The sequence below is a fragment of the Bufo bufo genome, chromosome 3, assembly GCF_905171765.1.
Source record: "Bufo bufo chromosome 3, aBufBuf1.1, whole genome shotgun sequence".
Classification (NCBI taxonomy): Eukaryota; Metazoa; Chordata; class Amphibia; order Anura; family Bufonidae; genus Bufo; species Bufo bufo.
In genome coordinates this window covers 444,958,842-445,103,020 of record NC_053391.1, presented here as the reverse complement: position 1 = coordinate 445,103,020, position 144,179 = coordinate 444,958,842, and the positions used below count along the sequence as shown (strand labels likewise).

Here is a 144,179-nt window from a genome sequence, read left to right as displayed (position 1 = left end):
TGAATAACTTTTAAACTTTAAAACCATTTTAAAGCATGGATCCGAAGATGCATTGTTACCAACAAAGCTGACTTCGGATTTATGTTTTAAAATGACTTTAAAGTTGAAAATCAAATCCCGAAGTTATTCACCGAAGTCCTGCGAGACTTTGGTGATAGCGAATTTGACTCACCAGAGCCCATACATTTCAAAGCATTCAAACGACGTTCTGAATGAATCAACTTCGGATCTAGGATCCGAAGCTCGATTTTCTCAGCCCTACTCATTCGTTTTCACTTCAGTGCAGTAAATATTAATGAAGCCGTGCTGGATGAGGGTTGGGGAAGGGCCTTCTCCCAGCAGATAGATTTTTTAATAAAGAAATTATTTTACAGGTCTTCGTTGGGATTTAAACCCCAGACCTTCAATACAACAGACAGAAGATTTTCTATGACATCTGCCCCTCGATGCTCAGTACACTCCCCCCTACCCATTGATTGACAGGACTAGACGAGATAGCCCTGTCTTCTCATGTCTGCTGCTGTGCCACCTATACAGAGCATGTTGTATGGGGACAGGAAAATACTTACCTTGTGATCCTCCCAGCAGCTGTGCTCCTCTGCTGCCTGTGGAGCCGGCACCTATTCTGGGTGGACTGACGACACCGGCAGTGGCTAGGAGCATCCCAAGGTAAATATGTTCTCCTCCCCACACAGCGCCCTCTCCCTTCTGCTGAGGCTCCGCTGCCACCAATGAGTGCAGGCAACCACATATAAGCCACAGAGCATCACAAACAAAAGAAAAGTTTCATTTTAATCAGCATGATCAACTGTACCTGGCAAAATGTCTGGTTTAGTAGAGTTGATCATGTTTACAGAGTCTCTTTATAAAGCAATTTTCTTCACAAGCATAGCATTAGGCTAGTTTCATACTAGCGGTAAATTCTTCCGGGGATGCTGTTCCAGCAAAGAAACATCCTGCTGGAAGACATTGTATTCGGCATAACCCCACTGGAGCCCATTGACTATAATGGGACCCGACGGAGATCCGGCCTGTTTCCGGCAGTAGTGCCGGGAATGGACCAGAAAAAAAAGCGCTGCTTGCAGTGGTATCTGTCCAGCCGATTCCCGACCCTAATGCAGGAAACAGGCCAGATCCCCGCCAAGTCCCATTATAGTCAATGTGGCCTATCAGCGATCCGGCCTTTTCCCGCTTCGCTGGATACGATTCCTTTCCTCTGACAGAACAGCCGGCCAGAAGAATTTGAAATGAAGGGAAAAAGAGCCATTTACCAGTCACCATGAATAATGTGTCCACCATATTGTACAGTCCATTATGTTTACAGGGATACTAAATATTGTTTTGTTATATTTAATAGTAAATGTGCTACAAAACAAATTTATTGTAATGATTTTAGTAGAAAAAAAGCTGGAAAGTAAGAATTATATTTTTCGGCCATAACTTTTACTAAAAAGAGTTATTTTATAGGTCAACCATGGGATTTGAACCCCAAACCTTCTGTATAGTAGGCAGCAGCATTACTCGCTCCTCTATAGAAAAGCTCTGTATTAGGGCTTGTTCACAAGACCGTGCCGTGTTTTGTGGTCCGCAAATTGCGGATCTGCAAAACACGGATACCGCCCGTGTGCCTTCCTCAATTTGCGGAACGAAACAGACGGCCCTTTATAGAAATGCCTATTCTTGTGCGCAAAACGGACAAGACTAGGACATGACTCATAACTTTTGCGGGGCCACGGAACGGAGCAACGGATGCGGAGAGCACACAGAGTGCTGTCTGCATCTTTTGCTGTCCCATTGAAGTGAATGCGTCTGCACCCGAGCCGCTAAAAATGCAGCTCAGATGCGGACCAAAACCACGGTTGCGTGAATTAAAGATAGGATTTTCTATGCCTAGTGCTAATACTTTTTCTTCACCAGCACAATATACACTGCGTGCAGAATTATTAGGCAAATGAGTATTTTGACCACATCATCCTCTTTATGCATGTTGTCTTACTCCAAGCTGTATAGGCTCGAAAGCCTACTACCAATTAAGCATATTAGGTGATGTGCATCTCTGTAATGAGAAGGGGTGTGGTCTAATGACATCAACACCCTATATCAGGTGTGCATAATTATTAGGCAACTTCCTTTCCTTTGGCAAAATGGGTCAAAAGAAAGACTTGACAGGCTCAGAAAAGTCAAAAATAGTGAGATATCTTGCAGAGGGATGCAGCACTCTTAAAATTGCAGAGCTTCTGAAGCGTGATCATCGAACAATCAAGCGTTTCATTTAAAATAGTCAACAGGGTCGCAAGAAGCGTGTGGAAAAACCAAGGCGCAAAATAACTGCCCATGAACTGAGAAAAGTCAAGCGTGCAGCTGCCAAGATGCCACTTGCCACCAGTTTGGCCATATTTCAGAGCTGCAACATAACTGGAGTGCCCAAAAGCACAAGGTGTGCAATACTCAGAGACATGGCCAAGGTAAGAAAGGCTGAAAGGCGACCACCACTGAACAAGACACACAAGCTGAAACGTCAAGACTGGGCCAAGAAATATCTCAAGACTGATTTTTCTAAGGTTTTATGGACTGATGAAATGAGAGTGAGTCTTGATGGGCCAGATGGATGGGCCCGTGGCTGGATTGGTAAAGGGCAGAGAGCTCCAGTCCGACTCAGACGCCAGCAAGGTGGAGGTGGAGTACTGGTTTGGGCTGGTATCATCAAAGATGAGCTTGTGGGGCCTTTTCGGGTTGAGGATGGAGTCAAGCTCAACTCCCAGTCCTACTGCCAGTTTCTGGAAGACACCTTCTTCAAGCAGTGGTACAGGAAGAAGTCTGCATCCTTCAAGAAAAACATGATTTTCATGCAGGACAATGCTCCATCACACGCGTCCAAGTACTCCACAGCGTGGCTGGCAAGAAAGGGTATAAAAGAAGAAAATCTAATGACATGGCCTCCTTGTTCACCTAATCTGAACCCCATTGAGAACCTGTGGTCCATCATCAAATGTGAGATTTACAAGGAGGAAAAACAGTACACCTCTCTGAACAGTGTCTGGGAGGCTGTGGTTGCTGCTGCACGCAATGTTGATGGTGAACAGATCAAAACACTGACAGAATCCATGGATGGCAGGCTTTTGAGTGTCCTTGCAAAGAAAGGTGGCTATATTGGTCACTGATTTGTTTTTGTTTTGTTTTTGAATGTCAGAAATGTATATTTGTGAATGTTGAGATGTTATATTGGTTTCACTGGTAAAAATAAATAATTGAAATGGGTATATATTTGTTTTTTGTTAAGTTGCCTAATTATGCACAGTAATAGTCACCTGCACACACAGATATCCCCCTAAAATAGCTAAAACTAAAAACAAACTAAAAACTACTTACAAAAATATTCAGCTTGGATATTAATGAGTTTTTTGGGTTCATTGAGAACATGGTTGTTGTTCAATAATAAAATTAATCCTCAAAAATACAACTTGCCTAATAATTCTGCACTCCCTGTAGAGTAAATAGATACACTGAGAAATTAGTTTTCTTACTAGTTATGAAAAAATGTTGTAAAATTTTTACTTTCCAGCTTTTTTCTTGCATGGTAAAAGTTATTTTTTTCTGCAAAAGTTAATGTTACTAAAAAATAAATAAAGGAGAAAAAGCCATTACAATAAGTATGTTTTTGTAACATACTATTAGATATCACAAAACAGTATTTTGCATTCCTGTACTCATAATTAGTGTTGAGCGAACTTCTGTTTTAAGTTCGGCGTCTAAAGTTCGGCTTCCGGTTAGCGAAGAATCCCAATATGGATTCCGAATTCCGTTGTGGTCCGTGGTAGCCATTAAAGAAGTTCGCTCAACACTACTCATAATAACCTGTACAATAGAGTGAACAGATTATTTATGGTGATCGGTAACCAGCATAATATCAAAATTGCACAATTTTTTACCTGTTCATTTAACCCATATTAAAAGTTGATAGAAATTAAAATCTTACCAATGTGAATGGCAAAATGGCTAGACACAAAAAAAAGTTATGGCTTTTATGGTTATGAATGTGAGAATGGCTAGAGGTGGGGAAGGTTGCTGTTAACACAGTTTTCCAGAAATTCATGATGGTAACCCCGGCAGCAGTTAAAAGCTTTTTACACGAATATACTGAATCAAATCATTGGAACCTGTGTAGCATTTTCCTTTCTATCCTGTGCTGCCCTGAAATAAGAAGTTTAAGAAACCTTTTTGAAAACTTCTTTGAAACAGAGACTGTATATCCCACGGAGCCAGCAAATGAAATATTGTTTTGCTGCTTTTCTCCTTTTATATCATTTTTCTATGTCATTTTAGTCTTGTGGATATGGAATGAAAGATGAAGATTATGGTTGTATTTCCTGTCCAACTGGCAAATATTCTAAAGGAGGCTACCAAATATGCAGGAGACACAAGGATTGCGATGGATTTTTCCGAGCAACAGTTTTGACTCCAGGAGATTCTAAGAATGATGCTGAATGTGGACCCTGCCTTCCAGGGTAAGGTTAAATGCAAAAAATACTGTCTATAGGAAACATTCTAGAAACGTCATAAAATTAGAGTCAATAGAATACACCAAAAATTTGGTATTAGCAACGGTTGTTTGACTAATGTTTGGTTGAAAAGGGGTTGTTTTTTCCAAATGGAAATGGTTATTGTAAATGGGGCTGAGCTGCAATAACAGACACAACTCGTCAACTACAGAGGCGCTGTTTGTGAAAACCAACAGACCTTTTCTAGAACAGTACCGTAGGCCATATTTACTAATGTGAGTCCACTTAGATTTTGGTGCAAAACGTGGTACAATTTGGAACACTTAGGTTTCAAGAAAACATCTGCATAGTGTGAAAAGGCATGTGGCTTAGCAGAAAGCATGAAAAGGGATGTTAGTAAATTCTTCCCTAATATGTATCTTCAGATCAGATAGTCTCTTTCTTTATCTATGGGCACATTTTAATTGTAAGCAGAGCAAGATTTTAGATTTGTTCACAAAAAGAATGATATAGTACATTAAGTAGGATATTTGTGTCCTACAATGGATTAAGGGAGTTCTACACCACTTCCAAATTAATGTCTTGTGCTAAGGATAGACCAATGTTTAATTGATGACCTCTAGGACTCCGGCTCCAATAAAGGTTCTACATTGCTCTTCATCTTCTGCTTAAACGCATTTAGTCTTATTCACCTCTTAGATGAATTGAAACATTAATAAAGGTGTTGTCCAACTTAAGAAATGTCTGTAAAAGGCAGGAAAGGCATTATAATAATAAAAAAATAAATGTCTGCCTACCATTCTGAACGCCCTCTGCTCCAGCGCCATTGCTCCAATCCTTCCTACTACTTCAGCAAAAAACATGACGTCTTGGCTACAGTTGCCATCACTGGTATACAGCATGAGACTGTTGATAAGGGAATGACCAGAGCAGTGGCTGTGAAACAGAGAACTTTGAAATAGTGAATATATATTTTGTTTTACTATTTTACTACCTTGCCATGTTTTTTACAATTTATGTTTTAACCTGGACAACACCTTTATACAAGCTTTTGAAGATTACCCTAATATTCCATGTACCGTATGTTATATGAATATAATCTTTATTGACATACATTATAAATGTTAACATTTTGATCCTCAAACCAGATTCTACATGTTAGAGAGCCGCCCTAAAAGCATTTATGGAATGGTTTGTCACTCTTGCTCCCTAGCACCTCCCAACGTCAAGGAGTGTAAGTAAACCCACATTCTCTTACATATTCTATAATGTAATGTTATTTCCCAAATTCATCACTAATCAAAGGACATAAAATAAAAGCATGCTGTGTAGTAAGGAGCCAATCAAACTAATTTGATTTTTTAAGGGTGTTTAAGGGTTTTGTATAAAGAAAATATATCTTGACTTCCGGGCTTATTATTTAAGTCCCATTGATGGTTTATCATAAGCACTGAAAATGTCCAATCATTTAGATCCAATTTAGAACATTCAACGCTGTGCTGTTTGATGATGGCACATGCAGTAGTAAGAGCATACTCGAGCATTATCGCACATGGGCTGCTATCTCCATACCTTTATAGTCATTAATGCCCAGAAGAGGACTTACTAAAATGCACACATATCCACAATGAATTTAAAGAGGACCTGTCACCTCTCCTGACATGTCTGTTTTAGTAAGTACTTACATTTCTCATGTAATAACAATTCTGGAGCATCTATTCTTATGACTTAGGTATAAGTTATGAATGAATTACTAGCAGTTTGCAATGAAGGTCCAGATAGGTGTTACCAATTGGGAGGTTGTCCCTGCACAGTCTGACACTGGCGACACTGATTGGCTAGTTTCAGACTGTGCAAGGACATACCTCCAACTGGTAACACAGGTCCTCTTTAAATATGTATTACAGATGTATAATATAAGCATTTATATCGGCTATAATGCACCCAGTCCATACATGAAACACAGGATTGATTTTATATGTGAAACAGGTACATATATACAGTTAACCGTGTAGTATATTTTAATAAAGAACATTGGCCACAAGGTAAGAAGTTCAGAATATTCTACGATCTGTATTATATATGTTCATTATCATTACGAAGACAATTCTTTTCATTTCATTGTATTCACATGTCTTTAGTGTTATCTACAAAACCATTCCATTACTCAATATATGTGCATTGCTTTTAGCACACAAAATTATTTTATGCGGTATCTTACACGCGTGGTTAATGTTGCACGTTGTGATATGTACTTATTTCTTCTGGAATGTGACGTTGCTCCAATACTGATGTGTGCAACAATGCCAGGGGGTAACTGAATGGTAGGGAATAGAATGGCTCTTTTATTGTTTTATGCGCTAGAAGAAGATGATTAGTTTGGTTCACTAGGAACTTATACCAAGGTTTTCAAGAAGTAAAAATTTTTCTACAAAATATAACATATATTATTTGCATGGATATTACCACACACCGGTGTGTGCCCAGTTTATAAAATGTTATTATAAAGCTCATTACCCCATGCTCGATACCACCTCTGAGAAGCGCATAAAAAGGCATGAATGGATTAGATTCTATACGTAATTACGGCAATCTCGACCACAATTACATTAAGAATGCACAGTGATCTGTGAATGTCTTAAGTGTCCATTCTGTAACATGTACACAAAGAAGTACAGGGTTTATGCTTTGCATGTGATGATTATACGTTCATTTAAAGCATTGTGTACTTGAGAAATTTAAAAGCACTTTAAAAAGAGACTTAGAAGTACGGTAAAGAAATTTAGCAGTTTTAAATAAAAACAAAGACACTTGAATAAAATGCTGGCGGAGTAGATACTGGTGTTAAGCATGTGTGTGACATTACTATAGGGGCTATAGACAAGAGTTTATTTTAAGTAGATCAGAGTAGGATCCCTATAAAGCATGGACATTCGACAGCACGTAAGCCATAAAGGACAATACAGCTGATAATCGGAGAGGAACTGTATGCCATTCATCACTGTATGAACCCCAAAACTTCTTCTGGTAAGCGTGCAGCTAACTTTATGGTCTTCATTGTTGATGAGATACAGACATCAAGAGTTCAATATAAGAAATGCTATTATATTGCCCCATTTTATAATTCTTGCACGTACTCCACCAGTGATTCATGCAATATGGGCTGTCATCAGATGGAAGGACAGGGCTCATTTTAATCTGGATGTCATTAGGTTGTTTAACACAACGTTTTGAGGCAGCAGTGCATAACTCTCAAGTGTTTCATTTGTTCGCCTGGCACAAGACAACTAGGTCAATCCTTGGTCAAATTAAATATTTTTCTTTGTAGCTTGGAGATTAAATTTAATGGTCTAGGGTCACACTGTTATTGCAGCACAATATATATCCATACAGCATGGGTGGGGTCGGTCACTATCTAGCACGTTGTCTGGACATCCTTCAGTTTTTAGCTTATTGCATGCACAAACCAATTAAAAATCTTAGCATAGCTAAGGTCATCTTATGTATTTTAAAGTTAATACAGTTTTTTAATTAGATGACCAAAATTTTACAACCTATTGTCATTTAGAAATGTTATACCTCTGAAACATGACTGTATATTCAAATGAAGGTCCAAAAGTTTCTTCCAAGATTAAGATTAATCTCGGACAGATAAACTTCTACTTCTTTCCATCCAAAACAGATAAAATATCCAAAAGACAATGAATATAATGTGCACAGGCTGAATGTGGGCAAAATGTAAGGTCTTATCCATGATATAAAAAATGAAAATCAGATATCATCTTGTACACGACAATCTCTTTCTGACAAAGCTAGGACCAGCCCTGAACCTCACATGGATCCAGAGCTCTCTCCAATCATTACTCCAATTACTTTGCTGAAATTATTTCAGGCTATCTGTTCTGGGGCATGTCTGTTCTTAGGGAACAGGTCCTTTCTCAGGGGTCATCTCCTTTCTCAGGGGTCATCTCCTTTCTCAGGGGTCATCTCCTTTCTCAGGGGACATCTCCTTTCTCAGGGGACATCTCCTTTCTCAGGGGACATACCCTTGGTGCTGCAGCTCTCGTCTTGTAAATATCACAACTTCTAACAGAAGATATGGCTGGTGGCAGTTAAAGGATGGAGCTGAGTTTGAATGTCCACCTAAGCGAGATGGACAGAAAATCAGGAACGGCAGGTGGCACTATATAGATAGATTTTATTAAGTAATCAGCAGCTATACAAGCAATTATAAAACGTATTCAGTTCCAGGTGCAGGTTCAAAAGTGTATGGGACAGCCCCTTTAATATATGAATCGAAATACCAACTGACCATGGTGCTCCAAGGAGGCTGGACATGACAGTTATAAATTTTTTTCTTTTTTGTAAGCTCTTTAAAATAATTCAGTAGAACAGAAAATATGCAAATTTGTAATTACATCAATTGGTAACCGTGTCAAGCAACATATGACCTTGCATGCCTGGAATGAGTGTTTTCTAATCATGACTCACTTTTTGCATCATACCTTTCACCAGTTCTTCCCTACTTTCTTAAACGTTCCACGCATCTTTACCTTGAAAATACAACAAAGCATGTGAAAGTCTTTCAGGTGCACATAGTCACCTCCGGAGATAACCCACTTCTTAACAGACCCCACACTTCCTCACTGCATGTGTTTTGTTTTCTTCTCAGGTTCCAAGAAGAAAAAAAAGAGCACACAAACGTCTAAAGTGTCTTGAAAGCGACTGAAAATCAGATCATCATTGTTGTTTGTCTTTGTCTCACATTCCATATTTTATAGACTGCCCGACACATCTTGCACTATGTTATAACATTAATAATACTAACCCATAGCAGCTAATCAACTCAGAATCTTTCATCCGCTATATATATTATAAATATTGTAAGCAATAAATAAATATGCATCTTTTCATGACGATTCACAGCACAGTGTCTTAAGAGACTAGAGAGGTAATTAGTATATCATTACAATGTTCTCCGTACAGGCTACAAGCATAAATATCCATTCTGTATAAAATCAATAAAGAACATTTATTCTTACAATATTACAATGCTAGACTTTCAAATCATTAAAATGCAAACATCAAAGAAATACATTTGCAAGTGAAACATTGCACATACAATGACCACATACCAACGTGACAAAATTTAAAGGGCCGTAACAAATTAGAAAAGGATGGCTGCTTTTTTTTTTCCAGAAACAGTGCCATTCTTTGGCTGTGTCTGGCATTAAAGCTCAACTACATCTCTTTACAAAAATGAAAAGCAAGCTGTACCTCTGGTGCCACCCCTTGAAAGGCAGCTATCCTATAAGACAGTGTTTCACTTTTTAAACCTGGCCTGGGTCTGAGGCTAGTTTGCGATGCTCTGCATTAATGAGGGGCAATCACCCTGAAGCAGCTATCTGCAGACAAAGTACTAATCCTAAATTATGTCTCAAGGCCCATTTAAAAGGGTCAAATATTGATGTATAAGACAGCTGCCTTCCTACAAGGAGCACCAGAGGAACAGCTTTCCTTTTTGTAAGGGATCCAGGGGGTACTGTTTCTCCTTGTGGAAAGCGCCTAGTACACATAAAGAGTCTTATGAGCTATGCAATTCTGGAGAAAAGGTCTGAAAATTGTCTCTCTTTCCAAAATGAAAAGAAAGCTATAATATACTCACACATGCTAGGCCATCCTCCCAAGGAGAAATAGTACCCCTCCTGGATCCACAACAAAGGCCTCTCGTCAAGTTCAATTATGTCTCAAGGCCTGTTTTAAAAAGTTTAAAATTGACTTATAGAATAGCTGCCTTCCAACGGGTGGCACCAGAGGTGTAGTGTTCTTTTCATTTTTGGAAAGGGCAGCTAATTTGGTCCATTTCATGGCCAATAAGATTCCTTAAGCTACTTGGTGTTCTCCATAAGGATACTATACATGATTAACATTGGAGTTAACAAGGGCAGAATTCAAAGTTAGTTAAATGTTTTTCTGGCCCCTTTTTTATAAATCCTAATATAGTATGTGCAATTTCCTTCAGTTCCTAGTCTGTAAAGTAATCTTTAGTTGGTTACAGCTTCATAATTAGAAATCGGTAACAATACAAGTTGCATTGGGTTAGAGCATTCCAATAAGACAAAGCCTACATTTCCGTTCATTTAGGCTTTTTTACTATCTGTCTCTGAACGATACCAGATATAAAGGATCCCACTCAGCTCTAGGTAATCCAGCTAAGAATGTGTGACGGACCTTTTTGTTGGGATGATTATTGGCCTAAAGAATGCTTGTTCCCGATCATTGGATAAGAAATCCTAGCACTCCTCCAGGATGATGCTAGTAATATGAAAATATTATTCTAAATCAATTTTCAAAACTTGGTCTCAAAAATCATTTTTTTTTGCCATTTAGTAGTGCCAAGTAAATAACAGTACAATATAGTGAGAGCCAGTGTTAAAATTAATTTACAATAAAAATGTCATATTATTGGCATCATTCTGGAGAATGCTTTGACTTCTTGTGTTTTTTTGAAGTGGGACGCTCCTATCATTCAGTACCTCCTATACCCAGAGTGTTTCTTTGTTCTCATTCATTGCCCCCTGTAAAATGCCATTTAATCAGCAGACAAAAAAGCATGCACTTGTTTGTCAGCAGATCAGATCTTTTATGCTGATTTTCCTTTGTAATCAGCACATCGCCCCATGTAAACTGGAGATATGCTGCTGAGCAGGTGCACAAGCAGTTCAATTATTCATGCCATTCATTCATTCGGACAATTATTGGCCCACATGAAGATCCTTAAGAATTGTTGATCAATGTACTATATCGTCAATTGCCACTTGTTACCAGGGAGAAACCTGCCTATGTAAAAGGAACTATAACAGTCAAGTTCTTCTATGAAAAATCAGCAGCTGAACATGTCATGACCATACAGCTGACCATACACATAACATAGCCTCAGGTCCACTATGTTACCCCATAGAGACACTGATCAGTCAAGTAAACATGTTTGTTTCAATCGGGAGAGGGTGACAATTCACATAATTTAGACATTGGCAACGCTTATCTCCTGGAGGATAATGTATATTAAAAACCAGCAGGTAGACAACATAAGAAGTAAATTTAAGGCCCCCATGACATACCATTTCAATATGGTTTTATGTTTAATCATAAAGACTGCTCAGTTAGATGTGATGCGTCTTGGACCATGAGTGTTTCCACACAAAAGCAGTGCAAATGTTGACTATACACATATTGAGTGCTGATATCTAGGAGGTCTATAGTGCCCCATATTGTGACCACTATCTCCTTCTGGCTGTAGGCTTAACATTACACAATATATTAATCTAAAACTGGACTGTTTCAAACATGAAGCCCTTTACCAGTGGTCTCCAACCTTTAGCTCTCCAGGGAGTGTGCGGCTACAACACCGATCATGCCCAGACATTGTGGCTTTCCGAGCATGTTGAGACTCAGGAGTTATAGTTTTGCAAAAGCTGGAGAGCTACAAGTGGGATGGCACTTTCCTACGCAATTTTATCACCTCATTGTACTTAAATAAACTGGCGGCACTGACTAAAATGATGATTATGGTCCAACAGGTCATAGGGGTAGAGAATCATTAAGTTATTTTCTCTTAAATATAATACATTACACCAAAGATAACTTGCATACTACAGTCCAGAAGCATATTATGCGCTAGCTAATAAATAGGGTGTCAGTGGTGTGTGCATATCATTCATTGCAACCTGCTATATATTTGCTTTGATTTGTGGGCAAAAGAAACATCAACATTTCCTATCTAGAATATCTTCATCTTTTGTTTGGAATCTGCCTGTACTTTACCACACAACAAATTATGCCCCACATAATATTCCTGGAACCTGTAATTAGTATGCCCATACGGTGTGGAATTTATTGAGGCGTGACCCCTCCTCCCATCTTCAAGGCACACATTGTTCTGCGAAGAATGCAGCCACACATCTTATTTTCTTCATCCCTTAAAACCTTGGGTTTTGTTGTTATTCACATGTGAGGAACACAGGGCCATTCACAAAGAATTTTAGGGGGTAGCAGCTGTGTGTTTACCTCCTTATGCAGGTGCTTTGCTTGGCAGCTAGTGCAAAACCGCACACACAGTCAGGACCTGTATAGAAATGCCTAAAACAAAAGCTCTGCGTGTAATTCATTAGAACAGGGACCTTGATTTAAAGCGGACCTGTCACCACACAATGCAATGTAATCTGAAAACACCATGTTGTTGAGCAGGAGAAACTGAGCAGATTAATATATATATGTTTGTGGGAAAAGATTCAATAAAACCTGTAATTTATACATTTATATCTTAGCTTTTTCCACCTCCTGTGAACAGCTATCGGTACAAGGAAGAGGTGTTATCAGTGACTGGCAGCTATCTCTTATGCTCACATATACACACAATGTTATCAATCACTGATAACCCCTCCCTCCCTCCTGATAGCTGTTCACAGGAGGTGGAAAATGCAAAAAATAATTAATAATGTCTAAATTACAGGTTTTACTGAATCTTTTCCCACAAAAAATATATATCAATCTGCGCAGCTCCTCCTGCTCTATAACATGTTGCTTTCAGATTGCACTAGATTTTGGGTGGTCATCTTTAAAAAATAAATGGGAGACATAGAAATTTAATTGGAAATCATGTATACAATATAGAAAAATTGGATTAACAAAAAATGTTCAGGTGTTAAGTGTCAATAAGTGTGGTAGATTTCAGCAACCCCATTTCCAGTGTTGATCTAGAAGAAGGCAAAAATGTATATGAGGCACTTGCTAACTACCCAATAGTAAGGTGGAAAATTACTTCCTGGCAACAAATTTAACAATTAGAGGGAATTTATGAAAAAAAAGATTACTACACTGCTATGTGTACTGGCCTTTGATATACCTAGCAGTAATTAGCAGACCTAGAAATACTTAAAGTGGTTATCCAGCATCAACCCCAATATTATGTAGGCCTGGACTGTGCTGTACCTAACATAAAAAGGCACTGCTCCCCGCCACTTTGTTTCAGTACAGAGGGTCCTGTCTGGCTCCTTCCAGTCTCTGGTGTATAAACTCACCTAAGCGGTTATCATGCCTTTCGGGAACAACATCATTACTGATGCCAGGGATTGGCTGCAGCAGTGCATATGTACCCTACTCAGGGGACAGAGCGGAACAGAGTCAGGGTGCCGGACTGGAGCAGAGGGGAGCAGGTGAGTGGGCTTCCTTCCATGGGAACCACACACTAGGGGGCCTAATTAAAAACAGGACCCAGTCCTGCAATAACCCTCTATCCTCTTACATGGGCTAATGGAACCAACAATGCTCATTCCTGATCATTTCCCCATGAAACACGCACTGACTACCCCACAAACAGCATACCACTTGTTTGTTGGATGATCACATCTTTTATGCGGCATGAGAAATCATTGGTTATCAGCAGCACATTGCCCCATATAAACAGTGATGTGTTGCTGACAATAATGAAATTGTATGTCCATAAACGACCGTTCAGTCACATACAGAGAAAGATGCTCCATGTAAATGAGCTAAACGAGCACAATTGACATGCTACATTATCAATCAGCGCTGGCCCTGGGCAAAATATCTGCCCATGTAAAAGGACCCTTTTAATTGTACACAGTATTTAAATCAAATCACCCCTAAGCTGTTTCTTTTCCAAACTGACTAAGGCTTTATTCACATCCCACCGTTCAGCCTTTCCGTCCTCCTGCTCCGTTTAGGAGCAGGAGGACGGAAAAGGCACATAGATTATAATGGGGTCCGTTATGTTTCCGCTCAGAAGATGATTTTTAAGCGGAGACAAAAATTCCTCCATGCACAACTTTTTGTCTCCTTCTGAGCGGAAACATTACGGACCCCATTATAATCTATGGGGTCCTAAGGGCTCCGTTTGGAACTCAGTTTGGCGTCAGTTATGTGCCTTTTCCGTCCTTTCCGTTCTCCTGCTCCTAGACGGAGCAGGAGAATGGAAAGGCAGAACGGTGATGTGAACGAAGCCTTACGTCAACTTTTATAATCTTTTTGGTTGCTCCAACTTCACCAGTCCATCTTGGTCTCCTTTCCGCTCTAGTTCAGCTCTGTTCTACATATAAATAGGTGCCCAAAACTGTACACGAATATGTCTATGCCTCTTTTGATGCATCCCATGATTTCATTTACCTTGGCAGCAGTTGTCTGGCACTGGTTGCTTAAAAAGGACCTTTCACCGATCCTGACATATAATATAGGCACCTGGCAGTGTAGGGTATGTTGAGGAGATGTCCTTGCGCTTATTTTTTTTTCCAATGATCTGCTCCGCTCCCCCGTTGTGCCCCTCGCTCTGGTTTCCTGCCCGGTTTGCTATTCCATACCATCGGTACAAGGAGGAGGAGATGGCCGCGTTTCTCAGTAGGCGTCTCCTTCTCCCTGGCTTATAGATTGTTTCTCACCCCAATGCATAACCTTACATTCATCTAGATTGAACATTACACTTTTTGATTACTACTAACGTCTCATGTACAGTATATGAATGGTGTGCCCAGGATCTGCATGGTGCACACTAATTCCCTATGGTTACATAGTACTAAGGTCAGGGACTCCAGAATTCCCTATTGCATTGGAAATCTCTTTTAAGATAGTTGTCCCTTTACAAAAAAGCCAACATACCGTATATAAGTGGAGCCTTTAGTGGCGCTGTCAATTTCCAAGTGGAGGTGAAAGATTGTGAAGCAGACAGCCAGTTGTGCCAGAAACTACAACATGACATTTAGATAGATCCTATACATACAAGATCTACAAATCCAAAAACATTTTTGGTTATTCTTTACATTTAACCAATATACAGAGTATACCCTTTATATTCAATAGCATGTATTGCTGCTGGAGCTCACACTGTACCTCAGCTGAAAAGAAGCCTTACTATTAGCTATATATTTTTCTGACCATATGAAGAATTTTCTTTGCTAATTCTTAAGAAGCGAGGGACCTATTCCCGGCCATTGGCTTTCTTTGTAGGCATATGTTTTCCGTTCTTTCTTGTCTTTCATTTTCTCTTTTCTGGCCAGTTGCTTTCATCTGGAACAGGAGGGGAGGAAAGGCTAGAATTGTGTATAGGTTTGTAGCTCTGTTCTATAAAGAAACCTACTGATTATTTAAATATTAAGTAATTTTCCTCAGTTCTTTATTCACTAATGATGAGATCAGATCTATAGAATCTGAAGTGTTTTTGCTGCTATAGCTCCAGGAACATACAAGTGTAACATTTCCTCCACTTGTTCCTTCTTCATGTTTTACATGTGTTTCACGTGGACTTTATTACAGTTTCATAAATTCTTCCTCCACTTGCTTTGATCGCAAGTTATTTTGTCCTTGCTTTGAAACTCATTGTTCATTTAATGCCATGATTTTATTATATTTGCTAGATTTGGCAACAAAATCTATTCTGGTGTGATAGTAAACCAAACAACGTAAGACAACATGTTGTTATAGAAATGCCCCAACCATACAACTCTGGTAAAAATTCTCAGGAAAGCATAATCCCTTATAGTATATGGAATATCCATAGATGCTAGTACCAAGACGTAACTATAATTCATAGGGCCCCATAGCAAAATAATATGGGGTCTTCACCACCTAGTGTAAGAAAATGTAAACAACAGCATAAATAGCAAAAATTATAGTTATTTATAATAGCACCATATATAAGAAAACCTACATTATGGCAAAAAATCTTCATATTGTTATAAGGTACAATGTTCTAACACTGATTGGTGCTCTCTACCTCTGGGCCCCATAGCCAGTACTGTTGCAGCTATGGCTATAGTTACGCCCATGACTAGTACCCAGCCTGCTTCCCAATGTAGATGGCTAGGACCAATCGTTCTTTCCATTTCTGATGATCCTTTTCCTTGTGTCTTTCCCTCATTACACTACTTTTTATGATGAAATTACTCCCGTTTTGCTAATGAATGAGTTTTGTGGTTTGGGCAAATGCTTGCTAATACCAGTTGGTGCCAACAATGAATACTGGGAGCCTTATGTAAGTTATTGACCAAGTCATGGATAGATGCCAGAGCATATTGTGATGGTATTTAAATGCCGCTCAGGGGCCAAATACCTCCTTAATTTCATCGTGCAATCCATTCTCTCTAATTTGTGTAACCAGAAGTATTTGTTTTTGGCCCTTGTTGCCTATTTTTGTTAGCACCTTCTCAGCAGTAATTGGATTGGTGTCTAAATAAGATTTGCAGTTATAGTACTGAATTTGGGTATCTGCTGTGAAAACTTTTCTAAAGACCATCTCGTTGAGAAGACCACCCCTTTACCTGGATCAGACTTTCTCTTATTTACTATAGATACTTGAGCTCCCTTTTAAGATGACACAATGCAGTTACAGATGATCAGAATAACTTTATTTTTACAACAGTGGCAGGACTTTCCGAGTTGAGGACCTCACTTTATACTTGACATGACACCAAATCAGGTTGACTACTGGTTATCAGCTCATCCTACTATGCAACCGTGGTCTCGGCTACAGCCTGCCCCGCATGTACCCCACTTGCAGAGTTGAACCAGTCCCTTAGTATGGGAATTGCTGCAACAACACTAACTTTTGTGGGTTTCCAGCTACCCACTGCAGCATATAAAACCCCTCGCAGCACAGGGTCACAGTGTGGCTAAACATTCCTAGTCCTTAGAAAGGGGCAACATCTTCAAGGGTCACTCAAACTTATAACAACAATACATCTTAAAATTTTAACACAGGATATCATTTGCTTGCATAACCACTGTGCCACACGTTAACCCTAGATGCGGAAGGAGGGATAACACACTTCTACATAATCTTATCTTCCAGTAACACACTTAGCTTGTTATGGTCCCTCTTTTGCCACTCATGAACTCCCTTTGCTAGGCATGGATGAACAGACCCTCAGTAGTCTCAAGGGCAGCCAGTCCCACTATCTGCTGGTCACCCTACTCTGGGATGGTGCACTCACAGCCCACATAGACTGAGCAATGGCCCCTAAAGTCTCACACCCTCTCCCCCAGATAGCTGTTTGTCTCAAGTCGTGTTGCTCAGCACCTCCCAGGCTCTCTAAAGTCCTCCTGATCTTGTCTTCTATAATAAATTGTCCAAAATATATTTATTGTATACAAAATACAATTTCTATGCCTGACATATTTTTTACAATATCATAGACAGTAACACAATCCACCCTGTTCAGCAAAGTGCGTATTTCAGGAAACAAATGTTCTTTCTCCATCTCTGCACAGTGTTCTCAGTACTGTAGCAGGAAGGCACAGTTTTAATACTTGTAAAATATTGACTGCCGTTTTTGTAACAGGAATCTGATAGATTTCCAGTACATGTGGTTTTCTTTATAGACACCATTGAACAGATTACTGTGTTTTCCATTTTGAATATTACATAAAAATGACTATTTTTACAGAAGGAAGCACATGAGAAGGTTGAATCAACTGTATATAGCGGCAGTGAGTCGTGTTACCTATCTCAAGAGATAGCAGGGTCTGTCTTGGCTGTCGAATAGACTTGGCTGGTTTAAAGGGGTTGTCTCACTTCAGGCAATGGCATTTATCATGTAGAGAAAGTTAATACAAGGCACTTACTAATGTACTGTGATTGTCCATATTGCTTCCTTTGCTGGCTGGACTCATTTTTCCATCACATTATATACTGCTCGTTTCCTTGGTTACGAAAAAAGCGCCAGCCTCTATGGTGGCTGGGACTGTGGGAGTGCGCATAGGCTGGTGCTTTTTCCTATAGTGTTGGATTGCAGGGTGGCCCTAACCATGGAAACCATCCGTGTATAATGTGATGGAAATATGAATCCAGCCAGCAGAGGAAGCAATATGGATAATAACAATACATTAGCAAGCAGCTTGTATTAACTTAATCTACATAATAAATGCTATTTGCTAAAGAAGGACAAATACATGGTTGCTGGTGGTAACATCCTATTTAAAAAAATAAATTTAAGCAGTCTGCAAATTTTCACTTTTTGGCACAAATTGCTTGCCTGTGTATATGCACAGAGACCTCCTGGATTTAGGTGATCCATCTTCTTCATCTTTCTTGTCTTCGCATCTGACAAATAACTGACACCATTTTGAGAAACTTGCCCAAATCAATTAAAAAAAATTATTTATTTGCAAAATTTGTGTCAAATTCAATTTAAACTAAATTCGCTCATCTCTGGTAGCCTCTTTTATATGAGCTTCAGTTCACGTATATGGTAGTATGTTTATGGATCCTAGTTGTATGGACACAGAACCCAAAAGACCATATTGTACTTTCCACAGGTCTTCGATTTCAGACACAGACAAGATTGCTGTATGAGCTTGTGAGAAGAAAAAGTGGCATGTTCAAACTACTGTACATAGCATAGTATGGAAGTGTCACATGGTGTGTCTACGGCTTTGTAACATGGATTCATAGGTTCTCCAAGTGCCATAGTGTAGAGGGTCTGTGCTTGAGACACTGCACCTAATAACAAAATAAAAGTATAGTAGTTATTTTATTCCACAAGTTTGATTATTTATTTTGATTTGGTCTATTCTCTGGTATTAACTTATCTGTATCCAGGCATAACTTGGGAGCTTCTGCAAAATTTGTAACTAGGTCTCCAACAGAACATTTTATAATCCTAGTGTCTTATGTGGCCTGGGTGCATCTGCTACCTCTATACCCCTTATGTGTAACGGCCTTTGGTTTGCGCTGTGACACTGTTGCCACACTTGCGGTTGCCCGCGGCAACGTGTTGCTGTGAGAGCATGCAGTGGCAGTGTCTTGGTCTTCTGGGTGATTTGCCGTGACATGGTTGCCACGCATGCTGTTGCCGTGGTAACATGTGGTTTTAGTAGGCTTGTGTGTGCACTTCCCCTTTAAGTTGTAGCCTTCCCTTGTCTGGTGTTGGAAAGGGTTAACTCCCTGCCTAGTGTCTTGTGTGTGTGGGTGTGCTGCTTGGGCTATTTAGTCTTTTGCTGGATGCTTGAAGCCCAGTGTTCCTCCAGCCTTGGTCTATTGCTGGTGGTTCTCTGTTCCATCTGTCCAATTGAGGGCCACCCTTGTGGTCATCAATGTTATCACGGTGTCTCCTTCCCTTCTGTCCCTTTGTGTATGGAGTGGGTTTTGATCAGGGTGTTGTATGTCTATTTTTGGTGTTGCATGTCTGGTAGTGTTTGGTGTCCAGTATGTTTTTTTAGACATTCCCTGTTTCACATTTATTGCAGCTATGATGTCCTGGGTCCCTGTGTGGTCGTGGTGTGTGTGCTGTGTCCTTTGATGTTGGGTGGACACTAAGCACTTGTGCACGGGTTCCATTCAGTGTGTCTGTGGCAGGTAAGTGTGTTGCTGGTTTCACTTACCTGCCATTTCCATATGCTGTATGTGTTCCCCTCTGCTTGCAGCCTGGCCTAGTTAGAGACTCCTGTTCCTCCGTGTTGAGGATGAACAGGTAGTCTCTCCCCTGCTCCTATGTGAGGGATTTCCAGGGCGACTCAGGATATTAGGTATCCCGTGTATGAGCCGTCCCACCATCGTGGTCCGCTCATACGGTGAGGAGTCAGGGAAGAGGATTAGGGACGCGGTAGAGGTGACCTGCTCTCTTATCACTCCTTTTGGCCAGGCTGATCCCCTTTTTCTTTTGACACCGCACGGTGGGGGGTTTTCCCCCCACTCCTCGCCGTGACATTATGGCTATGCTTCTGCCTGCAGTGTGATCTCATCTTGCGGCTTTTAAAATGAGCCTTGACTATTGTTGTACTTTGAATGAATAATATGTGCTGTTGGACTGTGGCTCATTTATATAATACAAGAAGCAAATTTTGATTAACTGGGGAACAAACAGAACACTTGGTGACCTCCTGTTCATCAACTTAGTTGTGGATCTGCTATTTCCTGGAATCCTCTTCTTCCTCCTCTTCTTCTTCCTTTTCTTCCATCCAAGATGACCTCACTACTTCACAGAACAGATGCTAGCTGTACATTGGTGGCCCAAGATAATTCCTACTCGTCCAGGACTGCACTTTGATTGGCCAGCACTGTGAGCAGTGATGGTCAGTCCAAAACCAGCGGAAAGTGCCTTGGGCTACCAAACGCACGTGTGTATCAGGCAGTCTGAGAAGTGGTGCAGCCATCTTGAATAGTAGAAAAGAAGGACAGGGATTGATGGAACTGCAGCTAAAAGATGTAAAGGTTCTGTTCATTCCCCAGTTAATGTGATTTTTTTTCCGTAAATCAGAGAGTCACTTTAAATACATAGCTCACAAATAAATATCCAAATACCGTTTGTCTCATTATCACATGAACAGCCATATGTCTAAGTAGATATATAAGACTCTTACCAGATCATGCTAGCATTTCAAGTCAGCATATTCTTTCTGCCTTTTTACTAGTTGACTACATTACTAATGTTTATCAAAGGTGAAGACTTATCATTTCCACTAATGTTACCCTACAGCCTAGCGTAATAAAAAACCCAAGGCTCTACTTTCTCCATGAAATGTATGTTCTGCTGCATATTGACCATGTTTAAACAAAAATCCAGCTGGGAATTTCTCAATAAAAACATTTTATATAATCTTATAAAAACAGTAATTCTAGTGGAAAATCTGTTTCCTTAGAATAAAACATTATCATCCAGCGTAATCTCACCATAAAAACAATGGAACCTGGAACCATTATGTGCCCACAATTTATTATTTATTTTCATTTACTACATATTATTTTTTTCCATGATGAATATATGTGTGTATATATATATATATATATATATATATATATTTATGCATCTCACTATTTGCCATCCAGTATTAAGGGTTGTCCTCTGCGAACAATCCTTTTTTGATTATAGGTTCCCCAGCGATAAGCTCCCCTGCTAGGACCTCCAGTGATTGCTGTAATCCAGGAGGCAACTCTGCTGTATGTGTTCATTGTCCTGCGGTTACACTACAGGGGAAAAATAGGCATTATACAGTTCTTTTCAAAATCAAGTCGCTCTTCTCTTTGACTAATAGATGAATGTCTTCAGTGGCAAACTTCTGTCAGCTGTGAATGTCCTAATAGGGTATCTGAAATTCGATTTACTAAACCGAACATGGGTTCCAATTATTACGTATACCTTGTTTTTATCCCTATATGGAGGTATTGTTTGTAAACTTTGTGGTACTTTTTGCTGTGCAAAATTTGGCAGTAGGTGCATAGTTTTTATGCCTCATTCTTACCATTCCCCATATTAGCCAAGTGCTAATACTGTGCGTGAAAGTACAAACCTGGGTCAGCAGTGGTCTGCCCTTCCCCTGATGACCAGAGTACCAGCTCTCTGACTGATCAGCTCATTGTTTTAACATTTTATAAGGAAGCCAGGTAAAGTAAAACTTTGGCTTTCAGCCGCCATTGCACTCTCCACAAAAATGTTACTAGGTGATACATGCCAAGTCTTAGAAATCTAAAATTGCCAACCAAGTCTTTCAGGCCACAGCAAGCCGTCGCTATCTCCTCATATTTCCTTTAATTATCAGACTCAAATGAATTGATGTTTTGTCTGATTCTCATGTTACCAGCGTGCTTTGACTTGCTATCACATTTAACAGGCTGCACAGTGCAGTTCACCAGTGTTCCGGCTGAGATCAAACGTACATTACATTACATTATTAGGTCTGATGACTCTTCCCGCTGATCTCATCAACAGCATGATCACATACTACATAGCACCTGCTGAACATAATACACTTTTCCTGTGAACCATTAGCCATGGTAGACCCACATGTTTGAAGAAAATTAATTATTTTCTTCCTTTGTACAGGGAATTCCTTTTCATTGCAGCATTATTTCTGTTTCTTGATGATTTTAGGCTCATTGTTTCAGAGACTTATGTTTTCTCAATATTCTAAATGATTTCTACTCTGAATATTTCAATAAGTATTTGGTTAATGACTATTTTCCCTGACTCCCCCATAAATACGATGGGAGACATCAGAGGACATTTAGCCACCATATGCATTAGCTTGTTGTTCTCTTGGCAAATATCTAAATACCCAGAATGGGCCTCAATTCTTATGGCCTCAACTCTGAAAAAAGTTTTCCTAGGTGTCCCCTTTTTTGCATTTTGTAGCTTTGAGTATTACAGTTGTTGATGGGACTGTTATCTATGAGCCATAGGACAAAATGGGCTCCATTAATGTATTGACTGGTTCACTCTCCTTTCAACTGCAAAATGTACAACTATTTATTCCTACAATTTCATGCTGATCTTTGAAATCCTACTTGAAACTGAAGGTCCTTTTACACAGACCAATAATGAATCAGGCCCACTACTGGGAATAAACATTTGTATGAATACTTATTCCTGATAATTGGCCCGTGTAAAAGATGCTGGCTATCACCCTATGAACGAGCAAACGCTCATCTCGTTCATTGGGTGAGTATGTCACCAAAAATCAGGATTTCTGTTCAGCAGATTGAGCAATCTAAAGAGGGGCTTTAGGGGGACAAGCATCTCTGTGTCCCCTCACAGCAGAGGTGATTGCTGCCTTCATCTCTACTGACAATCAGACAATTATCGGTAACATCTGGTTGGTTCCCGATAATTACCTAACAACTACATAACAAACCACTCCATGTAAAAAGACCTTAAAGGAAATGTGTCACCACACAAAAAAACTGATAGTAACACATCTTTTTTTTAATCTGTTTTTATTTTCTGATTGAAGATTTTTATTTTATTTTATTTCCTGAACATTATTATGGGGGCGGCCATCTTCCCTGAATTGTTCTTAACAGCATTTACATAGCATTAAAAAATTGCTTTACGGCAGCCTCATGAGCCATAGACACAATGGACAGGAGTAGACCTCATTGACTTCTATGGCAGAATTTTCTAGGAATGCTCTGTGACCTGTGCAGAGGTCATTGTACAAGGAAACAATAGTTACGCTTTGACAATCAATAATTGTGAATGGAGGATCCTTTCTTAGGCTACTTCACAGGGTCCGCCTGTGAGATCCGTTTCAAGGCTCTCACAAGCGGCCCCAAAACGGATCAGTTCAGCCCCAATGCATTCTGAATGGAAAAGGATCCGTTCAGAATGCATCAGTTTGTCTCCATTGCTCTCCAGTTCCGCTCTGAAGGCAGACACCATAACGCTGCTTGCAGTGTTTTGATGTCTGCCTGGCGATGCGGAGCCATACTGATCCGTCCTGAATTACAATGTAAGTCAATAGGTACAGATCCGTTTTCACTGACACAATATGGTGCAATTGAAAACTGACCCGTCCCCCATTGACTTTCAATGTAAGTCAGGATGGATCCGTTTTGACTTAGACTTTTTTTTTAAAGAATAATGCAAACGGATCCGTTCTGAACAGATACAAGCGTTTGCATTATCGGTGCGGATTCGTCTGTGCAGATACAAGACGGATCCGCACCGAACGCAGGTGTGAAAGTACCCTTATCTGTACACAGTGGTGATATCATTACAGGCAGGATTAGAATGAGTTAACTTCAGTATAGAGATATGTACAAACCAAGAAATGGCGCCAATTATTCGACATAGTAGCCAGTGTGAAAACTGCAGGATTTTTCTTTTTAGTTTAAATATAAAAAATTACATGAAAAATTAAAAACAACATCATCAAACATTATTAAAAAATATGTTAAACATAAAAAAGTGATTTAAATAGCAGGTCACATTCCTTTTAAAGGGACACTGACAGGGCCAATAAGCATATTGAGGTATATATATGGCAGTACAGGTCTTATAATGGGTATTACAATCATCTAAGTATCCCCCCTGTCACATTATACATACAGTAAACTTAAGTTTTATAACCTGCTCCAACGGTCTTCATCTGCCCAAGGGGCGGCGTTTTCACCTCTCTTGCGCCCAGCCAGCCTCCCCCAACTGCCGCTTTGAAGCGCCGCCCAGCTCATGAATATTCAGTTTGCTGGGCGGCTTCTGCGGTCCCCCGCTCTGAAGCGCTGCGCTTAACAGTGCCCGGCGCATGCGCCGATCTTGTGAAGTCCGGTACAGTAAGCGCCGCCCAGCTCATCAATATTCACTTCGCTGGGCGGCGCTTACTGTCCCCGACTTCACAAGATCCGGCGCATGCGCAGGGCACTGTTAAGCGCAGCGCTTCAGAGCGGGGACCGCAGAAGCCGCCCAGCTCATGAATATTCAGTTTGCTGGGCGGCGCTTCAAAGCGGCAGTTGGGGGAGGCTGGCTGGGCGCAAGAGAGGTGAAACGCCGCCCCTTGGGCAGATTGAAGACCGTTGGAGCAGGTTATAAAACTTAAGTTTACTGTATGTATAAGGTGGACAGGGGGAATACTTAGATGATTGTAATACCCATTATAAGACCTGTACTGCCATATATATACCTCAATATGCTTATTGGCCCTGTCAGTGTCCCTTTAAGCTTCACCATGTATGTAACTTGCCATGAATGCTAAGCAACCACCACAGGGTTTTTAAATGAGCACTACGTAACCTAAATCAAGATAAAAAAGGGTAAATAGTTGTGAAAATAGATTTATCCGGATAGTTTACAAATGCAGAGACATAATCAATCAGTAGTGTAACTCCAAACAGAAGATTTCCAACAATTATAAATTTTTTAAGAAGTGGCATACATGCAGTATTTTCCAAGTACACAAGTAATCCTGGAAGTTACACGACTTCCTCAGTTCCAGTGGAGTTTACCTTCAATTGGAAAATCAGACTTTGGAAGGAATTTATCAAGCCCTACACTCCAGAATTTTGGCTTTTACAAAATCACAAAACATGGCTTAGTGACTTTTTGGATTACCTGCACAGAGATGCCGTGGCAAGAGCATGAATAAGCCATTAATGCAAATACCAATATGTGTAATTACAGCATTTCTGTAAAACAGGATAAACTAAAATTCTCCAAAAGACTAATACCAAGTTACCAATACATCTATTGGTGCTAGCGATGGTGCAATGTTATTAAGTTTTAAGGTGGCAATTTTTCCTATGATTATACCGGATTATACATGGATTATACATATTGGATTATTTACTATAGTGTCATATTAATATACTACTCAAATTTATGGCCACATATTATAACTATAGGTTCCCTGAGCCTGCTGACAAATCTTAAAGAATAATAGGGCTGTTCTTGTAAAATAGTAATAAAAGTAATACAGGGGACTCATAAATAGAGCCCAGTTTTCCTTAACCTCATCCCACCGTATGATGGCAGCCTCTATACAAGCATGTGTAGATAGACAAAAAACCCCGGAGGCAGGAGCAGGTCTTGATGAATTTGCACCAGTAATAATTCAAGAAATGTTAGGTTCTGTTCGCAAAACTGCAATCACTGCCGAATAGGACCTTGGAATTTTCATAATTTTTTAATTAAATTACATTTTTAACAAAGATCATAACAATTCATTTTTACAGATATGCAATCACTGGGGATATATTTACAACATGCCAGACCACCCATTCTTACACAATGTTACTGTCAGCTTCTATTTGTAATTTCGTAAGCTTAACATGTATAGTAAAATGATGCATTGTCTTGTGTTTGTGTTACCCGATTTTGTGGATGTGCTGTAGGCCATCTGACTATTGTTTCTTACTGAATGGGGAGCGTTAATTGCTGTTCCACATTTTGTTGTGGCAAGCTAGTGGCTTTTATGTGACTTTATAGGTGTGCAGTAGGCTAGGTCTTGTCTTTGATACCCTTTATGTGAATGACAAATCGTAATGACACATGTCAGGAGAGACTTTGTAGTCTTGTGCTTATCTTGGTTATCCTCCAAAATCTACCCTCAACACCCAGATACATGCAGAGAGTTCATCACCGTTTAAAAAAGAATAGACACTGCAACATAGGATCCTCTTGCCTATGGATTTGTTCTAACTGACGTAGACTTTGAAAATACATACATTTAAAGGGATGATTCCATCAGAAAGGGGTAGTTTTTTTAAACTCAACACAAAGAAAACATTTTTTAGAATTTTTTTTTTTTTCATTTCGGCAGCACTATGCCATTAAAGATTAAATACAACATATTATCTGTAGCAAACCCACAAATGATTAACCTTCCTAAATAAATAGGAAATACAATGTCTGTTTACTTTGGCTGTGAAGGGAATATACTATCTGAAGGGTAATCCTCATGTTAATAATAGGTGTGGAATTGAGAAAACAGTATGACAGCTGTATTGTTCTCCTGATAGGCCTAGATAAAGATGCGCACAAAAGAGGGTAATGTGTGATACTGTAATTGAGTCACTCATCCCTCGTCCCTCTCTGATCATAGTTATGGTCTGACTGAGAAAGTTGAGCTTTCTGTGCTAAAATTGAGTTTGCTGCGATAAAAGTCCAAACAAAGGAGGAAATTAAGAGCCAGAAAAGGAAATAGAATACATGGAGTGACTTAAAAAATTATATCCAAAAAATAATCCACCCATTTTTCTAGGGCTAGTTTCACGGGTCTCACAACGCTAGTGTGACACTAGCCTAAAAAATTACATTATATGTGACTATTACATAGAATAGTCCCATACAGGTTGTTAATATGTGATACACATTTGATAAGATAATGCTTTAATAGTCCCACCATGGGGAAATTCATAGTGTTACAGCAGCTCAGAGAGTACAAAAACTCCAAAATAAAGACATTAGATTACAGGAAAAAAATGTAAAAAATAAGGGATATAGATATCACAGCTTATAGAATTCAGTCTCTGGATGGAATGATATCCACAGGAACCCATAGGCGATGAGTGCAGTCTATCTCCGCTTGGGTCAGTGTTGATGGAAGTGTCCCTTTAATTTGGTCTATGGTCTATTTTGCTATTTTTAGCTGTAGATTGCTTTGTGTTACATGAATGCAGGCCCTTCCTATTTTGGTCAGTCAATAATTCTCAATGTCCCTGGCATATGAAAAATGAATTCATGCTGACCTACTAGACAGGTGGTGAATACTTTGTGATGTAATGAATTCGATAACTGCACAGTATAATACATTATATTTAGCTTTATTTAGGGCTTATGTGTATATGTAAGAAAGCAGAGTGTTAAAGTAGTTAATTTTTTTTTCTCAGGTATTGGAACTCCTCATTACGTACTTGGGAGCTCAACCAAAGTCATGGGCTCCAGCACTACCTCTCCTTTCCAGCATGCCCATAAAGGTAAGATAGGAAAGTGACCAGGGCCATGGTGTTTACTCATCGTCCCTTTGATATACCTTCTATGGGAATGTATTACAGGTCTATCTGCTTTAGTATAACAAAGTCCTTACATTATCTGGTCAGTTGTGTATCATACTGTTCTATTAATGCTCACTGATATAGCTCATAGGGGGAATGTACTTTTACAGCTAATGGATCAGGGTCATCTCATACAGCCATTTTGTTAGCAGTAGGGTAGTGGACTTGTTCTATTGATCATCGTGGTTTAACAGGGAATAAAGATGCACCTACTGTACCATGTGAAATAAAAATGATTTCTAATTTTTTTAGTGGACGTGCAAGGGCAGGGACAATTTGGCAACTGCTCTTATTATCGCAATGTCGACAATATTCATCATGGCCATTGCTATTGTCCTCATCATCATGTTCTACATGGTCAAGACCAAGCCTTCCGTTCGAGGTAATGGCAATAGGTGAAGAAAAGAACAAGATATTATGTTGGAGATATTGTTGTGTCACTTGAGTATTGATAAAAATCCTAAAGCTGGCGGCATTGTGGCTTCTGTTTGTAAGTCAAACAATGGACACCAGTGACGCTCAGCTGACCGCACTGGCTTGTAATGTGGTCTGTCAGGTTCCACAGAGGTGTCCACCACTTTGCAGTGAAAATTACAGAATGTGCGATGGAGGAGATCCGATGCAGATGTGAACAGAGCCTAATAGATACAAATATAGAGTATTCTTTGGTGGTTGTTTGTATTTTGTTTATATCTTTACCTAAAAATGTGCACATATTGGAAGTGATTAATATAAAAAGGGAATAAGGAGCCTGGTCTCTGGAGGAACATAATATGTTTTAAGATACAAACCAAACAGTAATAATTTGGAGGCTTTCAGTACTATACTATTCTATAATCTTTCATGTTCTGGACAGCAAATACTCAGCTCTTTTTAATGATCACTTTGTCTGTTCATTAGCATGCTGTACAATAAATTCAAAGAACGTAGAAGCTCAAGCCATTCCACAAGAAGAAAAAAAAGAAGCGCCGCGTAAGTATTTGTATATGCATGACAGTAAAACATCATTTTATATCTTTCACAGACCTATAATATGGTATATATTTTAAGGTTCCCCTGTAGTGGTGGCAGAAGGCAGGGTTGTATGATCTGTGCAGGGAATGTTTGCAGCCCTGCATCAGAATAATGGAACTTTGAAAGGTTTACATAAATATATATAAAAAAATGAATCAACATCATGTTTTGGACCAAATGGATTTCGAGGTTGGGCATCCACCTTAACGGCTATGTCTACCTTTGCAATCATGCATCTATAAAGAGAAATTAAGCAACTTTATTAAAAATGTATTATAATTAAAAATGTCCTATGTTGTTTCTAAAGCATCTATACAGACCTATACGTCTCCATGGTCACAGACACCAAACAAGCCCTGTACAGTCGGGTCTTTCAGTCATACTCAATTCTATTTGTCCTCTACTTCTTGCTAACCTACTAAATGTTAGCATAAAGTAGGGGACAAATGGAGGGAACTCTGACTACAGGATTGAACTATAGGTGTGTTTGTTGTCTGTTACCATGGAGACATATTGTCTGCACAGGAGCTGGCAAAACAAAATGCTAGTGTTTTTTTATTTTTATTAACACTTATTACAAAAGTGAGTCATTTTTAATTTTGAATGAAAAATTGGAACAATAAAAAAAATTGGTGAACATATGCTTTAAGGGGAAAAAAAGACTCCTTTGAAAAGAAGCATTTTCACTTGTATTGTCCATTAGGGTAAGTAGCCAGTTGAAACAATAAGAAACTTTAGTGATTTAGGCTAGTTTCACACTAGCAGTAAATTCTTCTGGCAGGCTGTTCCGACATAGATGACTACTACCTGACCAAGCCGGAAACCATTGACTATAATGGGACTCGGCGGTTATCAGGCCTGTTTCCGGAGCATTCGTGCCGGGATTAGGGTGGACAAAAAACACTGCTTGCAATAGCATTTGTCCAGACAAATCCCAGCACTAATGCTGGAAACAGGCCGGATCCCCATTGAGTCCCATTACAGTCAATGGGGCCGGCCTGTGCTCCAGCCTTAACCAGCTATGCCGAATACAATGCCTTCCTACAGGCTGTTTCTTTGCCGGAAGAATGTGTCACTAGTGTGAACTAGCCTTAATCAGAAAGGCCATACACACAGCTGGATGTCACCCATTGACTTTAATGGAAAGTGCCTGCACCTGTGCACTTCTCTGCCAACACCAGGGATTTGGCACAGCACTCCCACACTTGTTAGGCCTGTCAAGGTAATGTGGGGGTAATGTGAGTGCAAAGTAAATTTTCAGTAACAGCTGTGATGTGCGAACGGAGCTATAGACATAGAATTTACAATCTATATGGTTTATTTTGGGTTTTCCAATTTGTCCGTAACAATTCTGACTGTCCGTGAAATTTGGTTACATTTTCTATTGTGGGAAAACTCCTGTGAGCTTATTGATTGAGTAACCTCAGTACCTGCCATGGAAACTGTATAGCAAGCATATAATACTGCCAGTACTTATAGCCAAGTGTCTAATATGATCCATGCGTTACTGAGATATGTGCTCATATAATAACTACATTTGTAAGAAAACAGCTGTAATCTTTTTGAGTCTCAACAACGAATAATATTTTACAGCTGAAAATGTCGTCATCTATGCTGAAAAAGATGAGTTTGAAAAACTCTCAGAAACACAGACAAAAACTGAAAAAAAGTGAGTACATGGACAAGTCAGTAATATACAGTATGTCAATAAAAGTGATGATGGTATGCCTGGTATACTGCCCTCTGCCCCTGCCAATCTTTAAAATATCTATCTATATATCTATCTATCTATTTCATATATATCTATCTATCTATCTCATATCTATCTATCTATCTATCTATCTATTATCTATCTATCTATCTATCTCATATCTATCTATCTATCTATCTATCTATTATCTATTATCTATCTATCTCATATCTATCTATCTATCTATCTATCTATCTATCTATCTATCTATTATCTATCTATCTCATATCTATCTATCTATCTATCTATCTATCTATATATCCCATATCTATCTATCTATCTATCTATCTATCTATCTCATATCTATCTATCTATCTATCTATCTATCTATCTATCTATCTATCTATTATCTATCTATCTATCTCATATCTATCTATCTATCTATCTATATATCCCATATCTATCTATCTATCTATCTATCTATCTATCTATCTATCTATCTCTATTTATCTATCTATAATAAATCAGAGAATGGTAGCACAAGAACAAAAAGTATATGGAAAAAAGAGAGGTGCAAGCCCCTAGGTCTGACAACAGCCCATCAATGCAAACAATTAGAAATCAGGCAGCACTCTCACATGAAAAAAGGTGTTTATTCACCCATGCTGGAAGCGAGCCTTTCTAAAGGCTCCAGTATAGAGCTGAAACGTTGCGCTTCCAGCATGGGTGAATAAACACCTCCATTTTTTCACGTGAGAGTGCTGCCTATTTGCTATCTATCTATCTATCTATCTATCTATCTATCTATCTATCTATCTATCCTATTATCTATCTATCTATCTATCCTATTATCTATCTATCTATCACTATTTCATATCTATCTATCTATCTATCTATCCTATTATCTATCTATCTATCTGTCTATCTATCTATCTATCTATCTATCTATCTATCTATCCTATTATCTATCTATCTATCTATCTATCTATCTCTATTATCTATCTATCTATATATCTCTATTTCATATCTGTCTATCTATCTATCTACTATCTATCTATCTATCTATCTATCTATCTATCTATCTCTATTTCATATCTATCTATTGATCTATCTATCTATCTATCTATCAATCAATCACTATTTCATATCTATCTATTATATTATCTATCTATCTATCTATCTATCTATCTATCTATCTATATATCTCTATTTCATATCTGTCTATCTATCTAGGTGCAAAGGTTAGTCTTGTTTTTTCACCCATACATTCGGATACAATGTGTCGGCCGACCATCTTCTCGAATATCTGTTGCCTCTTTTCTAACTCTCATTTCCACATCTGGGACAATGGGTGACATTGGGAAGTAATAGTGGTATGCAATGTAAAAGTAAATCTCTTTTTCATCTTTGATCAGTGAAAATGATGCCTCCTCTGAGAATGAACATCTTCTGAGTCGGAGCATGGATAGTGATGAGGAAGCAGCTCTTGACAAACAAGGGACACCCGAACTCTGTCTCCTGTCCTTAGTTCACTTGGCAAAAGATAAATCAGCTGCAAATAATAAACTGACTGGGGTAAGGATCTCTGCACATATGAAAAAGATCAGCATATGTTATTCTCTGGAGTTTATCTACAGTAGTCACTGCTTCAGACTAGTACTGCCAAGATCCATACCATTTAGGGCAACGGCCTTTCAAGAGCGGCAGGCGGGCAGTTGCCCTGAAGATCAGTCTTGCTTTTAAAGATATGGGAATGCAGCAGTTTATTGTTGTGTATCATGGGGAACCCGTCACTGGGGACATGCAGTGCAATCTGCAGGCAGCTTGTTACATAGCAGGAGGGGCTGAGCAGACTGAATTTTTTTTTTTTCAAGGGTTGTCCAACCTAGGAGCTGACTGACTCAATCCCCGCTGTCTGTGCCCAATAAAAGAAACGCAACAGTTCTTAACATTAGAAAATCGAATAGTCAGTGTTGAGTGAATTCCTTGCCAGTTATACTACAACATTTAAAGGGGTTGTCTGACTTCAGTATATGACATTTATCATGTAGAGAAAGTTAATACAAGACTTACTAATGTATTGTGATTGTCCATATTGCCTCCTTTGCTGGCTGGATTCATTTTTCCATCACATTATACACTGCTCGTTTCCATGGCTACAAAAAAAAAGCATCGGCCTCTCTGGTGGCTGGGACTGTGGGAGTACGCATAGGGTGGTGCTTTTTCCTTTAGTGTGCAAGCATGGTCACTGCTGCTGGATTGCAGGGTGACCCTAACCATTGAAACGAGCAGTGTATAACGTGATGGAAAAGTTATACACTGCTCTTATCGACCACCCTGTAATCCAGCAGTGTTGGTCGTGCTTGCACACTATAGGAATAAGCTCCAGCCTCTCTGGTGGACGGGACCATGGGAGTATGCATAGGCACGCATGTACAGAAGCTCCCATACAGGCCACCTCATATCTGATCTGCAGCAGTGGCCAAAACCCCTGGATACAAGCCGTGTAGAATGCAATGGGAAAATGAATCAATCCAGCAAAGGAGGCAATATGGACAATCACAATATATTAGTGAGTGCCTTGTATTAACTTTTGGTGATACTGTGGTATCAATGTATGCAATGCATCCAAAGGCTCATCAACATTGATATTATTTATCTGTACATAGGTGAATAAAGTATAGTATATTACAGTGATAATAATCCGCATAGGGCTGTGGACTCTTGTAGTATTATAGGGCAGTGCTGTCATCTCCGCATTTCATCCATGAGCCACCTGCCAGCAGGAAGCAACGAGAAGGCCATGGCGCTACTGTGAGCGCAGCTAATTCTCAAACAGCTAATGGCAGGAGGTCCTAGTTGCCGGACCCCCGCTGATCAGGTATGCTGATGACTTCTCAAAAGGATAGATCATCAGTAAGAATGACCCCTTTAAGTCAGATTCTTTTCATTATTGGCATGCATTTTGGACAGAAGTATCTTAACCACAGTTTAATAGACTATGCCATTTATTATATTTTACGTTTCACAGTTTTTACCAAGACTATCCAGAACAAATTTCTCTTTGTTGGTGCTTTGCAATTGGAAGTTGCCCAAACCCATAACACTCAGAAAACCCTGCGTACATGCCTGCCTTGTTTTCCTAAGCAAAGTAAATTCTTATTATAACAATCACCTATTTGTACTGCGCTTCTGAAATGATTTAGCTACCAGATATTACAAGAAAAAGAAGACAGTGTTCAAGGGCTAGACACGGGCCTTAGAGTTCTTCTTTTTTTTTTTTTTCAAATGTGATCTATTTCTTAACTGTAGAGAGAACAATATATTTCTGTGGAGATGGTGCTCCTTCAAAACCTTTAAAGACTGAGCCGTAAGTGGTTGTCTCAACATGTCTAGCACCAATGGAATTTGTAGACAGCTGAATAGTTTACTGTAGCGTCTACCGCAGGGGAAATGTAGTATTACATGGTGATGTCTACACCTCCTTGCTAGTCTTCCTAAATCTCCTGCGACACCCCCACGCCCACCCCCCAGACAAACATATGCTCTGTTTACATGGATTTCCTATGGCATATCTGTCAGTATAATACGTGGTTTGAGGGCAGTGTTACAGGCAACATGGGAAATGACTATATTATATAGAATGCCTATCTTTTTTTGGCAAGGTATAAAATAGGGTGAGGGTTAGGCTTAGGGTTAACTTTAATTCTATATAATAACAAGATACTCTGCACAGTTTGGTCATTTCTCACTTGCCTGCCACAAATTTAGTAATCTACAGAATACCTCGGAAATGTGTACAGATTTATTTATTTGATACATTACGTTCCAGTTTCGGGCATTCTATTTAACACCTTCATTTCAAATATTGTCTGTATTAGCGGCATATTCTGAGGTCAGGCCAATGGTATTAGACCAAATGGCAGAAGAAAATAGCACCTTACTAAGAAAACTTGCTTCTACTTACCTTCTTCCGTCCTCCCGCACCAGGTTTGATGGCCATTATGTCATTTTACAAGCGGTCTTTTTTCAGCTTTTTTTTTATTTTTTAGAACCAGGGTCGTTCCACTTTGACTCCTAGCTACGTACCTGTCCTACTGTGCAGACAGGAGTCTCTGACAGGCTGCTTTGTACACAGTCTGCACCATATTTACACCCCCCATTATAGCAGACACGTGTTATGAGAACTGCTCCATGCCTCTGCAGGTCCTGATGACCACTATGCCACAACTTTTTGTCAAATCCCAACTACCCTCGACTGCATAATACTCAGATCAACATAGAAATATGGTCCCTAGGATACAGTGTGCGTAACACAGTCCGATTCAAGTCCACATTGGAAAGGGGTACTGTCTTCAAGTTATCTTCTAATAACAAGTGTACCTTTCACACACTTAATTATTTGCTTTCAGAACACAGTGCAACACTTCAACCTTCAGTTCATACAAATGAGAAGAGTTGACTCACTAATATGTAAAAGCTAAAGACATATTTGGACTGAAATGTTTTTTTAGAGTTCATTTGTTTCCTAAATGAAAAATTATGCAAATGTCTAAATAGTATTCAGTAAAAATCTCTTACCACTTTCCTACTGCAGAGAGTGTGTAAATTTTTCACCCAGCAGCTTTTCCTGCAGAATTTGATATGAATCTGTCAGAGCACTGTTCCTGTTTCTAACTGCTCTCTCCGCTATACTGCGTAACTGCTCCATTCTCTCGGAGATACAGTAGCATTAGGGACAGGGAAAAGATTGCACACAGCAGATGTGTATGGAGAAGGGAAATAATTTAGGCAGGACAGCTAGACTGTAGATAGGGAGGAAATCACACACAAGGCAGCTTGTAGGGAGAAGACAGCAGAATTCTGGGCACACAAAGTCTAAAACTAGGAGCAGGTTGAAAACTGAATTATCAGGGTGTCTGAAAATAAATGAAGGGATGAAAATTGTACACTGGAACTGCAACTTCTTACTTGTGGTCACCACTAACATATTTAAAAATCATTTTTTCCACGTTAAAGGTGTCCATAGCCTTCAAACTTGTATTTCAGTAAGGCACTTGGCTTGTTCCTGTCCCTCTTAGCCCATTATTCAATTCACTCCGCTAGAATGAGATGGACTGGCCTCCCTGTTTGCATCAGGACAGTCAGTCTCTTGCCCTCGGCTGGGTTCTCCAACTCTAGAATAGTGGGCACATAGTCCCCACCAACCCTACAATGGCTCCCAAAGTCTCCGGGGCTGTACAGAGGCCATACTCAATGGCACTACTCAGGCTACCACAATATCATGGTCTCTGCCTTTAGCCCACTGGCTTACCTAACATCTGCCATACTATGGCCTTTTCACTCTGCTCCATTCAGGCTCTTAAGTTCTGCATCCAGCCTAACTCACTGTGGCTGTACCTAGGCCAGCATGCTCTGCACACCCACAGCAGGTCCCCCAGGCACCATGCGTGGTCAATGCTGAACTCCCTCCTCTGGTGCCAAATACTCCCCTTTAAGACTTTTACTGTTCCCTTCTCTCAATGTCAGGGTGCAGCAATTATGCCACAATGTTTGCGAGCTCTGTGTGGGCCCATGCTGATGATCGGCACATCCTCCTCCTCCAGGGTCAGCACAACATCACACTAGCCATTATCTATACAAGAAAAGACAGCATACAGTACAACTTGGCACTTATACGGGGGCAGCGAATACAAGTGAAGAAAAGCTTTTCACTTCTGGAAACAGAAAACTGTTAGAAAATGTTGAAAAATGTTGTTCTTTAAAAAGAACCTGTGACCATTTTGAAAAATTTAAAACATGAAAAACATACCTGAATTCTTGTTCATATCCATAAATCCTCTGGTACTGGTTTGATGTTTATACCACCAGTATTTTTTTCTGGCGCCCCAACAAGTAAGTTGCCATTGGTTTGACAAGGGCACATACCTTGAGTTCTTTCCTGAGTCTTCATCGTTCTTCAGCCACATCACGCTGCTGAAGCTGCCACTGTGACACGCTTCAAGAAGACTCCACCTCTAGAGAAAACTCAAGGTATCCTTCCCCCTAGCAAACCAATGCAAATTTACATATAGGGTGCCAGAAAAAAAAACTATGAGGGGAGAAAAACATCAAACCGGCTCTAGAGGATTCACACATGCATGGTTTTCTTTTTTGAAATTGCATCATGTCCTCTCCTCTTGAAATCAGTTAAATATTTTGAAATTCTGCAGTTGTGTGCCCATTCTGATGATATACAATATTAAAATGAAACATCAGTTAATCTTGTACTAGATCAACTGAATACATTAGAAAGGAATGCCTAAATCTGAATGCTTTTATATGTCCTTTCTGAAAGTTGGTGACCAGAATTACACCATGTATTCCCGAAGAAGTCTTACCATGGACTTTTATAGAGGCAAGACTGTACTTTACGCACGTGAGTCTTATCCTCTGCTTAGTTTGTTGGCTTTGGCTGCCAATGACTGATGTTGCATGCTGCTGGGCAGATTATGAACCACAGTTACACTTATAGACTTTGTCATGAATTTTCTGTGCAGACACGATAAAAAAAAAAAAAAAAAGAATATGTAGCTTTTATCCACCCCAACTAACAATCTGATTATTCACTATATATCCTGCTACAGACCTACAGTTGCAAGAAAAAGTATGTGAACCCTTTGGAATGATATGGATTTCTGCACAAATTGGTCATAAAATGTGATCTGATCTTCATCTAAGTCACAACAATAGACAATCGCAGTCTGCTTAAACTAATAACACACAAATAATTTAAAGTTACCATGTTTTTATTCAACACACCATGTAAACATTCACAGTGCAGGTGGAAAAAGTATGTGAACCCTTGGATTTAATAACTGGTTGAACCTCCTTTGGGAACAATAACTTCAAACAAACGTTTCCTGTAGTTGCAGATCAGACGTGCACAACGGTCAGGAGTAATTCTTGACTTTTCCTCTTTACAGAACTGTTTCAGTTCAGCAATATTCTTGGGATGTCTGGTGTGAATCGCTTTCTTGAGGTTATGCCACAGCATCTCAATCGGGTTGAGGTCAGGACTCTGACTGGGCCACTCCAGAAGGCGTATTTTCTTCTGTTTAAGCCATTCTGTTGTTGATTTACTTCTATGCTTTGGGTTGTTGTCCTGTTGCAACACCCATCTTATGTTGAGCTTCAGCTGGTGAACAGATGGCCTTAAGTTCTCCTGCAAAATGTCTTAAAAAACTTGGGAATTCATTTTTCCTCCAATGATAGCAATCCATCCAGGCAGCAAAGCAGCCCCAAACCATGATGCCCCCACCACCATACTTCACAGTTGGGATGAGGTTTTGATGTTGGTGTGCTGTGCCTCTTTTTCTCCACACATACTGTTGTGTGTTTCTTCCAAACAACTCAACTTTGGTTTCATCTGTCCACAGAATATATTGCCAGTACTGTTGTGGAACATCCAGGTGCTCTTGTGCAAACTGTAAACATGCAGCAATGTTTTTTTTTTGGACAGCAGTGGCTTCCTCTGTGGTATCCTCCCATGAAATCCATTCTTGTTTAGTGTTTTATGTATCGTAGATTCGCTAACAGGGATGTTAGCATATGCCAGAGACTTTTGTAAGTCTTAAGCTGACACTCTAGGATTCTTCTTCACCTCATTGAGCAGTCTGCGTTGTCCTCTTGCAGTCATCTTTACAGGACGGCCACTCCTAGGGAGAGTAGCAGCAGTGCTGAACATTTATAGACAATTTGTCTTACCGTGGACTGATGAACAGCAAGGCTTTTGGAGATACTTTTATAACCCTTTCCAGCTTTATGCAAGTCAACAATTCTTAATCGTAGGTCTTCTGAGAGCTCTTTTGTGCGAGGCATCATTCACATCAAGCAATGCTTCTTGTGAAAAGCAAACCCAGAACTGGTGTGTGGTTTTTTTTATAGGGCAGGGCAGCTGTAACAAACACCTCCAATCTCATCTCATTGATTGGACTCCAGTTGGCTGACACCTCACTCCAATTAGCTCTTGGAGATGTCATTAGTTTAGGGGTTCACATACTTTTTCCACCTGCACTGTGAATGTTTACATGGTGTGTTTAATAAAAACATGGTAACATTTAATTATTTGTGTGTTATTAGTTTAAGCAGACTGTGATTGTCTATTGTTGTGACTAAGATGAAGATCAAATCACATTTTATGACCAATTTGTGCAGAAATCCATATCATTCCAAAGGGTTCACATACTTTTTCTTGAAACTGTATAAAACTAATGTTATAATACTCCATAACATCAACCAGTCTCTTAGAGCCTCTGTTACTGTTTAATAAGTATTGTCAGCCTATGATATATGTTATTGTCTAATGAATATAAAGATGTTTCCTACTGAGCTTTAAGGAATGAAAGGAGTTTTCCAGGACTGACCGGTGGGGGTCCAACACTTGGCACCACCATTGATCAGCTGTTTGATGAGGCTGTGGTGCTCTGGTGAGCGCTGCGGCCTCCTCACTACATACCAAACATAGTGCTGTACATTGTATAGAGGCTGTGCTTGGTATTGTAACCCAGACCCATTCACTTTAGCAATACATAGGCCATGTGATGTCACTGGCCTAGAAAGAGGCTGCAGCGCTCAATGAAGTGCCGTGGCCCTCTTCAACCAGCTGATCAATGGGGGATGCCAGGAGTCTGACCCCCATCGATTAGATATTAATAAACTGTTCTGAGGATAGGCCATCAATATTCTTCTCTCGGAAAACCTTTTAATGAATAATAAAAATAAAATAAAAAGTAGCATAGCAGCAGCGATGTAATTTCCTATATCAGATTGTAGATCAATCAGATTTTTCTGAAAAATAAATGTAGTGTTGACTGCTTCCAAAAGACTGAAATAGAGGATGTAAATCTGAAGGGGTCCCTGCTTTATATGGTCTATAGTCACATGTCTAACTCCTGAGTTGGACATTTTTGTTACACACAGAATATGGATAGCCAAGCAAATCGCTCTCACTAATTGTCCTTTAAAGTATTAGCATGTATTGATCTCATTAACAATATCTATTTCTGAGCAACAGATTATTATCTGTAAATAATATAATAATAATAATTAATCATAATTATTATTATTATTATTATTAATAATAATAATAATTAAATAGTTAAAATCCCTGGACCATTATAATCTACTCATTCCTATGGCAGCTTATTGGTTGATTGTGATATTGTTATACAGTGCAAGCGCTACAGTAACTATCAGATATACATTACTGGTCCTTAAAGGGAGCCTTTCACCAGGAAAGTGCAGTGCAGTCTCCAGGCAGCATGTTATAGAGGAGGAGGAGCTGAACAGATTGGTATATAGTTTTGTGGGGAAAAAACCTCAGCTTAAATACTTGTATTTATTCATTTAAACCTCTGCTCTTTTTATGCATCAGAGTCATGTGGGTGGTGCCACTCTGTGATTGTCAGCCTTCTCTGTATGCTTAGTCATGCAGTGACGCCACCCACATGACTCTGTTGCATAAAAAAGAGCAATTGTTTAAATTAATAAATTACAAGTTTTACTGATTATTTTTCAACAAAACTATATATCAATCTGCTCAGCTTCTCCTGCTCGATTACATGTTGCCTGCAGATTGCACTGCATTTTGTGGCGACAAGTTCTCTTTAAGACCCTAATCACTTTGTGGCAGATTTGTATCTCACCTTTTAGGTACTCTAAAATAAGTTATTCTTGATTCATTCAGAGTGACTAATGCACTGGACCATATAAAAAGAAGCCCCCTATCACAAATCTGGAACCTGAGTCCCACCTGACCCCCAAAAGCAGTGACACAGGAGACTTATCCACTGTAGTCTATTGAAGACAGATGACTCTGACTTCAAAAACAGAGAGCCACCTACATGCTTAATCATCAGAGAGGATGAGTAGTGGAGGCGTATGGTGCTAGAAGCCCCAGGGTAATGTGTTCTTCTAGAATTAAAGCCAAAAATTCATAAAGATTATTACAGGAGTTCTCATTGTGTAAGAATAAAGCAGTCTCCCAATGGTATACAACTCCTGAATTTCTGCATATTCTCAGATTTATCACGCCCGCCGCTGCTGGAAGTGTTTTGAGCAGGTAGCCACTACACGTAGACGCATTACATGGTTTGACATTTTGCATGAACCACTCTGCTGCAGCCTTTCCATTACTGTCAGGAATAAACTGTAAAACATATTTCAGCCATATCTGTTTAATAGAATATGTGTTCATATGGTTAGAATAAATGTTATGATGCATGACGGACTTTACAGTCAAGTGTTCCAAACTTTCCTTTATCCAATGCTCTGCGATGACTAAGTTCATGACAGATCTTTATGGTCTTCAGCTCCAAATCCTGCTTTCCTTCACAATGTCTTATAGAGAGTGAGCACACTTTGATTGCCTGGCGTCACCATGAGGTGTTGGAAAGTAAAGACATATCATGCTTCCCTGATGGGGTTGCCCTGGATTACAAAAACATGGCTACCTTCTTCCAAAAACAGCATCACACCTGTCCACAGGTTGTGTGTCTTGGATCCCCAGCCTCTGGGAAGTCTAGGACAGGCATGTGTAGGCTGTGCGGAGTTGTTAGGAATTTTATAGGATTTTATTTTCATTGTTAATATCATAACATTATGTTGTGTGGTAAGGTTTTATTGAGTTATCAAATGCTTCACTCTAGCACTTTTCACATGTACCTTCATTTCATCATTGTATTGTCTCTTGGTGGTTACTTGCATGCCACGTATCTCTCCATTCCTGCTGTCATCTATATATAGTAGTAGATCGGATTGAAGGAGAGCTTGCTCCAGACTGGATCTTAACACTGCACTTTGTATATCTGTTCAATATACTGTACATTTGGTGAACACATCTTTTTTTTTTTTTTAAGTAGACATTACCCCAATAATCTGATTTACAAAATAATGGTATTGTTCAGGATAACTTATATTGAATGGAACATGTCAAACCCATGTGTACATTTTGTAACATATGTTATACAGTATATGATACCCTTGTAGCAGACATGTGTGAGTTTGCTAATACAGATGAAAGTATACTGTATACTGACAATATACCAGAATGTAGTAGTTACCCTTCCCATGTTTCAACCCCATGATAGGCATTAAATGACAGATCTTTATGGTCTTCAGCTCCAAATCCTGCTTTCCTTCACAATGCCAGCTGTTAATATGTAATGTCACAGGACATCTGTCAATTATCCAATACACAAACAGGGTATTTAGGAATGTATAATTAAAATATGACGCATATTATTATCAAAAATATAAAATTCTAAATAAATAGTATAAATACATTTTAATGATTAGAAAGCTCAAAATACAAGGGGTGGAACGGTCTTACCATGCTTGAGACAATTATGGTTGCAGTTGGTTACTATCTAAACCCAGTATTCCCTATAGATGATCCCTATTGAGCCTTTCTTGTTGTATTGTGATTTATTTAAGTGTGTATTTTATGTGTATTGTTTGGTATGTATGCTAAAGTAACTGGGAATTAATTTCCCTTTGGGACTAATAAAGTAGCATTTTATTGATGAACAGGAATAGGATATTCACGCCAAAAAAGGCGATCCTTTACTGAAACCTTGCCCTAATATTCCCTATTATGCTCCTATCCTCCTTAATATCACCTAGGATCCCTCAGGGTAGATAGAGATTGAAGCACTGAAACTCATAATGGCTCCACTATAGCAGATATATGAGGAGAGCGGTGACATGATCGCCCATTTCCTCCTGGGGTCAGCAGACAAGTACTATGGGTATCGTGTAATGTAGCAGGAATTGTGTGAGCATGCATTTCTGCTTTGGATGCAAGGTCTGAATTGCGAGTTCAGTATATTCCCACTGTGCCATCCTGGGTAATATACAGAAGAGACAAAAAAGGGAGTAATAGGGCAAGGTTTCAGCATAGGACCACCCTTTTTCCGGGCAATGATCCTATCCAAGAATAGCTAAATAAGGATCATCTATAGTGAAAGCTGTATAATTGATGCAAGGACCAATATCCTTCACCTTGTTAGATATAATTAGATGCCCTACCAAGGTGAAATACATGGATGCATTTGACCCTACCAACTTATTCCTCCAAAAGCATGACTTTCAGAATAAAAACTAAGTAACAGTAGCATATCTTACAGTAGCATCAACAAGATAAGGATTGCTTTTGTGAATCATTAATAACAACAACTCTGTTTCCCTCCTTCACAGATTCAAAGTAGAAGGAAAAAGATTCTAGACCTTTATGCAAATGTGTGCAATGTTGCAGAGGGTAAGTACTCAATAACGCTATAGAAGATTATAAAGTTATTTAGCTGGTATTGGCACACAGTGAAGGTGAACCCAGAAGTACTTCGTCCCTTCTGTATTACAGCAAATGAAGGTCTCAAAAGGGAGAATATTCCCATTTGGAGTGTCCTCTATGATCCAGAAAGTAGAGCTAGTCCGTTGGACCTGGTATTGTCCATGTGTTTCAGGGACTCCATCCATTTGAATAGCAGCATTTGATGCTACATGCATAGCAAGACGAAGCTTCCCAGCTGATGGCCAAGGGATGATCTTCGAGAGACAAAAATTTTTTATCAGCAATTCTTTTAATTAACTTGCTTACTATTGTAAAGATATGAGTTGGGGCAACCCTATACGTTTTGAGATGGAATCCACTCATGATTACTACATTTGATCATTGCTGTGTGTGCAGGCTTCCGTTTTTATGAAGACAAATTATCGTCTAGGTTACATTTTATTACAATAATTGTGTTCCGTTCTAGAGACCTCACCTACAAAATTACATCAATGAGGCCAAGTTCACACTTTAGTCAGTTTTGTCTGTTAGTTATTGGGGGCCAAAAACAGAAGTGGGTCAAAAACACAGAATAGGTGCAGTTCTTTCCTTTATACCTGATCTCTGAGTAGTCTTTACTACTGGTTTTGGCTCACAATAACTGATAAAAATAACTGACCAAATAACTAAAGTATGAACTCAGACTAAGATAATATTCCATTTCGACGGGGAAGGCGTTTGATACCTTAAAATATTTATATAGTTCAATTGCCCGCCTTTAAAAAAAATGGCAAACTAAAATGGGAGGTCTCATGAAGATACCCTGTTAGGGTATATGGACAACCTAGAGGGGGTTCCCCAATTGGAACCCCCATCTGCACACCAGAATGGAAACATGCTCTATAGGAACGACTCCCATTCTGGCAGACTGGGGCCATCCTAACTCCAGCTGCAGGGCAAATGACTGTCTGGTCGCAGCTTCTCCTAGGAACATTTAACTGTTTGCAGGAGGTCCCGAGATCAGGACCAGAGGGAATCAGCTGATCATCCAGGAGGCTGCATTCCACAGTCTCTGATGAGACAACCCCTTTAAGAATAAGGGGCAGAATACATAATAAAAAGGAAAGGAGTAACTTTGACAGCTACAATATGCTTGCAAAGTAATAGTACCTTAAGACAGGTTCCCTACTGATGCAGTGGAAACATCTCCAGGAGAGAATACTAGATAAATCCATCAAAGGAAAGATAACAAGATTAGGTCTATAATGCTTAAATGATATCACATTAAATTAATAGATATGTCTTATCCTTCAGGACTGAGCCCTACAGAACTGCCATTTGACTGTCTGGAGAAGACGAGCAGGATGCTAAGTTCTACTTATAATACAGAAAAGGCAATCGTGAAAACGTGGCGCCACCTTGCTGAGAGTTTTGGTTTAAAGAGAGATGAAATCGGAGGAATGACAGATGGACTTCAGCTTTTTGATCGGATCAGTACAGCTGGATATAGCATCCCAGACCTGCTCACTAAGTTGGTACAGATTGAAAGACTAGATGCAGTGGAATCTCTATGCACAGATATTGTGGAATGGGCACAAGCTACTCCTACTATAACACCACCTACAGTGCCTAATAATGAAAGTTTATGAAGAGTTATTGGACGCATGATAGACGCTTATAATGGAACACAGGAGGACAGATCTCTCCTGATGATGAGCCACCAGACATAATGTCTTGGTACTACAGAGGGTCAAGAAAGGGCACTTAAGCCATGATATGTAGCATCAGGAAGCATATATCGCTTTGTAGGAGACAAAGGAACATATAAAACTCTTTGTATTGGAGAGTGAGGACATGTGAGGACAGTGACCACTGAATAACATTATTTAATACTTATGTTCTTTAAATTAAACCTGACTTCAGAAGGACTTCTTCTCTGGGATTTCTAGTTTCTTAAGAACCAAAGACTTACTTTTCTGAAACACATCACCTGCCTTTTATACAGGTTTACTCAGCTGGAACTCAAGCTAAATGTGGTTTATTTCCAAGTAAGGTGATATTTCTGCACACAGGCTATAATCACACATTTCAGAATCTTTCATCAGTTATTTAAAGCTAAAGATTATTTTATTTCTGGCTTAATCCAAAGCATTTTGGAATGGGGCATTACCAATGGGGGCATTACCACAACCAGTGAGTTGGACCTCCAGTGATTTTTGGAATAACCAAATAATGATATATTTAACCAGTGTGGGACCGAGCTGCAGGTTTCCCAAGCAGGGGCCTAGCATATAGTTTTTAATAAAGATGTATTGGTAAGTGATACCAGTTCAATAAAGCAGCTCATTTATATGGGCCAAGGGTCGGCAACCTGCAGGACTCCAGTTGGTCCTCCAAACTACAACTTTCAGCATGCTCACCTTCGCAACTATGCCCTGACCTCCCATAGAAATAAATGGAACATGCTGAAAATTGTAGTTTCAACAGCTGGAGTGCCAAAGGTTGCTGAGTGCTGACCCCAGATATAAGCTATAAAAAATTTATATTCTTAGAAATCCCCTTTAAAGGGGTTGTCAAGCCTTATCTTAAGTGATGGCCTGTCCTCAGAATAGGCCATCACTAGCTGATCGGTGAGGTCCACATCCTGCAACCCCACTGATCAGCTGTTCTGTGTAGCTCCGTCACTAGAAGTCAGCGCCAGAGCTACACAGTACCGCCAACATCGTAGCGTACAGTGCTCCTCACTGCAGCGCTGCTGCCACTGACTTCCTATCGACCCCCACTGATCAGCTGGTGATGGCCTATCCTGAGGGTGGGACATCACTTAAAAAGGCTGGACAAGTCCTTTAAGGATTAGTTTTCTATTGAGGTTGCAGTATTTTTGACAGCATGAATAGTGCTGCCGATGGAACTATTCTTGCCATTAAATATACTTGAAACTAGGAGAGAAAAAGCATAACAAAACTTTTTAATAGAGCCTGAACCAAATGTAACTTACTTTTCTCACAAACAATGACAGCTAGGGAAAGAATGAGTTTAGATAAAAAATTAAGTGTTATTTTATTACACATTTATTGATGCCATTTAAACTGAAATGTATTATGGTTGTGTCCTAATGGTCATACTGCAGGATACTTGTCACTTTGCTCTTGAATGTTGTACTTACCATTACTTTATTACATACCACAAGGTTTTCTGTGTTAGTGCCCTATTGAATGCAGTCATTTTCCATTTTATTTATCATAGATGGGAACACGCTTAAAGGATATGTACACCTTTGGGGGCTTTCTTTTATTATTGCATTATACTTATTTTGAGCTAAAATCATTCTTTCAATTGGTCTTTATTAAAAATATGGAATCCTTTTTTTTGTACATAGCTGAGATGCTGTGGTAGCAGCCTGTGGATTTTCTGTCTTTTCAGTCATTTGGGGAGCTGTGGGGCTCCTTATATCTGATATTATAAACACTCAGTAGTTTAGCAATAAGGGTTAGTAGATGACCACAAAGTGAAAGTGAAAGTACCGTCACAGTTAGAAAAACAGTTAACCCTTTGTGACAGAATGGCTCAATATTTTTAATAAAGGCCAATTGAAAATATGATTTTTGCCAAAAATGAATAAAATACAATTATAAACAAAAATTGCCTCCAAAGGTGTACATAGCCTTTAAGCCTTGGAAAAATGTTGGCATACATACAATTTAATGGTGCAGTCTCATGAAGCTGATTGCCATGTATCCAGCTTCAGAAACCCAGCAACAAGCCGTATATTTCCCATGCAGAAATCACTGTGGAATATAGTATTAGATGTCAGTCATGTCAAATGAATGGCTAACCATGAAATACAGGGATGGGCCACATCCGCAATAGCGCGAGTCTCTCTTTCTTAGTGGCTCTCTGCTATAGTTATGGACAGGAGGTTCTTAAGAGGATGACCTTCAATAATGTCTATATGTCCCATGTCATAAAAAAATATCTGATTGTCGTAATGATTAACTTATTCAAATATACTGGGTGGCTTTCAGTAATCTCAACCTACACTCATTCTTACACTGAACAAAAATATAAACGCAACACTTTCGGTTTTGCTCCCATTTTGCATGAGCTGAACTCAAAGATCTGAAACATTTTCTACATACAAAAAAGACCCATTACTCTCAAATATTGTTCACAAATCTGTCTAAATCTGTGTTAGTGAGCACTTCTCCTTTGCCGAGATAATCCATCCCACCTCACAGGTGTGGCATATCAAGGTACTGATTAGACAGCATGAATATTGCACAGGTGTGCCTTAGCCCGCCCACAATAAAAGACCACTCTCAAATGCGCACAGTTTTGCCTTACCGGGGAGGGGGGGGGGGGGGGCGGTTAAACCAGTCAGTATCTGGTGTGGCCACCATTTGCCTCACGCAGTGTAACACATCTCTGTCACATAGAGTTGATCAGGTTGTTGATTGTGACCTGTGGTATGTTGGTCCACTCCTCTTCAATAGCTGTGCGAAGTTGCAGAATATTGGCAGGAACTGGAACACGCTGTCGTTTACGCCGATCCAGAGCATACCAAACATGCTCAATGGGTGACATGTCCAGTGAGTATGCTGGCCATGCAAGAACTGGGATGTTTTTAGCTTCCAGGAATTGTGTACAGATCCTTGCAATATGGGGCCATGCATTATCATGCTGCAACATGAGGTGATGGTCCTGGATGAATGGCACAACAATGGGCCTCAAGAGCTCGTCACGGTATCTCTGTGAATTCAAAATGCCATCAATAAAATGCACCTGTGTTCATTGTCCATAACATACGCCTGCCCATACCATAACCCCACCGCCACCATGGGCCACTCGATCGACAACGTTGAAGTCAGCAAACCGCTCTCCCACACGACGCCACACACGCTGTCTCCCATCTGCCCTGAACACTGAAAATCGGGACTCATCCGTGAACAGAATGCCTCTCCAACGTGCCAGACGCCATCGTATGTGAGCATTTGCCCACTCAAGTCGGTTACGATGACGAACTGCAGTCAGGTCCAGACCCCGATGAGGACGACGAGCATGCAGATGAGCTACCCTGAGACGGTTTCTGACAGTTTGTGCAGAAATTCTTTGGTTATGCAAACCGATTGTTGCTGCAGCTGTCCGGGTGGTTGGTCTCAGACGATCATGGTGGATGTGGAGGTCCTGGGCTGGTGTGGTTGCACGTGGTCTGCGGTTGTGAGGCCGGTTGGATGTACTGCCAAATTCTCTGAAACGCCTTTAAGACGGCTTATGGTAGAGAAATGAACATTCATTGCACGGGCAACAGCTCTGGTAGACATTCCTGCAGTCAGCATGCCAGTTGCACGCTCCCTCAAACATTGCGACATCTGTGGCATTGTGCTGTGTGATCAAACTGCACATTTCAGAGTGGGCAGTCTAAGGCACACCTGTGCAATATTCATGCTGTCTAATCAGCACCTTGATATGCCACACCTGTGAGGTGGGATGGATTATCTCAGGAAAGGAGAAGTGCTCACTAACACAGATTTAGACAGATTTGTGAACAATATTTGAGAGTAATGGGTCTTTTGTGTATGTAGAAAATGTTTCAGATCTTTGAGTTCAGCTCATGCAAAATGGGAGCAAAACCGAAAGTGTTCCGTTTATATTTTTGTTCAGTGTATATGAGGTCAGGATTTATGGAGATATAGTTTCAGCTAAGCTGTGAGTTGTTACTGTGAATCAATGCAGACCTTCAATCATTATCTCATGCTGTATAACAGTGTCTCTGAAGTTTTCTAAGCCATCTACCTTTAGCTAAAAGAAAAAAATATGAAATTGCTCCACTGACATTACACTGCCTTTCACTTAGGGCTCATAAAGATGAACATAAGGGCTCCATGCCCGTATTGCGGATCTTAAACGGCCGGTCTGCAATATACTGGAACCAGGCATGTGCACTCTGAGGTGCGGATGTGGACCTATTGACTTGAATGGGTCCGCAATCCATAAGATACCACTGAAGATAGCACTTCCTCTATCTTTTGTGGTGCAGAGGCACAGAACAGAAGCCCACAGAAACACTACATGGGATATGGGGTTTATGCCTCTGCATCGCAAAAGATAAGACGTCCTATCTTTTGTGATATTTTGCAGATCGCGACCCATTCAAGTCAATGGGTTCTGCATCTGCACTAGGAGTGCATACGGCCAGTGCCCATGCATTGCGGACCACAATTTGGGGTGTGCGGCATGGGCACGGAGCCCTTAGATTTATCAAAACTAAAGTAAAGAAAAACTGGCTTAGTTGCTCATAGCCAACAATGATATTCTTCTATTCATTATCCAAAGGAGCTCTAAAAAAAGGTGGGATTTGATTGGTTGCTATGGACAACTAAGAAAGTTTCCCTTTACAACAGTTTTGATAAATCTTCCCCTAGAGTTTTTTTTCCTTAATTACAGATTTTTTCACTTTAATTCATGTTTGAGTAGCAGAGGGTAGCTGCATCTTTACTTTATAGCACCTTTAGTTGCCAAGATAAGCCCTCCAGATGGCACAGTGCCTTGAAAACAGCACTAGCCACGGCAACAATGAATTTATAGGGACAGCACATGGACACATTCCTGTGGTCTTCACCATCTCAAGGACCTTAGTTGCACACTGTCGCTGATGGCATTTCAGTGGTCCCATCCAAGCTCTCTCTTTTGATGTCTAATGGAGTTGTTGGCTTGGCATTCTCCCATAGACCCCAGTGAAGAGAGCCATATACAGGTGTAGTAACCGCTCTTATCTGTGTCAGCTTGGATCCAGGTCCCAGAGGTGGAATGATGGGCCTCCACTAAACATAAGCTAGTCATGACCACATTTATACAAACCTACTCCATTCTGTTGTGCTGCTTTTTCAACCTTGCCATCAGTAGAAAATCACATATAAACCAGTAACTGTTCACATGTATCTTTCAGAATACATCATTGAAGGAGAGAACTGCCCAGTACATACCATCTAGGGCAATCTGCCTCTGTGGTTAGAATTCTGGATAGTGCCATAAATACAGTATGCCGCAAGCATTTAGTAAGTGAAGATTGGAAAATGTTGCAGCCGTACATGATCATTACAGTTCCAACATAAATATGGAACGAGCCCTACCTGCTTCTGTAGATCACAAATGAAAATAACAGATGCCAAGGATGATAATATACATTGGGATGGATAAAAAGGCCTTCATCAATTAAATGAGAATGTGCTTTGGGTTTATTCACATTTTTAAGAAAAATCGATAAATTTTTACTTTAATGTCAGTAGAACACATGATACATAAGGCTGACTGTATTGATGAATAGGCATTTTCTCCCTTGTCATGGTTGACTAGGTAACATTGTATCATGTGCATCCACCAAATGAGCTGTTTGGCTTGACCAAGTAATGTTCAGATTTACAGTTCTGATATCCTGACTTGAAATGAACTGAATAATTTTTATATGAATTTGCCAATGATTTCCTTTCCACTTGCAATAAAATGTAAAATTAATGTGATATTAAGGTGGTAATTTTTCCTGAGTTTCAAATGCAAAGTAGTTTTGTTGCGATGGTCTATCATCATCTTCATCACCAACACCAATCATGGTTACTCCCACAATAACCTGACATACTGATTCATAGATCCTATCATATACTTGTCTGCTGAGTGTTAATTTAAATGTAGAACATGCAAGGATACAGATGGCAGGTTCAACTCCTCTCCAATTCGAAGTGTTATGTTCTTACCTGGAGAGGTGGATCCACCAAGTCGCTTTTTTGGAAGAGCTGTTCTTGAGCCACACGGTTAGGCAGCGCAGGTGCGGCAGAACAGAAAGACAGATGTAACAGAGCTACTGTAGACCTAATGCAGTGTGGCTGGAAATCTGATGCACTGTACAGAGGGCTGGTGTAACAAAACCTGAGGTAACAAAGTTGACTAAAGACTGCTGAAGCAGAGGTCTCTTGAAATCCACTGCAGCAGTTATAGCTGTGTACTGGAGACCAGTATCGTAGAGTGATGTACCACAGTTATAGTTGCATACTAGAGACCAATGTAGGTAAGTGACGTAGGTGCTGGAGCCTGAAGTGGCCAGAGGAGGGGAGTGGGGGAGTTCATGGTGCTGGATCAGAGACAGGTAACAGAAGAAGGGAGAGGATGTTTGGCATGAATCTTCTTAAGAAAAATAAGAGCAATAAAGGCTTTATCCTATTAAGGCTACTTTCACACTAGCGGCAGGACGGATCCGACAGGCTGTTCGCCCTGTCGGATCCGTCCTGCCGCTATTTCGCCGTGCCGCCGCTCTGTCCCCATTGACTATAATGGGGACAGGGGTGGAGCTCTGGCGCAGCACGGCGAGGGGCCGCCGAACTGAAAGTACTGCATCTACGACTTTTTAGTCCGGCGGCCTCTCACCGCACACTGCCGTGCTGCACCGGAGCTCCGCCCCCATCCCCATTATAGTCAATGGGGACGGAGCGGCAGTCCGGTGGCACGGCGAAATAGCAGGAGGACGGATCCGACAGGGTGAACAGCCTGTCTGATCCATCCTGCCGCTAGAGTGAATGTAAAAAAAATTAAATCAGACATAATATAGTACTTGACTCACAAGGTTAGAACCAGCCCTGTACTTCACATGGATCCAGAGATGGGACAGCTTTAAGGGCTCTTTCACACGAGCGGTTGCTGTGCAGGAAATCCGCTGCGTGAAAGAGAGCCAAGCCCCGCTCTGGACAGCAGACACACGGAGCAGTAACATGATTGATAATGCTCCGTGCCTCTCTGTGATCTTTTTACTACAAAATCACAGTGAGATAAAGTTGTCACCGTGATTTTGTAGCAAAAAGGTCACAGAGAGGCACGGAGCATTATCCATCATGTTACTGCTCCGTGTCTCTGCTGTCCGGAACGGGGTTTGGCTCTCTTTCACGCAGCGGATTACCCGCACAGGATCCGCTCGTGTGAAAGAGCCGTAAGTGTCACAACTGCTAATAAGATATGGCTGGTGGCAGATGGAACTGAGCATGTGCGTCCACCTCAGGGATGTTACTAAGGTGAACGACTTAAGGAAAATAACAAACAGCAAGTGGCACTATAAAGACGCATTTTGTTGAATAACTCAATGGCTATACAATTTTTTTTATTACATGTAAGTACTAAAGTATTCAGATCCAGGTACTGGAATATTTTTGTAGGACAACCCCTTTAATGTCCTTTTAAAAACCTAACTTCTCTCTGCAACTGTATTCCTTCCAGGCAATCAAGTAGAACAGCATACCACGAACCTTTCTGCAGTTTAGGGTTTGGTTGATTTAATTTTCAGTGTTAGAATCCTGGACAGAGACGACTTTGGTGAAGATTTATTGATGATTAAAGAACAGAGAAAACAGACATGAAAATTGTTCAGAATCATGATAGTAGAAGGTAGTTTAAAGGGCCCTTTACACGGGCCGAGAATCTTAAAGATAATCGCTAATGAGTCTTCATAAAAACGCTTGTTAGCGATTATGTGGTGGTGTAAATGTACTGCCTATTACCCGATGAACAAGCAAAACGCTCGTTCATCGGTTAATCAGATCGTTTGTGCATACACAAAAATCATAATTTGCAGTATGTATGGGGTCAGTATGAGGAAGAGCAATGGCATTAGCGATCGCTCCTTCCCATACTCTGGAGGAGATTGTTGCATGTAAATGCAGAGGTCTCGTCCACCAGCAAGAAGCAGATTTTCAGGAAGGAATGCTTTTTTACTGATAATCTGCTGCTCTGTCGTCCCATCTAAAAGGGACCTTCAAACAAAAGACTGATAAATATTGGAGAAAGTTTCTTGCAGGCAACTTGATGTCTTTTTGTGGAGATCGAAACTTTATCTTGGGAGAGATGCTGGGAGTAGGGCATCTATGTTTGTAAGCACTCATCTTCGGCCATACCACAGCTTTTGACAGATTCACTTGAACATCAGTCCAAATGTCAAAGATGGCAAGGCAGTCCTTCTCCATGGTGAAAGCCAACACTCAGTATAGATGGGCAGAGGCCTACAAGGCTCTTGTCCAAAGACTGTATACAAAGGAGATTTTCAGTGGACTGAAGTGCTGTTATGTGCAAATTCATACCAAGGAAGAATGCCTGGCCAGTTATCTTGGTGGGCATTAAAATAAATCCAAAGATACTGCTACATGGATAATAATCATAGTTCAAGAGAATTTAAAAAGTTCTCAGATAAATTTTGTTCCATCAGTAGTTGCCCATCCATCTCTAAAAAATATCTTTAAAAACTCCCAGTAGCACTATAGGTAGACCCTGGGAGAAGCCGTAATCTCAGTGAAAATTGAGTTGGGCAGAATCACAATTTACCATGTGCCAATCTTTCATTGGAACTTTTATGTGGTTTCAGGCTATATTGCACTATATCCAGTGCCATGTGTTGTCTTGTTCCCCCCCTCCCTGCTCATTGCTCACAACTCTGCTACACCAGATCCTATTATTCTGCATCAACTCAGCAACATCACTCTGCTACAATGGTCTCCTGTCAACAGCTACAACTGTTACTTTACTCAATTACACCAGTCTCCAGTACAAAGCTACAACTCAGCTACATTACTCTACTACTGTATACCAGCCTTCAATATGCTGCTACAACTTTGCTACACTGGTGTCAAAGATAACTTTGCTATCTCAACCCAGCCAAACTGGTCTCCAAGATTACTCTGCCTCAGCAGATTTCAGTCAACTTTGCTACCTCAACTCTGCTAGTTTGCAACCAGCGTTCTGTTCAGTTGTGCTGCATTGGTTTTCCAGCTATGCTGCATTAGGCCTATAGCTCCACTACACCAGCTTGCCGGCTCTGCTTTTGCAACGCCCATTCAAGTATGTAGCTCAGGATCTGCTCTTCTGGACAAGCAGTTTGGTGGATCCAAGTCTCCTGGTGAGGACATAAAATAATCAGGCCATAAAAACCCAAAGGAGCAGTGGCATCTGTCCCACTACCATTTTATTCCAATGAGCAAGTCAAACTAGTAGCACATCTTGCTTCAAGTGAATGGGAAATAGTCCAGGTCATACTTGACCTCTCTGTTCAGATGGATACCCAGGAACTACAGAGATTCCCACTTCCTTGTATCATGACTTGTAACCCGTCTCTGCCCTAGACTACATATCCTGGTCACCCTCTCCGCATCTGCCAACCACTGCTCATCTCGACAGGAACCCCAAGGCTGGCCAAGGTTTCATTATTGTATGGTACACTTTGAGCCAAGTGGCATATATATTTTGGAAACAGAATGAATGACCCTATTGTGTATTGTCTGGCGTCCTTCCGCAAAGTATTTAAGCAACCTAGTTGTGTTCATTCTGCTGCTGATGACTTTATTCAATAACAGTCCAACTCTGTGTGACAGTATGCCATTCAGTTTTGCATCCCTGCCTCTTAACTTTCGAGGAACGATGCAAGTAATTAGATGGGGTTATTTTTTAAAGGGAGTTTGTCACCTACTGGCCATGATTTAAACTGATTATAAAGTTGTGTTGGACACAAGTACACAACACTAATGTTACTTTTGTTTCATTTCTGAGAGTCTCCAAAGCGCCAAGAATTAAGTTTTAAAGATACACAAATGAGACACCGCAAGTGCCCAGGCCCCCCCAGTCTTGCTCGCGCCTAACTCCTCATCCACTGTGTATCCTCCGGCTAGCCCTGTATGCTTGTGATTCTGGCGCCTGCGCCGTACACTGCCTATAGTGGGAAGAGGCATAGTGATATGCAGTGCGCAGGCACCAGTTAAGTAACCTCCAGGCCCGAAGGTGATGCGCGCAGGCGCCGGATTTCGGCTGCAGAAAGTGAATGTTGTCACAAGCATACAGGCCTGGCCGGAGGATACACAGGGAGGAGTTAGGCGCGAGTAAGAATGGGGTGGGCCTGGGCACTTTCAGCAAACGAGCCGCCCCATGGCACCTGCGGTGGCTCATTTGCATACCTTTTAAACTTTGGAGACTCTCACAAATGAAACAAAGGCAACATTAGTGTTGTGTCCTTGTGTCCAACACAGCTTTATCATCAGTTTAAATCGTGGCCAGTAGGTGACAGACTCCCTTTAATTATTTATTTGGCAGGGAACAATACAGAGTTTTAAATTGTAACTACCCTTCTACATTGAATGGTGGATCCACGTGATATAAAGAATGTTTTAAAACTGGACCAGATGTGTCCTTACATTATCAATAAAGCCAGGAACTTTCCTATATTTAATATAACTGGCCTTTCAGTACAGAATATAATAAAAGTAGATTATGCATGCATCTACAGAGGTTTTCTCTTTGTGATGTTTAACTGTGGTTTTCTTTCATCTTTATGTTCAATCAACTCATCGCATGATATGAGCTGAGTGAGGACAAACACTGGCAACAGGACGAAGCTTAGATTAATCATGTCATATGTTAGGAGGCAGAACATCTACTCATGAAAATGTGTCATAGACGACACAACAGGATCATTTCTATATTACGTGCGCTGTTTATAAAGACTTCATATTTTTACTATTATTGCATTACCTTATTTTATTGAAGCAAGAGGAATATCCACTACAAGTGTTCTGTACATTATGGAATAAACGTTTTCTGCAAGATTTAAAAATCTGTGCACATAGTCTCAAAAACGGAAAAATGATACACAGTCTTCTGCTATTGCTAATCCCTGGCCACAGCAGTGATCAACAGGAGTGGGAACAGTATAGTGCACAAGTTATTCATTTTTACTTTTGAGCCCATAGGCACAGATTCTTAAATCATATACTATTTACCCTTAGGTGAACAGACAAGTTTTTCTATGTGTTTACGTGTATAAGGGGAGGCAGATGAATGGTCAGAACATACCGGACAGCTATCCAGCCGCACACAAGAAAGGCACACACAAACGTTTTCCCTTATACAGAGAAAATATCCATTTAAAGATCTGATATTGATGAAATATCCTGAGGATATGTCATAAATATAAATAAAATAAAAAAGTGGACAACCCGTTTAAAACGGTTTTCTTTCAAACGCCAGTGTTTCAGAGCATAACATAGCTCCCTCTAATCAGTGAGCCTGTCGGGATTTCATGTTGTCCAGGGTTTGCACAGAATTACCTGATAGGTTCCCTTTAATAGGATTTCAATACATTTCTCCGTAAGATAAACCATTTAAACAAACTGCTTTAAAAGCTTTGTCAAATTTTACTAGTTTTACACAATGCATTTATTTTTTTTAAATTAGGATTTTTCTTCAAAAACAAACAAAAAATGTCATATAGTAACTGCACTAAACCTGTACTGTGTGAGCCTGAACTAATGTCATTGATCAAATTCTTTGTATATAGTCACAACCAAAGCTAGGAACCTGTGCCCCCTAGTGGACATAGGTGTCCATGGGATTTAATAATTAGAACTATAAATCATCTGTGCAATCTTATGAGAAGCATTTCAATAATGATTTTCAAATTGTTTGTGCAGAGTGAGTAAATGACTGGGACACAGCAATGTGTATGGAAAAAAACATTTCTGGTTAACAATAACATAAAAACAAATTACTTATCTGACATAATCATGTTTCTGATGGCAGACCAGAGTGTGGAGAAGAGGGAAAGAACAGAAGCTGGGCATCTCACACAGGCTGTAGATAGGTAGGAAAGCATACACAAGGCAGGCTGAGAATCACATTGGCTGTTTACATGTACAGACAGAAAAAATAGGACCCATTGCAAATTCTACAGCAGGGGAGAGGGAAAAATTCACTGAAAAGTATCACCGACTGTCAGGACAAGTGAGAGGAGATCTCTCATTGGTTGTAGAAAGTAAAAATTAGTCCAGAAATTAAGCTGTGCTGACAAAGGAGAGCTAGTGAAGACAGCAGCATCCTGGACACAAACATCCAGCATGAATTACTGGAACGGGCACACCAACAGGAGAAAAGTTTAAAAGGATCAGGCTCCAAGTTGAATATCAGGATGTGTGAAAAATAAGTTAAAGAGGACCTTTCACCACTCCTGACATGTCTGTTTTAATAGCTCTATACATTTCCCATGTAATAATTCTGGAGCACCTTTTCTTATGGCTCTATGTTGTGCCATTCCTTTATTATTTCTACTAGAAGTTATGAATGAATTGCTATTAGCCTTCAGTAAGGGTACAGAGGGGTGGTAACCAGTTGGGGTGTGTACCTGCACAAACTCACTCTATCTAATCAGTGCTGCCATTTTCAGTCTGTGCAGGTACACCCCCCAACTGGTTACCTCCCCTCTGTGCCCTTACTGCAGACTGCTAGCAATTCATGCATAACTTATAGTGCAAATAATATAGGAATGGCACAACATAGAGACATGAGAATAGATGCTCCAGAATGGGGGATACATGAAGCTATTAAAACAGGCATGTCAGGAGTGGTGACAGGTCCTCTTTAAGGAATTAGGATTGCAACTTAAATCTGAAACTTGCTGACATTTTTTTTTTTTTTTACTCAAGGTTTTTCTGGACAACTTGCATATGGAAAACTATTTTCCCATGTCAAAGGTTGCCTATAACCTTTAAAGTGGTTCTCCTCTCTGGACAAATGCCTCCATGGGATCAGCAACTAAAATGTAAATAACTCCGAAGGCAAAAAGAAAGTCAAGTGCCTTTATATTTTAGTTTTTTTCTTTGGTTTATACAGGTTCTCATCAATTTGGATCTTTACCAAGTGGATGATACACATCCACATGTAGGATTTAAAAAATTGGCCGGAAAAACCCATTGGGTGAGATTGTATGCCGGTCTTTGAAATCTCCAGCGTTATATATTAGGTGCATCGCCCATAGGCCATGCTCCATAATGAAATCTACAGCAGCTCTGAAAACAGGCGCAAATGAAGATAACTGTGTTGCTCGCAGAAACGCCACTTGCAAAAAAAATTGTTGCAAGTGACATCTAAAAAGTCGCAAACACTTGTTTTTTTGCATGGGGAGACAATAAATCTATCCCTATATTTTTAAACTTACATGTAGTTGGTACACGGAATCAGTCATCAATTGGACTTGGTTAATTTAACACAGGAATGTTTAGAAGGGTCGAACAAAAAAAATACAACCTAGTCTATAGGAAATCATAGATGAATGTTTTTCCAACTCAGTATCCCCACTTTGAGTCAAAGGAGAAAGCCGACAAGGAATATTGGTTGCCATACACATTCAATAACGGTCAGGCAAACAGTCATTCGGCTGACAGCTATCTATTCCGACTCCCCCATATACACCCATGTTCTGAATTTGAGTGTGCATTCAATGTGAGGGAAAAAGCCGCTGCCAGACATTTCTGGTGGTGGCATATCTCCCAGGAGAGCCAAAGGGCAAGGTGAAAACATTCACTTCTCCCGATCCTTCTCACCCCTGACATCATCTGTTGGGGGAGGATCAGGAGCTCCACACACACAGATGGGTGGCCTTACTACATTTCGCCTACAGCGACCACTGTTAGGACAATGTCTGGCTACCATTGGCTTCTCCCAGGAAAAGCAGCCAGGGATGCTGAACCTAGGATTATAAGCGGATATCTGCAATGGCTCCATCTCTGATGAGGCAGCCCTTCTAATGCCAGTGATTCTTCAATGACCTGTACCTGTAATGAGTTGTGGACTGCACTAGTCTTGCATGAGTAGCTTTTTGGGTCCTTTAAATTCTAGAAAATACTGGTGGTATCTCATAGGCAAGACAATAAAAAAAATATATATAAAAAGTATAAATCAACCAATGCAGAACAATTTTATTTTTAAATAACAATATAAAAGCACCAACATGAATAGTAATCTTTACTGTACATGACGTCACATACTAATATACAGAATTACAACACTATAACTGACAAATATATAGTGGGATCTTTGTGCCATCATAAGCTTATACAAACTAAAAATATTTCTAAGTACACAGGGTTAGGGTGCATTCACACGTATGTATTCTTCAGTCTGCTAAACGCGGATCCGCAAATAAATACAGATGACGTCCATGTTGCATCCTTTTTTTGAGGATCCATTGTAACAATAAAGCACGGAAAGGTGATGGCGCTAAAAGAATAAACTTTATTGATACGTAATTAAAAACGGGGGAAATGTATCACGATTACAACTAAAGCTGGGTAGGTGGAATAACCCAATAGGTCTGAGAAGCCCGGTGGCCAGTAAACTCACAGTAGCTGGAGCATAAACAGCCTAGGGAACTGACCGCAAAACCACAACCCAGCAAAATAAAAGGGCTCGCCAAAGACCTAACCAACTGCCCCAGCATTACTGAAGCTCCCACATACAGCGTCTAAAACGAGCTTTTTTTAGACGCTGTATGTGGGAGTTTCAGTAATGCTGGGGCAGTCTTCGGAGAGCCCTTTTTTTTTTTTGCTGGGTTGGTCATTAGTATCAATTGACCAATATACCCTGCATTTTGTTTTGTGGTCAGTTTTGTGGTCAGTCAGGTCTAGGCTGTTTATGCTCCAGCTGCTGTGAGTTTACTGGCCACCGGGCTTCTCAGACCTATTGGGTTATTCCACCTACCCAGCTTTTTTGTACATTCGCACCAATTATCCGATCAGGACTACCAGTCCCAGTCGGTACGGCAGGCAATACTGCTCAGGCTACTTTCACACTGGCGTTTTGGCTTTCCGTTTGCAAGATCCGTTCAGGGCTCTCACAAGTGGTCCAAAACAGATCAGTTTTGCCCTAATGCATTCTGAATGGAAAAGGATCCGCTCAGAATGCCTCAGTTTGCCTCCGATCAGTCACCATTCTGCTCTGGAGACAGACACCAAAGCGCTGCCTGCAGAGTTTTGGTCTCCGCTTGACGAAACTGAGCCAAACGGATCCGTCCTGGCACACAATGTAAGTCAATGGGGACAGATCCGTTTTCTCTGACACAATTGGCACAACAGAAAACGGATCCGTCTCCCATTGACTTTCAATGGCATTCATGACGGATCCGTCTTGGCTATGTTACAGATAATACAAACGGATCCGTTCATGATGGATGCATGCGGTTGTATTATTGTAACGGATCCGTTTTTGCAGATCCAAGACGGATCCGCCCAAAATGCGAGTGTGAAAGTAGCCTTAGTTGTGTGATGATTTTTACTTAATTTGTTAGTTGTAATCGTGTTTCATTTCCTCCGTTTTTAAATAACGCATCAATAAAGTTTATTCTTTTAGTGCCATCACCTTTCAGTGAATTATCTATAATTAAGATGTATACCAGTGATACATTTTCAGTAGCAGTGAATTCCATTTTAACAATGCCTATTTTTGTCCGCAAAATGGACAAGAATAGGACATGTTCTATCTTTTTTGCGACATATGGATGCAGACAGTCTGTTTTTTTTTACGGACCCATAGAAATGAAAGAGGCTGTGTGCAATCAGCAGAAAATGTGGATGCGGACCAAAAATACGGTCATGTAAATGGAGCCTAACTGCAAGGATACATCACTCCGTAAAGAGTAAGCATACTTTACACAATCACGAGGATATACACACTCTTCCTACAAAAACTCCTATTCAACATCAATGATCAATGCTGGCGGTGGGTGACAGAGATTTGGTCCTTGCGTAGCCCAAGTGGAAGAGGATGGAATTTAAGTTAATGATAAGGAAGGCGTGATCTGAGTTTGCTGTCCTTTGCAACTCTTGGATCACTTGAGGAATGCTGTAAATTTCAAAAAGCTTCTTATTACTCCTGGGAAAGAGAAAGAAAAATCTATGAAATATGCAGAAGCTACATTGGGTTGTTTCTTTTTTTGATGCAGCAGACCAGTGAGCTTCAGGTGATCCGATGGCAGATTAATACAGTATATTGAGGGTTAGGTTCTGCTTATGTCATAAGGTCAGAAGAAGCCTTTAATCGGAAGAACACAATAAGCCACAGGAGGCTGAAAGGGAGATTCTGAGGATGACCGTAGGGATCATTTATGGAAACCAGTGCAAGAAAGAGCAGTTGACCATAGCAAAAAAAAATTTTAAATCAGGTTGCATTTCATTTTTCAGAGGAATATGAAGGCAGCACCCTTATTGGTTTCTATGAGTATCTCTAAACAAGTGTTCTAATCTGTAATGCCAACCAACTTTGCACTCCACGAAATGTTGCCAAATGTCGCAAAATTACACCAAAAGTTGCAAGCTACATTGTTGGGTGACATTTTACACCACAAAACTGGCATAGCAGATTTGATAAATGTCCACCTCTGCATACAGATCAGGAAGCTACAACGCTGATCATGTGATCGCTGGGGGCCATACATATATCCCCCTGCATCAAAACAACAATCATTTTGTAAAAAAAAAGTATTATGGTTGCACTTTGTGCTATTATAAAAAAAATAATGCAAATATGTGAAAAATATACTATTTTTTTCCTACATTTTTACCAGATATAAAAAATAAAACCCAAAAAATGTAAACATAAGGATAAGAATCAAGCCCGATGTATAAAAAAATTTAAAAAAATAAAAAAAAAAGGCAAAAATGATTTATACAACCAATCCCAAAAAAATAAAAAAAAAAACCCTGGTTTATAAAGAAACAGGAAATGTGTCTAGTCAGGAAGGGGGATGGGGTTAAATGGCCCAGTCTTAAATTGGCTTAAAATACTTCAGTTGCAGACTCTGCAAACACACTTAGAAACATCTCTGCAACTGTATTTATCACTTATACAGGTTCTTCTAAAAAAAATTAGCATATTGTGATAAAGTTCATTATTTTCTGTAATGTACTGATAAACATTAGACTTTCATATATTTTAGATTCATTACACACAACTGAAGTAGTTCAAGCCTTTTCTTGTTTTAATAATGATGATTTTGGCATACAGCTCATGAAAACCCAAAATTTCTATCTCAAAAAATTAGCATATCATGAAAAGGTTCTCTAAACGAGCTATTAACCTAATCATCTGAATCAACTAATTAACTCTAAAACACCTGCAAAAGATTCCTGAGGCTTTTAAAAACTCCCAGCCTGGTTCATTACTCAAAACCGCAATCATGGGTAAGACTTCCGACCTGACTGCTTTCCAGAAGGCCATCATTGACACCCTCAAGCAAGAGGGTAAGACACAGAAAGAAATTTCTCAACGAATAGGCTGTTCCCAGAGTGATGTATCAAGGCACCTCAGTGGGAAGTCTGTGGGAAGGAAAAAGTGTGGCAGAAAACGCTGCACAACGAGAAGAGGTGACCGGACCCTGAGGAAGATTGTGGAGAAGGACCAATTCCAGACCTTGGGGGACCTGCGAAAGCAGTGGACTGAGTCTGGAGTAGAAACATCCAGAGCCACCGTGTACAGGAAATGGGCTACAGGTGCCGCATTCCCCAGGTCAAGCCACTTTTGAACCAGAAACAGCGGCAGAAGCGCCTGACCTGGGCTACAGAGAAGCAGCACTGGACTGTTGCTCAGTGGTCCAAAGTACTTTTTTCGGATGAAAGCAAATTTTGCATGTCATTCGGAAATCAAGGTGCCAGAGTCTGGAGGAAGACTGGGGAGAGGGAAATGCCAAAATGCCTGAAGTCCAGTGTCAAGTACCCACAGTCAGTGATGGTCTGGGGTGCCATGTCAGCTGCTGGTGTTGGTCCACTGTGTTTTATCAAGGGCAGGGTCAATGCAGCTAGCTATCAGGAGATTTTGGAGCACTTCATGCTTCCATCTGCTGAAAAGCTTTATGGAGATGAAGATTTCATTTTTCAGCACAACCTGGCACCTGCTCACAGTGCCAAGACCACTGGTAAATGGTTTACTGACCATGGTATTACTGTGCTCAATTGGTCTGCCAACTCTCCTGACCTGAACCCCATAGAGAATCTGTGGGATATTGGGAAGAGAAAGTTGAGAGACGCAAGACCCAACACTCTGGATGAGCTTAAGGCCGCTATCGAAGCATCCTGGGCCTCCATAACACCTCAGCAGTGCCACAGGCTGATTGCCTCCATGCCACGCCGCATTGAAGCAGTCATTTCTGCAAAAGGATTCCCGACCAAGTATTGAGTGCATAACTGAACTTAATTATTTGAAGGTTGACTTTTTTTGTATTAAAAACACTTTTCTTTTATTGGTCGGATGAAATATGCAAATTTTTTGAGATAGGAATTTGGGGTTTTCATGAGCTGTATGCCAAAATCATCAATATTAAAACAAGAAAAGGCTTGAACTACTTCAGTTGTGTGTAATGAATCTAAAATATATGAAAGTCTAATGTTTATTAGTACATTACAAAAAATTATTAACTTTATCACAATATACTAATTTTTTGAGAAGAACCTGTACTTTCAACACATTCTGCACAAATCAATAGTACAACTGAATATAAGAAACTTTGTAATATATCTTCTTAGAAAGAAAGGCCTCTTTCTTCACTTATAAGCCACTTTTCTCACCCCCTGCCTCCTGAATTTATCTTTCACCCTCAATTTATAGCTAAATTCCATCGGACTATAACTTCACAGAGAGTTCCATGCTGTCTATGGAGAGCAATTTCAGCCCCCTTCCCCAGATTAATTTTACTTTCTTCTTATTTGGTCTGAAATCTCGATATATGCATCCCAGGAGTTCAGTCATTTCACCTAACCGGCTGCACCCGGAGCTTCCCCCTCCACCCTCTTACCTCACTTTAGAGAGCTTCTGCAAAACAATGCTTAATTTTTCCAGTATTTGGACATCAGCTTTGGGATCTTTAAGCAACGCAGCACACGTACTAAAAAAAGATTCAGTGCTACACGACTCCAGGAACGGCTGCAAAAAACCTGCAACACACAAAAACAATATTAATAAAAGGAAATGGTAGACAGTGGCCCACAGGTACCAACAAGTTACAGCTAGAATATTGCCAAAGGCTGAAACTCCATGGGGGAGATTTATCATCTCTTTTGCGCCTGAAAAGTAGTGTTAAAATATCACAAACTATGGGACACATTATTAAGACCGGCGTCTTAGACGGAGGCATGGCCAGTCACCCTGACAAATTTATCTTCATTTACGCCAGTTTCCTGCCATAAATGGCTCTAAATTCTGGTGCAAATAGTTAATAAATATGTTGCACGACGTGGTAAAAATATGCATAAATATGGCCAGTGTCACTAATATGCCATGAGAATGTGTTACTAGACAGAAGCTGTCCTATCAGCTCAGCAGTTATCACACACAAACCCTCCTTGTTATTTCTATGGAGAAGATGAGCAGCTACTGGACATTTAGAAACAGAGAAGACTGGGGGCAGAAAAAGACCCCATGGTCCATCTAGTCTGCCCTTGTATTACCACTTATTTTAGGGCAGACATGTGTTTATCCCAGGCATGTTTAAATTCACTTACTGTCTATTTCCCAACCACATCTGCTGGTAGCTTGTTCCCCATTTCTGGTGTTCTTCTTGGGGAAAATAACAAAAGATTTTCTAGAGAAATCCAACGCTACCTACCCTTCCCCGGGGAACAAAACACCAATGAGGTCGGTTCACAAGCACCCACAGACTTTTACAATATCCCGATGAAAAACACAGCATAAGCAGACAAAAATGATGTCAATAAGCAACTTAAAGAGGACCTGTCACCTCTCCTGACATGTCTGCTTTAGTAACTACTTGCATTCCCCTTGTAATAACAATACGGGTATAGTGACTGGCTTGAGCACAGGTGATTCATAGAATTTTTTCAGGATATAAAATAAAAAAATTACATTGTATTTTAATTATATGTAGTTTTAGCCTCAAATGTTTCATTTTCACATGTGGTTGTAATCTGCTGTATTGGCACACTGCAGGGTTCAGAAGAGAACGAGAACTATGTGCGTTTGGGATCTAGACTGGTGATTTATACAGTACTGGCCGACAACTTCAGAGGCTCTGAGGCGACATAAAAAAAGAAACCCCTAAGAAGTGAGGCCCTACATGTGGGTCCTAATATTTTGCCTGGACATACAACAGGACTGAGGAGTAAAAGAGCACCATGTGCTTAAATGTGGTGATTTATGCATCTTGTGCTGACAAATGTAGAGGCTCTGGGGTGAAATAAATGGAAAGTGGCCCCATTTTGGAAACTCCACCCCTCAAGGTATTGAGAGGTGTAGTGAGCATTTTGACCCAACAGTGTTTTACAAAAATGAATGCACAGCAGGTTGTGCAGAGTGAAAATTGCTTTTTATCCACAGATATGCTTGATTTTTTGATCAATATGTTTTTTTGGAAGGCAAGGTGACCAAAAAATAGCTGCTCTGACACCATTTTTATTTATTCATGGCGTTCACCTGACGGGGTGGATCCTGTGATACTTTTATAGAGCCGGTTGTTACAGATGCGATAGTACCCAATAAGTCCATTTAAAAAAAAAAGCAAATGGCTAGATGAGGGGAAGGGGGCTTTATTTTTTTACACTGAAACCTTTTTTTTTTTTTATAAAACACTTCTTAAAAATTATGGGACTACAAATTTTGAGCGTCTGATAGCTATTTCAATGCAAAGGCAAACAAACGCTATATGCAGCAAAACACTGCCCAAAGCGCAAAGACATGGATAAATGTGAATTACTTTACTGCTCTGCTTACTTATCTGAAAATTAGAAGCTCTGTAAACCCCAGCATTGACTGCGGCAGAAAAAGTTATCCGCCAGCATAAGAGTTTTAACCAGTACCGACTGTTATAGAAGGGGTCTGGCTGTCAGTAACAGAAAACCCCTGTACCGATCGAGCGGGCAGCCTAATCAGTGCACCGTATATGTACAGCGGAATGCAGGGTTTAATATTGAGATCTATCCTCTGGATAGGTCATAACTGTCATATCAGCAGGCGTCCAACTCCTGGCAGCCCTCAGCTGTTTGAAGAGGCCACAGTGCTCTGATGAACGCCGTGGCCTCCTCACAGCATACCAAACACAGTGCTGTCCATTGTAAAGCGGCTATGGTTGGTACCGTAGCTCGGCTCTATTCACTTGAATGGGACTGAGCTGCGTCTACGCCTTGTGACTAATGAACGTGACATTATGGGACAAAGAAGTGGACACAGAATTCACAAGTGCACCACAGCTTCTTCAAAGAGATGATTGGCAGGGGTGCAGGTACTCCCCAATGATTAGATATTGATCCTGAGAATAGACCATCAATATGAAAATCTCTGAGAATCCCTTTAAAACAACTTTCCGGTCTAGGGTATAAAATTTGATCTATGAAAGGTAACATAGAACAATATCACTAAGTTCCCTCCTGGACCCCTCTGCCATGGATGCGCCAATTTAGGATCCCCAATGTGTTGTCACAAAATGCCCATTTCTTAGATTATCTGTTGGGAGTTTGAGACACTCCCCCTCCTGCTCCTAGACAGATGAGCGCTGATGAACTCAGGTATGTGTCCATCCTTTTTATTCCCCTGCAACATCAAGTCAGCCTTGGTTCCAGAGCTTTTTCAGACTTTGCTGCTGCAGCTTCTGATGGAGCCCTGGAATCAAAGCTAAGGATCCTGCAGGAGAATCCAAAGGATGGACACAGTGCTAAAGTCATCAGCACATCCAGGAGCGCCTCAGACGATCAATGGGTAGTCTAAGAAGTCGGTGGCCATAATGTGACAACAGAAAGAAGATCCGTGACATGGGAACACCAAGAGAGTCACTTTAAGTCAAGAAAACGGTTTATAACTGGTCTTCTAATACCGCAAGTGAACACCAAACTATTTGCATGACAGTAGAAAAGAGACACTTCTGCCTGCAAGAGAAAAAGATTTAATTTTTTCTCCAAAGCAGACACATGGGTCGGATGGCACATTGTGTCATTTTGTAATAGAAAACCAAGGGACTGAATTGTCCAGATGTGTGAAGAGATCAGGAACAAATGTAACTGTAAGGACCCCCCCAAGAAAAATGAAGGAACTCTTTCCTGAAGATATGTTGGAAATGCCACTATAAACAGAGGTGTTCATAGTATGAGGTGATCTTTACATAAGCTCTATTACACTTAACGCCCATACGTTTTCTATATATGCATTGTAGTTTATATTCACTGGCAGCAGATCAAATGACAGGGAAAATACCGTAAAGGGAAAAAAAAGATTTTGATTAAAAACTAATGTTGTGCAATTACAAAAGTCACGCCAAGTTCAGTTTTCCGATAATCATTAGCATATCCATTAATCTTAAGGGGATAAAAGATAACAAATAAGAGAGGGGGTATGGAGCAAGCTGGCATCTCAGCAGACTCCTGCCCTACACACTTCAAAGGAATCTTGTGTTTCATCTTAAAGGAGGATGTTTTTTCAAACAAAATTAAGACTCATGAAATATGTATTTATTAGGCTTCTTGCACACGGGCATCCCGGAATTGCTCAGGATGCGTCGCGTGTGCATTGCGGGAAACCCGCGCAATCAGTTTTGATTGCGATTGCGTTGTTCAGTTTTTATCGCACGGGTGCAATGCGTTTTGCACGCGCGTGATAAAAAACTGAATGTGGTACCCAGACCTGAACCCGGACTTCTTCGGGTTAGGTGTTCTGTAGATTTTATTATTTTCTATTATAACATGCTTATAAAGGAAAATAATAGCATTCTTAATACAGAATTCTTACTAAAATGTGGCTTGAGGGGTTAAAAAAAAATAATTAACTCACCTCATCCTCTTGTTCGCGCAGCCGGCATAGTCTTCTTTCTTCAGCTTTCAGGACCTGCAAAAGGACTTTTGATGACGTAATCGCGCTCACCACGTGGTAAGAGCGGTGATGTCAGCGCAGGTCCTGCTGAATGAAGATAGAAGGATCTTCTATCTTCATTCAGCAGGACCTGTGCTGACGTCGCTGCGCTCACCATGTGGTGAGCGCGATTACGTCATCAAAGGTCCTTTGGCAGGTCCTGAAAGCTGAAGAAAGAAGACTATGCCGACTGCGCGAACAAGAGGATGAGGCGAGTTAATTTATAATTTTTTTATCATCTGTTTTTATTTTTGCGGATCCGCAATTTGCGGACCGCAAAACACACACAGTCATGTGCATATAGCCTTAGTCTGCACCGAAGTACCCTGTTCATGAGAGACTGTCCAGCAACAGTCTTCTGGGTCCTTTTGGCTTGATGTGACTATAAAAGTGTCTGCCCTCCTTCCAGAAACGGCTAAGACCCATGTACTTGAGTGGCATGGCCAAGAGTTTGCTATTCCTGGGAGAACAATCAGATCCATTTGTAGTCTTCAATGACCCCTTTAAATATAATCTTAACTATTTACTTATTTACTTACTTGTCTCCATTGATAGTTGAAGTAAAATATCGAGGATGATGGAAATAAGTCCCCTGCTTGATACATGTAAAAGATCTACAACCACGGGTACTGCTTGATACTCCAAGAACAAAGATCTTCCCTCATCACTTTTCAGGTCCATGCAAAGCGAATCCAATGCCTGAGCAAGGTAGTCCACTAGAATATGAGTCGGGAAAAGTTAGAAGCATTTTTTTAAGGAATGGTTTCATACACAAACTGATTTGCATATTTATAAAAAAGGAATTGAAAAATGATTTTTGAATTTGATACTGTCATATTTCAGAGGGGCTGAGGCTTACTAATGAGCTTGGTGGCCTTGTACCGCTCATATAATATAACTGTGTAGATCATGGCTTCTCAGCCTTCTACAATTGGGGTCTCATTAGCAGGAAAACTGGGCCTCATCAGTAGTTAACGTCCACACCAAAATGACAAATATTGCTCAATTTATATTTCATATCATTAAAATAACCACAAAAGGGGTCATTATGAGGTAAATTGGATCATGCTGCAGACAGGGAAAGCCATGTGCAATGATCAGCATATGATCAAAACTGCCTTTTGCAGATTTGTCTCAAAAACAATATGGGGCACCTCGAAGTTTGAGAAGCATAACTTAAAAGGTTGTCCCATCTGGACATTTATGGCATATCCAGAGGATATGTCATAAATGTCCAAATACGCTGCCGTGAATGAAGAGCAGGTTGCACATCTCTCTACATTTACTGATGTGGGATTTTTTTTAAAACAGTAACGAAAATTTGACCAAACATTTTCTTAAGTCTCATAAGGGAGAGAGGGAATGGAGAGAGCCGCACATTATCATCTGGTTTCCAAATCATTGCAATGGGGTCCTGTTCTTAAGATAGGAGTGGGTCTCAGAGATGCCATAAACGTCAAGGTGAGAATACCCCATGTGTAATAAACCTTACCTTGTGTAACAGTTTTAAGTATCACGAGAGTTGATATGAATCTCAATGGAAAATTGTTGCTTTTAAAGAAGGCTACAGATCTTGGCTTATCTTCCAACACACTTTGCTCCCCAGGATGATAAACTATTCCTTTAAATGTCTCCTCACCAAGGCGCCTTATGGTTGAGATCAAAGTAGACTGTGGTCATAAAAAATAATAATAATAAATCAACTGTAATTGATTTGGGCAATTATTAATGGCTCCCAGCAATATACTGACAAAGCATAATTTCTAACCTGTGTTCGGTTTTCAAGTTGCCTCAACGTCCAATATGCAAACCTCATAAAGGAAGTATGCAGTTTACTATTCACCAAAGGCATCCACTGAAATTGCTCAACAATAACAGGTAAAATCTGGAAAAAAAGCAAGAAACATCTGCGCTAAAAATGAACATAAATGAGCTTTCCGGCATATAGCTAAAATGTGCCATCAATTACTGAACAGAAGAGATCCTGCCTCTGCGATCTTCAAAATAAAGGAGCAGCAGTGCTCGCAGATTGCTGCTTATCCTACACAGCGATGCGTAAGAACTAGGGGTGAAACGATTACTCGATTGAATCGAGTAATTCGACACAAAAAAATCCTCGATGCTAATTTTTTGTGTCATGTGACCACGGAGTGGGAGTAAAGCGCTTGCTATTACTCACCGATCCGTGGTCACCCGCTGGCCCGCACCATGCTGCACTTTCCTCCTGACACATCGTCAGGTCATAGTGCACGTATGCGCACACTATGACCCAACGCTGTCTGACGCCAGGACAACAGTGCAGCGCACGGAAAAGAAGATGGAGGAGCTGTGGAGCGGCGCCCCTACAGGAGAGGCAAGTATTTTATTTCAGTGGCGCTGGGGACATGGCTAGTAGGGGGAGATGGTGGCACTGGGGGGCAGCTGATGGCACTGGGGGGCTGATGAGTTTTATAAAGAAAAACGTTCTTTAATCGCTGGATTAATTCATAGAATACTCGATTCCAAAAATGTCGATAGCTGCAGCACTAGTTGGAACACCCACTTGAATAGGGGCCTAGTTGCAGTTCCCTGCATAGCGGATGTCTGGTGGCGCCACTGTGCAGAGAGCCAATAGGACTGGTTACATCAGTCTCCTGGTCATTGTGGGTTCTTGAAATAGGCCTACTAAGATCTCATGCACACAAATCTATTCTTTTTTCCCCGTGTCAGTTGTATTTTTTTTTTGCAGCCCGTGTGCAGAACCATTCACTACAATGGGTCCGCAAAAAAATGGAAATCACTCCGTGTGCATTCCCGTTTCTGTATGTCCACAAGTCCATTCCGCAAAAAAGACAGAACATGTCCTATTATTTTCTGTTTTGTGGACAAAGATAGGCATTGTTACAATGGATCCGCAAAAAAATAACTGGATGCAACACACGTCACATGGACGTCATCCGTATTTTTTTGCAGATTCGTGTTTTGCAGACTGCAAAATACATACGGTCGTTTGCACGAGCCCTGATATGTTATAGCATAACTCAGTCATAGGCGACAACATTATTAGATGTGAAAACCCCTTTAAAACCAAAGGTCACTTAATACAAGAGTTCAGCTTTACCTGCCCCCAAGCCCTCCACTCACACAGTATGGGCATTTACAAAATGTGTACGAGTACAAAAGTCACATATTGTTGCACAAATAGCATTTTGCTAAAAACTTTTAGATTTTTTTGATCACTTTTTTAAGAAAGTTGGTGTAGCTTAGTTGAACCAGCACGGCCCAACACATTGATTATAAGGGTGTAAATTATAGCTAAAATCTACACCACCTCAGATTTCAGTTTCTGCCACCCAGACAGCAAAGTTGCGACAAATTTACTAAGAACTTGAGCCTCTTAAATAGTCTGCATTTTACTCTGGCAGTATTTTGGTGTGGAAATGCCTGTCTTTAGTAAATGAACCCCGGTGTTTCTCAACTCCAGGAACACTGGTTTAGGAACTTACTGACAGTGATGTTAGGTTTCACAGTAAAGAGCTGTTGTAGCTGTCCTTCAGCCTGCAGAAGTGATCTAAAGTGGACTTTTAACCCTTTCTACCCCGGGCCAGTTTTCACCTTCCTGCCCAGGGCATTTTTTGCAAATCTGACATGTTACTTTATGTGGTGATAACTTTAAAACGCTTTTACTTATACAGGCCATTCTGAGAATGTTTTCTCGTCACATATTGTACTTCATGACAGTGGCAAAAATGAGTCAAAATATATATTTTTTTTATTTATAAAAAAAAAAAAAAAATTTACAAAAAATTTGGAAACATTTGCAAATTTCAATTTCTCTACTTTTAGAATAGACAGTAATACCTCCAAAATTGTAATTACTTTACCATCCCCATATGTCTACTACATGTTTGGATCATTTTGAAAATGACTTTTTGAACATTTCCAAAACCCAATTTTTTCAGGACCAGTTCAGTTATGAAGTCACTTTCTGGGGCTTACATATTAGAAACCATCCATAAATCACCCCATTTTAGAAACTACACCCCTCAAGCTATTCAAAACTGATTTTACAAACTTTGTAACCCTTTAGGTGCCCCACGAGAATTAAAGGAAAATGGGAAGGAAATTTCAAAATTTCACTTTTTTTGTTGTTGCAGATTTTACATTTTAATCAAGGGTTAACAGCCAAACAAAACTTAAAATCTATTACCCTGAATCTGGTGTTTACAGAAACACCCCATGTGTGCTCAAAAACTGATGTATGGGCACACAGCAGGCTTCAGAGTGGAAGGAGCACCATATGGCTTTTAGAGAGCGGATTTAGCTGGAATGGTAATTGGGAGCTATGACGCATATGAAGACACCCTGAGGTGGCCCTACAATGGAAACCCCCAAAAAGTTACCCCCATTCCGGAAACTACACCCCTCAAGGAATATTTCAAGGTGTGTAGTGAGCACTTTGACCCAACCGGCATTTCACAGATTTAGGAAACACTTGGCTGTGAAAATGAAAAATTGAATTTTTTTCCGGAAAAAGTTGCTTTACACCCAAATTTTTCACTTTCACAAGGGGTAACAGGACAATATACACCCCTCATTTTGTTCCCCATTTCCCCCCGAATACACCAACACCCCATATGTGCTCAAAAAATGATGTATGGGCGCATCGCAGGGCTCTAGAGTCAAATATGGATTTTGCTGACCTGAATTGGCAGACATGGATTTTAGGTGCCATGTCGCATTAAATAAATTCCTGAGGTCCCCAGAAATGATAAACCCCAAGTGACCACATTTCGGAAAAAGCCCCCCTGTAGAAACATTTTAAGTGGTAGAAAGGGTACTTTTCAGCAAACAGGTGTCTCACAGAAGATAGAAATACTTGAGAAAGCATTTCAAATGACACATTTGTGAAAAAAAATAAAAAATTACTTAGCAGACCCCAATTTTTTTCCCCACAAGCGGTTAAAAGAGAAAATGCCCCTCAGGTTGTGTTACCCATTTTCTCCCCATTCAGGAAACACCCTATATGTGCTTGTAGCCTGCTGTATGGGTGCACAGCAGGCAAACGGCAAAATATGAATTTTGCTGACAGGCCTGAATTGGCAGACATGGATTTTAGGTGCCATGTCACGTTAAATAAATTTCCTGAGGTCCCCAGAAATGAAAAACACCAAGAAGTAACCCCATTTCAGAAAAAGCACCCCCATACGAACATTTTAAGTGGTAGAAAGGATACTTTTCAACAAACAGGTGACTCACAGAAAACTATGAAAACTTGTGAAAGCATTTCAAATGGCACACTTGTAAAAATGAAAAATTACTAGCAAACAGGTGTCTCATGGAAGCAGAAATACTAGAGAAAGGATTTCAAAGCACATATTTGTAAATATCAAAAATTACAAGCAGACCCCAATTTTCACTTTCACAAGGGGTTAAAGGAGAAAAGGCACCCCAGTATAAGTTCCACATTTTCTCCCTTTTTTGCAAACACCCCATATGTGCTTGTAGCTTGCTGTATGGGCGCACAGCAGGGCTCTAGAGGCAAAGTGCAAAATATGGTTTTTGCAGGCCTGAATAAACAGACATGGATTTTAGCTGCCATGTCGCATTAAATAAATTTCCTCAGGTCCCCAGAAATAAAACAAACCCCAAGAAGTGACCCGATTTCAGAAAGAGCACCCCCGTACGAACATTTTTAGGGATGGAAAGGGCACTTTTGACCTAACAGTTGTCTCAAATAAAAAAAGAATATGTAGTGGTTGTTGGAAAGTGGATATGCCAGCAAGGTGGACTAAATCAGAGATATAAAGTGGAAATATTACAGGGAGCATAAAGGATTAAATTAAAAATCCATGGATGAGTGGTAGGTTCGGAAACAATCCTTTATGCAGAGGCCTGGTTTATCTGGGCAGGTGTCGCACTGATAAGAGGTGTCTTTTCGTATTCCCCTTTTGTAATAAACCCAACATCTTTTTGGGGTCTTTCCCCTCTTCGCTGTTTGTGGGACTTCACCAGGGAAATGTTGTCCTGGTAAAACACGGGAACCATGACCTCCTGAAGTACTCGGGCCCTCCCCTTCCTGAGTTTGGAAAATTAGGGCCTTGATGACCACCTCTTGGAACTGAAGGAAAGTTCCTGTGTGGCATGCAGCTCGATGTAAAATGTACGCATTGTACAGTGCCATCTGTACAATGTATACGGCCAGCTTTTTGTACCACACCTTAGATTTATGCATGGCACTGTAGGGCTTCAGATCTTGATTAGACAGATCAACCCCTCCCATGTGCCTGTTGTAATCAAGGATGCAGTCTGGCTTGTTGACAGTGGTAGTGGTACTTCGCACTAAGGCAGGGGAACTGGTGTGAGTTTGAATGGTGGTCAGTACAAGGACATCCCTCTTGTCCTTGTACTTAACCGCCAGGATGTTCTCATGGCGGAGAGCCTTACTGTCGCCTTTTTAGAGTAGTTGCTGTAGTATGCTGGTATAATAGTTATCCACATAGAGGTGGTAACCCTTATCCAGCAGTGGGTGCAGTAAGTCCCACACGATCTTCCCACTAACTCCTAGGACGGGAAGGGGGGGGGGAATTCAAGGGGTTGCATCCAGGAATCTTTCCCCTCATTAACCCGGAACCTGTAGGTACTCTCGCACAGCTTGTACATTTTCATTCCGTACCGTGCCCGCTTGCTGGGAAGGTACTTGCGGAATTTAACCCTTCCTCTTTTGAAAAAAATCTATTTATGTGAAGCCTGTGCAGTCAATCTGAATTCCAGAGTTTCCCACAAACTCTGGAATTTGAGGCTCATAATCCTCAGGCGGTGTGGTCAATAGGGGATCACTAGAGGGGAGGGGGGGGGGAAGCTACTTCATCTCCCTTGGGGCATCCTTGAGGGTCCCTCATCACCGGATGACGATGATGATGGAGTAGAGGAATGTGTCATCCTCTTCCCCTTCACTTGCAGACTCCGTTTCAGAAGTAAGGATGGCGTATGCCTCCTCAACGGAGTACATTCTCTGGGATGAATGGGACATTTTTATTGGTGTGTGTAAAATGAAAAGTGTCAGGGGGGTGTATGTAACTATTTAACATGTGAGGGGGCTTGTAATGAATTTATAATAAAATTTATGATTAAGAAAAAAAGAGGAAGAAAGAAAAGAGAAAAAGATAAGTGAGATAAGTGAAAATATAAGAAAAAAATGTAGAATAAAAAGCAAAAAAAATAAAAAGGCAAAAAAAAAACAAAAAAAAAAAAACACTAAACCTGAGCAGATGCTGTCAGTAATTGACACTACTGACCAGCGCTCAGCAGGTGCAGGACCCACGCACGCAGTGCCTATCTAACCTAGTACTAACAAAAATTAACTTACATATACAAAAAGTCTACACACCCCTGTTAAAATGTCAGGTTTCTGCGCTGCAAAAAAAAATTAAAATTTAGACTAAGGCCTCATGCACACTACAGTTCCGTTTTTTGCGGCCGGCAAACCGCGGATCCGCAAAAAACGGAAGCCGCCCGTGTGCCTTCTGCAATTTGCGGAATGGAACGGACGGCCCATTGTAGAAATGCAAGAATAGGACATGCTAATTTATTTTATTTTTTTGCGGGGCCACGGAATGGAGCAAAGGATGTGGACAGCACACGAAGTGCTGTCCGCATCTTTTGCGGCCCAATTGAAGCGAATGGGTCCGCATCCGAGCTGCAAAAACTGGGGCTCGGATGCGGACCTGAACTACGGTCGTGTGCATGAGGCCAAAGATAAATGATTTCAGAACATTTTCCACCTTTAATGTGACCTATAAACTGTACAACTCAATTAAAAAACAAACTGAAATCTTTTAGGTGGAGGGAAGAAAAAAAAAAAAACTAAAATAATGTGGTTGCATAAGTGTGCACACCCTCTTATAACTGGGGATGTAGCTGTGTTCAGAATTAAGCAATCACATTCAAAATCATGTTAAATAGGAGTCAGCATACACCTGCCATCATTTAAAGTGCCTCTGATTAACCCCAAATAAAGTTCAGCTGCTCTAGTTGGTCTTTCCTGATATTTTCTTAGTTGCATCCCACAGCAAAAGCCATGGTCCACAGAGAGCTTCCAAAGCATCAGAGGGATCTCATTGTTAAAAGGTATCAGTCAGGAGTAGGGTACATTTACAAGGCATTAGATATACAATGGAACACAGTGAAGAAAGTCATCATCAAGTGGAGAAAATATGGCACAATAGTGACATTACCAAGAACTGGACATCCCTCCAAAATTGATGAAAAGACGAGACGAAAACAGGTCTGGGAGGCTACCAAGAGGCCTACAGCAACATTAAAGTAACTGCAGGAATATCTGGCAAGTACTGGCTGTGTGGTACATGTGACAACAATCTCCCGTATTCTTCATATGTCTGGGCTATGGGGTAGAGTGGCAAGACGAAAGCCTTTTCTTACGAAGAAAAGCATCCAAGCCAGGCTACATTTTGAAAAACACATCTGAAGTCTCCCAAAAGCATGTGGGAAAAGGTGTTATGGTCTGATGAAACCAAGGTTTAACTTTTTGGCCATAATTCCAAAAGATATGTTTGGCGAAAAAACAACACTGCACATCACCAAAAGAACACCATACCCACAGTGAAGAATGGTGGTGGCAGCATCATGCTTTGGGGCTGTTTTTCTTCAGCTGGAACTGAGGCCTTAGTTAAGCTAGAGGGAATTATGAACATTTCCAAGTACCAGTCAATATTGGCACAAAACCTTCAGGCTTCAGCTAGAAAGCTGAACATGAAGAGGAACTTCATCTTTCAGCATGACAACGACCCAAAGCATACATCCAAATCAACAAAGGAATGGCTTCCCCAGAAGAAGATTAAAGTTTTGGAATGGCCCAGCCAGAGCCCAGACCTGAATCCGATTGAAAATCTGTGGGGTGATCTGAAGAGGGCTGTGCACAGGAGATGACCACGCAATCTGACAGATTTGGAGTGTTTTTGCAAAGAAGAGTGGGCAAATCTTGCCAGTCAGAATGTGCCATGCTGATAGACTCATACCCAAAAAGACTGAGTGCTGTAATAAAATTAAAAGGTGCTTCAACAAAGTATTAGTTTAAGGGTGTGCACACTTATTCAACCATATTATTTTATTTTTATATTTTTTCTTCCCTCCACCTAAAAGATTTCAGTTTGTTTTTCAATTGAGTTGTACAGTTTATAGGTCACATTAAAGGTGGAAAAAGTTCTGAAATGATTTATCTTTGTCTCATTTTTTTACATCACAGAAACCTGACATTTTAACAGGGGGGTGTAGACTTTTTATATCCACTGTATGTATATTTATGAATATCCACAATTTACCGACGTGTGAAAGAGGCCTAACATATACACTACCTGGCCAAAAAAAGGTCATCACATGGATTTAAATAAGCAAATAGGTAAGAGCTACCCACTTGGTAAGGTCTACGTTCAGCAACGTTATGTGCCCAAAGAATGAGGTCAGCAGACTACCTGAATATACTGAATGACCAGGTTATTTCATCAATGGATGTGGCACGGGCATATGCCAAGATGACAATGGCAGGCTCAAATTGTGAAAGCGCGGTTCGGGAAGAAAGACATTTTCACAGATGGATTGGCCACCACAGACCTAAACCACATTGAGAATCTTTGGGATGTACTGGTGAAGACTGCTCAGTGGTCCAAACCTCTCAATAAAAGATCTTGGGGAAAAATGTATGCAACGCTGGACAGAAATAAATGTTGTGACATTGCAGAAGCTTGTGGAAACGATGCCACAGCGAATGCGTGCCGTAATCAAAGCTAAAGGCGGTCCAACTAAATATTAGCGTGTGACCTTTTTATTTTTGGCCAGGCAGTGTTTATCTCAGCTGCATATTCCCATATGATGGCAAGATAAAGCAATGTTAAAATAAGCAACATAAATGATGGAATTGCTGAGGGAAAAGTGCAAGCCTTTGAAGGTATGCAACACAATTACTTAGCTAGTGCTTTATTGAAGTTCTGAAAGAGCGCCTTACGAAATGTTGTAACACACATACCTTGGCACACTGCTCCTGAAAATAGTTTGTGGGTAATTTATCCGTGGATAATGATTTGTATCGGCCTCCATTACCTTCTGATGCAGAAAGCCAATCCATAAGAATAGTTACGAGCTTGTATGCTTGCATATTATTAAGAACCTGTCGGACAGCCAAATTGTTATCGGTTACATCTGTGCTCTTTGCACATCAAAAGAGTAAATTAGGCAAATTTATACAGACAACGTATGTAGCTTTTGCAGACAAGGATCGGAAGAGTTGAAAATTGTTTAAGGAGGTGAATTTTAACATGAACTGTTGCCAAGAGGTGTTTGTGCTGCACAAGATGGCAAAGTACAGAATTAAATCTTGAAGAAAACTGGTAATGCAAAGGGTTAATTACTCTTACCGGTAATTGGTTTTTTCAATAGCCTCCACAACGGCACTTACAGGAGGGTGTCCCCGCCCCCAGGACAGGAAACCCCCCTTACCTATTCAGTCAATAAGAGAGGGCACGGAAGTGATGCAAGAAAAAAAATATGTATTAACATCAACAAATTACATCATTTGAAGAAGGCAAAAGGAAAAAAGGGAGGGAAATCCCATTACCGCTGTGGAGGCTATTGGAAAAACTTAATTACCGGTAAGAGTAACTAACCCTTTTCCCCGGCACCACCACAACGGGACTTACAGGAGGATTAACAGAGTAATTAGTACTAAGGAGGGACCACAGCAGAAAGGATTCTGCGGCCAAAGGCCAAGTCCTGGTTCCTGAGAATGTCCAATTTATAATGACTGAAAAAAGTCATAGGGCTTGCCCACTTGGCTGCCCTGCAGATCTGGTCTAGAGATGCTGAAGTCGATTCTGCCCATGAAGATGACACTGCTCTAGTAGAATTTATTCCAGAAGGGGGCTGAAGATCTCTCTGGATATAAGCAGAGGCAATAACATCTCTGATACATCTTGCTATGGATGATTTGCTGGCCGCTTGTCCTTTATTTGGACCCTGATATTGGAGGTGTGCCGGTAGGATAGCACGCTCCTTCTCACGTCTAAGTCGTGGAATTTTTTATCTCTTTCCGTAGTTGGAGATGGACAGAAGGAAGGTAACAAAACTTCTTGCTCACAATGAAACTTGGAGATAACTTTGAGAAGAAAGGAAGGACAATGCCTGAGAATTATGCGGTCGTCCAGGACTGTAAGATATGAAGGCTTGTGAGAGAACGCCTGGATTTCTCCAATCCTTCTAGCAGTTGTTTTTGCTACAAGAAAAACTGTTTTGTAGGTAAGCATCTTTAACCCCTTAAGAACTCAGCCCTATTTCACCTTAAAGACTCGGCCATGTTTTGCAAATCTGACCAGTGTCACTTTAAGTGGTGATAACTTTAAAACGCTTTGACTTATCCAGGCCATTCTGAGATTGTTTTTTCATCACATATTGTACTTCATGACACTGGTAAAATGAAGTAAAAAAAAATAATTTTTATTTATAAAAAAAATACCAAATGTACCAAAAATTTGAAAAAAATTGCAAATTTCCAAATTTCTATTTCTCTACTTCTATAATACATAGTAATATAATGTAATACCTCCAAAAATAGTTATTACTTTACATTCCCCATATGTCTACTTCATGTTTGGATCATTTTGGGAATTATATTTTATTTTTTGGGGATGTTACAAGGCTTAGAAGTTTAGAAGCAAATCTTGAAATTTTTCTGAAGTTTTCAAAAACCCAATTTTTAGGGACCAGTTCAGGTCTGAAGTCACTTTGCGAGGCTTACATAATAGAAACCTCCCAAAAATGACCCCATTCTATAAACTACACACCTCAAGGTATTCAAAACTGATTTTAGAAACTTTGTTAACCCTTTAGGTGTTCCACAAGAATTCATGGAAAATAGAGATACAATTTCAAAATTTCACTTTTTTGGCAGATTTTCCATTTTAATATTTTTTTTTCCAGTTAACAGCCAAACCAAACTCAATATTTATGGCCCAGATTCTGTAGTTTACAGAAACACCCCATATGTGGTCGTAAACAGCTGTACGGGCACACGGCAGGGCGCAGAAGGAAAGGAATGCCATACGGTTTTTGGAAGGCAGATTTTGCTGGACAGTTTTTTTTGACACCATGTTCCATTTGAAGCCCCCCTGATGCACTCCTAGAGGAGAAACTCCAAAAAAGTGGCCCCATTTTAGAAACTACGGGATAGGGTGGCAGTATTGTTGGTACTAGTTTAGGGTACATATGATTTTTGGTTACTCTATATTACACTTTTTGTGAGGCAAGATAACAAGAAATAGCTGTTTTGGCACTGTTTTTATTTTTTGTTATTTACAACATTCATCTGACAGGTTAGATCATGTGATATTTTTATAGACCAGGTTGTCACGGATGCGGCGATACCTATTATGTATACTTTTTATTTTATTTATGTAAGTTTTACACAATGATTTCTTTTTTGAAGCAAAAAAAAAAATCATGTTTTAGTGTTTCCATAGTCTGAGAGCCATAATTTTTTAAGTTTTTGGGCGATTACTTTGGGTAGGGTATGATTTTTGCGGGATGAGATGATGGTTTTATTGGCACTATTTTGGGGTGCGTGTGACTTTTTTATTGCTTGCTATTACACTTTTTGTGATGTAAGGTGACAGAAAATTGTTTATTTAGCACAGTTTTTATTTTAAATTTTTTACTGTGTTCATCTGAGGGGTTAGGTCATGTGATATTTTTAAAAAGCTGGTCGATACGAACGTGGCGATACCAAATATGTATACTTTTTTATTTATTCATGTAAGTTTTACACAATAACAGCTTTTTTAAAACAAAAAAAATGATATTCTGAGCCATAGTTTTTTTTATTTTTTGGGCGATTGTCTCAGGTAGGGGCTAATTTTTTGCAGGATGAGGTGACGGTTAGATTGGTACTATTTTGGTGGGCAAATGCCTTTTTGATCGCTTGTTTTTTGTGATGTAAGGTGACAAAAAAATGGTTTATTTAGCACAGTTTTTATTTTTTACGGTGTTCAGGGGTTAGGTCATGTGATATGTTTATAGAGCCGGTCGATACGGATGCGGCGATACCCAATATCTATACTTTCCCCCCCCCCCCGCCCCCTATTTTTTTAACAATTTTTTTTTTTTACTTTATTTGGGGAAAATGACGTTTTTGTTTATTTTTACTTGAAACTTAATTTTTGGGGGGGAAAACGTTATTTTTTAAACTTTTTTTTTTACTTTATTTTTTGTCCCACTTTGGGACTTGAACTTTTGGAGATCTAATCCTTTACAATGCATTCCAATACTTCTGTATTGGAATGCATTGGCTGTATGAGGGTTTTATAAACCCCTTTATAAAAGGGTTTTATAAACCCCTTTATAAAACGCTTGATGAGCGGGAAGTCTGACAGTTTCTCATCCAGAAAGGCACTTAACGCTGAGACTTGTACCTTGAGCGTTGCAGGTCGGAGACCTTTATCCAATCCCGCCTGCAAGAAACTTAGAACCTGAGGAATGTCTGGAGAAAGGCAATTATTTGAAAAGGACAAAAAAGCGTTCCAGGTTCTTAAATAAATTCTAGACGTTATAGCCTTCCGATTCAACAACATCGTAGATATTACAGCATCCGTCAACCCCTTTTTCTTTAAAGGCGACGCATTCAGCCGCCAGGTCGTCAAGCTGGGTTGATTTACCCTGGGATGAAATACTGGTCCTTGGTAAAAAAGGTCCGGGGTTGATGGAAAGGTCCAGAATATTCTTGCAGATAACTTGAGCAGCAGGGGGAACCAAGATCTCCTTGGCCAAAATGGAATGAATATTATCTGAGCTGCTTCCTCCTCCACCTTCATAAGAGTTCTTGGAACAAATTGAAGAGAGGAAAAGCATAAAGAAGAGCTTTCGGCCATGGCTGGGATAGCGCATCTACCCATAATGGCTGGTCCTGTCGGGAAAGGGAGCAAAATTTATTGGTCTGCCTGTTGTCCCTTGTGGCAAATAGATCTAGATCGGGGACTCCTCATTTTTTGCAGATCTGCTGAAAAATTTGAGGATTCAGGGACCATTCTCCTTCTTTCAAAGTCCAGCCGCTGAGGAAGTCGGCTATTACATGGTTCTCTCCTTTCACATGGACTGCTGTTAAGGAAAAGAGATTCCTTTCTGCCCAATGAAAAATGTCCCGAGACACTGCCCCTAGGGAACAGCTCCTGGTCCTTCCCTGCTTGTTCAGGTAGGCAACTGCCGTGGTGTTGTCTGATAACACTTTTGTGTGTTTTGGAGATGAAGGAGTGTGAAGGGAGACGATGACTCTGTAGATGGCTGAGAGTTCTTTCAGGCTGGAGGAAGCATGTAACATATCTTCTTCCCTATCTGCCCTGAACTACTTTTCCTTCTGAATGACCCCCCCATCCTGAACCGCTGGCGTCGGTTGTCACAATCATCTGTTTTTCCTGACGCCAATAGACCCCTGTCCGTAGGTTCTTCTCTACTCTCCACCACATTAAGGACTTCTTTACGGAATTTGGAATGACAACGCGCTTTTCTAGGGCGGAATTTGTTCCGTCCCAAGAGGATAAAAGGAAGGCCTGAAGGATCCTTGTGTGACTCTGAGCCCATCTGACCGAGGGGATTGTAGCCGTCAGAAGGCCCAGGATGGTCATGATGTTTCTGATGGAGGAAGCTCTTTGGCTGCAGAACTGAGTTACTTTCTGAAGTAGATTGCTCAGTTTTTCTAGGAGTAAAAAGGACATTAGAAGATGAGAACCTAAGAGTACTCCCAGGAAGAGCTTTCTTCGGTCTGGAGATAGGTCAGATTTTTTGAAGTTTATAATCCACCCCATGGTGGTAAAGCATGTTTGCACTTGAGAGGTGGGATCATAGAATTTCCTGTGAGGGTGAAGCGATCAGAAAATCGTCTAGATATGGTATAATCAGAATCCCCTTTAGGTGTAGGCATTTTGTGACCTCTGACAGATTTATTTGAAGCTAGCAACTCAGCAGGCATGCTCTTTCTGCTGCAGCTATCCCCCTATCACAGTTCAGGGTGAGTGTCCTTTCTGCTGCAGTTCTTTTCCTGTCATTGTCACAGCTTCTAAAAGTAGATAGGGTTGGTGGCAGCTAAATTACATTTATGACCACCTCAGCAAGGTTACTGAGGTGGACAAAGAAATAAGAAAAGTAACAAACAACAGGTGGTGCTACACATTTTACTGACTGAGGGGATATAATACATTTTAATTACATCCAATTACAAAAGTATTCAGATCCAGGTTCTAGTTTGAAATATGTAGAAAATTTTTAATGGGACAACCCTTTTAAGAATTAAACTAAAAACCAGAAAAAAAAAGTTTTGCCAAACTTGAAATCTTGTTAAAAAGAAATTCTCCTGACGTGTCTGTGTTATTAAAGGCTATGCATACCATTGGCAGCAATTTTATTTTTACTACAGCATTGTATTCATTTTGAGCTAAAAAAAAAAAAAAAATTTTTAATTGGTCTTAATTAAACATTTTGAGCCCTTTTCTCTGTACAGCCTTGAGATTCTCTAGTGGCTGTTCTGTATTTTTACTGTGTTCCGTCAGGCAGATCAGCTGATGGGCTCCTTATCTCTAACCTCCTAAACACTCATTATGGCTTAATTCTTATCTTACTAACCTTTTAGTATTTTGAGATAAGGTTTATTAGATGATGGCACAAAGTATGATTCACACATCTAGACAAACAGTTAATCCTTTGTTAAGGGTTAACGGCTGAATATTTTTAATAAAGACAAATTTTTAGCCCAAAATTAGTAAAATGCAATCATAAAAAAATTGCCCCCAAAAGGTGTACATAGTCTTTAAGTACTTGTGTTTCTCTATTAAAACTGCAGCACGCTGTACTTCCCAGTCCCATAGATGTGAAAGCGATCAGGTGGTTCATTCTCACAGAGGGCTCCAGGACCTCCATTTTTATGTGCTGGGGAGATTAGATGCTTATCCTCGATCAATGACTATAAAGTTATATACACACAGACCTGTAACTAAAACATTGGCCTACAACATCTTCTAGTAAGCGTACCTTGGGTTTCACGGGAGCAGGTTTCTTCTCAACATTTTGGGGTTTTGGAAACTGCACAGTTTGGGAAATATCTTTGCTTTTCTGAACTGCATGGAATAAGTGCTTTCTCTAGAAAACAACGTATGATCCACATTACCAAATTACAATTTGTTTAATAACCAATAATAGCACCAGGAAACAAAAATAACACAACTCACTTGTAGGTTTTCTAGACGAGACTGAACCTTCTTAGCTTGACTCTCCAGTTTCTTATTTTGCTCACTAACTTCGTTCAGCTGAAAGGAACAATTAGAAAAATGAGTGAACTGAAAAACTAGACAGACAATCACTAGGTCTATGATCTGCAGCGGTTTGCTGTGTTTCCAGTATGAAACCACAATGGCATGTCAGGAGTATGCAAGTAAAATCCTCTAATGATAAGATACGCAACTTTTTGCCTAACTAAAAAACTAATCTTAACACCATTATGCAGAAGACTGGGGCCTTACAGAAAGAAATCACCCAATCACAGTACTTTAAGGTCATGGATACATGTAACAGTACTACATTGGTGTCCAGTGATTTCCATGACAGGCCTCATCACAAAATTTCTGTTATTAGTATTCTGGCTGCAGTTTATGCAAAGACATGGTAAGGTCGGACTCCAGGACTGGAGTTGTTCAATACAGTGCCCAAGCCGATAAGTGCTGATCTTCATGACCCCCTGTCTCTATACCCACTGCTGTCTGCAGAAGACCTGACCACAGGCCTGATCTCCAAGTATCTAGAGTATCAGAGGATCATTTGACTGAGCATTTTCTGCCAGGCCCAACTATGGCTGCACACTACAGCCGGCGTGCTTTTGAAGCACGAACATGCTTGACAAAGGGCTACATACTCCCTAAGCTCGAAACGTTGTTGTACAACTGTACACTAACTTATTCAGCTGAATAAATTAAGATTCTCATGTTAACACTGCATATGTTGGATTGCTGTCTGAAATTGTGTATCTACAGAAATATTGGTCCTGGGGTAGAGAAGGCTCTAAAAGGGATGTGCACCTGACAAAAAGTCTTAAATAACTGATGAGTGCCGTGGCCACCATTAATGTACTACTTACTGGGAAGTGGGTGTTGCTTAGCGAGAAATAAAGTGTGGCTTAAAGGGGTTCTGAACCTAGACAAACCCAGAATTTCACCCAGGCAGCCCCCTGTTATGAGCATCGGAGCATTTCATGCTCAGATGCTCTCCCTTGCCCTACGCTGGATTGCACAGGGCAAGGGCTTTTTTTGTTTATAATAACACACCGCCCAGCAGTGACGTCACCAGATTTGATGGGTGGGCTTTAGTGCTGCCCTAGCCGTTTTACAGGCTAGGGCAGCGCTAAAGCCTGCCCATCAGAGTCGGAGTTTGGCAGCTGTCTGGGTGAAATTCTGGGTGTGTCCGGGTTCAGCTCTGAACCCGGACAACCCCTTTAAGATGTGGCAATATGCCCCAAAATTGAGGCAGAAATTTTTGCCAAAATTCTTGATCCAAAGTAACTTTGATACAGATGATACAGACTTAGACAGATTTATCTTCCATCAACCACTGTGATAAATCTGGCACATTTTTAGGGTGTCCAGTCTGAGTTTACCCTAAACAGTATTAGTACTTCTGCCCCACTGTCTAAGATTTAAACAGTGTAAACATAGACTTGACAATCTGTTACTCTGTAATCTCGGATTTGGTTTGTGTGCATACAGTTGATTGTAAAGTGCTGTAAAATGTGCTGGCACTACATAATTAAAGATATTAATATCATTATCAGGGGAGTCTAGTCTAAGTTTGCACTGTCTAAAGGTTTAGCCAAGTGTGTATGTGTTTCAAAGGGGGGAGAGAGGAGAAGACTGCAGCCAATCTCCTCCTGTGGAGGGTTATCTCCCAGGGGAACAAAAGGATTGGGCACTGTAATTCAACATGTCTGATCCTTCTCTGCCTTGACATCAACTGTTGGGGGAAGAGATGGGCTCTCCCCATACACTGACAAGAATCTAGTGTGTAAATCTGCCCTTTTGTGTACATTTTTCTTTACAAATCTGAACGAGCAACTTATTGTTTGGTGGCTGAAAACAGAGTAAATGTTTGCATTCAGGTAAAATTAATTTTAAATAATCACATATTCCATAATGGTAACACGGATTCTGAAAAAAAATCCTATGTGCAAAACATAAAATGAGGGAAATCAGTCTTGCCTGCTTTTTTAAGGTGTCATTCATTTCCTTTAAGGTATCAAAAGATGACTTCAATCTTTTGTTCTCCTTGATCTTTTCTTTGAGGGCATCTGACAGCTGCTTCACCTGTACATCGTGCTGCTGCAAAGAAACAACATATTGCATCATAAGTATTATTAGTTATAGCGAATAGTGTTGAGCGAACTTGTGGTTTCAAGTTGGGCGTACAAGGTTCGGGTTATCTAAGAATTCCGTTATGGATTCCGCTACTATGGACCGTAAGTTATGGTCCGTGGTAGTGGAATCCATAACGGAATTCTTAGATAACCCGAACCTTGTACGCCCAACTTGAAACCACAAGTTCGCTCAACACTAATAACGAAGTAATGTTTGCTTACTAGAAAGACCCACGTCAAGGAGCACACACTTTACTGTAATACAGCAAACAACAGTTTCTTACTCTCAACAACAATCCAAAAATATTAGAATATGAATAAAAACGTTTTGGACTGGTACCTTCATTTTCCTAAGGACATGTCAAAAACTATTATTGCAATCTAGATATTATTATGAGCAACTGCTCTTCATTTTGCTTGTATTGATTGACATCATTTTCATGGAGAGAACTGGATGCTGGATACTATATAGTGCTTGCTCAACTGGGTGCAGCATTTTTAGTTCCTGAACTGCCCATGCTCTGTGGACTGTACACTGCTTGCAGGACTTTGTGGCGGTCTGTGGGCCGCTTACAGACCCCTGACCATTCAAACTGCAATAGAAATGACTGAGATTCTGAAGCTGTGAGGTTAGTAGATTCACATCGCCCCGGATCATTTACAATTGTACGTATATGAGGACTCAGCTCTAAAAATACTGTTCCTCTTAGTGAAGAGTGCATTTCAATCGTTTAATTGAACGGGGTCTGCCAAAAGCAGAGGGTGACAATAATCAAGGCCAAACCGAGTTGGCCCAGTCGGTGCCGTGTATTGCACAAAATAAGCAGCTAATAATACACGTAGCCCGATGGACCAATGTGGAACAGTTTAAAGATCTGTACCACTTGATTTATTCTTGAAATTGTTTCAATATGTTTGAACTGGAGAACGACATACCTTTTATTTTGGGACATATGGTATTAGAATGCTGTTTGATGTGCCCTGTATAAGATGTGTTACTCAACTTGTTAGTCACACTACGGAAACTATGCCATGTTCAAAGAAATCTATTACAAGGTTATGAAAATCTATGAACACATAAAAAACAAAGCGAGAAGCATGAGGGTTGTAATAAGAACGCTTAGACGAGGTCCGCTGTGTGTAAGTGTGGACTGCCGTGTGTACTATACATATAACCATTTTATTTTACAGTATTCATTTTAAAGCCTCTAAAAAAAAAAAGAAAAAAAAAAAGCAATGTACTAAGAAATAAAGAAAAGCAATGTACTAAGAAATAAATGGCAACGTATTTAATACAACTGCTCATCTACAGTTTACAGGCTGCTGTTAGAGGGTATTGGTTCTCCTTGTGGAGATCCACCTGGTGTAGGCGACTTCTTTGCAAGATGGCAAAAAGTGTTCAAATTAGCCGTCACTCCAAAAGGAAGAAAACTCTCTAGTGCCACCTATAGGTAGCTACTCCTGAACTGCGCTGCTTTTCATATGTGCCCCCCCATCTTTTACACCCTCTGTATTGCAGTCTTTACTTTTACAAGATTTTGATTAACCAGCATTACAATTTAGGCCTTAAGCACACAACCGTATCCGTTTTGTGGTCTGCAAGTCATGGATCCACAAAATATGGATGCAGTCTGTGTTGAATCAGCTTTTTTTTTTGTGTGGAACCATTGAATTAAATGGGGCCACGGTCTGATTTTGCGGTCAAGTACAGGACATGTTCTATCAATTTGCGGAACAGACATACGAATGCAGAAAGTATGCTAATGATCCGTATGTCCATTCCGCAAAAAGATGTCGGCAAATTGCGGACCTAGTACCCATTGAAAACAGTGGGTGGGCAAATAAAACACAGATGGCACAAGGACAACATCCGTATTTTGCTGATCCGCGATTTGCGGACTGCAAGATGGCTAAGGTCATGTGCATGGGGTCTTAGGCCGAGATAGATGCCACAGTAAAGGAGAAGATACGTAAAAATATAAATCAAGCAAGACCCAGATGAAACCCATGCTGCCATATGACTGGAGAGTGCCATCATTACTGCCTGCCAGTTGTGCCAATTAGTACAACAAACACACAGACTTACCTGAAAGTCAGCCCATTGGCTCCTAGGTGGCTCTCTGTGCAGCAGAAGTTATCAGCCCTGGAGCACAGTTATGTACATACAGTACGTGGAAAGACTAACAAGCACATACCAAAGCAAACCCAGCATGTAAGAGAAAACGAGATTTTGTGAAACTCACCTGTAGAATCTCTTTCTCGCGCGGTTCATTGGGGGACACAGGACCGTGGGTATAGCTTGCTGCTGCCACTAGGAGGTGACACTAGGCTAAAAAAAGACTTAGCTACTCCCCTGCAGGCTATACCCCCTCCAGCCTGGAGAGAGCATGTCAGTTTGTGCACAAGCAGTAGGAGTAGTAGAAAACATGTGCCAAGTAAAAGAGATGCAACAATGATAAATACTGGGTGGGTGCTGTGTCCCCCAATGAACCCCGCGAGAAAGAGATTTTACAGGGGAGTTTCACAAAATCTCGTTTTCTCGCTGGTATCATTGCGGGACACAGGACCGTGGGACGTCCTAAAGCAGTCCATGGGGAGGGAAAAAGATCCACGCCCATGGAATAGCACCCACGAGAATGCTAAATGCACTGCTGCCTGCGAGACCCGGAAGCCCAGAGCCGCACTGGCGATGCCTAGGAGCACGTGCCAGAAAAACTTGGTGAACGTGCGCCAGGAAGACCAAGGCGCTGCCATATACAACCTGAAGCTGATGCAGGGTTAAACATGTATCCCCCGAAGAGCTGGCCGCTGGTCAGATGTCCCGAACTCCGATGGGCGGTGTCTTGCCCCGGAAGCGGAATGCCTAAGCAGCTGCCAACGGATTCACCTGGAACACCCCTTGGAGACCATCGAGCGCTTCCAAGGACCTCCAGGAATGACCAGGTAAAAATCTGCACGGCGGAAAGAGCTAGTCATGGACAAGCAGACATACATTCGGAAGGAGAGCTCACTCTCTCGAGTGTGAGGGAGAAGGAAAAAGAAGGGAAAACAATGTTCTGTCGACACGGAAGGCGGTGACTACCGTCAGCAAAAAGAAGGTAATGGGCGGAGCACTGCCATATGTGGGTACCTGATAAGAAAAACGTATTACAAGAAGGTACTCCCAGCTCCCAAATTCGATGGGTGGAAAAGCCGGCCCCCAGGGATTCCACCTTCCCAGAATAAAAAGAGGGGAAGAAGACTCACAGAGAAGGGACATGTTTCTCACTGAAACACCACCAAACGACCCATCGGTTGACTGGACGAAACCAGGTACCTAGCCCAACCCTGGATGTAGATGACTTGGAAAAAAGTAGGTGCAAGAAGGCGCTATCAACTCGGAAAGCCGCCGGGTGGAAGATTCCGCCACCCGGAACACCGCCTTCCTAGAAATAAAAAAGGAGAAGAAGAAGTCCCAGAGGTGGCTGGGACGAAGCCGGCTGCTGGCCACAACTGCGGAAGCAGAACCAAAATCCAGGTCCGCAGGGTCCTCCTCTGGTTAAAAGGACACCCCTGAGAAAATGGTAACTTGGTAGACTAATGTCCCTAGAGCCTTCGGGCTTGTGGTGAGACTTCTAGCGAGATAAGCTACTGAGAAAAAAAATTCCTGAGCCAGGCATGCCCAACTGTAGGCCAAGAACCAATACCTCGGATGAAGATAGAAGCAAAAAAAAAATATGAGGTGAGCATCACCGGTGATGGAAAGCCCCATAAGTGATATATATTGACCATGCGGGACACTGCCTGGACGGCCAGATAACCAAGAAACGAGAATACTCCTCATGGAAAAAAAAATGTATTCCGGATTCCCGAGCCGTACAGCCCAGTGCTACCGTCAAGTAGATCGAAGGGGAAGATGGCCAGCCATATCCAGCTAGAGGAAGGACAGGAAAGAAAAAAGGGGTGTCCTGTTCCAGGAACGAAACCCCCACCAGTGGTGGCAAGGTGTGAAGGCACCCGCTCTGCCCGGTGTGGGGGGGGACCCGCAGTCCACCCCTGGAATGAGCAGTGAAAGGAAAGACCACCAACGGCTTGAGGAGAAACAGACAGTAATAATTTCTGAAGAAAGGTATCACTGTAGTGGTAGACGAGTGCCGCAAGGACTCAGCTACCCAGAAGAGCGCACCCAAAGTAAGGTGCTGATAGCTATGGCATGAACGTCAATGCAAAGCCCGAGTTGACGATACCAGAACAACAGTTGTCAGATCAACGGACAATTAACAGAAGTATAGACAATTAAGAGGCCAGGGCCAAAGCCCATTGCCATAAGAGACTGGCACTCTACAGGATCTCTTTACAGGATCTCTTGGTAATGCAATACACTGCCTGAGGAGGAGCCCGGACAAGGGAAGCCACAAGGGCAATGCTAAAGCCATACTCCGGCTGAGGAGGAGGAGGCCGCACCGTAGGGGATACTAATTCCAGAGTCAGTAGAAACCGTCATCTGACGAAGGAACTGTGCAGTAGGAACCCTAGTATGTAGTGGGGGTGCACATACCCCTTGTACAGTAAGAGCTACAGCATGCTCCACCAGCGAAAAATAGAGGGAGATGCCTAAGGATACCCAGAAGTAGCATGGTACCATGCTGTCTCAGTTAAGTAAAGCCATCCTGAGGTACTCCGTGAATAAAGGGGGCTGAACCGGAGCGACCACCGAAGCAGTGCCAGGGTAGAACCCTTGCCCGAGGGGGCTGTCCCACTGCAGTGACTACGATCTCCGGCCCTAGTGTGAAAGCTTCCCCTGCTTAGAAGAACACTCTGTAGTTGCATTGCAGCTTGTCAGCGAACCCCCTCACCTAGGTAAGGAAGAGTTGTGGCACAAGGACGACACCTCTGCGCCCCCAACCAGCACCGGAAGAAAAGGGGGGATCCAATATGGGAGTAGCCACAGTATCCAGTGGCAGAATCCATATTTCACTAGATGAAGAGTACAAGGCACCAACAGTGACGACTGTTGCCACGGCCCACCTGAAAGAAGGCAAGACATCTAGTGGCTGAGTTGAAATAAAGCATGCAAGATGCTTAGCGAGTTCCCATTAGTTGGAAGGGGGGTAGCAAGATAACCAGAACCGTATCCAACGGTAGTGTACTCACCCCTCCATGGAGGGGGGAATACCTACGGTAAGCACTGAACTCAGTGGGAGTGTAATTACTCCTCCTATGAAGGGGAGAAAAATATACAGGAAGTACTGTATCCTGAGTTAGCAGAAGAACCTCGCCTATGGCGGGGAGAAATGCACCCAGCAGGAACTGAACTCAATGGTAGAGAATTACGCACCTAGGGAAGAGGGTAATGCATATGATCAGTCTTGTACCCGGTGGAAAGAGAAATTCCTCCACTTATGTAAGGGGGGAATGCTTACGGTAAACACTGCCACCAGTGATATTGCCAAAACGTCCCCTATGAGAGAGGCTAATGTATACTGCCAGTACTGTACCCAGTGGAACGGTAATTCCATCAAGTACGGAAGGAGGGACGCGAATGGCTGGCACTGACTAGTGCAGTCAGTCCACCTATCCAGTAGTTGTGCAATGCCGCCTAAGGAAGGGGGTAATGCATATCATCAGTACAGCTGGTCAGTAGGGATGCAATACTAGAAGATTGAACTGGATTCATATCAGAGTCCGCAGAACAGATCCCCCCTTTCCTCAGAACCAACCCCTGCCGAAAGGGAGAGTTCTGAATATAACCTTATTGAGAAAGGGAGGAGGTGCGGAGGAGACAGAGGAGGAAACATGTCCTGCTCTGGCCCGTTCGTACACAGTTCTACCTCTCAGCATCAGCCATGGCGGATGCAGGCTGTGTCGGTGATGAAATAACAATCAAACCACCCAGGAGGTGGAATCGGCACCTCCACAGGACCGCTCACTGGATTGAGTGGGTGGTACTTAATCAACCCACGACCCCGGAGAGTGGATTGGGAAACCTTCAGATGTGCTCCCCTGGATTTGCGCAGGTGGAGCATTATCAACCAAACGGCCCCGCAGGGGGGATTGGGAACCTTCCGATGTGCTCCCCTGGAGTTGCGCAGGTGGAGTGTTCTCATGGCCTCAGAGGGCGGATTTGTGTAGGTGGAGTATTATCAACCAAACGGCCTCAGAGGGCGGATTGGGAATCCTTCAGATGTGCTCCCCTGATTTTGCACAGGTAGAGTATCATCAACAAAATGGCCCCGTAGCGCGGATTGGGATTACAGAGGTCCTCCACTGGGTTGCACAGGTGGTGGCCTCCCAGAAGGGTGGTTTGGGATACTTCGGATGTCCTTTATCAACCAAATAACCCTGAGCAATCCTCCACTGACCGGATAGGACATGGGCCAGTCTTCGATAACACTATCAGGATGGTCCTGCGGATGATGTGGGTTGAGGGGGCAGGACATCAGGAAGAGGTTAAATATTTTAAACTTAAGGCATTTGGTCTGGAGAAAGGGACACTGGAATAATCCAGTGCCTGCTGCAAAAATGCGGCTTACCATGAAGGGTTAACCCAGCTAGATGACTGAAGGCGGAGCTCAGCTAGCACCTGGGGGAGGAGGGACCGCTAGTCGGGGAGAATTCGCGCCTAAAGGACGAACCCGCCCCCTCCATAATCAAAATAAAAAGTTGCGGCCTAGTAGGCCGCAAAGCCGGGACATAGTCGGCGCATTGCCAACCGGTAAACAGAGGGACTGAGTTTACCTTTCAATCGGCGGTACCGGTAGGCCCGAAGAGAAGCCGGGGCCTAAAGTTTCGGCGCCCGGCCGAGTCTCGAGCGCCCTGGATGTATACCGGCCGTGGGTGCTCACCCCGCAGGCCGGATAAGGTGAGGCCGCGGAAGCTAGGGATGCGCCCTTAGATAATCCCCCCGAGTATAATAGGGGAACCCAGGCCCCCAGACATGGATAGCAGCCCAGACCTAACTCAGGGGCTGATGTAATGCGGGGCCCTCAGTTAGGTCTGGGCCACTTAAGAAAGAAGGTCCTCCATTTTGACGAGGTGACAAGGGGGAGGGGGGGGGGACCCGGGGGGGGCTGAGGACACTTACCCACTCCGGACTACTCACCTGCCTTCATCTGTGTTCTTCGCCCTTGTGACCTGGACCAGCAGAGCCACCTCTTCAGTCCCTGGCACAAGTGACAGGGACCGGGTTGAAGGGCAGGAACAGGTGGCCCTATGGATGGGGGGAGCAGGAAGGTCAAGCCCTCCTGGTCCACTTTGTTTTCTTGTGGGAGGCAGAGTGGTGGAATAGGCGTCACCGGTCAGCCTCCCCGGGCATGCAGAGCTCTTAATAGCCCTGGACCCCCAACCTAAAAGGAAAATAAAAATTAAAAAGTAACAGCCACCCTGCAGAGCAGGGGGTCTGCCTCCTACGACACTAAGCTAAAAACTGACATGCTCTCTCCAGGCTGGAGGGGGTAAAGCCTGCAGGGGAGGAGCCAAGTCTTTTTTTTAGCCTAGTGTCGTCTCCTAGTGGCAGCAGCAAGCTATACCCACGGTCCTGTGTCCCCCGATGATACCAGCGAGAAAGGTGAAACCGCAAAACAAAAGCTAGAAAAGAAAATTACCTCTTTCATTATTCGAAACTTCTCATGCACAGTGTCCTCCACATCTTTTATCTTGCTCAGTGTGGCCTGGTGCTTCAGAAGCATCTCCTCCTTTTCTTCTAAACGCTGCTCTCGCCTTTTCAACTGAAGGGAATATTCCTGCTGTGATATTCTTTCTTGCTATACAAAGCAGAAACGTGCATGTTACAATCAGTTTGCATGCACAAACCAAACAATGTTAGGAAAGAGATTTATCCCCAGTTAAAGGGGATAAACTTATCCAAATATGTGAGTAAAATGTTCTTAAATATGTGGGATAACCTCTTTAAGGACTATTAACGGCAGTACTACATGAGTAGGAGTCCGGATGGGTACTTCTTCATTTTCACACGGCCCATCTGTTCCCCCACTGTGCAAAGCTCCCTATAATAGACTGTTCGGACTGCTGACAATCAATGTATTTTGCATTGTCCCAGTTTTAAGTCATCCCTGTGTTGTAAGGGTGTTTTTAAGTACTGATTGGTTCTGTCCCCTTTAATATTCTGTGTAATGATATTCCTTGTCATGCAGTGGGTTAGGGATAGTTAGATCATAACCATCCTCCATTGTGTTCAGGGCACATTCCTGAATGGTTATCTTAGAGACATGCGTGCTGCACACTGGAGGAGGGGCTGAAAGCTATAACTCTGGTTTGCACTGACAGTTGGCACTCCACTTCAACTTTATTCTAGGTAGGATGAATTGATCTATTCCTATCTCTTCACTGGGTAGTTGTCCATGTGCTACGGCATGGTGACCAGAGTCCCACCCCATATTGTAAGTGTAGGCCAGTGATTGTTATTTACTATTGTCTATTTGATTTGTCTGTTTTACCTTATATTTAATCAAACTTAGTAAATATATTTATTCACTTAGCCTGCATAAGCTTATTAATTCTCAAATCTTTTGAATTCACATTAAAACATCCCTAAAGAAGTCCTACCTGCAGTTTACATACTATTAATGGTAGTACTACATCAGTAGGAGTCTGGATTGGTACTTTTCCTTATTATACTGCCCCATGTTCTCCCACTGTGTGCTGTCAAAGTTCCCCAAAAATGTCAGCAGTTCAGACAATTTGCTAGTTCAGGCACTTTCCTAGTTTTTATTTCAACCTCAAGAAGTCCTACCTGTAGTTTTAGATGAATTTTTGACAGCTCTTCATATATATCATGAATCTCACAAGGCAAAACATTTGGGCTCTTTAATACAGAGTTTTGAGGCTTCCTCATATTCTGTTTAGAACCAGCGGCATCACTCATTAGAAAGGATGGTTCAGTAAATGAGTTCGCTGTCAAGTGGGATGGCAAAGTAACATCTACAAGAAAATAAATCACAGCCTCTATGATAAGTGGCACTACAGATACAAGACACTGCTGTCAAATGTGCATTACTTGTCCTGGTTACCTGTTTCTGTATACAAATGGGTAATCGAATCCTGAAGCGGGCACACCTCATCATCAATGTGTTCATCTGTGATCTCTAGTTGGCTGTAATCATAAAATAATCAATCCAAAATACATCATGTATGGTCTTCATTTTATAAGACCAATGCAAGAATAAAATTGTAAAACACTAATCCACAATTTCTGCAAAGTGATAGAAATATGAAATAATACATCCAATACAAATGTCATCAACCATATGTATATCCTTTTCTACTTTGGTGCAGATAGAGAAATAAGTAAGAATCCCTTTGCTTATACTGTACTGATAGTGCCTCCCTTAAATGGGGTTTTCTGGGAGTACAATATTAATGACCTATCCTCAGGATCAGTATAACATCAGTGGAGGTCTGACTACCGGCACCCCCACCGATCAGCTGTTTAAAGAAGTCACGACAATTGATTGAGCACTGCAGCCTCTTCCTAGGCCAGTGACGTCACATGCATTGGTCACATTTCCTATGTGCTGCTTAGTACTATTCAAGTGAATGGGCCTGGGGTGCAATACCAAGCAAAGCCACTATACAATCTATGGCACCGTGCTTGGTATGCTGTGAGGAGACCACAGTGCTCGTCTAAGCGCCACAACCCTTTCAAACGGCAGTGGTGCCGGAAGTTGGACCCACACCAATCTGATATTGTTGACCTATCCCAGGGGTCAGCAACTTTCTGCTGTGAAACTTCCCAGCAATCCCACTTGTTCAGATTTCCTTTTAGCTCCCATAGAAGTAAATGAAAACAGCCGGAGTGCTGGAGGTTGCTGATCCCTGACTTATCCCGATGATAGGTTGTCAATATTGTATTGGAAAAAGCCTTTAAAAAGGTAACATACTTTCAACAAACTTTGCATAAATCAGTTCTACAAGTGATATAAGATATATTAGAATCAGTGATGGCCAGTTCGCATTGTTCGCCCGCGAACATATGCGGGCTGCCATCTTTTTTCACAAGTCCGGCGAGGCACAGGTAAGCCCTTGCCTGTGCCGCGAGCCAGTCTGAAAACAAATGCGGTCACCGGGAGCAGGCAGTTCCGAGAACAGCCCGATGAAGGCACCCGGTGGCTGTTCTCGGAACTGCCTGCTCCCGCTGACCGCACTTGTTTTCAGACCGGCTCGCGGCACAGGCACAGGTAAGGGCTTACCTGTGCCTTGCCGGACTTGTGAAAAAAGATGGCAGCCCGCATATGTTTGCGGGCGAACAATGGGAACTAGCCATCACAGGTTAGAATATACCTGGTTAGAGAAAATGCCTCCTTCTCCACTTATGAGCCACTATTCCTCCTCCATTCTTCCTCTTGCATCTATCATTCACTCTCAATTCACAGAAAAATCTATCTTAAGAGATGGACTATAGAAATATATGGCCAAGGGAGGAGGAGTGAGTTGCTGAAGGGAGCCAGAGGCAGAGTCATACAGAGATGTTGCTGCTGAAGGACCTAGTAAGTTTCCTATCTCACTCCAGGACTGGATTCATAGCTATACTACCCAGTACTGCTGTACTATGTCCTCCATGGTGTTACAGCTTCAAGGAGTGTGCTACAAGGAGACAGGGGAGCAGGATCTACTCTTCTCTGTGTGCGCTGTGTATGGGAGACATCACAGCAGCTAGTCTCCGCCCACTTACTCAGGGACAATTGGCAATTAGAGACAGAGACTGCAGAGGGGAAACTGATGATAAATTCAGAATATTGATATGCACATACAAGGTGGATACACTGTGCAATTGCAAGCAGAAAATGCACAGTGTATTACTGTACCAGAAACGTTTTACAAAATCTACATACTGTGTAAATAATATACAGCACAAATTGATCTAGCTGTGGATTTTAACCACCTCAGCCCCCATGGCTTAAACACCCTGAAAGACCAGGCCACTTTTTACACTTCTGACCTACACTACTTTCACCATTTATTGCTCGGTCATGCAACTTACCACCCAAATGAATTTTACCTCCTTTTCTTCTCACTAATAGAGCTTTCATTTGGTGGTATTTCATTGCTGCTGACATTTTTACTTTTTTTGTTATTAATCGAAATTTAACGATTTTTTTGCAAAAAAATGACATTTTTCACTTTCAGTTGTAAAATTTTACAAAAAAAACGAGATCCATATATAAAGTTTGCTCTAAATTTATTGTTCTACATGTCGTTGATAAAAAAAAAATGTTTGGGTATAAAAAAATGGTTTGGGTAAAAGTTATAGCGTTTACAAACTATGGTACAAAAATGTGAATTTCCGCTTTTTGAAGCAGCTCTGACTTTCTGAGCACCTGTCATGTTTCCTGAGGTTCTACAATGCCCAGACAGTACAAACACCCCACAAATGACCCCATTTCGGAAAGTAGACACCCTAAGGTATTCGCTGATGGGCATAGTGAGTTCATAGAACATTTTATTTTTTGTCACAAGTTAGCGGAAAATGATGATTTATTTTTATTTTTTTCTTACAAAGTCTCATATTCCACTAACTTGTGACAAAAAATAAAAAGTTCTATGAACTCACTATGCCCATCAGCGAATACCTTGGGGTCTCTTCTTTCCAAAATGGGGTCACTTGTGGGGTAGTAATACTGCCCTGGCATTCTAGGGGCCCAAATGTGTGGTAAGGAGTTTGAAATCAAATTCTGTAAAAAATGACCAGTGAAATCCGAAAGGTGCTCTTTGGAATATGGGCCCCTTTGCCCACCTAGGCTGCAAAAAAGTGTCACACATCTGGTATCTCCGTATTCAGGAGAAGTTGGGGAATGTGTTTTGGGGTGTCTTTTTACATATACCCATGCTGGGTGAGATAAATATCTTGGTCAAATGCCAACTTTGTATAAAAAAAATGGGAAAAGTTGTCTTTTGCCAAGATATTTCTCTCACCCAGCATAGGTATATGTAAAATGACACCCCAAAACACATTCCCCAACTTCTCCTGAATACGGAGATACCAGATGTGTGACACTTTTTTGCAGCCTAGGTGGGCAAAGGGGCCCATATTCCAAAGAGCACCTTTCGGATTTCACTGGTCATTTTTTACAGAATTTGATTTCAAACTCCTTACCACACATTTGGGCCCCTAGAATGCCAGGGCAGTATAACTACCCCACAAGTGACCCCATTTTGGAAAGAAGACACCCCAAGGTATTCGCTGATGGGCATAGTGAGTTCATGGAAGTTTTTCTTTTTTGTCACAAGTTAGTGGAATATGAGACTTTGTATGAAAAAAAAAAAAAATCATCATTTTCCACTAACTTGTGACAAAAAATAAAAAATTCTAGGAACTTGCCATGCCCCTCACGGAATACCTTGGGGTGTCTTCTTTCCAAAATGGGGTCACTTGTGGGGTAGTTATACTGCCCTGGCATTTTCCAGGGGCCCTAATGTGTGGTAAGTAGGTAAATGACCTGTGAAATCCGAAAGGTGCTCTTTGGAATGTGGGCCCCTTTGCCCACCTAGGCTGCAAAAAAGTGTCACACATGTGGTATCTCCGTATTCAGGAGAAGTTGGGGGATGTGTTTTGGGGTGTCATTTTACATATACCCATGCTGGGTGAGAGAAATATCTTGGCAAAAGACAACTTTTCCCATTTTTTTATACAAAGTTGGCATTTGACCAAGATATTTATCTCACCCAGCATGGGTATATGTAAAATGACACCCCAAAACACATTCCCCCAACTTCTCCTGAATACGGAGATACCACATGTGTGACACTTTTTTGCAGCCTAGGTGGGCAAAGGTGCCCAAATTCCTTTTAGGAGGGCATTTTTAGACATTTGGATACCAGACTTCTTCTCACGCTTTGGGGCCCCTAAAATGCCAGGGCAGTATAAATACCCCACATGTGACCCCATTTTGGAAAGAAGACACCCCAAGGTATTCAATGAGGGGCATGGCGAGTTCATAGAAAAAAAAAAATTTTGCCACAAGTTAGCGGAAATTGATTTTTTTACATTTTTTTCTCACAAAGTCTCCCTTTCCGCTAACTTGGGACAAAAATTTCAATCTTTCATGGACTCAATATGCCCCTCAGCGAATACCTTGGGGTGTCTTCTTTCCAAAATGGTGTTATTTGTGAGGTGTTTGTACTGCCCTGGCATTTGAGGGTCTCCGCAATCATTACATGTATGCCCAGCATTAGGAGTTTCTGCTATTCTCCTTATATTGAGCATACAGGTAATGAGATTTTTTTTTTCCGTTCAGCCTCTGGGCTGAAAGAAAAAAATGAACGGCACAGATTTCTTCATTCGCATCGATCAATGTGGATGAAAAAATCTCTGCCAAAAAAAGAAAAAGGAGGGGAAAGGCGTCTGCCAGGACATAGGAGCTCCGCCCAACATCCATACCCACTTAGCTCGTATGCCCTGGCAAACCAGATTTCTCCATTCACATCAATCGATGTGGATGAATAAATCATTGCCGGGATTTTTTTTTTATATATACAAAGTGTTTGCCAAAGTATATGAACACCGCCACCTCCTCAGCTCATATGCCTCGGCAAACGTATCTTTTACTGCAGAGGAGAAATCTCGTCTTGCAGCGCCGCATACACCGACTTGCGTGTAATCTGACAGCAGCGCAATGCTTCTGTCAGAATGCACATCAGTGCTGCAGCTAGTCGATCGGTTGGTCCACCTGGAAGGTAAAAAAAACAAAACAAAAAAGAAAAAACCAGGCCGCAACGCAATAAATTTATTAACTTTTGAACAGAACATATAAACTTTTTTTAACTTTACGTAAACTTTTTTACTTACCGGTATTTTTTTTTTTTGTTTAGTTTTTTTTACTTTTATAGAACAAACCTCTCCTTCCCCATGGGACAATGTGCAAAGCGCAAATCGCCCAAAGATGTGGCGAAGTACGTTATGCACTTTATCCCAGGTGAAAGGAGAGATTTGCAGCAGCTGTGAGTAAAAGGGCCCTAATAGCCCTGTGTGCCTGTCCTGTGAGATGCAATCCCTATGCTAAGTGTACCTGTGTGTGGTACTTCCGGAAACACTCACCGACACGACATCTTTTTCGGGGTGACGGTTGGGTTGAGGTACCAGGAACGACACTGGGGAAATGTCGCTCGTGTAGACGGCTAACTACACTGGTGGATGGGGCCACGGAACCTCCTGGATACAGGAGGTTCTCGATGATCTCTTCCTGGAATTTGAGGAAGGATCCTGTTCTCCCAGCCTTACTGTAGAGAACAAAACTATTATACAGCGCCAATTGAATTAAATATACAGACACCTTCTTATACCAGCGTCTGGTTCTGCGGGAAACTAAATACGGAGACAACATCTGGTCATTGAAGTCCACCCCTCCCATGAGCGCATTATAGTCGTGGACACAGAGGGGCTTTTCAATGACACGGGTTGCTCGCTCAATTTGTATTGTCGTGTCTGCGTGAATGGAGGAGAGCATGTAAACGTCACGCTTGTCTCTCCATTTCACCGCGAGCAGTTCTTCGTTACACAAGGCAGCCCTCTCCCCCCTTGCAAGACGGGTGGTAACGAGCCGTTGGGGGAAGCCCACGCGACTAGTTCGCGCGGTGCCACAGGCGCAAATCCGTTCTAGAAACAAATGCCTAAAGAGGGCCACACTTGTGTAGAAATTGTCCACATAAAGATGGTACCCCTTGCCGAATAAGGGTGACACCAAGTCCCAGACTGTCTTCCCACTGCTCCCCAGGTAGTCAGGGCAACCGACCGGCTCCAGGGTCTGATCTTTTCCCTCATAGATCCGAAATTTGTGGGTATAGCCTGTGGCCCTTTCACAGAGCTTATACAATTTGACCCCATACCGGGCACGCTTGCTTGGGATGTATTGTTTGAAGCCAAGGCACCCGGTAAAATGTATTAGGGACTCGTCTACGCAGATGTTTTGCTCAGGGGTATACAAATCTGCAAATTTCTGGTTGAAGTGGTCTATGAGGGGCCGAATTTTGTGGAGCCGGTCAAAAGCTGGGTGGCCTCTGGGACGGGAGGTGGTGTTGTCGCTAAAATGCAGGAAACGGAGGATGGCCTCAAATCGTGCCCTGGACATAGCAGCAGAGAACATGGGCATGTAATGAATCGGGTTCGTGGACCAATATGACCGCAATTCATGCTTTTTAGTTAGACCCATGTTGAGGAGAAGGCCCAAAAAAATTTTAAGTTCGGAAACTTGGACTGGTTTCCACCGGAAAGGCTGGGCATAAAAGCTTCCCGGGTTGGCGGATATAAATTGTGTGGCATACCGGTTTGTCTCTGCCACGACTAAGTCCAAGAGCTCCGCAGTCAAGAACAGCTCAAAAAATCCCAGGGCCGAACCGATTTGAGCCGTCTCAACCCGAACTCCAGACTGGGCGGTGAAAGGGGGAACTAATGGTGCGGCTGAAGTTGGTGACTGCCAATCAGGGTTTGCCAGCACCTCAGGGATTCTAGGGGCTCTACAGGCCTGTCTGTGCGGTGGCTGCGACGGGGTAACTACTGCACGTGCCACCGTACCAGCTTCAACTGCCCTTCTGGTGCTCGCCACGTCACCATGTTGTACGGCAGTGCTGGTACTAGGTCCAGGATGGGCTGCGCTGCTGGTGTATGCCTCACCACGTGATCCGGCAGCGACAGCCCCACTCTGCTGCTGTTGAAGCGGATCCTGCACAACCTGTGGTCTAGCGACACGGGGCCGGGTACGCCTGGTTCTATCAGGGACCTCCACCTCCTCGTCCGAACTTTGGGTCAGAGAGCCACTGCTTTCCACAGGTTCATATTCTGACCCGCTAGATTCGTCAGATGAGGGTTCCCATTCCTCATCCGACTGGGTCAGAATCCTGTAGGCCTCTTCAGAAGAATACCCCCTGTTTGACATTTTGGACTACTAAATTTAGGGGTATTCCCTGAGACTACCCAAGAAAAAAAGCAAGCCTGTCTTACAAAGGGGAGGCTAGCGAAAAAATCCACTGTGGATTGTGCTACAAATATGCAGCAAAACTTGCAACAATTCATCAGTAAAATGTGCATTCGTTACATGCGGACTGATTTGTGGCTGATCTGCTTTAGATTTCACCCTATGCATTGCAAAAGATGGAATCCAGGTTGGAAAACTGTGCAGATTTGGGCTGATTGCAATGGCAAAGAGCTAACCTAGAAAATGTGACCTGCCTTTAGCGTTTACCTATTGTAATCACGAATCCTCCTTAGTAAGTCCCGAAGAGCTTTATTATAATGCTTCTTCTCAAGGTGGGTCACAGAAGGAGACGCTGGCTGCAAAGACATCCTGGAGTCTGCCATCGGACTGTCCAGATGAACTGTACAAAAACATCAAGAATTATAAAGGAAAATATACATTGTGCATTTCAAGCAAACCACACAAAACTGGAGGTAAAAGATATCGCTGCTGCCGAGTGATCAGCAGTCTGACGGTACAGTGACGTGTATTCTTCAACAAGGCCTCCCTACCGACCCATTCCTGGTTGCCTGCTCTCCTTCACTGACACTTTTTCAAGTTAAATGCAACTGAAAAGCGACAGCACTTTTGACCTCTGAAAAATTAAGGGCACTTTCACACTAGCGTTTTTCTTTTCCGACACAGAGTTCCGTCAAAAGGGCTCAATGCCGGAAAAGAACTGATCAGTTTTACCCCCATGCATTCTGAATGGAGAGTAATCCGTTCAGGATGCACCAGGATGTCTTCAGTTCAGTCTTTTTGACGGCTGCTACGGTTTTATCGCCGGCCAAAAAAAACTGAAGACTTGCCTGAATGCCGGATCTGGCATTTTTTTCCCATAGGAATGTATTAGTGCCGGATCCGGCATTCAGAATACCGGAATGCCGGTTCAGTCCTTCTGGTCTGCGCAGACTGAAAAAAAGGTGAAAAATAAATAAATGCCGGATCCGTTTTGCCGGATGACACCGGAAAGACGGATCCGGCATTTCAATGCATTTTTTTGACTGATCAGGCATTTTTAAGACTGATCAGGATCCTGATCAGTCTTACAAATGCCATCAGTTGGCATACGCTTTGCCGGATCGGGAAGGCAGTTCCGGCGACGGAACTGCTTGCTGGATCACTCTGCCGCAAGTGTGAAAGTAGCCTAAGCTTGCTGCATCCTGACGAGGAATCATAAAAATTCGGGAGTTTGATACATATGCATTCCTTTCCCTGTAGTTTTTCCATGGCTTGAGAATACAATATGAAAGCCTTGTTACCGCCAAAGATCTTTCCAGCAATAAAACCAGCGCATACATGCATGCGGGTTAATATTGCTACATATGAATGCACCCTACATACATGTGTCTCAGGACTTATAATCTGGAAGAGTTAAAAGGGTTTTCTAAGATTTAAAAACTGATGACCTAGTCTCTGTGTAGGTCATCAGCATCCGATCAGCTGTTTGAGAAGGCACTGGCGCTCCTGTGAGTGTTGCTGCCTTCCTCAGCTCACTATGTACATCGCTGTGCTTGGTATCATCCTCAGCCCCATTCACTGCGTATAGTCCAGAGACCAATCAACGTGTCGTTACTGGCCTAGGGAAAGCTAAGAGCAGGCCGCGACGCTCACAGGAGCGCCTTTCTACACAGCTGATCGGCAGGGGTCTCATGTGTTGGACCCCCACCGATCAGATACTGATGACCTATCCAGAGGAAAACCCCTTTAAATTTCTCCTTCTAGAGATCACCAAGTTGGCACAGGTAATGCTCCCTGCCGGGGGAAAAGGAAAAGTAACCCAGCTCTTATCTGAGAAGACAAAAACTGGCTTGTGAGGAAATGTCTAGTCCTTTAAACAGGCCTTAAAACAAAAATTTGGGATTATAAACCCAAACCAAACTCTTTTCCACAATAAAAAGACATCCATCTGCAGATAGCTGTTATGGTTTTTTTTTAACCCTCGCCAGTGCAGAGCAGAGAACTGGTTTAGCTGGATTAGATACCTTTAATATAGAACCGACAACAGGGGGCACACCTATGAATATAAATATAATAGGGGAGTGCTGGCCTTGGTATCAAAAAAAGACATGAACTGAACCAAATAAAGAAATACCACAACTAGACCGCACCTCCAAGGATAAAATATAATTTATTGAAACATTCTCATTAAAAGCATCAATACATGGAGCAAACCCCACTAATGGGTAAAATCATATGCAAAATTGCATCCAGGGCCACCATTGGAACAATCAAAGTGTGTGCAAACATCAAAGGTATGGCAAAAAGATGCCAACAATTTCCTAAATGATATACTTATCGGAAACACAGTGGTGGCACGTTCAGATTGTAGACCCAAAAAGGGGGGAGAGCAAAGAACCCTCACGCGTATCGCTAGTGCATGGACTAGCTTCATCAGAGGTCCATGTGAATATGCATTGGCGTTTCAAAGTTATTATAGTCTTAATAATTAAACAATAATCAGATATGGCTGTGATCAAATAAATCAAACGATGGAAGGAGGAGGAATAAGGGAAGGGCGCACATATAGGCGTTACCTGGATTCTCCCCGGTGCATGGTCCGAGCGCGAGTGCAGGTGCCAGAAAGAATGGCGTGCTGGAAAAGCAGACACGCATGCGCAAAATGGCGCCCGAGCGGAAGTCGACGCCGCGATGCGTTCCACAGAGCGGAAACACACCACGGCCTCGACAACGCTACAGAGAGCCAAGCCGCGCAAATGCATCCCCAATTGGATCACCGCAAAAAGAGCAAAATACTATTGGTTCCGGTATACAAACAGGGCACAACAATTAAACAGATGTCAATCAAAGAACCAATTCATAAAGTTGCAATAGTATCAAAAGCATGACTCAATACTATACACAATGTAATAGAAGTGACCACATGATGATGGCTAAAGTGCAATACTAAATAAACTGTGTGCATCGTGCACAATAAATATATACATTATACACATGTACATGTGATCTATAGTGTATGATCAAACAAATGAAAAATGTTTAAAAAATTAAAAAAATAAATAAAAAAATTTATCAAATATAATAAATTTTTCTTTTTAAATAAAGAAATATATAATAATGAAATCAATCACCTTTCCCCCTGACATGATAACAAAAGCAAACCGAATCATAAATCGTTACATAATTACATAAATAAATCAAGCATATCATACTTTTTTTTTTTCTTTTCTTTCCTTTTATTATCATTACTTATTTATTTGTTTTTGTTATTATTATTATTCACCTCATTGTGCCCTAGCCACACCGTACCTATATTTATTGTATCCTAAATATTGAGTCATACCTATTCAAAAAATCGATAAGTCAGACTATATAATTGTAATAATAGATAAGAGATGCAAATTGTCAATCCAAACTCATGTCCTCTGAGCCAAGAGGCTAACGGACCATGCACCAGGGAGGAGAGAGCCAAAAAAGCAAGCGCAAAATAGGAAGCAAACATATATTCATATATAAATATCATATCATAAAAGTAATCAATGAATGATGCAAGGGGGGAAAAGAATATATACATACTCCATCATAATAATATATAAAAATGCAGTTCCATGAAATAAAAAATATACCAAAAATACCCAAGTAAGGAATGACGACCATCAGGTTGTATATGTTCAAATAACCAACAGTTATTAAAGTGCTGAGTGCCAATCTATATGCATTTGAATGACAAAAACAGTGAACAATTATATGTATATAGAGGGGAATTTTTATTTTATTTTATATATTATTATGATGGAGTATGTATATATTCTTTTCCCCCCTTGCATCATTCATTGATTACTTTTATGATATGATATTTATATATGAATTGTTTGCTTCCTATTTTGCGCTTGCTTTTTTGGCTCTCTCCTCCCTGGTGCATGGTCCGTTATCCTCTTGGCTCAGAGGACATGAGTTTGGATTGACAATTTGCATCTCTTATCTATTATTACAATTATATAGTCTGACTTATCGATTTTTTGAATAGGTACGGTGTGGCTTGGGCACAATGAGGTGAATAATAATAACAAAAACAAATAAATAAGTAATAATAATAAAAGGAAAGAAAACAAAACAAAAAAAAACTAAACAAAAAAAATGTATGATATGTTTGATTTATTTATGTAATTATGTAACGATTTATGATTCGGTTTGCTTTTGTTATCATGTCAGGGGGAAAGGTGATTGATTTCATTATTATATATTTCTTTATTTAAAAAGACAAATTTATTATATTTTATAATTTATTTTTACATTTTTCATTTGTTTGATCATGCACTATAGATCAGATGTACATGTGTATAATGTATATATTTATTGTGCACGATGCACACAGTTTATTTAGTATTGCACTTTAGCCATCATCATGTGGTCACTTCTATTACATTGTGTATGGTATTGAGTCATGCTTTTGATACTATTGCAACTTTATGAATTGGTTCTTTGATTGACATCTGTTTAATTGTTGTGCCCTGTTTGTATACCGGAACCAATAGTATTTTGCTCTTTTTGCGGTGATCCAATTGGGGATGCATTTGCGCGGCTTGGTGCTCTGTAGCGTTGTCGACTTCCACTCGGGCGCCATTTTGCGCATGTGCGTCTGCTTTTTCCAGCATGCCATTCTTTCTGGCGCCTGCAAAATCGGCACTGTGTGAAGGCTCTTTCAGTGTTTTGCGGTCCGTTTTTTACTGATCCGTTGTTCCGTTTTTTGTTTCCGTTGCGTTTCCCTTTCCTTTCCATTTTTCCGTATGCCATATAAAGTATACAGTAATTACATAGAAAAAATTGGGCTGGGCATAACATTTTCAATAGATGGTTCCGCAGGAACGGATACGGAAGACATAGGGATGCATTTCCGTATGTCTTCCGTTTTATTTTTTGGCGGACCCATTGACTTGAGTGGGGCCAAGCACCATGATTTGCGGACAAGAAATAGGACATGTTCTATCTTTTCACGGTACGGAAATACGGAAACGGAATGCACACGGAGACACTTCAGTTTTTTTTGCTGAAACATTGAAATGAATGGTTCAGTATATGTACCGCATACTGAACTCAAAAAACGGCCAGTATACTGAACGCAAAATACTGTTGTGTGCATGAGCCCTTATAGGCTAAGCAAGGCTCCCTAGGGGGGAAAAGGAAATCTACATAAGCACTTATCCCAGAGGACAGAACCAGGCTCTCTAAAGTCTAAAGTCAAACACAGAAAGATCAGAAATCACTAACTAGACTCACATCCAGGGGATCAAAAGATGATGCTATCAAATTGACAAAAGGGTGAAAAATTTTGATGGCCAATATTAGCATATTAGCCGTTTCCACTGCCAGGTCTGCCAGGGAATTTCCCACATCCCCACGTATTATCTAGTCTTAAAAATAAAAAAAAAGCAATTCTGTTAATCACATTACATTGAATGCAATTACCTGTTATCTGCACATTGTCTCCAAGCACTGGTCGTGTTTATACTTGGATATAAGAAAGTTGATCTGTGCTCTAGATTATATTACAATTAGAACGTTCCAGGCACTATATACACGGCTGTTGTGCAGCCGTTCCGTGCATTAGGCACCGCAATTGCGGTCCTCAATGCACAGGCAACATCAGTGCAGCAGGCCGGACCCATTCAACTTGAATGGGTCCATGGTCAGTCCGCACCGCAAAAAAATATGACATGTCATATTTTTTTGCAGTGCGGAACAATGGAAAGAAACACCACGGAAGCACTCCGTAGTGGTTCCGGTCCGTGACTCCGTTCTCCGCATCTCCGGAATTGCGGACGCGATGCGGGGTGCACACGTCCGGCAGCCGTGGATTGCCGACCCGCCATTTGCGGGCAGCAATACAGCCACAGCCGCCCAACGGCCGTGTGCATGAGGCCTAATGAGTAGACTGGGCTGTGCTATAATGTAGCACATAATGTAATATAGCTCCCATTCATTTCTAAGGGAGTTATGGAGACCACATAGTACAGCCTGCTTGGCTGTTTCCATAAGGTCAGACTCAGAAGAGCGAGTTCAATGCTGAAACATGCCGGGGTGTACTTGTCCTTAGGCCCCATTCACACAACTGCATTTTTTGTCCGCATCCAATGCGCATTTTTTGCGGATCAGATGCGGACACGTTCATTTCAATGGAGCTGCAAAAAATGCCAACAGCTCACGGTGTGCTGTCCGCATCCGTATGTTCAATGTGAGAAACTCGCTGCTTGTGGCAGTGTGATTTCCCGTTCTGACCTCTGACAGGATAGCACGGCAGTATAATGATTTATAATGCTGTGTGTCCCTGCCAGATCTCGGATCTACTTAATTGTTCTGACATAATGTCGTGAGTGTAATTCAGTAGATTCATGGTCTGGCAGGGACACACAGCATTATAAATCATTATGATGCCGTGCTATCCTGTCAGAGGTCAGAACGGGAAATCACACTGCCACAAGCAGCGAGTTTATCACATCGAACTCGCTTGTCTGAAACTAGCCTAAGGGTGCATTCACACGAATGCAAATGCAAAACGCGGATCTGCAAAAACATACGGATGACAGATCCGTCTGATGTCTGTGTTGCATCAGTTTTTTGGTTTTTTTTGCGAACCCATTGTAACAATGACTATTCTTGTCTGAAAAACGGACAATAGGACATGTTCTATCTTTTTTGTGGGGCTGCGGAATGGACATATGGATGCGGACAGCACACCGTAAGCTGTTGGCATTTTTTGCAGCTCCATTGAAATGAACATGTCCGCATCTGATCCGCAAAAAATGCGCATTGGATGCGGACAAAAAATGCAGTTGTGTCAATGGAGCCTAAGGACAAGTTCATATCACTGTTTAGTTTCTGTTCTGATTCATCAGAAGAACCAAGAAAAAAAACAAAAAACACAGATCCATTATTTTGCGCATAAGGCTAGGTCTACACGACATTTGTCGCACAACAATTTTTATAATGGTAGTCTATGGTGCCGCATTCAAGATGGATTTTTCTGCGACTGTCGCGTCGAAGTGCGACACCATAGACTACCATTATGAAAATTGTCGTCATGTAGACCTAGCATTAGTTAAGATGAGTTTGCACTAAAAATAACTGATCCGTCTTTATTTGGAGCATCAGTTATGATCAGTTTGTGTCACTTCCATCAGAGATCAGTTATTTTTGACGGGACTAAAAGTCCTGCATGCAGTACCTCTTCTACCGTCAAAAACTGATACAAACTGATCAGAACTGATGCTCAAAAAAAGACGGATGTTATTTTTAGTGCAAACTGAGGATAGATAACGAATGGTCAAAATTACGGATCCATTTTTTTTTTGCTGTTCTTAAACAGTGATGTGAACTTGCCCTTAGGCCCCATTTACATGCATTACCTATTCATGGGATAGGCGATACATTTATCATCGTTAACAGGCCCCACTAATCACCACCCGGTGTGTACAGAGGCTTGGACGTAAGTTACCAATGTGTAAGGGCATGTTCACACCAGCACTAGTTTTCATTATTCTGCTCTGTTAGAGGAAGAGAACAACAAATATTATGGATGTGCCAGAATCCGCACATGAGCGACCCGAACAAATGCCACTGACTAGAATTCAGGTTCCAATTGGGAGTCTGCTTTTTAAAGGGGTATTCCTGTAAAGTAACTTAATTTTTGAAAACCTGCATTAAGGCTGCAAGCTGTGACCCAACCAGAACCCACTCCTATACATATATCCAGAGTTTCAATGTACCTTGCAATCTATTTGTCTAGCATCTGTGTGAGCCTGCAACACACTGAGAGTATCATGGCGCCTATAAACTACAATCCCCACAATCCCTAGTTTTTCTGCTGTGAGTGTTGCTGTTTGCTGATTGGCTGGCCTGATATACAGTGAAGTCACGCCCCCTCTACTCAGTAATCACCAGCACACTAAGGCTGGTTTCACACGGGCGTTGCGGGAAAAGATGCGGGTGCGTTGTGGGAACATGCGCGAGTGTAAAACATTGCAATGCGTTTGGCACGCGCGGGAGAAAAATCGGCATGTTTGGTACCCAGACCCGAACCCGGACTTCTTCACAGAAGTTCGGGTTTGGGGTTGTGTAGATTGTATTATTTTCCCTTATAACATGGTTATAAGGGAAAATAATAGCATTCTTAATACAGAATGCATAGTACAATAGGGCTGGAGGGGTTAAAAAAATAAATAAAAATAAAAATATTATTTTCGCGACGCCTCCCCAACGGCACTCAACAGGAGGGTGTCCCCGCCCCAGGACAGGAAACAACACGGAAGCTTGAAGCATAAAAGGCCTCCTCTCCTTACCTAAGTCAGTGTTGTTTCCTGTCCCCGGGTCGCGCGGAAGCTCCTCCTTATACGTTCCAGGATCCTAGCATGGGTGCGCGGTCTGGTCTCTTCCCCAGTCTGGGAAGACCGCGCACGGGATAGGGGGCCTAAGGGACACATTCGCCTCCCTTCTCCATCCTCGGTGTAAGTCCTTCCCTGGTAAGGCAGCCCCAGGCTGAAGCGGAGCAAGGATTCAGTAGTGGCGGAGGGGGGCGGAGTCTCCCTATGTCCAGGTTCCATTGGCAGAGCGGCGGCGCATGCGTGATGACGTCGGCTCGGCGTCATGTGCAGCGTGCGCCGTGCCGTCACGCGATGCCGGCATTTGAAATAAAGTTCGGGAACCTGGCGCTTTCCTCCCTGTGGTGTTCCAGGTCTAGGATGTCGGCCCCTATCGAGGTAGACGCTGCCCGCAAGCCAATGGATCCAGCCTCTGTCGCCCTTAGCCCGGTAAGCCTCCTCTCTATGTCTGGATTATACCTTTTTTTCACCCTGGGTGCCTGGTGCTGGAGGAAATCTCTCATATTTCCATTTAACCCCTTGTGATTCCTCTTAGGGCAGAGAAACCTCCATTGCCAAGGCACCTGGGTCGGAATCAAACCGCAAAAAATGTGCAATTTGCCGCAAATCCTTTGTCTCTAAAGGCAAAAAATCATTATATTCAAAGTGCACTGAGAAAATAGTGTCAGAAGAATCCCCTTCCATTCTGGAACCTATGCGCAATATTATTAAGGAAGAAGTCAATGCAGCAGTAGAATCCAGGCTGCCGCCTTCATCCCCCCAGGCCTCTACTTCCCGTAGATCTCTCGTATCCCGTTATGGGCCAGAGTTAGACGAGGGAGAGATTACCTCCAGTGATAATTCTGACTCTTCAGAAGACGAATCAGGCAGGCCGTTATTTTTCCCAGAAGACACCCAGGGTCTCTTGAAAACCATAAGAGCTACTATGAACCTAGAAGATTCCAAGGAAAGTGTTTCCTTACAGGACCAGATGTTCCAAAGTCTGGGGGAGAGGAAAAGGCGGGTACTTCCAGTGCACAATAATATTAAATCACTCATATCCAGAGAGTGGAAGGACCCTGAAAAGCGTACGCCTGTTTCAGGTTCGTTTAAAAGAAAATATCCGTTCGCTGAATCTGATTCCAGCCTTTGAGATAAAACCCCCAAGATTGATGGGCCCGTGGCTCGAATTTCAAATCCTCACTACCATTTGAAGACATGGGTCTATTACGTGACTCGATGGATAAAAAGTGCGAGAGTCTGCTAAAAAGAGCCTGGGAGACGAATACAGCCATATTCCGGCCTAGTATCTCAGCCACCTGTACCGCAAGATCTTTATCAGTGTGGTTGTCTCAACTAGAAGATCATTTGGCCGCAGGCACCGCCAGAGAAGAGATCCTGGCGTCCCTCTCCGTACTCAAACAAGCCTCAAATTTCCTAGCGGATGCCTCAGCTGACTTGGTAAAGCTTTCCGCAAGATCCGCAGCTATATCAAATGCCACCCACAGAGCTGTATGGCTTCGATCCTGGTCAGGTGATACAGGTTCAAAAAATCGCCTGTGCTCAATCCCTTGTGAGGGGGATAGACTTTTCGGATCTGTCCTGGACGACATATTGGAAAAAGCGTTCGACAAGAAAAAAGGTTTCCCTTAAGAGCCAAAATATTTCCACCAGAGACGGTCTTTTCGTTCCCAAAACAAGCCCAGAGGGGACCAAAAAAGAAGAGAATCCTCAGGAAGATGGCAGGCTTCAAAAGGAAGAGGAAAGGGGTTCCTTTTCAATCCAGATAAATCATCCAAATCCTCCCAATGACGCCAAAGGTCAGGTAGGGGCAAGACTGAGAAGTTTCGCCCCAAGCTGGGAAAAAATCGGAACCTGCCCTTGGATACTTGCCTCCATTCAAGAAGGTTTCAGACTGGAATTTGATTCTTACACACCGCAGCATTTCATTATAAACAATCCATTACCCAGAAGAGAAGAACAACTGTGTCTGGAATCTGAAATAATGAATCTGATCCAAAAAGAAGTCTTGCTTCCTGTTCCAGAGCACCAACATCAACAGGGATTTTATTCCCCAGTCTTTTTGGTCCAGAAACCAGGAGGTTCCTTCAGGCTAATTATAAACCTGAAAAATCTAAACAAATCCTTGACCTACAAAAGGTTCAAGATGGAAACCATCAGATCGATAGAAAATCTTCTGCCTCAATTTTGATACATGGCAACGATGGACCTGCAAGATGCCTACTACCATGTTCCCATATCCGAAGATCATCAAAAATTCCTCAGAATTGCAGTCTTTTTAAGAGGCCACCTCAGTCACTTTCAATTTCAGGCTCTGCCCTTTGGCCTAGCATCGGCCCAAAGAATCTTTACGAAAGTTATTGCGGAAGTAACAGCTCACCTACATCTACAAGGTATCTTAATCGTCCCATACCTGGACGATTTTTTTATTGCAGCAGACTCGGAAGACCGTCTCATCTCCCACCTAAAGATGGTCCAGGCTACCTTCACAGATCTGGGATGGGTAATAAATTTTAAAAAAATCAGATTTCACTCCTTCTCAGCGAAAGATTTTTTTAGGAGTCCTTCTCGATTCCCGCTCACTAATGTCCTTTCTCCCCGAAGAAAAGCAGACAGCCCTGTATCAGAAAGTCAGTAGTTTCTGCGATTTAAGAACCACGACCATCAGGGATGTCATGACCTTGTTGGGATCACTAACAGCAACAATTCCTGCAGTCAGGTGGGCACAAAGCCACACCAGAATTCTACAGGCTTTCCTACTGGATACATGGAACGGCGAGAAAAGTTCCTTAGACAGAAGAGTCATTATTCCCCCCCAAGTGAAGTACTCTCTGGCCTGGTGGAAAATAAAGAAAAATCTTCAGACTGGGGTCTTTTGGTGTCAGGAGGATCAGCTTGTGATTACTACAGACGCCAGCAGTCGAGGCTGGGGAGGTCATACCCAACATCTGGTGGTTCAGGGCATCTGGGACCATTCTATGGCAGACGCCTCTTCAAATTTAAGAGAACTAACAGCGGTTCACAAGGTCCTTCTAGCACTTCAGGAAAGAAGGCCTCTTGGTCACATAAAGGTCCTTTTGGACAATACTACCACCGTGGCCTATCTAAACAAACAGGGCAGTACCCGAAACAAAGCTCTGGCATCAATAACAAGAAAAATATTTCTATGGGCAGAAAGCCACCTGCTTTCTCTTACGGCGGTTCACCTAAAAGGGAGCAACAATTTAATAGCAGACTACCTCAGCAGGCAGACTCTGAAAGAGGGCGAATGGTCCTTGAACACCAAGGTATTTCTTCAGATCACGGAAAAATGGGGCATGCCCGTTATAGACCTGTTCATAAACAAGGTCAATCGGAAAGTGGCGCGGTTCGGTTCCCTATCTCCTCAAGACCATCCGGATATCTTAGACACTCTGTCTTGCCCTTGGCCTCAGGGACTCCTGTACGCATTTCCTCCCTTCAGCCTGATTCCAAGGACCTTAATGAAGGTAGTAGAAGAAAATGCACAAATAATTTTGATTACTCCTTACTGGCCCAGAAGGGCATGGTTCCCGCTGCTTCTGAGTCTATCGTCCAGAATATCCTGGACCCTTCCTGTGAGTCTAGGTCTCTTACACCAAGGCCCGGTCCCTCATCCAGAGGTTGCTCATCTGAGATTGACTGCCTGGAAATTGAGCGGCTAAGTCTGAAGAACAAAGGACTCTCTGACGCCGTAATATCCACCTTATTGAAAAGCAGAAAGCAAATAACCTCTAAAATATACCTCAGGGCTTGGAAAGCCTTTTTACTGTTTGCAGGAGATGAGATCCACCAGGAAGCCTTAGATAATATCCCCAAGATACTAGATTTTCTACAATCAGGCCTGGAGAAAGGCCTCAAGCCTTCAACTCTTAAAGTCCAGATTACAGCTCTAGGGGTCTTCCTGGACACTAAGTTATCGGAGCACCCCTTAATTAAACGTTTCATTAAAGGGGCAATCAGAGACTCTCCTACTATCCGTGCTTCTGTCCCTCCTTGGGACTTAAATTTAGTCCTCTCAGTCTTGATGAATCCTCCTTTCGAGCCCATTGAGGAAATCTCCCTGAAGCTCCTGACTCTGAAGACTACCTTCCTTCTGGCAATCACTACAGCCAGAAGAATTGGGGAAATCCAGGCTTTCTCCTGCCGTTCTCCTTATCTGCAGATTCTTGACGATCGCATCATACTGAAGCACTGCCTTTTTCCAGAAGGTGGTATCCAGTTTCCACTGTAACCTAGAAATGACCTTACCATCATTTTGTGCCAAGCCTTCATCTGATCAAGAGCAAAAGTTTCAAAACTTAGATGTAAGACGATGCGTTCTGCCCTACCTAAAATGTTCTGATAAAATCAGACCATCTTTTTGTCCAGTACCAGGGACCTAATAAAGGTAAAGCAGCCAGCAAAGCCTCAATTGCCAGATGGATCAGGGACACTTTCTCCTTATGTTATACTCAACAGAATCAAGAACCTCCAGCAGGCCTTAAAGCCCATTCAACAAGAGCCGTGTCAGCTTCTTGGGCCGAATCTGCCTCCGTCTCTATCGAACAGATCTGTAGAGTAGCAGCATGGGCAAATCCGATGACTTTCTTCAAACATTATAAATTGGATGTAGTCCATAACCAGGACCTCTCTTTTGGACGCAGAATCCTTTCTGCAGTGGTCCCCCCCTAGATTTATTTCTCTGATAATCCTCCTGTTGAGTGCCGTTGGGGAGGCGCCGGGAAAAGGGTTAATTACTCTTACCGGTAATTGGATTTTCCAATAGCCTCCCCAACGGCACTGGGATTTCCCTCCCTTATGCAATGTTTTCTGAATGTCTTGTGGTTTCTATATGAATTAATATATAAATCTTTTTTGTTTGGCATCTCTACCGTGTACTCTGTTATTTACTGACTTAGGTAAGGAGAGGAGGCCTTTTATGCTTCAAGCTTCCGTGTTGTTTCCTGTCCTGGGGCGGGGACACCCTCCTGTTCAGTGCCGTTGGTAAGAGTAATTAACCCTTTTAACTCACCTTAATCCACTTGTTCGCGCAGCCGGCATTTCTTCTGTCTTCTTCTGCGAGGAGTAGGACATTTGATGACGTCACTACGCTCATCACATGGTCCATCACATGGTCTTTTACCATGGTGCTGGATCGTGTGATGGGCCATGTGATGAGCGCAGTGACGTCATCAAAGGTCCTATTCCTCACAGATCATCAAAGAAGAAGACAGAAGAGAAGCCGGGCTGCGCGAACAAGTGGATGAGGTGAGTTAAATTATTCTTTATTTTTTAACCCCTCCAGCGCTATTTTACTATGCATTCTGTATAAAGAATGCTATTATTTTCCCTTTATAACCATGTTATAAGGGAAAATAATAAACATTGGGTCCCCATCCCGATCATCTCCTAGCAACCGTGCGTGAAAATCGCACCGCATCCGCACTAGCTTGCGATTTTCACGCAGCCCCATTCACTTCTATGTGGCCTGCGTTGTGTGAAAGAAGCACAAAATAGAGCATGCTGCGATTTTCACGCAATGCACAAGTGATGCGTGAAAATCACTGCTCGTGTGCACAGCCCCATAGAAATGAATGGGTCCGGATTCAGTGCGGGTGCAATGCGTTCACCTCACGCATTGCACCCGCATGGAAATCTCACCCGTGTGAAAGAGGCCTTAGGGCTCTTTCACACCTGCGTTATTGTCTTCAGGCATAGAGTTCCGTCGTCGGGGCTCTATGCCGGAAGAATCCTGATCAGGATTATCCCCATGCATTCTGAATGGAGTGAAATCCGTTCAGGATGCATCAGGATATCTTCAGTTCCGGAACGGAACGTTTTTTGGCCGGAGAAAATACCGCAGCATGCTGCGCTTTTTGCTCCGGCCAAAAATCCGGAACACTTGCCGCAATGCCGGATCCGGAATTAATGCCCATTGAAAGGCATTGATCCGGATCCGGCCTTAAGCTAAACGTCGTTTCGGCGCATTGCCGGAGCCGACATTTAGCTTTTTCTGAATGGTTACCATGGCTGCCGGGACGCAAAAGTCCTGGCAGCCATGGTAAAGTGTAGTGGGGAGCGGGGGAGCAGCATACTTACCGTCCGTGCGGCTCCTGGGGCGCTCCAGAGTGACGTCAGGGCGCCCCAAGCGCATGGATCATGTGATCGCATTGGACACGTCATCCATGCGCATGGGGCGCTCTGACGTCACTCTGGAGCGCCCCGGGAGCCGCACGGACTGTAAGTATACCGCTCCCCCGCTCCCCGCTCCTACTATGGCAACCAGGACTTTAATAGCGTCCTGGGTGCCATAGTAACACTGAACGCATTTGGAAGACGGTTCCGTCTTCAAATGCTTTCAGTACACTTGCGTTTTTCCGGATGCGGAGTGTAATTCCGGCAACTGGAGTACATGCCGGATCCGGACAACGCAAGTGTGAAAGAGCCCTTAGGGTACTTTCTCACTAGCGTTATTCCTTTCCGGGACTGAGTTCCGTCCTAGGGGCTCTATACTGGTAAAGAACTGATCAGTTTTATCCCCATGCATTCTGAATGGAGAGTAATCCGTTCAGGATGCATCAGGATGTCTTCAGTTCAGTCTTTTTGACTGTTCAGGACGGAAATAATACAGCAGCATGCTACGGTTTTATCTCCGTCCAAAAAAACTGAAGACTTGCCTGAATGCCATTTTTTTTTCAGAAGAATGTATTAGTGCCGGATCCGTTCTTGCAATGCATTTGTGAGACGGATCCGCATCCGTTTGCATGCAGATTGCAGAATCCAGCAGGCAGGTCCTGCTTGCCGGATCACTCTGCCGCAAGTGTGAAAGTAGCCTAACACTCCTTTGTTTCACAAGACATTTGAATTGATAGCAACACACTGAGCATGCTCGACCTAACAAAGGCTCAGAACTACAGATCGATGCCATGGTAATTTATGAGGAAACACAGTGGGTATCAGAGGAAGAAAACTACTTTTATAACTACTGAACAGTAAATGTGAAATTTACATGATATTAGGTAATTATTGCATTAGTCTAAAACAGTGATGCCCAACCTACGGCCCGCGGGCCAAATGTGGCCCGCGAAGCCGTGTCATGGGGCCCGCGCAGTGACCGGACTTTATCAGCGCAGGGCGCGCTGCGAACGGCACAGGCAGCAAAGCGATGCTGCCTGTGCCTGCAATCTCCCCGCCCAGCACCGCCTCCTAGCTAATTTATTCACTGCACTTGCCTCTGTGAAATTGAAGAGGAGCGCCGTAATCTCGCACAGGCGCACTGGCAGAGGCATCGAAGTGCGCATGCACCGTCTTCCTGGCCTCTGCCAGTGCGCCTGTGCGAGATTACGGCGCTTCTCTTCAATTTCACAGAGGCAAGTGCAGTGAATAAATTAGCTAGGAAGCGGCTCTGGGTGGGGAGGATATCTGTGGATGACACTGAGGGGGGATATCTGTGGACGACATTGAAGGGGGGATCTGTGGATGACAATGAAGGGGGGATCTGTGGACGACACTGAAGGGTGGGATATCTGTGGACGACACTGAAGGGTGGGATATTTGTGGACGACATTGAAGGGGGGATATCTGTGGACGACACTGAAGGGGGGATATCTGTGGACGACACTGAAGGGGGGATATCTGTGGACGACACTGAAGGGTGGGATATCTGTGGACGACACTGAAGGGTGGGATATCTGTGGACGACACTGAAGGGTGGGATATCTGTGGACGACACTGAAGGGTGGGATATCTGTGGACGACACTGAAGGGTGGGATATCTGTGGACGACACTGAAGGGTGGGATATCTGTGGACGACACTGAAGGGTGGGATATCTGTGGACGACACTGAAGGGTGGGATATCTGTGGACGACACTGAAGGGTGGGGGATATCTGTGGACGACACTGAAGGGTGGGGGATATCTGTGGACGACACTGAAGGGTGGGGGATATCTGTGGACGACACTGAAGGGTGGGGGATATCTGTGGACGACACTGAAGGGTGGGGGATATCTGTGGACGACACTGAAGGGTGGGGGATATCTGTGGACGACACTGAAGGGTGGGATATCTGTGGACGACACTGAAGGGGGGGGATATCTGTGGACGACACTGAAGGGGGGGGATATCTGTGAACGACACTGAAGGGGGGATATATCTGTGAACGACACTGAAGGGGGGATATCTGTGGACGACACTGAAGGGGGGGATATCTGTGAACGACACTGAAGGGGAGGGATATCTGTGAACGACACTGAAGGGGGATCTAGGGAGGGCTGTGGGGATGTTGGGGTGTGAGTTCCTGGAGGGGTGTTTTTGGTGGGAGCTCTGGAAGGGGTGGGAGGTCCGATAGGTATGTGGGGGTGGGAGATCCGGGAGGGGGGGGGGCCATACATTTTTTTGCTATGGGGCCCAGTCATTTCTAGCTACGCCCCTGATTAAGATTGGGCGGGCACTGGAGAGATAGAGCGCCCTGCTGTAAAAGAAGCCGGCGGGAGATGAAAGGAGGAGGGGCCTGCTCCTGGTGGTGTCGGGCACACGGTGCAAGCATGGCGGTGGAGGATCTGACTGAAGCCTAAAGACCAGACATCAAGGTAGACCTGCAGAAGAAGGTGACAGCGCAGTATGTGATGTATACATGTGTGTAATGTATGTAGTGCAGTGTGTGATCATCACATACTGCACTACATACATTACACACATATATACATCACATGCCCCCTCACAGTAATAATGCCAAGATATGTGCCCTCTTCACAGTAGTAATGCTCACACATGCCCCCTCACAGTAGTTATGCCAAGATATGTACCCTCTTCACAGACATAATGCTCACACATGCCAGCTCACAGTAGTTATGCCCAGATATGTGCCCTCTTCACAGTAGTTATGCCCAGATATGTGCCCTCTTCACAGTAGTTATGCCCAGATATGTGCCCTCTTCACAGTAGTTATGCCCAGATATGTGCCCTCTTCACAGTAGTTATGCCCAGATATGTGCCCTCTTCACAGTAGTTATGCCAAGATATGTGCCCTCTTCACAGTAGTTATGCCTTGATATGTGCCCTCCTCACAGTAGTTATGCCCTGATATGTGCCCTCCTCACAGTAGTTATGCCCAGATATGTGCCCCCTCACAGTAGTTATGCCAGAAATGTGCCCTCCTCACAGTAGTTATGCCCTGATATGTGCCCTCCTCACAGTAGTTATGCCCTGATATGTTCCCTCCTCACAGTAGTTATGCCCAGATATGTGCCCCCTCACAGTAGTTATGCCAGAAATGTGCCCTCTTCACAGTAGTTATGCTCTCTCGTGCCCCCTCACAGTAGTTATGCCCGGATATGTGCCCTCCTCACAGCTCACAGTAGTTATACCCTGATATGTGCCCTCCTCTCAGTAGTTATACCCTGATATGTGCCCCCTCACAGTAGTTATGCCAGATATGTGCCCTCTTCACACTAGTAATTCTCGCACGTGCCCCCTCACAGCGTTTGCATTTCTTTCTGGCAAAGCTACCTGGTTCCGGCCCACGAAATTTATACCAAATCTAGTGCGGCCCTCAGACGAAAAATGGTTCGGCACCACTGGTCTAAAACATAAGTTTATTTATGAGGCTGCTATGACATTTTTGTATACTGCAAAGAAGATGAGGATTCTCTATGCACATAATTTACTAAGACTCTGTTCACACTACTTTCATGGCTTTGGTTCTTAAGGGAGCCATGATCAGTATGTCAGAGCTGACAATAAATGAACATATATGAAGTTATGTCACTGGAGCTTCCCAGACAGCTCTAGGAACACAAGAGACCATATGTGGACAGCGTACAGAAGCTTCTAGGAACATGAGACCACATGTGGACAGCGTAGAGAAGCTTCTAGGGACACAAGAGACCACTTGTGGACAGCGTAGAGAAGCTTCTAGGGACACAAGAGACCATACGTGGACAGCGTAGAGAAGCTTCTAGGGACACAAGAGACCATACGTGGACAGCGTAGAGAAGCTTCTAGGGACACAAGAGACCATACGTGGACAGCGTAGAGAAGCTTCTAGGGACACAAGAGACCACTTGTGGACAGCGTAGAGAAGCTTCTAGGGACACAAGAGACCACTTGTGGACAGCGTACAGAAGCTTCTAGGGACACAAGAGACCATACGTGGACAGCGTAGAGAAGCTTCTAGGGACACAAGAGACCACATATGGACAGCGTAGAGAAGCTTCTAGGGACACAAGAGACCACTTGTGGACAGCGTAGAGAAGCTTCTAGGGACACAAGAGACCATACGTGGACAGCGTAGAGAAGCTTCTAGGGACACAAGAGACCATATGTGGACAGCGTAGAGAAGCTTCTAGGGACACAAGAGACCACATGTGGACAGCGTAGAAAAGCTTCGAGGGACACAAGAGACCATACGTGGACAGCGTAGAGAAGCTTCTAGGGACACAAAAGACCACATGTGGACAGCGTAGAGAAGCTTCTAGGGACATGAAAAGACGCTTCCCCAGGCAGTTCTAGGGACATAAGAGACCACATGTGGACAGCGTAGAGAAGCTTCTAGGGACACAAGAGACCACATGTGGACAGCGTAGAGAAGCTTCTAGGGACACAAGAGACCACATGTGGACAGCGTAGAGAAGCTTCTAGGGACACAAGAGACCACATGTGGACAGCGTAGAGAAGCTTCTAGGGACACAAGAGACCACATGTGGACAGCGTAGAGAAGCTTCTAGGGACACAAGAGACCACATGTGGACAGCGTAGAGAAGCTTCTAGGGACACAAGAGACCACATGTGGACAGCGTAGAGAAGCTTCTAGGGACACAAGAGACCATACGTGGACAGCGTAGAGAAGCTTCTAGGGACACAAGAGACCATACGTGGACAGCGTAGAGAAGCTTCTAGGGACACAAAAGACCACATGTGGACAGCGTAGAGAAGCTTCTAGGGACATGAAAAGACGCTTCCCCAGGTAGTTCTAGGGACACAAGAGACCACAGCGGCACACTGTATCATGCCTGGATCTCCCCCTCTTCCTGATATGCTACACGATGCTGCGGTCCCGGGAGAAGCCTGGTAGATGCCAGGCCATCACAGTCGTCCCTGGGTCATGGCACTGTCCATGGTGTTACTGGAGCTTCCAATGCATATGTTTAGCAGGAGCCAGTGATTGATACCTGGGCACAGCGCTATGACGTCATACTTTACTACACCTTTCTATCAGTGGAATACCGGACATAGGACAGAAGTCACCCCTCTGGCCGCCGGTAATAGAATACTGACACACGGAGTGTACGTCAGGAGGCTAAACGTACAGGACACAGTATGATCCTGACCTGCACTACATTTCCCAGCAATCATAAACGTGCCCCATGCAACACGTCTGATAAGGAGCCTGGGTCATACGCTGAGCAGTGCTGCTCCATGCATCCTGACGTACACTCCGTGTGTCGTCAGTAAGTGACATACTAGAAGGACATGGCCACCATGACAGGAGCCCATACATCCAGCAGGAGGCGCGGGCCGTGTATTGCTGCCCACTGTATCACTCCTCCGCCTCCCCGCTGTACGTTACTTTACCAGGCTCCGTATCCCGCTCATCCGCTCCGGTATAACACCATAGACGGGTGACGTCAGCAGCACGTCTATCAGCGACAGGAAGTGCTGCGGTTAGCTCCGCCCCGACGCTCGGTGGCCATGGCAACTAACTGCCCGCTGCAGTGCACAGGGCTGAGGCATGGCGGCTCAGCCTGGATAGTAGGGCAGACAGTGGTCAGGATTTGCCGCAAGCTGCAGCCTGTATGAGATTGAGCTCTGTTCACATTAATAAGGCCCGCCTCATGCACACCACAAATTACGGATCTGCAAAATACAGATACTGTCCGTGTTGCATCCACATATTTTGCGGACCCGTTGACCTGACCTCAATAGGTCCGTGGTCTGCATTTTGGAGCCAAATTTAGAACACATTCTGTGCATTTGCAGAATGGACATACGGATGTGGAAAGCACCTGGATCATCCGTATTTGCAGACACGGTTGTGTGATGTAGAGCTCATGCACATGACCGTATATGTTCAGTCTGCGTCCAATCCGCATTTTTTTATTTATTTTTGTGGATCGGATAGAAACATAGAAACATAGAATGTGTCGGCAGATAAGAACCATTTGGCCCATCTAGTCTGCCCAATATACTGAATACTATGGATAGCCCCTGGCTTTATCTTATATGAAGGATAGCCTTATGCCTATCCCATGCATGCTTAAACTCCTTCACTGTATTTGCAGCTACCACTTCTGCAGGAAGGCTATTCCATACATCCACTACTCTCTCAGTAAAGTAATACTTCCTTATATTACTTTTAAACCTTTGCCCCTCTAATTTAAAACTGTGTCCTCTTGTGGTAGTTTTTCTTCTTTTAAATATGCTCTCTTCCTTTACCGAGTTGATTCCCTTTATGTATTTAAAAGTTTCTATCATATCCCCTCTGTCTCTTCTTTCTTCCAAGCTATACATATTAAGGTCCTTTAACCTTTCCTGGTAAGTTTTATCCTGCAATCCATGGACCAGTTTAGTAGCTCTTCTCTGAACTCTCTCTAGAGTATCTATATCCTTCTGGAGATATGGCCTCCAGTACTGCGCACAATACTCCAAGTGAGGTCTCACCAGTGTTCTGTACAGCGGCATAAGCACTTCACTCTTTCTACTGCTTATACCTCTCCCTATACATCCAAGCATTCTGCTGGCATTTCGTGCTGCTCTATTACATTGTCTTCCCACCTTTAAGTCTTCTGAAATAATTACTCCTAAATCCCTTTCCTCAGATACTGAGGTCAGGACTGTGTCAAATATTCTATATTCTGCCCTTGGGTTCTTTTCATTCATGGGGCCATCCCACTGTGCGCTGTCTTCATCCTTCATGCCCGTTTTGCAGACAAGGATAAGACATTTCTGCAGGAGTAAAAAATAAATTGCCATGTACACGACACGGCCAGGATCTGTGGTTCACAGATCTGCAATTCGCGGACCGCAAAATGGAGACAGTCATGTAGGGATGAGCGAAGCGAGCTTTGGATCCTAGATCCGAAATCTTCGCTCAAAACTACGGTTTAAGGGCTCGTTCACACAAACATTTTTTGTGTTCCGTATACGGGCTGTTTTTTGCGTTCCGTATACGGAACCATTCATTTCAATGGTTCCACAAATAAAAACGGAATGTACTCCGTATGCATTCCATTACCATTTTTCCGTTCAAAGATAGAACATGTTCTATTACTGTCCGCAAATCACGTTCCGTGGCTCCATTCAAGTCCGCAAAAAAAAACTGAACACATACGGAATGTACTCCATATGTCTTCCGTATCCGTTCCGTTTTTCCAGAACCATCTATTGGAAATGTTATGCCCAGCCCAATTTTTTCTATGTAATTACTGTATACTGTATATGCCATACGGAAAAACGGAACCGGAAGCACTACTGAAACAAAAAACGGATCCGTTAAAAACGGCCCGCAAAACACTGAAAAAGCCATACGGTCGTGTGAACGAGCCCTAATGCTGTACGGAGATCAGTCTCCATACAGCATCAGGGCTCATTCACACGATCATTTTTTGCGGCTTGGGTGCGGAGCCATTCACTTCAATAGGGCCGCAAAAGATGCATACAGCACTCCGTGTGCTGTCCGCATCCGTTGCTCCGTTCCGTGGCCGCGCAGAAATTATAAGTCATGTCCTATTCTTGTCCATTTGCGGACAAGAATAGGCATTTCGATAATGGGCCGTCCTTTCCGTTTCGTAAATTGCGGAAGGCACACGGGCAGCATCTGTGTTTTGCACGTTCGTGTGCAAAGAGGCCTTAAAGTCAGTTATTCCCGAAGTCTCGCAAGACTTCATTGAATAACTTCAGTATTTGATTTTTAAACTGAAAATCCATTTTAAAACTTGTATCCGAACTCGGCTTTGGTTCCAACTGGTATCTCAGAACCGAAGCCGAGTTCAGATCCAAGTTTTAAAATATTTTTTTAGTTTAACCACCTCAGCTCCCCTAGCTTAAACCCCCTTAATGACCAGACCACTTTTTACACCTCCGCACTACACTACTTTTACAGTTTATTGCTCGGTCATACAACTTACCACCCAAATGAATTTTACCCCCTTTTCTTCTCACTAATAGAGCTTTCATTTGGTGGTATTTCATTGCTGCTGAAATTTTTACTTTCTTTGTTATTAATCAAAATTGACCGAATTTTTTGCAAAAAAATGACATTTTTCACTTTCAGTTGTAAAATTTTTCAACTAAAACTACATTTCTATATACATTTTTCTCTAAATTTATTGTTCTACATGTCTTTGATTAAAAAAAATGCAATAAGTATATTTATTGGTTTGGGTAAAAGTTATAGCGTTTACAAACTATGGTACAAAAATGTGAATTTCCGCATTTTAAAGCACTCGAACTTTCTGAGCACCTGTCATGTTTCCTGAGGTTCTACAATGGTCAGACAGTAGAAACACCCCACAAATGACCCCATTTCTGAAAGTAGACACCCTAAGGTATTCGCTGATGGGCATAGTGAGTTCATGGACGTTTTTATTTTTTGTCACAAGTTAGCAGAAAATGATATATATATATATATTTTTTTTTTCAAAAAGTCTCATATTCCACTAACTTGTGACAAAAAATAAAATTTTACATGAACTCACCATACCCCTCACGGAATACCTTGGGGTGTCTACTTTCCAAAATGGGGTCATATGGATATGTGAACGGAAAAATTAAAAAAGTTATGGCAAGAGTTAGACAGGTATGTAAAATGAAAAAACCTAAGGGTTAAACCGAAGTTTTGAGCAAAGGGACTTCGGATATAGGATGCGAAGCTCGCTTTGCTCATCCCTAGTTGTGTTCATGAGGCCCACAGCCGCATTCACATTTTCGTGTCTTCCGTGTTTGACATCTGTGAAAAAAATCTGCCCGTTTTTTTAACTGTGAAGATGTCCGTGAAGGATTCTTGTTTGGTCCGTGTGTCTGTTTTTTGCCCTCTGTGTGTCACCCATATTCCACAGACACTGAAATTTTATTTCCAGAGCATCTCCTCCAAATGGTCAGTGAAAACCCGTTGACAGAACAGGGATGCCTTCCGTGTTGTATCAGTGGTTTTTCACAGACCTACAGACTTCAATGGGCATGTTTGGTCCGCTTCACAGACCAAAGTAGTGCATGTCTCCGTGATCTTTCACTGACCCACAGTCAGTAAACAATACTGAAATGTGAACAAATGTTAAAGATGTGTGAATTTTATTCTATATTTTGTATATCTAGGACTGTAATGAGTTAACTTTTTCATTTCCAAGTGCCTCCCCCCCCCCCCCCTCCCCACCCCTCTCTTTGTTTCAAGGCTGGAGAGGAGAGAGAGGGGGGCAAAGTGCTGCGGGCAGTGTCTGATTTCTCATCTTTCTGCAGGTGTCCCATAGAGTGTGGTGGAGATGCGTAAGCCAATCATATGGCTTGATGATATATATATTATTCACTGCCTATAGAGAAGCACCTCTTTGAAGTGTCACATATGACGTATGCAGTATTATTGTTAGAATAGAAGCCATTACAAAATGGCGATGGTAACGAGATGTTTACATTAGTTCACATTCCAAAGTGGTATTCGCTGCGCAGATGTTGAAGTGTTTTCTCTGTTTCTCTTATCACTTTTTCCTTTTTGACCAATGAAACAATGTTTAAGCCTCAGAGAGGACTGCCCTCTTTTGAAGATGTATATACGGCTTACCCCATGTAATAAAAGTTAGAGATTGCTTTGACCAACTTCTGTGTCAGTGTTCAGTCTCTCAGCCACGTGTGGATATTAACCCCTGGGGGGGGGTACATTGATCTGGAACACCAGAGTGTATCTAAAATGCCCTAATTTAGGGCGTCTTTATAAAAATGGCGACCACAAAGGGACTCTGAGCGAATGTAGCATCAAACAGCTGACAAGACGGGCCCCTGAGCTTGACAAACGGCAGAGAGGAGAGGATTGCAACCTCAAATAAAGGTGAGAAAACTTTTTATCTCATCTGCCTTTCTGCTATTTACTTCGTCATGCTCAGATAGCTCAGTCTGCTGTGGGGTGGTACTGATGTAAGTATAGTAGTCGGCTGTAATGCTGAAAGTTTAGAGTCTATTGAACCAATAGTCTGAAATCATAGATCACTCTGGTGTGTATGTTTTGTGTGTGTCTGTGATTTATGTGAGGAGTGAGTTGAGCACAGACGGTAAAACCACAGACAAAAGGAGGGGACAGTAACCTCCTGGTTTGGAAGGGGGCACTGTAGCGCCAAGGTGTGGGACAAAGAAACTCTGGCTGACCTGACCAGGAAGACGCGCGTAGAGCCGTATGACCTTTTGATCTAATGGAAGACTGCGGAGACTACCTGACCTGACCCTAGGAAGATGGTAGAACCTCTCATGACCTTTTGATCTAGGGGAAGACTGCGGTGATATTCTCTACCTGACCTGACCCCAGGAAGACGCGACGGAGCCCGCCTGACCCCTGGTTTTGGGGAAGACGTGCGGGGAGTCCCGGCTGACTAGTCAGACGTGATAGTCAGATTTGAGCAAACCAGTGGGGAGGGTGAATCCTTTGTCTGCGGAAGAAAGGGCTAAAGGTGCTGATCACTCCTCTGTTTTGTGTGTGTGTCAGTTTGAAATATTGTTGTTTTAAGAGGGGCCAGTCCCAGTATTAGAAAATACAGCCCCTAGCTAGTAGCGAGGAAAGAGGGAGAATATAGGATGTGATATGGAGAATTGAAAGTTAAAATGTGACAAAGAATGTTAGAAAAGTGTGGCCCCGGACAGAAGGTCGCCCGGCTGGCAACAGGGATGAAAATCTGTAAGAAACTGTGAAGTTAGAGCTTACAGATTGAGAGCATCAGAACTCCGGTGATGTTGAAGGGGGAGTTTTAACGAGTGAGAAAACAGAGCAGTGTAAGGGAAAGCTGAATGATGAAGGATCATTAGGTGCAGCACAGGCATGGCACCGAGCGGCAAGTCGATTTATGGCAACTGGAGGGACAGAAAGATGGGATGAAAAAAAACAAAGATGTATATGTATACTGTGGGACCAGATGAATCACCACCATATCATGGTGCTCACAGACAAGGGAAGGTCAGTTAATGGAACTGTGAAATAGAGAGATTCACTTCCCCCCCGCCTTCACACAGAAACATTCCTGAGATAAGAGGAGCAGGGAAAATGGGGGCAGGGAATCATGCAGAGTAAGTGAGGTTATATGTGTAATATTATTATAGAAGATAAAGAATTGTTCAATAATCTTCTTTCTTCCTTCCCAAGCAGTGTACTGTGGGAATCCGGCTTTTAACAAAATGACTGTATGATTATAACATGTATATTGTCTTACAGCGACAGACCATCAGCAATTCTGGGTGTGGTGTGGCTATCTGTTTCCAGGAAAGCTGTGTTTGTCTGTGCTGCAAGTTTTGGGATGAAACAATGTGGGTTGGAAGACATAAATGATTCAGTGGAATGTGAATGGGTGTGGCTTTGAGTTGTAATTGAGGCGAATATGTGTAAAGACTGATTATGAGCTGTTAATGAAAATGAGTACATGAAAATGTATATGAATGCGTATGGATTACGGTATTTGTTTTTTAAATAATATGCGCATTGAGGATTTTATTTTATTTTTCTTGGAAGTTTTTGGGTTTTTATTGGTGCCAACAGCATTGATCAAGCTGTACATTTTTTTTATCAAAGTCAATGAAAAGTTTCTTATGGGCCCTTTGTGTGTTCATGTCTGTATTGTCAGATCTGTTTGTTTCAATGTTTGAAGTTACGTGTTACATGTTAAGTGTTGTGCTAAACATCAGAGCTCTGTTATTATGGATAGCTGCCACATTACTGACGGACAAAAGGGGGACCACAGCGTCCGACTGAAGGGGGTGGACTTAGATGACTCAGAGCGGAGGGAGGAGGATAGGGGTGGACGTTACAGACAACGACAGCCTTTGTGCCCATCCCTTAGTTATAAGACACTCCCATGGAAGATGAGAAGTCCTGTTTTGTTTTCCAGTCTATTAATTCCGCGATAGGGAAAGTTGGATACTTCTGTAAGCCAAAATGCAAAGTAACATCAAGCGGCATTGGGTGGTTCAGTGGTGCCAACCATAGGTAGTGTTCCTTTGGCATTGCTACAGCCCTGATGCCAAACGCCTCATTGAAGTGAGGAAAAAGTAAGTCTGCCACCCTGTGATGGGCCTGCAGAGTCTGTGGGACCCAGATCCCAGAAGAGAGAGTGTTGTGCTGTGTGTGGTACTCCTCGTCCACACCACACGAGAGGATTGTATTCTATGTTGACCATGCCCGGATCACTGTCCGTCCCCACAGACACCTATGTTTTGTTGTCATAAGGAGAACACAAAGACAGGGAGGGGGGGAGTTAGATCAAGATTAGGAAACAGGAAATCCAGTATCGGCTCTACTTTTAAACATTTTAAGCAGATTCAGTCTGGCCCAATGATATCCCTTACTCTGGGTGATAAAGAAGTAGAAGTCCCTTTTTGATTGATACTGGAGCAGCCAAGACAGTTGTGCACAGCAAACATGGCCTCCCCTGATTTACTCTCCAAGGACACCAGTCTTGGGTAGAAGTGGATGGGAAAGTAGTACGCTCCTTTCTCAACAGAAACCATCCATATTAGATTTGCCCCTAACCAAGATGCGCTTGCCCATTTGCTGGTCAGTGGTAACGCCCCTTGTTGCCTCCTAGGTGCAGATTTGCTTGCAAAAGTACATTCTGGTATCTCATATCAGGAGGACGGCACTGTGAAGCTTACAGGTGCCCTCAACGACCAGGAACTTTGTTTGTTAACGACCAGGAACTTTGTTGGCCATTGGTGATAAAATTCCTTGGTCCATGTTTGTATCAGTACTCCCAGAAGCTGAGAAAAGCAAAACCACTCACCATTGGATGGTACATGACCTACATGCCGTTAATGAGGCCACAGTTTCTAACACCCACAGCGTGCCCAACACACACACCTTGTTGGCTCAGGTTCCCATTACCCCTACTCACTCCACTGTGATTGATTTGTCCTTTAGTCCCTACTGCCTCACAGATGAGGTGGTAGATGCCTTTTATTTCTAGAACTGGCAATTTTGTGTTCCCCCACAATGTACTATCAGATTATTACATTTAGATTGTATTGTTATGAAGTGAGTGGCCATGACTCAGCTGTCCTCACCCAACTGCATGGCCAGCAATAATGCCCCGTAGCATATTATTCAGTCAGAATTTATCCCGTGGCCAGAGGTGCCCCTTTCTGCATCAGAGCTGTAGTAGTTGTACTAGCTATGCTTGATGAAAGCTCTGAGATAGTTCTGAACCACAAAGTGATGGTGATATTACATCTATCCTCATGAACGTACAATCCAAATGATTGTTTTGTTGCCCGTTATTTGAGAATGCAGTGTTCCATTTTGTTACCTGACAATGTTGCTCTCCAAAGGTGTAATACTTTGGACCCAGCCACCCTGTTGCCTCTGGACCAAGGGGGAGGGAAGAGTTAGGGCACCACACTTTAAACTTTTCTTCCAGATTCAAAGGAAGAGGCTCCTGACTGTTTGCAGATGATGTCACAAGAGGTAGTGGGATTTGGTAAATCAGCCATTAGGTAATCTAGATCATGTGCTCTTTGTGGATGGATTGAGGTATGGCCAGGATGGCAGGTACTACACAGGTTGGGCAGTGGTGATTAAACGTGAACTACCACACATGTCTGCTCAAGAAGTGGAGCTAAAAGACTCTAAAGATGGCTTGCAGATATGCAGATGGAAAAACAGCCAACATTTACACTGATTCCAGGTGTGCTTTTGGGATAGCCCATGACTATGGGCCCATATGGAAAGCCAGAGACTCCTTGATCGCTTCAGGTAAACCCATCGAAAATGGGGAAGCAGTGAGGTCTCTGATGGAAGCCCTCTTGTCACTAACATGAGAGGTGATGATAGCAACGAAAGGCCACTGTAAACAGATGCAGAGGAGGCAAAGGGGAAAGCCACGGCAGATCAGGCGGCAAAAATGGCTGCCAAATTACCTAAGCAGACCCCTGTCTTAAGTGGCCACAGTTCAGGTCCCTGAAATAACTCCTCCTGTCTCCCGAAAGTTCTTAAGACCTTACAGAACCAGATGGGGAAGGAGGAAAGGGACTGGTGGATGGAAAAGGGGGGGACTACAAATAAGAAGGGAAACTTTACCTTCCCAGGTCCCTCTAATCCACGATGGCACAGGCAACCCATGGAGTGACGCACCAGACAAAAACTGCTATGTGTGATTTAGTACATAGCATATGGTACGCCCCAGGGTTCAGCACTGTAACAGTCAGACATACTCAAGGATAAACGGTTGTGCCCACAACAACGTGGGCAAGGTGGTTAAGGTACCCAAGAAACACGTCTTGCTTTTTGTATCTGTTTCAACGTTTGCAGACTACCTTCAACTACACAAGGTGGGCATGTATGAGTATGTATTAATATGTGACTTGTTTTCAGGATGGCCAAAACCGTACCCAAAGAAGTAAAAAAAAATTATGGCCGAAGTTGTGTGCAGGTATGGGGTACCTTAGATCATTGAAAGTGACACAGGTGTTCACTTCACAGGTGAAGTGATGCAGGAGATGATGAAGGTTTTGGGTGTAGGACAGGCCTTACATGCTTCGTACCATCCACAAAGCAGCAGTAGAGTAGGGAAAAGGAACTGGACGGGACACTAAGTTAAAGATTCAAAAGCCTTAGAGTGCCTGCTGGTAGCCCTCTTTTATTAAGGTATACGCCTAACCGTGAGACAGGCCTTTGTCCCTATAAGGTCCTTTTTGGGTCAGCCCCTAGGATAGGATTTATTTCCCACAGCAGCTTCAGATGCAACATGGTTGTCTGGCAGATTATGTGATCAGTTTTGTACATGCATTTGACTAAAGTACATTTTTCAAGTTTTTGCTTCACTTCCAGGTTTTGATAAAGTACCAGGAACCCACCCACTTGTGTCTGGAGATTGGGTGGTAGGAAAAGACACGTTAGAAAAGTCCCAAAACCCTGGTTTGATGGTCCATTCCGAGTGTTGTTGACCACAAGCACAGTGAAGCTCAAAGAAAAGGAAAATTGGATTGATTTCAAGGAAGTGTTGAGACTGGTTTTCCCTTATGTGACTGTTGATCATGACTCAAAAGAATATGGAAAATTGTATGAAAACATCGATCCAGGAAATCAGAAGCACTGATAACCTCCAGTCCCCCCCATATAATGTCAACGCCGGTTAGGGAAAGATCATCTGACTTCCCCGTGCTCAAATCCAGTGTCACGGGAGGTTGTTCGCTAGGAATGACTTGTCGTGGAAGCTGGTGAAGAGGAGGCGGAGCATTGGGACAGATGGTTAGGTTTAGGGAGAGAATGAAATTCAAGGGGGGACTGTTAAAGATGTGTGAATTTTATTCTATATTTTGTATATCTAGGACTGTAATGAGTTAACTTTTTCTTTTCCAAGTGCCTCCCCCCCCCCCCCCACCCCTCTCTTTGTTTCAAGGCTGGAGAGGAGAGAGAGGGGGGCAAAGTGCTGCGGGCAGTGTCTGATTTTTCATCTTTCTGCAGGTGTCCCATAGAGTGTGGTGGAGATGCGTAAGCCAATCATATGGCTTGATGATATATATATTATTCACTGCCTATAGAGAAGCACCTCTTTGAAGTGTCACATATGACGTATGCAGTATTATTGTTAGAATAGAAGCCATTACAAAATGCCGATGGTAACGAGATGTTTACATTAGTTCACATTCCAAAGTGGTATTCACTGCGCAGATGTTGAAGTGTTATCTCTGTTTCTCTTATCACTTTTTCCTTTTTGACCAATGAAACAATGTTTAAGCCTCAGAGAGGACTGCCCTCTTTTGAAGATGTATAATACGGCTTACCCCATGTAATAAAAGTTAGAGATTGCTTTGACCAACTTCTGTGTCAGTGTTCAGTCTCTCAGCCACGCGTGGATATTAACCCCTGGGGGGGGGTACATTGATCTGGAACACCAGAGTGTATTTAAAATGCCCTAATTTAGGGCGTCTTTATCGCAAACACATTAGAATCAATTAGGTATGTATGCTGTCCGCAGAAAATGCAGACAGCACACGTCAGTGAAACACGGAAATGTGAACAAGGCCTAAATGTGGGCCATAAGTCTGACTTCGCTGAGTTCACACTTCACTGTAGAACATATCCTATTCTTCAATGGAAAAAAGAACCGGCACTCCTTGCGATGCGGTAGTGAATGCTTTATTCGCCACTCATAAAGAAAAGTGACGCGCGTTTCAGCACATGCAAGTGCCTTTGTCAAACACAATTGAGCAGCAAGTAGCATTGAAATGAACATAGACATGTATTTAAATAGCCCACCCCTGATCACATGATAGCAGCATTCAAGTCATGTGATTCTGACGTCATGTTGGCAAGGTAACTGGAGTAGTTTACTAACATCTAATCTCAAACAAAAATACCATAATAGTTGTGATCCTTCTGTTTCATCGATGATCGCAATAAGTAAATTACACTGCAGAGACACATAACAGAATATAAGTCACGTAAATCAAGCATGGAGGGTGAATGTATCAAACAATAATATCTCCTACGTTATAGGAAACTGGTCACCGCGTACTCTCAATTTAACCCTTTGGGTGTCATCGTTTGTAGGCGGTGAATCCAGTAAGCTTCACGTTTAAGTAGCAACTCCACTCTATTTCCTCCCCTGCGGGGTGGCAATACTTCTTCGATAATTTGAAAACTAGAACAGTGGATGCAGCTTAGACAAGAGAAGGTACCCTTCCTGACGGTGGATAATACCATTTGTCGGGGGCCCTTTCTGTTGGTGCCTATATCCGCTCTAATGATTTTATCTTTCAAGTTGCTTGCCTGTTTGTAACATAACATGGGGGGACTTTGAAATTCTGGAATCTGCGGATAGGACCTAGTCACTACATTCAAATATTTATTAATAACTGCCCTTACACAGTTAATCCAGGGATGGTACTGTACAACTAGGGGGAGTCTCTTTTGTGGTATTTTTACTTTGCCTACTGGTGCTGTTTCACATTTGTTTCTTTGTTGTTCAAGTAACCATTCTGGGTATCCCCTCTGCCTAAACTTGTTGGTCATCTCATCGAGACGGATGATACGGGTGGAGGGATTACTGACAATTCTATTGACCCTTTGGACCTTTTAGTAGCCGGTGGGTGATTGCTCTCATAGCTGAGCAGACTATTGCGGTCTGTATCTTTAGTATGCAGATCTGTGGTGCATTTACCATCTTGGCCTTTTATGTCCAAAAAAGGTATTTTAAGGAAATCAAAGTGCACCGTAAATTTTAACTCGGGCCATATGTTGTTGATATAAAGAAAAAATTCCTGGATGGTCTCTACGTCGCACCGCCATATGCAAAACACATCGTCAATGAAACGCTTCCAAAAAATGCAATATTGCTGAAAAAGTAAATTAGGATATATGAAATCCTGTTCGAACTGTGCCATGTAGCAATTTGCGTATGGCGGTGCGACGTTAGACCCCATCGCGTTCCCGCGGCACTGTTGATAGTAGGTGTCTTGAAAAAGAAAATAATTTCGTGTTAGGACAATGGTCAAAAGGGCAAGAAAAAAATCTTTTTGATGTGGTGTATAATGACTGGTGTCCAACAATCTCCGCACTGCGGTTAAACCTTTGGTGTGTGTTATGGAGGTGTATAGACTACACACATCAAAGGTCACCAGAATACATTCTGCATCAATATTGGTTTTTCTGAGTTCCTCTAAAGAATGTTGGGTGTCCCTCAAATAAGAGGGGGCAGTTTGTGTCAAGGGTGTCAAGATTTTTTAAGGGGGGGTCAATATTGAATCTGATGCCGCGACTATGGGTCGTCCTGGAGGACGCTCCATAGACTTATGCACCTTAGGGAGGGTATAAAATACAGGGGTAATTGGATGCTGTTTAATTAGGAATTCTCCTAGTTTCCAGTTTATAGTGACATTAACCTCATATTCCCGTACGAGGGATTCTAGCTCGTGTTTAATATCAAAGACAGGGTCTCTCGACAGAGTGGCATATGTATCTTTGTCAGATAATTGACCCAAGATTTCTTGTACATAATAGTCCTTATCAAGTATCACCAGAGCTCCCCCTTTATCTGCGGGTTTAAATATGAGTGTGTCGTCATCTAACAGATGATGAATAATCTGTCTTTCTATGGTCGAAAGATTGTGATGTAAATGGCAATGTCCCCCTTGCTTAAACTGAGTTAACAGTGCATCTATATCCCTTTTTACTAACTATATATGTTTCTACAGGATGTTCATTTTTAGGAGGCATATACTGGCTTTTCAGCCGTAAACCAAATTGTTTCAGAGTTAATATACCAATAATTTCGTCAGAATGTCCAATGTCCTGTGATGCGGACTCTCCCTCCTTAGAGAAGTGAGCTTTTAACCGCATGGACCGGAAGAAACGTTGGAGATCCATGTCCAAATTAAAGGTGTCGAGGGTTGCGGTAGGACTAAATGATAAGCCCCTCTGTAATAACTGTATATGTGCCGGGCTTAAAGTTTTAGAGGATAAATTTAAGACAAGGGAATCGGGTATACCTGGGAACGTGTCACTCGTGGAGCATCTGCGTCTCCGATGATGGCGGCCTGCTCTCCTTGTGTTGGCTTTAAGGGACAAGGATAGGACTATTCTATTATGGGCTGGACATTCTATTCCGCAAAATGCGGAATGCACACGGCGCGTATCCATGTTTTGTGGAGCCGCAATTTGCGGAACGCAAAACAGGCAACGGACGTGTGCATGAGCCCTTATTGTGAGCTAAAACCAGTAGTGAAGCCTGCTCAGAAATAAGGTATAAGGCCTCATGCATACGACCGTTGTTTTGGTCCGCATTCACTTCAATGGGGCCGCAAAAGATGAAGCACTCTGTGTGCTGTCCGTATCCATTGCTCTGTTCCGTGGTCGGCAAAAAAAATATAACCTGTCCCATTCTTGTCCGTTTTGCAGACAAGAATAGGCAGTTATATCAATGGCCGTTCCGCAACACACAACGGTCATGTGCATGAGGCCTAAGGGAAAGATCTGCACCTGTTCTGTGTTTTTTGACCCGCTCCTGATTTTGGCTCAGAATAACTGATGGGAATAACTGACCAAATTACTGATTTGTGTAGCAGGAAACATACCCATGAAGATGGGGGACGGGCACACGGGATTAGGTTGCCAGTTTTTTATGTAAATGCTCTCTCCTCGCTTTTATTTGATACTTTTTTGTTGCGTTCATTTGATGGTCAGCTGTGTTGTCCACCAGCAGGTTTCAGATTATTCTAGAAAGAGCTTGATGGAATGGTGGTGTCTAGGGATGAGCGAATCGACTTCGGATGAAACATCCAAAGTCGATTCACATGAAATTTTGTTTCAGTACTGTACGGCGCAAGCGCTCCGTACAGTATTAGAATGTATTGGCTCCGATGAGCCAAAGTTATTACTTCCAAGTAGTACCTTGGAACCGAACCCGAGTTCGGGAAATGTTTTTTTTACAGTAGAAATAAATTAATGAAGTTAAGAGACTTCACAAAGTAATAACTTCGGATCACCGGAGCCAATACATTCCAATACTGTATGGAGCGCTTGCTCCGTACAGTATTAAAACAAAGTTTTATGCGAATCGACTTCGGATGTTTCATCTGAAGTCGATTCGCTTATCCCTAGTGGTGTCTCCTCACTTGGCAGCAGCTGTTTGGTGGGAAGCCCATGTACATTTATATTTTGCCTTCTAGTAGATTGATGTCTTTTTACACCACAATCCAATGTATACCGAAACAGGTAAATTCACTTCAGTGAGGCACATAGAGTCCAAAGGATTCATCTTTGTCCTGCTTTCCGTTGTTTTCTCTTCTTTTCAGACAGGTAGACACAGATTCCACAGGGCCCATAGCATAACAACTTAGTATGGGCCCCCCTGCCCCTTGCCATTTCACAGTATGTGTGTGTCAAACACTCCCAACCAATGTGCAATACAGGGGCGACTTCCTGGATATCTGAGAAGTTTACAACTTTTTTTATTTTTTTTATTTTATTAAGTGGAAGAAATTTTTAGTCTTGCTCCACGCTTTATACAACTTGAAAATATATATATGGGCACACTCAGACTCAAATGGGGGCACTAAGTCCGCCAAATAGGTACAATTTATTAAAACATACACATATGAACAATATCAATAAAATGGCGACAATACATAAAATAAAATAAAATAGGCCCTAACAGCCAAGACCCCTATATATCCTGTACTGGCTGTATATCACTTGTGGAGCAAGTGTTCCGTCTCATCACCAGTGTATAGCTGCTCCTCAGACCGTCCAGCATAGAATTGATGACAGCTTAATGGTGAGTCCCATCATATGTGGGGTATATATCTATATCAGCGTACCACTTACGGTATAAGATAGAGGGGAAAGCAACCATATACACAAGGAGAAAATGTCCTGCATTTGTCTTCTATGGTTCCCTCAAAAAACGTTGCTCATATGCATTCGTTCCTCAAGAGTCCCATAGGGAATGGAATGTCCTGGATCCCGGAGAGGATAGCTCCCCATTGTACATGTACCTCTCCGGGATCCAGGACGTTCCATTCCCTATGGGGCTCTTGAGGAACGAATGCATATGAGCGATGTTTTTTGAGGGAACCATAGAAGACAAATGCAGGACATTTGCTCCTTGTGTATATGGTTGCTTTCCCCTCTATCTTATAAGTGGTACGCTGATGTAGATATATACCCCACATATGATGGGTAAGTGTAACTCATTGACAGCAGTACCGCATGCGGTTTTCTTGCGTTTGTGCTGCATTACGGTATAACTTATGCGACACATTGGTGTGTAATTTGCGCTATTTTCTCCAATTCCAAATATGGTAGCACATTCATAAGTTTTATTATTTTATGGATTTTAGCATATATATTATATATTGTATTGTTATGTGGTTTTTACCATCTAATTGGGCACTGTAGAGTATATAGGCCAACTACACCTTAGGGTTTTAATATGTATGCCAATGTGGATATCCTACTCCATTCCAGAGTTTTAGTAATGCAGAATGAAGCGAAGCATTATGGGAGTATTAGTCCCCTATATAAGAGTGTGGAAACGCTCACTCAGTTGGCCACTGAGGAAGAGGTACAGTACCTCGAAACGCGTCTGGCGTAAGGAGTGAGCGTGTGTCTCATTAATCCAGCAGAGACAATATCTTGATACATAAAGAAAGGAAATCAGGAATATTCGGATCCGGTGAAAGCTGTCCCTCCCTAGTGACGTCACTTCAGCTTCATCCGGTTTCCAGAGTAACCAGGTCACGTGGGACGCCACGCAGAGGTTCAGCACACCACGTGGGACGCCGCTGGTGTGCGGCCGCCTGGAACCAGCGCTGCAGAGTCGCAGTGAAGAAGGGTAAGACCCGGCTCCAGTCAGGAGTTTGTTTGATAGTTGTGCATACACTGAGCACTGCTGCTGAGGCTTATTTCGAGCTGCTACAAGTAACTGGACTATGTTTGGCGTTTGAGCCTATACAGCGGGCTAGCCATTGATGTCAGTGGATGAATTGTTGCATGTTCCTCTATAGCGCAACAGCTATTTATATATAGTGCATTGGCACATGGGACTCACCATTAAGCTGTCATCAATTCTATGCTGGACGGTCTGAGGAGCAGCTATACACTGGTGCATGAGACGGAACACTTGCTCCACAAGTGATATACAGCCAGTACAGAATATATAGGGGTCTTGGCTGTTAGGGCCTATTTTATTTTATTTTATGTATTGTTGCTATTTTATTGATATTGTTCATATTTGTATGTTTTAATAAATTGTACCTATTTGGCGGATTTAGTGCCCCCATTTGAGTCTGAGTGTGCCCCTATATATTTTTATCTGGGCCTGAGGGTGGGCCATTTAGGTGAGCACCTTATCCATCCAAGGTGAGAGGTTGAGCCGCTGGGATTTTCTATTCTATTTTCCACATCATCCTTGGCAGTTGAGCTCCCCTCTCGCCTGACATGGACATTTGGGAGCACTTAAATAACAAAGAAAATTGACTCATTTACCTTCAATGTTAAAGGGGATATGATAGTAGAGTCAGAGAAATCAGTGGATGATGTTTTTAAGGAATTGGAGAAGATATTGCAGCGTCAATTGTGCAACAAATGGGAAATAAGGTCATTGACACAGTATTTGGAAAGAGGTTTTTTTTTTTTTTCAACAAAGCTTTATTGGTTTTTATATTGTGTCATCCATGTATATAACATCATTGACATATCAACAATCATGTCAATTTTACATCAATATTTGACAATCTCAAAAGGTCATTCAATGTGCATAAATCAAACACATTTACATTCTGGATACAATTGTTATTTCAACAATATTAAAGATATACCCTCTCCCACCCTCCAACACCCACCCTCTAACCCTCCCTACCAAGTATCACCCCCCTCCCATCCTCCCCCGCTTCAGACCTAACCGAATATATCAAAATAAAATAAAAGAACAAGCCTAACCACTCTTATACTCAGTCTAGATTAGTCTACCTTTAGGTGCCCTAAACCCCCCTTTAGATCTTCCGTCAGATACCAGGTGGTTAATTTGAATAGAGACATGATACGAGGATATTCTGAAACAGGAATGAAGACTATCAGGAATTTCCTCCACCCTTGATAAAGTTTCCTACCTAGAAGTTCCTTATTTTTTAGCTCTTCAAGCCATTCTAGGTGGAATACGTGTTTCAATTGAGATACGACCATGTCCCTTGATGGAATTTTTGGTTCTAACCATGACTTTAATATGCAACGCTTTGCTACCATCAGAAGTTTATGACCCAGTAAAGTCAAATGAGAGATTCCACCTTTTCTGTCATCACCTGTTGTTACACTAGGTTGGACAATTGTGTGTGTGGTGGCTAACCTTGGAGAAATTTTCCCTTTAAAGCTGCTGATGTCATTTAAAATCTTACTCATCTGTGCCCAAAAATCCTCCAATAGCGGACATGCCCACAGCCCATGAAACAAATCTGATCCCACTAATTTACATTTGGGGCAAGCTATCAACCTATTTGTATCACCTTGCCTAGCTGGGATGTTGAAACCATATGTTGCATGATGAAGTATTTTGAACTGTGTCTCACGCCATTGCTCATTAGTAACCGATCGGTACAAGTCGGCTAAACCCACACATATGTGAGGATATATATCTTCTTCCCCCAGCCAAGCTTTCCATTTGTCGAATATCTTTTTCTTATCCTTAGCTCTCAGTTTGTCCCTAAGCGAGTGGTATAATGAGGTGATTGTGGGCCTGCCCGAAGTCTTGAGGAATATGTCAAACTCATTCCTATTCCACTCCCTGGACAAATCCTTCACTAGACTTTCGCTATACCTCCTAATCTGTATATAGGGTAAAAAATTTAACTTCTGTAAGCCCCACTTCTCTTCTAGTTCCTGTAAGGTGGCCCATCGATTCTCCCCTTCTCTGAACAAGTCACCTGCCTTAGTTAACCCTTTCTGGATCCACATATCTATTAACCTGCTGCTGTCACTCGCTTGAAATCCTGGGTTATGAGATAGCGGGAAATGCTTGGAAAATTGATAACACAATTGAAACTGCTTCCTCAGAATTTTCCATGTAAGGATTGTGTCCCTTAACATTAGTGACCTCTTAATGGATACTGGAAGCTTGGGTATACTTGTGTGTACTAAAGCCATGAGGTCCCAAGGTGAGGCCAATTGCGCTTCTAATTTCAGAAGTTTTGTTAGCCCAATCAAGCAAATGACGACTCAAGCATGTTCGATTATAGCCCCTTACGTCGGGGAAATTCAGTCCCCCATGTTCCCTTTTCAGCTTTAACTTGTCTAGGGAAATACGTGGTCTTTTTCCTCCCCACATAAACCTTGTGAAGCCTTTTTCTAAACGTTGTATATCAGCATGCCTAAGTAGAAGAGGAATGGTCTGCAGTGGGTAGAGTAATCTGGACATCCCCATCATTTTTATGAGATGACAGTGCCCCATCAAAGAAAGCGGAAGGTTGATCCACCTATCCAAATCTGTTAATATCTTAGCGATCGATGCTGGAAAGTTCAGCTGATACAAAGAGTGAGGCTGCTTTCCCACCTTGATGCCCAAGTATGTAATATATGATTTGGCCTTGGTTACCGGGAGTTTTTCTACCCAGAACTGAGTTTTTTTTGTATCAGGAAATAACGTTAACAGTTCACATTTTGCAAAATTAACTCGATATCCTGAATATGTGCCAAATTTTTCGAGTTCCTCAAAAATTGTCATTACCTGTTCTTTAGGTTTATTAAAAAAAAAGAATAATGTCGTCTGCAAATAAAGCTGCCTTTAGACACTTTTTCCCCACCCTAATCCCCTCAAAGAGATCAGAATGGCTCAATCTTCTGGCTAACGGCTCTAAGGCCAAATTAAAAAGGAGAGGGGATAGTGGGCACCCCTGGCGTGTGCCTTTCTGTAAAGAAAAAGGATTTGAAAGAAAACCTTGTGTGTACACTCTAGCTTTGGGATTAACATATAGTTTGGATATAAAATTCCTAAAATGACCAACAAACCCCATTTTATCCAGTACCGCCTCCAGCCATGCCCACCTGACGTTGTCAAAAGCCTTTTCCGCGTCAATAGTGAGCATGGCTGGAGTCTCTCCTCCCCCGTGACCCTGGCTCACCCTATCCAATACCGTTAATACAGTTCGCAGATTTGTGACTGCAGATCTTCCTTGCACAAATCCTACTTGTTCAGGGGCGATCAGAGTAGGTAATATGATCGCTAAACGATCTGCCATCACCTTAGACAATATTTTTGTGTCCACATTAATGAGGGAAATGGGCCTGTATGACCCTGGATGCAATGGATCTTTCCCTGCCTTTGGTAGTAACTTAATATAGGACATATTTTCTTTATCAGGGAGTTCTTTCCCCTCTAACACCTTGTTATAAAGATTTAGCATAACTGGAGATATCTGAGTGAGCAACGCTTTATAATACTCCCCTGTATATCCATCAGGACCTGGAGCTTTGGAGTTACTCAGATTACTAATAACTGCCTGGAGTTCTTCTATGGATATTTTAGCATTCAACTGCGCTACCTGTTCTTTTGTGACTAATGGTAATTGTACCTTATCTAGCAGGGTATTAACCAGATTGGGACTGGTCTGGTCCACATACAGAGTTTTATAATATTCCCCCACTATTTTGCTAATTCCTTCCGGATCAGTAATCACCTTATTGTCAGAGTTTTTAAGGGCCGAGATGAATTGTGGGCGCCTCTTACCCTTTGCCAGGTTTGCTAATAGACGACCCGACTTGTTACCAAACTTGTGCAAGATAGCTTCAAAGGCCACGAATCTCAGTGATTCTCTCTCTTTAGTGATCATGTCAAAATCCCGTCTTGCTTCCACCCAATTTTTCTTATGTGCTTCAGTGGGATTCCCTATAAAAGACATATATGAGGACCTAACTTTTGCGCTAGCAATTTCCTGTTGACTAGCTACCTTCTTTTTCATCCCAAACATATAATTCATTATTCTTCCTCTCATCACTGCCTTAGAGGCGCGCCAAAATAACCCTAGATCATCCATATGCTCCTGGTTAGCCTCCCGATACTCCTCCCACCACCCTATTAACTTATTTTGGAAGTCCTCTCGGGATAATAGCTGAGAAGGGAATCTCCACAGGTAATCTGGGCCCCTAGGATAATCCTCACTTAAGATTAATTCTACAGGCGCATGGTCCGCTATCACCAAGTCTCCTACCGTCGCCTGCTCTACCTTCCCTCTCAGTGAGCTATGCACTAGGATATAATCTATTCGTGACCACGAATCTTTTGCATGTGAATAGAAGGAATAACATCTTTCATCAGGATAGAGTTGCCTCCAAGGATCTACAATCCCAGTATTCTGCATCAATTTTGACATCACTCCATCTCGATGACCGATGCCCAGTCCCCGACTGACATTGCTCTTCCTGTCCTCCAGTGCGTTGAGGACCGTGTTGAAATCCCCTCCTACTATCTTATTGGGGCAGTTATCACCTCAAAATTGCTATGATTCGGACCATATACATTATATATGCTATACTGGGTCTCCTGAACCTTCAACATTACATGAACCCATCTGCCCTGGTTATCGGACTCAGAATTCAGAATTTGACAGTTAAACTGCCCATTGATAAGGATCAATACCCCCGCTTTCTTGCCAATAGCTGGTGAACCCAGCACCTCCATGACCCACAATTTTTTCATCCTGAAGAAAGCCTCCTGGCCTAAATGTGATTCCTGTATTAAGGCTATATCGGGTTTTATCTTCTTAAGATGCCTAATTATTCTCCAACGTTTCTGCGGTGAACGTAAGCCATTGACGTTCCAAGAGACCACCTTCATTTTAACTAGCTAAACTAACTAGAGTAGTAAATCTAGACTGAGCACCTCCTATGCTGTTCTGTTAAACTAAACTAATAATGCGTTCCCCCTAATCTCTGAGTATCAGAATGCCTTAAGCATAGAAGTATGTCACAATTATAATCTATATTTCTCCCCCCCTAACAACAGTAACTTATAACTCCCTTTTTTCTGTGCTGCAGGAACATAACCGCCACTTCTCAGCAGCGTCTCGGCCTTAGGCTATGTTTAAACATCAATTTTCAGTATTCCCTTCATGGGCCACTAACTTTCAGCTCCCATAGTAAACAAACAACATTCCCAATGATATACTTAGGACTTCGAACTGTCAAGTCTCCCCATCTCATCATATCACTCTAAACATAGCGGCAATATGTCATATCTCATTACATAGCCTCTCATGCGTAATACTTGTAGACATGATCAGCTCTTGCTAGCCGCCATTTTGCGACCTCCCTGGGATTTCTGATCCCTTGATGGGCTTGCCCTTTCTTGCGTTTCCCGGTTCTGGTCATAGGATGGGTCTTCTTCCTGCCTGCCCGAGGAAACGTTTGGAGATCCAGATCTAGTATATTCCATCCCCCGCTGATAGTCCCGGCTCTCCTTTGACCGCAATGTGAGAGAAGGATTTATTATTTTATCCATATATAATTGGAATATTCTGTAGTACACATTTTTGTCCACTAGATGGCCGCAAACCATATGTATGAGAAGGTCAATAAGGGAGGGGGAAGAGGGGATTACATTACAGTCTTCAAATACACCTATAGACTCAGTGAAACCACTCCTATCAGGTTAAGGAGCCAATAGTCTCTTCTTAAGGAACACCCCTTTTGTGATGTCATGTCTGCTATTTAAGTGAATGTACTGTGAATAAAAGGCTCTCTCGCCTGCTCTTCTACCATGCTCAGGGAAGATGAGAAGATGCTTTCATGAAACCACCTAGTTTGTCTGGTCTCATTATAAAGCTGTATGGCATGCACATACTTATACTTCTAATTGATTTGGCACCACACAAAGAAGAAGGAGAAGCGAATGAATTGCGCTAACACGCAATAACATCTGTTCTGCTTCCTGGGGTCCCTGAAGAAACGTACTGAGCCATCACACATAGCCACCTTCAAGCGGGCAGGATACTGCAGTTGAAAACGAATCTCCCGTTTATAAAGTTCCGAACATATTCGGCTGAAGTCCCTGCGTTGGCGGGCAACCGCCGCTGAATAGTCCGCAAATAAGAGGATCGTCTGGCCCCGGATTTTAAGTGGCCTTTTGCGGATACGGAAGGCACGTAGAATTGCCTCTCTGTCACAATAATCTAAGTACCGCATTATCACTTGCCGCGGCCTGCCACCCGCAGCTGCCTTATTGCTTCCCCTGTGATTATTATTATCTGGCATCGGGCCTATTCGGTGTGCTCTCTCCACTTTATGTTTGCCCACAAGACCAAGAGCTTCAGGTAACTCCCGCTCACATATTTCCATCAGA

The 144,179-nt window shown here is 42.1% G+C and overlaps 2 protein-coding genes across 3 annotated transcripts in view; one reads left to right on the top strand and one right to left on the bottom strand.

The window, feature by feature from the left end:
* EDAR (ectodysplasin A receptor) overlaps window positions 1–46,395 on the top strand; it is a 53,332-nt gene extending 6,937 nt beyond the window's left edge. Inside the window, 10 exon segments of the mRNA XM_040425073.1 lie at window positions 4,324–4,505; window positions 5,648–5,733; window positions 27,604–27,690; window positions 28,021–28,040; window positions 28,042–28,150; window positions 28,669–28,740; window positions 30,376–30,451; window positions 31,888–32,047; window positions 42,710–42,770; window positions 44,097–46,395. Of these exon segments, the coding sequence (XP_040281007.1) occupies window positions 4,324–4,505; window positions 5,648–5,733; window positions 27,604–27,690; window positions 28,021–28,040; window positions 28,042–28,150; window positions 28,669–28,740; window positions 30,376–30,451; window positions 31,888–32,047; window positions 42,710–42,770; window positions 44,097–44,431 (1,188 nt within the window). The 3' untranslated portion in view covers window positions 44,432–46,395.
* A 13,363-nt stretch (window positions 46,396–59,758) lies between these two features.
* CCDC138 (coiled-coil domain containing 138) lies at window positions 59,759–121,797 on the bottom strand. 2 transcript variants are annotated; one of them, XM_040425070.1, is made up of 14 exons: window positions 121,747–121,797; window positions 102,066–102,198; window positions 94,902–94,984; window positions 94,625–94,812; window positions 93,477–93,635; window positions 85,739–85,858; window positions 83,723–83,800; window positions 83,526–83,633; window positions 77,488–77,628; window positions 69,235–69,351; window positions 68,959–69,136; window positions 68,006–68,182; window positions 63,412–63,550; window positions 59,759–60,497 (listed from the first exon to the last, which is right to left on the bottom strand). In XM_040425070.1, exons 2-14 carry the CDS (start codon window positions 102,179–102,181, stop codon window positions 60,326–60,328), a joined length of 1,776 nt encoding a protein of 591 aa, XP_040281004.1. In that variant the 5' UTR covers window positions 102,182–102,198; window positions 121,747–121,797; the 3' UTR covers window positions 59,759–60,325. The 2 variants fall into 2 exon arrangements, with proteins under 2 accessions (XP_040281004.1, XP_040281005.1); XM_040425071.1 differs by lacking the exons at window positions 59,759–60,497; window positions 63,412–63,550 and adding an exon at window positions 63,560–64,217.
* Window positions 121,798–144,179: the final 22,382 nt, after the last annotated feature.

Coding starts and splice junctions, on each gene's coding strand:
- CCDC138 (XM_040425070.1), bottom strand. CDS start 102,181: ATGGCAGACTCCAGGATGTCTTTGCAGCCAGCGTCTCCTTCTGTGACC. Junction 93,636..94,624: donor AAATTCATCTAAAACTACAG/GTAGGACTTCTT, acceptor TGCTTTGTATAG/CAAGAAAGAATATCACAGCA. Junction 68,183..68,958: donor ACTTAAAACTGTTACACAAG/GTAAGGTTTATT, acceptor CTCATATTCTAG/TGGACTACCTTGCTCAGGCA.